At 43.2% G+C, this 144179-nt stretch overlaps 2 long non-coding RNA genes across 3 annotated transcripts; one reads left to right on the top strand and one right to left on the bottom strand.

Annotated features, from left to right (window-relative positions):
• Positions 1-83192: 83192 nt before the first annotated feature.
• On the bottom strand, positions 83193-88660 carry LOC310681698. The gene is made up of 3 exons (XR_014513524.1): positions 88294-88660; positions 84304-84360; positions 83193-83678 (listed from the first exon to the last, which is right to left on the bottom strand). It is a non-coding gene; the product is annotated as an uncharacterized lncRNA (long non-coding RNA).
• Positions 88661-110004: 21344 nt separating this feature from the next.
• Positions 110005-125750, top strand: LOC310681697. 2 transcript variants are annotated; one of them, XR_014513522.1, is made up of 4 exons: positions 110005-110169; positions 111129-111284; positions 118902-119049; positions 125586-125750. It is a non-coding gene; the product is annotated as an uncharacterized lncRNA (long non-coding RNA). The 2 variants fall into 2 exon arrangements; XR_014513523.1 differs by lacking the exons at positions 110005-110169; positions 111129-111284; positions 118902-119049 and adding an exon at positions 123975-124145.
• Positions 125751-144179: the final 18429 nt, after the last annotated feature.

Here is a 144179-nt window from a genome sequence, read left to right as displayed (position 1 = left end):
GGCTGGGGCGGGAAAGCGAGCAAGGCGGCTGCGCTCTTTTCTCTCTCTCCCTCAGCGAAACGCCGCCGCCGCCACCTGCGCCTGGCGAAGAGGGAGGAGGAGGAGGAGGAAAAAGCGCGCGAAGAAGCGTTCCCACGTTGTTGCCCCGTCCGGGCTAAAGAAGCGGAGGGTTCTGCTGTAGCGCGAGGGCGACCTCGCTTCTCCTCCGCTCGGAGAGGCTTCCCCGCGGCGGCGGCGGAGAAAGTTGCCCTCAGAACGGACTCCTTAATCGGCGGCCGAAAGAAGCGCACCCCCGGCGCACGGCCGCCCTCCCCGCCGCCCCGCTTGGCCTCTCCTCGCGCGCCGCCTCACCCCATCCTCCGGCGGGCATTCGGGCGCGCTTGGGCTAAGGAGAAAGTGAGGGAGCGGCTGCCATCTCCGCCCCGGGGAGCGGCGAAGTCGAGCAGCTGCTGGGGGAGAGGGGAGGGAGGCGCGAAGCCGGAGACGAGGGGGGGGTGACCCTTCCGAGGTCAGGCTCGCAGGTGCTGGTGGCGGGCGGGAGGAGGGCTCGCAGGAGAGAGCGGCGGCGGCGGCGGCGGCTCAGGGTTGCTCCTGCGGGAAAGGCTGCGTGGCCAATGCCCTTGAATTTCCCTCAGCCAAAGTCGCCGTCCCTCCTCGCGCGGAGAGTTCAGTCAGTCAGGGTTTGGCAGGCGCTGACATGGGAGGCGGTTCAGCCCTCAGCTGCTGCCTCGCACAGCTGTAAGAGGGTTTATTCAAGCTCCGGCTCTGCCTAAAAGGGGGGAAAGCTCTGAATGGGCTGCCTTGTTCCTTTTGTAGCTCACGGACTCCTTCCCACGTTGTCGCAAAGCCCCATCCTGAAATGGGGGGAAACACATACATACACACACGCGCGCGCTTTTCCTGACAGGACTGGCAAAGACGATGAGGAAAATGGCAGCGGTGCGGATTTTAACTCCTTGGTTACATTAAGGCAAATTTGTGGGGTGTCAAAGTCACCGCAGAACAAGTCAGAAGCCTGATTTGTAGGCTGTTTGTTTTTTAAAAAACACACTGCATATATAAAGCTACATAGGGCAGGAATGTTTCAAAAATAGACATTATTTTAGGATCCCCTGGTAGATTTCTTCATGTTCCGTTTAAAATCCAGGTTAGCCAACTCCTTAGTATGAAAACTCTTCAGGTTCCAGGTACACTATACAGAGGGTTGTAATAAAGAAATAATCATTTTAACACCCAAATCTATATTCCAACTTTAATTCAAAGAATGCCTAAATAATCTCACGCCAAACAGCAGTTGGCAAGCATCTTTCTCTACGGAGGTGAATTTCCAAAATATCCTCTCTTCATATTGATGGTGTAAATTCTGCATTAATAACTGCTAGTAAAATCAGATCTCAAAGAAACTCACTGCTGCCACCTTTTGCTTGGTAATTTTTCACGGCTGTTCCAAACAACAGTATATTTCGCTGTTTATATAGTCAGGAGGAGTTCTGGATGATTATTTCGCAATAGAATATTGGTCTTTGAGATTTGTTTTTATGGTTTGTTGTGTGACAGCCCCTGCCCCCCAATCCTAGGCTTGTTTACTATGAAATAAATCCAACTGAAAACTATGGGATTTGCTCTCACAAGATCTGGTAAACCAAGAGCTACAATCCTTTGCACACTTACCCAGGAGTAAATCCAACTGAATGGAGGGGGGAGGATTTACTTCAGAGAAAACATGCATGGGATTGGGCTACATGGAATAAATCAATGTGTGATATGTCCTACTGCTGCCCTGAAAGATGTGCTAAAGTAGATCAGAACTCAATGAATTCCCCATGTCTGTCTCCACTGCAGAAAATGTGAGACAGACACCTACTGAACCGAAAATGGATCTTGGGATTGTAGTGTACACATCACCCCAAATGTGCAACGTGTTGAGGGAATGGAGAGGCACGCGCACACACACACACACAGAGTAGTTTTCCTTCTTTTGTAGCTTTAGAACCTGGGATTATCTAATGAAGCTGAATGCTGAGAGATTTGGGATAGACAATGTCAAACTGTGCATCATAGCTACATGATGGATTTATTACCACAAGGTGTTGTGAGGGTCACTGATTTAGATGCCTTGAAAAGGGAACTAGACACTTCATGGAAGATAAGCCTATCAGTGGTTAATAGTCATGGAGGCTGCATATTACTTCCAATATCAGAGTCACTTGGCATCTTAATCCCAATTGCTGGGGAACATGAGTGGATGCTACTGTACTCATGTCCTGCTTTCAGGCTTCTCATAGGCATCTGGTTGGCCACTGATGGTACAGAATGAATGACTAGAAAGGCATTTGGTCTGATGCAGCAGGGCTGCTCTTACGTTCTGATTTTAAAGGATATCCCATGTTGTATCCAGTAGTTTTTGTGCTAGTGGAAGGCATTTCAGTTTAAACAAGGTGAGTTTCCTATTTTTGCCAGCCCTCTACCTACCCCCTGCCTTGCAGGACATCCATTGTCTCTCAAGACAAAGAGATGACAACAGCATACCTTCTTCAGCCCTCTGAGTTCATACTAATCTAGAGGGTCCCACAACCCTCAGGAGCAGTGCTGAAATGGATAGGTTGGACCAGTGAAAATAAATCTCGCTGCCTTGTACAAATGGAAGTTCTTTCTGCTAACACAAATATGCCACTGGATACAACCCAGTATGTTTCAGATTGTAGAGCTATTGGTGTTGTTGATTTCTTCCGACCGAAGTTGGTTTCTTCCTGTTAACAAGTGATGGTGATTATTATGTTCTGGGCAGCTAATACTGTAACTCTATATATATCTGTTGATGAATCAACCCTACTGAGCTCAGTAGACTTTAGAGTGAAATAAAAAGTGAATGCAAGATTGCAACCTCAGGCTTCAGTCCTTAGAACACTTAAAAAGGTAAAGGGACCCCTGACCATTAGGTCCAGTCATGACCGACTCTGGGGTTGTGGTGCTCATCTCTCTTTATTGGCCGAGGGAGCCAGCGTACAGGTTCCAGGTCATGTGGCCAGCATGACTAAGCTGCTTCTGGTGAACCAGAGCAGTGCACAGAAACACCGTTTACCTTCCCGCTGGAGCGGTACCTATTTATCTACTTGCACTTGATGTGCTTTTGAACTGCTAGGTTGGCAGGAGCAGGGACTGAGCAATGGGAGCTCACCCCGCCGCAGGGATTCAAACTGCCGACCTTCTGATTGGCAAGTCCTAGGCTCTGTGGTTTAACCCACAGCACCACCCACGTCCCTTTACTCATGAATTAATCTCGTGGAATGCAGAACAACTTAACAGCATGCACGGTATTGGACAATATAAAAACTAGGCTCACCTTCTTTTATGTTTCACATAAAAAAATTAAGGTGTGAGATCTTCTATAAAGACCGTGTGGTCTTCCTTCAATTCCTTCCTTTGTTTACCCACATATAAATACCCAGGTTATCAAAACTTTCCCCCCTTTGCCTTCATCTAGCCTTACTAGGGTACTTGATTAGTCATAAAGATATAATGTGTTTATTCATTATCTTAAATTTTACAAGTTACGTTAGATGATAACAAATTTCTTAAAGATCATTAGTGGTTTTCAAGGGTGCTGAAGCTTCTGCAACATATTTCAGTGCTGTTGTTTATGTTTGTGCTGTAATGTTGCATTGTGAAGACTTCATTCAAAACAATAATCTTCCCTCAAGTCAGAGACCTGGCTTTTTTGTGCCAACACATTGATAGTCCTATACAAACAACAAATAAATAACTACGCTAGTTAGCAGTCAAGAACTGCAGAAATAATTTCTCCCTGCTGTTTGTATCAGTAACAGATTATGCAAGCTGTCCAGCACTGTGAACTGTTAAAAAAAGAGATGCTATTAACATTAATTGTAGTTGATCAATATTTGGGAACGATCAACATTTAGCATCCTTTCCCATGGGTTATATGAGAAGTGCTGTCAGTATGATGCACACGTCATCATGCATATAAATTGGTGTTAGAAGAGAAATGTAGTGAAAATTCAGGGGTGTTATGGGAGTATTGTTGTATGGTAAATTGTGTTGTTAATTCTTAGTAAGCATTTGAGGGAAGAATCTGCCAATGTAGCTGACAGATTTTCCCATTAGTATATCTACTTGTTAGAACATCTCAAAATAATTCCTTTTTTTTAAATAAATATTTTATTCGATTTTACATAAAAAACGACAAGGCAAAACAAAAACAACAAACAATACACCAAAAACATACAGAATTACACAAACATCACATACTACATACAACATAAATAAAAACAAACAATCTTATCTTCATATTGATCTTGCATTAACTTATTTCTCTGACTTCCCCGAGTCTCCCTTCTCTGTATTCCAGTTCATACAGTTAAGCAACAAATCCTTTCCCTCTGTCATATTAAATCTCCTTTCTTAATTTGAATGTTTTAATATAGCTTATTCAATACTTAGAACTTAAAATGTTGGATCTTCTAGTCTTTAAAGTTTTACTCCAATACCCTTATACATTCAATCTGATGTTATTTTAACATTTATTAATCTTGTAGTGTTTCTGTAGATAGTCTTTAAATTTCTTCCAATCTTCCTCCACCGTCTCTTCTCCCTGGTCTCTGATTCTGCCAGTCATTTCTGTGGATTCCATGTAGTCCATGACTTTCATCTGCCATTCCTCCAGCGTGGGTAGTTCTTGCGTCTTCCAATACTTTGCAATAAGTATTCTTGCTGCTGTTTCAAAATAATTCCTATCAAGTTTTTCCCCAATGAGATTTACAGACACGGAGTTTTAGAATGGACGACCACCTCCATTGTCCCATGTTGTTTCGAAGTTTCCGACATCTGATCATTCAGAATTTGTTGCTTAAGACCCATAATAAGCACTAAAATACATTGGGTGGCATTCAACATGGCATTAAGGCCAGTGTTATTTTTCTAGATGTAAAACAGGTGCCAGAACTCACCATGAACTCACCTTGCTCTCTTATAGTGGCAATGGTGCCCACCCAGAACTGAGTTCCAGTGAGTTCCAGCTGGAAAAAAGCCCTGGTTAAGGCTAAAGTTGCATCAGCACACATATTTCTAGTTCTGCAAAATAATATTCTTCCCCTCTCTGCCCCACAAGCCCCCATAATCTGTACTGGGGCTTTCTCCAACTCTCCGGAGCAGATTTCAGGATGGTATGGGTATGTGGCAGAGAGAGGGGGGGGGGGAGTCTCCTTGCACTAACAGTAATTGTTGCACACAAGAATCTGTTGGATACCACACACTGTTGGTAAAATTCTACGAGATGCTACAGTTTACAACCTCCCCCCGCAAAATTTTAGTTGTCATTCTGATAATTTATACTTTTTATTAAGTTGTATCCTGTGGTGGATTCCCACTTGGAATACTGTACACAATCCTGCTCTCCTCTTCTGTAGGTGCAGTAATGTTGGAGAACTGTTTCTTTGATAAAAGATTCAATTGAGTACATTCAGGTCATAAGGCTTGGTTTCCAGATCCTTGATCATCTTGGTTGCCCTCCTCTCCACATGTTCCAGCTTGTCAACAACCTTCTTAAATCGTGGTGCCCAGAATTGGACCCAGTATTCCAGGTGTGGTCAGACCAAGGCAGAATAGTACCACTCCTATTAATTCCCTTGATCTGGACACTAATTTTATGTTGATGCTGCCTAGAATAGCTGCATGATGTTATTATGAACATCTACCCTATTGTAACCTAAAACATTTTGGCCTGGTTTTGCCATACAATATCTAAAAGAAGCAGTCTTTATTGTTGTATCAGTGTTTTTGCCCGTAAGTAAATATTATCATTACTATTACCCACTGCTTCTTTTAAGGAAAAAAAAGGTGCCAGTACTCACCATGAAGTTGTTACAGTAAGTGCCGCAATTTTAACCTTTGGGGGAAACGAGGTGCTGGTACTGAGTACCCTTGAGTACCTCCAGAAAATCTGCCATTGCCATCATCATCATCATTGTATCTTTCTTTATACCCCACCTTTCCCCCTGATAGGACTCAAGGCAACATACAGATAAAAGCAAATAATGCTGAAAACATAGGAAAAAAATTAACCAAAACACAATTAAACATTAAAAGAATTTGAACTATATGCACATATAAAATCTGATTAAAACATACAAATAATTACAATAAAAATAGCATGGCACCAGCCCTTTCATTAAAATCAGGCAGCTCCCCAAAGCCTCTTGAAACAATAAGATTTTCACCTGCCAATGGAAGAACAATAAGGAGGCAGCCAGTTTAGCTTCTCCAGGGAGGGAATTCCAGGGTCTGGGGGCAGTCACTGAGAAGGCCCTTTCCTGCATCCCCACCAAGAATGGCTGTGATAACCATTTCTTGAGAAGACCAACTATTTACCCTTGATGATCCACTAATGTCACCACATAAAAATCTGGGAGGCATGCTGGTGGTTCTCAACCCTTCATTTCGAAACTGCTAACTTATCTTCGAAGGGGATGCGGGTGGCACTGTGGGTTAAACCACAGAGCCTAGGACTTGCTGATCAGAAGGACGGCGGTTCGATTTCCCGCGACGGGGTGAGCTCCCGTTGCTTGGTCCCTGCTCCTGCCAACCTAGCAGTTCGAAAGCACGTCCAAGTGCAAGTAGATAAATAGGTACCACTCCGGCGGGAAGATAAATGGTGTTTCTGTGTGCTGCTCTGGTTCGCCAGAAGTGGCTTAGTCATGGTGGCTGTATGCCAGCTCCCTCGGCCAATAAAGCGAGATGAGCGCCGCAACCCCAGAGTCGGTCATGACTGGACCTAATGGTCAGGGGACCCTTTACCTTTTTTAACTTATCTTCGAAGCACATTTCACAGCAGAATCTTAGAGTAGACTGGACAGTGCACTTTGGCTCAGAAGCAAATCCCACGGTGTTCAATAGAGTAAGTGTGCTTGGGGTTGTAGTTTAAGATTCAGTTGCCTAAAGAATTAAGGTGAAAGAATGAAGAGCAGGTCTATCTGTTTCTTCTTTTGGAAGACAATACATTATTATACATGTGTTAAGGACATTGAGAGGGAGATCTGCGTGTTTGCTGAGTTTTGGCAAGAGTGAAAACCGAATATAGAAAGTGTGTGTATATGTGATAGAGAGAGAAAATATTCAGAAATATGTTTAGGTCATTAGAAAAATATCTGCACCAGGTGTTCCAAGTGTTACAACACTTCATAACTGTCTTCCAAGACCAAATTTTCAAACGGATGTGAAAAGTATTAATAGTAAACTGGTCACAAACACAAGTTATACAGGGGGGGGGGGGACCTGGATAGGGGCCAAATAATTAAGATCCAATTTCATATTTCTCCTGAACAATTAAGTACTTCTGCTTTTTCATGTTAGGCAGCATACATGCCATCAATATTTGTGTTTCTGCATTTCCGAATCTATTTTTTTTAATCCTCCTCTGAGCAAAGGAATCAAATAATTTAATTTTCTCTGAATTGTCATTCTGTTCTATCAGCTTTTGAGGCTTAAAAAACCCGAATACTTTAATGTTCACCCCCTCCTGTGTTGCTATTTCATTTACAAAACCTTGTTAGATTCACGCGAAGGACATTTGTCTTTAATGATCAAAGACAAGCAGCCACCATGAAAGAGGCTGTTCAAAAAAGGATAATTCAAACAAGGATGCATTCCAAAGACAGAGGCAATAATACACATCCATCCTAGAGATCACCTTACAAATCTTAATGTTGTCCAAAGTTCCTCTGAGGGATTAATGAAATATACATCCCTTCAACAATCTTTCAAACTTGATTTATTTCATCTTCTCTCTTCGCCTGCATTTGTATGCCAACATGCAGCAAGAAGGAGGTAGAGTATTCTACAGAGCCAGTGATCACTCATTAAGTGATGGAGGTTTAAGATGGCCACAACAGCGTGCCCAGATGACCTAACTGCTTGTGCATCAGCACCTGTGCACCTGAGCATCAAAGCCCACTCCCTCCAAAAACAGTCTCTCCATCCAGTGCAGGAAGCTGTGGCTTCATGGCCTGTGTATCACCTCTCTTTCACACCAAGGTCTGGTGCAGGTAGTCCTACTCTTGGCACTATTTAAGTGTGCTTGTTTTGCAGGTGTTGTTATGCAAGCTACACCTGAAATTCTGCATTGCATCTAAAAGTAATGTGCTCTGTCTTCTTTTGCATCTGGTTGTCCCAGGACCATTAAAGAACGTTGCAATGTTCTACTGACATTCAGAAAGTGACTCCAAGGCTCAGAGGACCTTTCCAGACCCAGGTCAGCAGGAGTCTGCCTCAGTGATCCTGTAGATTCCAAACTGGCCTGAGGCTCATTCTGAGGGAGAGCATCCAGACACAATGGAGTTGGTTCCTATCTCTGCTCCTATGGATGGGGTTTCAGATTGAATGTGAAAGCCAGGATCTGAAGCTCTGCCACCACCTCTCCAACTACCTAAGTTGTCCAACTAGGAGAGGAGATTCCATCACACAAGGAAAAATCCTTGCCCTGGTGGAACCACAATGCTGAAGCATACACTACACGCACTATTGTGATGACAACATGTTGTGGAACCCACCCACAATGAAACACCAGTCTTGAGGGGTCCTAACCCTGTTTACTCAGAAGCAGGTCCCACTGTGTTCAAGTAAATATGCATAGGTTGAACCTTCCCTTGTAAGTTCATTCCACCAAAAAGACTGGGCTTGCATGTACATGGTACAGCCACAATTAAATTATTTTAAGACTCATCAGCTTGAAAGTTAAAGCACATACATGACCCATTCCCACTGAAACAAATGCTTCACTTTGATGGTATCACACCCAGTGTGCTTAGTACAGGAGTGCCAGTTGACATTTCTGAACTTTTGCAATACATTGAGCTTCTTCATCAAAGAGAAAATATTAACGCTGAAGGTACGACTTTAGCCCGAGAGTTTCTAAGCCTTAGGTAATGCTTCTCAAATGTGTAGCTTGGATCTATCTTCACGCGATCAGCCGTGTGAGCAGTTATAATGCCAACCCAACTGAATTAAACCAAAAATTTAGCATTCACACTTCAAAACTCATTTATCCCTATTAGTGTCAACTGAAATTCCTCCATGCCAGACCTTTCTTTTTTAAAAAATGTATTCGTTAATACGTTTAGAGCATTTGGGATTAAAGGTATAACTACCAGAAAACCAGTATTACATGTCTTTCTAGGACTTGTGCTTTCTGTAGTACTTATGCACATTAGGAACATATCTGAATATCCTTTCTGAAAAGCCTGAAGACAATCATCATGTAGTTTCTGACCTTGACAAGCAGAATTATGGGGGGCGGGGGGGGGGGAACTATCACTAATGTGTATTTTTTCCAGAAGCTGCATAGTTAAGCCCATAAGGCAGAATAGGGGTCAAAAAAAGATTTTTCCCTCTGCATTAAAATCCTGTTACAATTTTTAGATTGTATCCCTGCTGTTTTATATCCGAGTATAGCTTGTTGTACTTTACACTGACATCCTTATAAAAGTTTAGGATTTTGGAATTTCTACTCATTTCAAAATTTGGAATTTACTAACTGCTGCCAAAATATGACAGAATGAAAAAATGGTCTGATTTTTTTTAACAATTCATGATCTAACTTGATGCTCAGCTGAACTTCCATCAGTTCGGGGAAACAGGTCCCATGAATTATAACAATTTTAGTTATAATTCAGTTCATTTTGTCGCTGTTGCCCTTTAGATGTTCAGGGTGATTAAAATGAGAAATCATTTTGAAGGAGTCAGTTCATGAGAACGGTCAAAGTGAGGCAATTACATGCACTTATTACAATCTGAGGTAAGTAGCACTCATCTGTACAATATACTGATTTGGTTTTTCAATGTTTGCTTCCATGATAACAGAACAAATAGCCATTTCGCCAAAGTGCACACACAAAAACACCCACCTTAATGCCCAGTTAAATATGCAAGGTAGACCTCACAGTCTTGATAAGCAAATTTCCTTAGTCCAGCTATTATACTTTTATATTTACAAAATATTAGTAGCAGCTTGGAAATACCTGAACACATCACGTTCTGGCCTTGAAAACTTACAGGCAACCCCATAGAGAAAACGATCAAGCCAGAAGGGCTCCCCATGTAATGAAGCATCTCAGTCCCAATGACAAAGTGTCAAGGCAACAGGTGAGTTAGACTGCTGTGGAAGTTCAGTAGCATGCAGAGAAGGCTATGTCAAAGCAAATTTGCAGTGCAATCCTAGCTATATCTACTCAGAAGTAAGTCCTTTTGCATTCAGTTGTGCTTACATCCAGGAAAGGGGTTGATATTGCAGTCTAATTCAATACCCAACAATAACAACTATGCAAGTAGAAAGCTGGCAGGGGTATGGAGCTATCTAGTGTATTGAAGAGAATGTCACATGTACTATTATCTGTCAGCTGGACAGAAGTTGTGTGTATGAGCATGGTGCAATGGGCACTTGGCTCCCAGGAAACAAATTTATTCCCTTAAGGACAAGGTAGCTGACCCAAAGAAGCTGAGAGATCAGAGCAGTTGTGACTGAGGCCTTCAGGGACATGTTAGCAGCATCCCAGGATGAAAATTATTTCACCATCACAGTGAATGGGGATATTGGAGAATGGGGGATTGCTCTGAAAAAGAGGATCCTGTTCCTCTAAGACAGACCATTTTGTGGAGGGAAACATCTATCCTCTCACACTGAGGATATTCCTTTGGGTGGCAGGGGGCTCTTAGTAGTAGGCACTTCATTGGGGACATCAATAGCTGGGTTTGTGATGGGTGTGCAGATCACACAATCATATCCCTGCCTGGTGAAATGGTCACAGATGTTGCACATCATCTAGCCAGCATAGCAGATAAGGCTGGGGAAGAGTCAGTGGTCATGGAGCATGTTGACATCAATGACATGGGAAACTATAGTCATGTAGTCCTGGAAGCAGAATGTAGGTTGCAAGGTTGGATGCTAGGACCTTCAAAGTAGCTTTCTCTGAAATGGGACCTGTCCCACACAGGGGCAGCTAGATAGCCAGAGCCAAGAAGTCTCAAGGCATGGGTGAAACACTGGTGATTGGAAGAGGGAGTTTGCTATGGGACACATAGCCTGTAAAAAGGGACTGGCTTCATTTGAACCAACATGGAATTAGACAATTATGGGTTTCTAAGTTTGGACCAGACTAAACTTCACTTGCTAGTGTTTTGGCTTTAGTAGCGCTTAGTGGATAAAGTAGTTATCGTGTTGTTAAACCATACTGGAATAATTTAGATTCCAAATGTCTTTGACTGTAGTATTCTATTTTCCTGAATTCATTTTAAATTAGGGTCGTCAAATTAACACACAAACACATACAGAGGGAGGAGGCTGACGTACCACTGAGCAATGAACACCCCACCCCCTTATTATAGGAGTATGCATGTTATTATGTAGTGACACAGGTTAGAATAAAATATATCCTGTATTTTTGCTGATATGTAGAAGGGTAAAAAGCTAACTAAATCCGAGAAGCAGTGTTTAAGCTTTCCTTTGATATCAGTTGTTGAACATGCTGGAAAACATAATTTTTATATCATTTTGATGTCTCATTTATATAAGACAAACATTTCCTGTTTCATTATGAATTCTAGGAACTTCTGATTAAAGGTTCTGGCAGCAATCCCAAATGCATTTGATCTGGCAGAATCTCACTGAAGTTGAAATAGTTCTGTTAGCAGAAATGCATTTAGGGTAACAGCCTTGAACATCTGCTTCATTTGTATTCTGGACTGTAGGAGTTAGAAAGCCATAATTTAAGTTGTGACAAAATTTTGAGCCAAATTGTGATGAACTACACTAGAGGAACCCCCCCCCCCCCTTACAAAAAAGTTGTGTGCATTTGAAAAATAAGAAGCCCCTTGGATTTTCCTCTGTCACACTTAGGGGTGTTTTCGAACTGCTAGGTGGGCAGGAGCTGGGACCGAAAGACAGGAGCTCACCCCGCCACAGGGATTCAAACCGCCGACCATGCGATCGGCAAGTCCTAGGCACTGAGGTTTTACCCACAGTGCCACCCGCGTCCCTCAATAAATTAATAGATTACATTAATTAATGGGATGCCAGTTTCTTTCCTTTGGATTTGTATGAATCTTTTAACTTTTTTTAAAAAATCTTCCATAATAGCAAATATTGCATAAATTGTGGTGGTTAAACCAGAGACAAATAATTGGTGTGTTCTCAAGACTTAGTATTTTACTTCCATGGAGTTAATGCCGCTTTTCTAGAAAAGGCATTCAGTTGCCAACCTGCCATCAAGTTCACCTCTCCCCTAGTACTACTTACTTGGTGTCCTCCTTACATCACCATGCTTTGCTTTTTCTTGGTTTTCTATCTCCACATATCTGGATGCTCAGGAGTAGGCAAGAGACCAGAGAAAAACAGTGTTATGTTAGATGTCACCATGGATTGCGGGGTTGACAAGAGGTGGGCATTTTTGGTGGTAAACTCATGCTTTTTGCAGTGTTTCCATCCTGAGTTTTCTAAGGAACAGTTGTACAGAATAAACAACCACCACCACAAGTCAATAAATAATCAATGGCTATTATGGTAAGAAGTTGGAAACTGAGTTCTTTCCTCGTTGTATGTTTCCCTTTACTCAGCCTCCTTTACAATCCTATCCCTTCCTCTTTTAAAAAATGGAGAATTGTATATTTTTCCTTTATATGGTCAGCTGAGCAAAATGTTGCAGGTAAGCTGGACACTGGTCTATACATTTTCTCACCGCAGTTAGGATGTTGATTCAGATACGCAACCAGGGAAATCTATAGAGGATCAGCTTCTTTCTTTCTTAGAGCTGTCACTAGAGTCCATGAACATTATTATAATTAATTTCAGGGAATTCAAAGGTAATCGAACCAGCCAAAGAGGGTGGCTCAAGTCATGCTGCTATTGCAAAATTGACTCTTACTGTTTACATGATTACATTATAAATGCTAGTGCTCAAGGCACAGTGCCTTAGCCTGGTCTTCAATTATATCTTGCTCTGTAAGGTGCCAACCTAGGTGAATCATTTATAACAAAGATTATTTTTGTACAAACAATGGACAGAAAATGCAAAGTGTCGTATTGTGTCTCTAGGCAATAATAACATTGCCCCCACAGAATAATAAATGAGCAGAGCAAACCGATCCTCAGGTTATTCCTGCTGGGTAAGATAGGATCTCCAGGTAAATGTCCTGACACAGGTTGAACAGAGGAATATGCTAATGCAGTAAATTTACACTAATGGTAGCTACTGCTAGCAAAAACCGTATTCTGGTGGGAAATTGGCAGCATAAAGAGGAAACTGCTTAGAGTCAGGGCTGTGGCAAGAAAGAACATGGACTCTATGTTTTCCCAGGAGCCACTCCTGCTCCTAGGTAAAGGGTAAAGGGACCCCTGACCATTAGGTCTAGTCGTGACCGACTCTGGGGTTGCGGCGCTCATCTCACTTTATTGGCCGTGGGAGCCGGCGTACAGCTTCCGCGTCATGTGGCCAGCATGACTAAGCCACTTCTGGCGAACCAGAGCAGCACACGGAAACGCCATTTACCTTCCCGCCAGAGCGGTACCTATTTATCTACTTGCACTTTGACGTGCTTTTGAACTGCTAGGTTGGCAGGAGCAGGGACTGATTAATGAGAGCTCACCCCGTCACGGGGATTTGAACCGCTGACCTTCTGATCGGCAAGTCCTAGGCTCTGTGGTTTAACCCACAGCGCCACCTGCATCCCACTCCTGCTCCTACACCAGTATAAAACAAGACCTAGGAATGAGATGTAAGTAAGAAACATTTCCATTGGAGTCAGTGGAGAACCCAAGATGACTGCCTTCCTTTGCCCTTCTAGTCACACAGGAAGGTAGGTTTTTTTTGTTTGCATTCAGTCAAAGGAGTATAAAATCCACAGCAAGATAAAATAGATGACATTAAGATGTGTAACGTGGGGCTACATCACTTTGTCTCCATGGCAATTGACGTATGTCATGCGGTCAAGGAACTTGGGTTGCTAGGAGTGGAGGTGAGAGAGAACATTTTTCACAAACAACAAACATCCGGCAGAGAACAAGTTGGGGTGGGAGGAAGCTGATGGACAATGCTTGTCTTCCCAGAACTTCAGCCAAGCATTCTGTCTTAGTACTCTTACAAACAGAATGGGACAACATACCCATTTGGGTTTCTTTCACTTTCTCATTTGTTCCAACCTTAAATCCATTTCTCCACAATTTCATGTCATCTTCACTAATACATGCCTTTATATGCACACTCCGCCCCAGTAGAAGTATTTTTTTGTAAACATGACTTGGCTGGAGGACTGCACTGCAGAATTCAGAGACATGCACATTTTTAAGGATGGCTGCATTTCAATTTAAGGTAAAGGGACCCCTGATCATTAGGTCCAGTCGTGACCGACTCTGGGGTTGCGGCGCTCATCTCGCTTTATTGGCCGAGGGAGACGGTGTAGAGCTTCTGGGTCATGTGGCCAGCATGACTAAGCCGCTTCTGGTGAACCAGAGCAGCGCACGGAAACGCCGTTTACCTTCCCGCCGGAGTGGTACCTATTTATCTACTTGCACTTTGAGGTGCTTTCGAACTGCTAGGTTGGCAGGAGCAGGGACCGAACAACGGGAGCTCACCCCGTTGCGGGGATTCGAATCGCTGAACTTCTGATCAGCAAGCCCTAGGCTCAATGGTTTAACCCACAGTGCCACCCGCATCCCATATTTACCCGCATCCCGCATTTCAATTTACACAAGTGCTAATTAAGTATATTCACCAATAAATGCAAAATGAATCAAATTTCTCCACAGAAACATCAGCTCCATTGCTGTAACTCAGGCTGCTCACACTAGTAATTAAGTGGGGGCAGAGACTCACAAGGAGGTGAAACCAGGACTCTGCTCCATCTGCCCATTTCCTCTGCACAGTATTCCAAGATCTGCAGATCTCTCAGATGTGCATGGCCACTGAATGCATCCTCATTCCCTGGAATGTAGGAAAACTGTATACTACTCTCCACCATGGGCATAGCCAAGGGGGAGCAGCTGCCCCCCCAATCAAGTAAAACAATAAAAATACTTAACTGAACAATCACGTTGGTTCATCCCCTCCCTAACAAAAGTCCTGCCCCCCAACTAAAATCCTGGCCATGCCCATGCTCGCCACAGTGTTGTTGTTTAGTCGTTCAGTCGTGTCCGACTCTTCATGACCCCATGGACCAGAGCACGCCAGGCACCCCTGTCTTCCACTGCCTCCTGCAGTTTGGTCAGATTCATGTTTGTAGCTTCGAGAACACTGTCTAACCATCTCGTCCTCTGTCGTCCCCTTCTCCTTGTGCCCTCCATCTTTCCCAACATCAGGGTCTTTTCCAGTGAGTCTTCTCTTCTCATGAGGTGGCCAAAGCTCGCCACAGTATTTAATATCTAAAAATGCAGAGACAGACTCTGCCCATTCACACATACCTTGCCTAGATGTTTTCACAATACGGTACAGAGGAGGAAGCAGCATAGCTTCTCTACACTAATATGTTTCCCTCCTTGCTTAAAACTGTAGATAATTTTTCTATTGAATGGCTATTGCAACAGCCATTCAACACACCACATTAAGTTAGCAGATCTTTTCTATCTAATAAACAACAATAAAGCACTTGATAGATCTATATGCACCAGACAATATGATAAACAAAACCCAACACTGATTTTTTATATATATTAAAAAAACCAAACCTTTGAGAAGTTCCATCTGTACCATCTGCACTCGTTTCTTTATGTTATAAAGATCTATGGGTAGATCTTCATTTCCTCTTATCTGTCTCTATAGTTTAGATCAGAAAATCTCAACCTATGAATCATTTAGTCTTCTGATTTTTAAAAATCAACAGACTGTGATCTAATAATAGCTTCTCTGTAGAGTTTGTAATAGCATAGGCGACTCCTATAGAATTATTTGAGATCCAGGACATCAGATTTTAAGGCTCTTGTTGGTCCAAGCTACATTAGGAGTCAAAGGGGAAAATTAAGATTGGATATTAAAGGATGCTACAACCTTCTCTTCATCTGCCTTTTCTTCCCTTCCCTTTGCCCTCCTTTGAACTTTGCTCTTAAATCCTGTCTGATTTCACCCACTCCATTTCAAAACTTGCAATCCCTCCAGACCATTACACCGCCATTCTCCCCCTAACCATGCCACAGTGGGAACCATTGGGGTGAAAGTACAGTCAACATCTTTCATTGCTCATTTTCTTTTCTTTCTTTTCAAAATAATGAATCTTAAGTAGCACTGCCAGATGATGCATTAGTCTGAAGATTAAAAAAATAAATAAATCCAAGAGATTATTTAGTGCCATAAATTACATTTCAGCATCAGACCCAAATTTATGTCTCTCTTGTCCCAAGAAATAGGCTTCCTGTGAATGGTTTGAGTACTTGGTGCTGTTTGTGTCTAATTAGTGCCTGAATTAGAGACCCCTGATGTAAGCCACTCTAAAATTTCTAAAGAAAAAGCTGGATATGAAACTAAAGGTCTCCAAATTCCCACAGAGGATCTTATTGAAGTTTTTCAGGCAGTTGAGGCATTTGCTGATTTAGGCACTGAGGTACATTTTTGATCTTACACTTGAGGAAACATTTCTCAACAGCTGGGTTCTAAAACAAAAAGCCGGAATGCTCCCTGCTGAGCTAATAGACCCTCTAAGCAACAAAAAGAGTAACTTCCCTAGGCCCAGAAAGTGATATCTCCATGTGCAAGCCATAAGAATGCTCAGGAGAGGCCCAAGCCATTTTGATGCCTGAAGCACAGGACAAGGTGCTGCCTTTCCAATTATGTGTACAAAATCCGACTAGACTGGTCATATGTGGTCACAAATTCCATCAGCATTGGTGATGGAACAGAGTCTTCCACCACACCAAACATTGCTAGCCACTTTCCAACCCATAGAATTTGCCACCCAAGGCAGCTGCCTCATTCTGCCTCATGGAAGGGGCCGGCCCTGATAATGTTGGTGTCCATTAGAAATCTTCATTACACTGCTCATCATCTGGACCCCCACTGAAACGATCAGATACATGTTTGTGCACACATTTTTATGCTGCACGTAATGAGTTATGCAATACTGGAGCCAAATGAGTATCAGTGCTTCGTAATTTGCAGCCAATCAATATGGTTGGCTGTTGAAAGCATTCAGACTTTGGATAGATGCAGACTCCTAGCAGGACATAAGGACCACGGCTTCCAAAACAGCATAAACAATGTAAACATATTTCAGGGCAATTGTCCTGTCTTGTCTGCCTAATGGATCTTGCAGAGATTCTGGAAGATGATTATTAACCTTCTGCTGATAGAAGAAACGACTATACCAATCTGCACCCCAAGACAGCCATAAAAAGAAAATGCCTGGTGGAAGTTATTAAGCATGACACCGTTTGCAAATAAACACACACACACACATATAGCCTTCATTGAGGCTCTCCCTTCCTACTGGAACAGTAAAACCAGAACACAGCACACAACTCATCATGGTCAACAATATCACACCATATGAAGCACAATAACCTGCACAAAACTATATGGGGATTCTAACTGACTCCACAGGTTTTACTACATTTTAAAAAAAATGTTTCACATTAATATAAATATAATTTTAACAGTTGCACATGTGTAGCAGTGTGATAATCATGAGCTGTGAATTACTGGTAGCAGCAACAAAAGTTACAGACCAACTTGCTGCTTTTGCATAGTTACTGTGTTTCAAAGCTGCAAAGGTAAGACAGACAAATGGTTACTGTTATGTATTGAAGTTCTCACCCTGGCCACCAGGAGTATTGTGTATGTAGTTTTCACTCAGGTCCACGGCAGTTATTTTAGGGGGGGGGAACCCTGGGTTGTTGTTGCTACATTGTTGACAGCTGGCTGCCTATAAAAGCAGGCCGGCTGAGCTGTTTGCTGTTCAGTTCTGTCCAGCTTACAAATAAAGAGCTGCTTTGGAAGAATCGCTGTGTCCTCTGCTATGTCTACCCACTATTCAACAGTTACATGAAGCACATCGTCACCAAGATTTTTGGTCACTGCATTAACAGCAGAGATGACACTCCCCCCTTTTCTTGGGGTCATGGGTTGTTCTGCTGCCCAGCAATATGGGCAATGTCCACCATCTTTACGGAGGAAATTACCTTTGGCCCCCATTTGATCATGAACTTACAGAAGCATATGTAGAGATCATCTGGTCACTGGTGTTAGAAATTTCATTGTAAGAAGGAATGGTCCCAGGTTTGGAATTCTGGTTTGAGGTTGCTTCATTTTTACACATTGATGAAATGAGAATTACTCACCTACAGTTCTTTGGCAAAAAAGTGTCAGATCACGAAAAATATGCTGCTGTTGAAAATTTTGGATTTGTGATGCAAGGAAGTCTTGAGTTTTCTTTTTCTCCAATGTGCCAGCTAGAATTAGGTTTTTCTTAGCTAATCCCCTGACAAGTGGTGCACTGCTAATGAATTTTTCTGTTGTTATATTACACCCAGAAACCTGTAAACATTATTTGAACTTATTTTCTGCATTTTTTGGTGATTTTAAATTTCTGCTGTGGTTCTCTCACCAAAGGGCACTTGCCTAAAACCTGGATCTTAGCATCCAGCATCCAGGGAATTCTCCTTTGGTTGTTGTTTAGTCGTTTAGTCATGTTCTACTCTTCGTGACCCCATGGACCAGAGCACGCCAGGCACTCCCGTCTTCCACTGCCTCCCGCAGTTTGGTCAAACTCATGTTTGTAGCTTCGAGAACACTGTCCAACCATCTCGTCCTCTGTCATCCCCTTCACTTTGTGCCCTCAATCTTTCCCAACATCAGTGTCTTTTCCAGGGAGTCTTCTCTTCTCATGAATTGGCCAAAGTATTGGAGCCTCAGCTTCTGGATCTGTCCTTCCAGTGAGCACTCAGGGCTGATTTCCTTTAGAATGGAGAGGTTTGATCTTCTTGCAGTGCATGGGACTCTCAAGAGTCTCCTCCAGCACCATAATTCATCAATTCTTCGGCGATCAGCCTTCTTTATGGTCCAGCTCTCACTTCCATACATCACTACTGGGAAAACCATAGCTTTAACTATATGGACTTTTGTCGGTATTCTCCTTTATATACATATTTCCCTCCATGTCACCAACATAGAGTACCTCACAATCTATACTTCATCTCATTGGAGGCTGAGTATAAGGAGTGTTGCACCAAAGTTTACTAGTATGCTCACAGCTGAGAAGAAATTCAGACCCAGTGCCAGAATCAGCACTCTAGTCACTTTATAAACTTGGATCTCATTAAAAGTAGCACTTATCTCTGTGCTATACACAGCCTGACAAAATTCAGACTGTGATATGATTTCAGGGGACCTACATTTATTTCAAATATGTGGGTTAGTTGAGATGTTCTATCCTAAAACCACAACACCTTCTGAGTCTTGTGTGTGCAGGGCTTCTTCGCTAAGCAGGAAAATAATTCACATGCAGAAACGAAGTATCCTATTGTTGCTGGAGAATAGGAAACGTTTGCAGCAAGCTCAGACTTTTGAAACATGCCCTTCAGCTGTAACAGTTCTGAAAAATCTTATTCACTTCTGATCACATATTGTGATGCTGCTGCTACACAGTAAAACAAGTACAAAAGCTTTATTATATCTGTATAAGAAAACCCAAAATCTGCTTCCCGAAACCTCAATTTGCATCTGCATTTGAATTCATCAGACTGCAGAAGCCGACTGGTTTAATGTCCTTCCTTCTCCCGCTATTCAACGCTAGTAAATATTCCTTGGAAGAAGTTTGGATATTCTGCTTTTGCAGACTACAATGAAGTTTCGTTTTTGGCCTAGCTTTGTTCTTTTTTTATTTGGCTGAGTGCCAGGAAAGTTTCAAAAATGCACCCATTGGTGTTATATCTCATGGGCTAATCTAGCCCTAATATGGACAGACAAGGTCAAGGCCAAGGTCAGCCAAGGTCACTTTTCCCTGAGGTAGCTGGTTTTAAGCTATGCATGCGGTGTCTAACTGTGGCTAACTGTCATGTAAATAATAATATCTTATTTTGATAAAACCTGCCCTGGGAGGACAGTTATGAGCATTGTGAAAGACACACACAATTCTTTTATCTACAGTAGAATTGTTCTTAAAAAAAAATAACCCCCAGTTTGGATCTGCATTGCCAACACCCTGCCAATAGGATACTTCAAGTAGTTTACATATCCTTTTTTGGGGAAAAAAAGGAAAAATCACTCCATGTTTCCTTATGCTTTTTTTATTCACAGAATTCATTCTTTGTAGCTTGTCTGCCAGCTGGAAGGATAAATGAATTGGGATCCTTGTCCATCAGTGAGCCCATTCCTGCAATTCTTAGAGATGAAGTACTTCTTATTTCAACTTCCGAGTTCACAGTGAAAATCAATATGTTGCTCCATTTGTTCTGATGTATCACCTTGCCTTCCATTTATCTAAACCTCAACACCCTAAGGAGATTCAATTACATGATCTTTATGTTCCTAGTGTAATGAAAAATTAATACAAACTGGCACAGGAATAAGCAGTTTTACATGAACGACGAGTGTGCAGCAGACCCTAAACAAACTAATAAGATAAACAGAGAGGCACCCAAGTCAAGGAGAAAAATAATTTTGGGAGGGAGGGAGATTTCCAGGGATTCTTGTTTGATTTGGGATACATCCTCTCAACAGATACTCTTGAAATATTATTTATGGAGACATGGAGTATCAATATAACATGGTCATGATATGTTGATAAAATAAATCCAGGCTGTACAAGAACAAAATGAGATCGTATGTAAGAGCTACAATCCCCCCAAGAAAAATGATAGAAGTTGTACTGGGCCACATGAATTCAGCACTGCCCCCATCAGTCCTACTTTCCATTCTCACTGTCTCCAAACCCATGATGCTTCTGGAAAGAGGAAGAGTCCATAGAGAGAACACATATGCATTTGCCTGACAGATCAGAGGGGCTACAACTGAACCAGATGGGGGTGGTGGGCAAAGGAAACAAGAAGGAATAAAAGGTGGTCTGTGAGAAGCTTTAGGGCACCAGAGCAACCAAGAGAAGAAGATGATAGCTGGATGGAGCAAGGGGACAACAGGCTGCTTCACACTCAACCATAAGGAGGTTTAGTTTGGTCAGAATCAAGTATACACTTCCAGAGCTAATGCTAAATACATTGTTGTTGTTGTTTAGTTGTGTCCGACTCCTGCAATTTGGTCAAACTCAGTAGCTTCGAGAACACTGTTCAGCCATCTTGTCCTCTGTCATCCCCTTCTCCTTGTGCCCTCAATCTTTCCCAACATCAGGGTCTTTTCCAGGGAGTCTTCTCTTCTCATGAGGTGGCCAAAGTATTGGAGCCTCAGCTTCACGATCTGTCCTTCCAGTGAGCCCTCAGGGCTGATTTCCTTCAGAATGTTTGGTTTGTTTTTCTTGCAGTCCATGGGACTCTCAAGAGTCTCCTCCAGCACCATAATTCAAAAGCATCCATTCTTCGGCGATCAGCCTTCTTTATGGTCCAGCTCTCACTTCCATACATCACTACTGGGAAAACCATAGCTTTACATTACTTCTGGTAAATGAGCCACCATTGCTGCTAGAGGGCTGTGAAAATTTGTGTATGGGGTTTTTAGACTCTTTGACCCATCTATGAACTGAAACCAAATTGGTTGCCAGAAGTGGGGTCTCCCCTGCAACTTTCCCACCCCACTGTACAAGATAGTCAACAGGGTGAGGATTCTTGCCTGCACTAAGACACAATGACCAGGAAGCAAGCTAGATGCAAGAATGGTACGACAAGTCTTGTATTACACACCTGCATTTTCAAGGGCAATGCAACCTCTTCCATCCAACAGTGGCTGAATGTTAATTCCTCAGCCGGCTCTAATGACCATGGGCATCACTGCCTGGCTTTAATGAAGCTTCAATTTATTTGCATATCTAGTCTTTGCTTCCTCTAGATATCAGTCCAGGACCCCCCACAACCTTGTTAGTATGAGCCCAGAGGGTGACAGGGAGAGAGGAAAAGAGAGTGGGAAGGAGTCATCTCTGAACTGATGGCACTGAACTCAAAATCCCTGGATGACCTTCTCCAGTGGTTTCATGTTGAAATAAGTGCTTTTGGGATCCCTCCCATGGCAAAACCCAAGATGTCAATCAGGAATTCCCCAAGTGTCACCTTCTGGAACTGATTTTCTACAAAGGAAAGGACTGAAGTCATGATAGCACCATTCTCCCAACGTCCAACCCCCATGAGACAGCCCAGCAGATACAGTGGTCAATAGTATTGAAAGCTACTGAGATGTCCTGCAGAAACAATACAGGCACACACTCCCCTTGTCAAATTCCCAGAAAACCTCATCCACCAAGACAGGCAAGGCTGTTTCAGTTCCTAAGGTAAAGGTAAAGGTACCCCTGCCCGTACGGGCCAGTCTTGACAGACTCTAGGGTTGTGCGCCCATCTCACTCAAAGAGGCCAAGGGCCAGCGCTGTCCGAAGACACTTCCGGGTCACGTGGCCAGCGTGACATCGCTGCTCTGGCGAGCCAGAGCCGCACACGGAAACGCCGTTTACCTTCCCGCTAGTAAGCGGTCCCTATTTATCTACTTGCACCCAGGGGTGCTTTCGAACTGCTAGGTTGGCAGGCGCTGGGACCGAACAGCGGGAGCGCACCCCGCCGCGGGGATTTGAACCGCCAACCTTTCGATCAGCAAGCCCTAGGCACTGAGGCTTTAACCCACAGCGCCACCCGCGTCCCTGTTTCAGTTCCTAGACAAGGCAAAAACAGAATAATCTGAACAATCCACCTCATCCAGGAAACCATGGAGTGGAGAGGCCACCAAATGGCAAGAGCCAATGAAATCAAAGTATTTTCAAACACTCCAGTTGAAAATAATGGAATCTGAGAGTGCTAACTGTGGCTGGATTATTCATAATGGTGCTCCCCTATAGAATCATAGAATGGTAGAGGTGAAATCTTGCAAGGCAGGAATCTCAGCTCAAGAATCCATGACAGGTGGCTCTCCCACCTCTGCTTTGTGCTCTCCTGAGGATCCAAGGCTTTTGTTCTTAAGGAACTTGAGAACTATGCAACTGAAAGGTAGTAGTGATGTGTTGAAGAGATAAACAAGCACACAGAAATTTTTACCTACCCTTAAGTCAGTGAGATGGCAACCAGTTTTTAGCTTCTACATCCATGTGCCACTTACTGTTGAAATTGGAATATGGGTGGAGTCTAAATTGCACAGCCAGAGTGTTACACCAGATGGAGCTGGGATGGCAACCAGATGGTGCTGAACTACCACTCCTGTAATCACTGACCAATGACTGAACATGCTGGCTAGGGCTTATCAGAATTTAATGCATTGCTAATCTGATGCTGAAATCCCCAAATCAGTCCGCACTACACGTTTTGTTGCTAATGAAAAGTAACACGCTGCTTTTTTTTGTGTTGGTATTTAGCTATGCAATAAAAATATTCATGTTCTGAAATAGAATTGATTCATTGACTTTTTCAGCATGATTATTTTAAATTAGCTTATTTTTATTAGCTTCTTACAGAAAACCTCAGAGCATACACAAATTGGTTAAAATGCTTACTACCGCAGATTGTTTGGGATTGATCCAAATGTGAAAGATTGGAAATATAGCTCTCATTTCTCTTGGGCATGGTCCTGCATCCTGTTGCTTGAGCAAAGCCTCAATGAAAGAGAGTTTTAGCAACTCAGCAAGAGGCTTGCTTGTACAAGGACTGCAGTGTCAGGCCAGTACTTAGTGCTAATTAAATAAGTACACAATGCTTGAGATTTATTGCCTGGTTGAGAAGAATTTACACAAATTTAAGGAACAGCTCGCTCTTTGGGACTGTGCCACGTGCTAATCTACATCCAATTCCAAAAGTCTATTTCCATATCTCTTTTTCTCTCCTCTGCAGATCCTAGAATCCAAAAACCAATACCCTTGCCAGAAGGCATTCCACCCCCTCCACCTCCCTCAGAGCCAAGGTGGCTCATATTTACTCATCAGGAGGAGGCTGATGATTAACATTTATGTCAAACTTTTCTTCCAAAACAGGAGCTGAAAGCAAGTTATAATAAAGTGGTAGTCTCCTTGTGGCAACCTGTATGACTATTGTGGAAGGATGCAAGATGGCGTCAGACTTTACCCTTGAGGGCTGATACAGGCCCATTTGGCATGTAGCTTGTCTGAAAAACTGACTCAGCTTTGGAGGTTCTAGCAGGGAAGTGCAGCTATCGTATACCCTTGACCGAAGAACAGTACACTCCTTCTATCTGGAATGGTTGTCCTCTTCCACCGAGCGCGCGGCTTCGGGAGGGACGCACATGGAGCGGTGAGAGAGGAAGGGGACACCCGCCTAGCCAGCCAGATCACCTGAATCAACCCTGGCGATCAATGGGGTGACAGATGTTGCAGCCAGATCGCCCTCACACCCAGAGAAATGAGAGCTATATTTCCAATCTGGCTGGCTAGGCGGGTGTCCTCTCCCTCCCTCACCGCTCCATGTGCATCCCTCCCGAAGCTGCACGCCTCGGTGGAAGAAGAAGACCATCCCAGATAGAAGGAGTGTACCATTCTTCGGTCAAGGGTGTACGATAGCTGTGCTCCCCTGCTAGAACCTCCAAACAAGCTCAAGGTCCATTTGTAGGAGAAACTGACTCAGGTCACCCAGCTTACTACAGACCAGATGTTTTTGCTATAGTTTGGTCCACACTTTTCTCATTCATCAATGACTCAATGGAGGGATTGCTTCCATCAACTTCTCAGATGCCTCACTGGAAAGATTCTGCTCAGTGACAACACATTCTTGCATTATAGTCCTCCTGATCTCCTTCCCCTCATTTCTGTTGGGACACCTTTGTTGTTGCTGTCCAGTTCTGAACATCTTGCCTGATTCCTGAACTCCTGAATCATGACTCTTGAATGCTGTGGCTGCTGCCAAGCCTATATAAAGATGCCTTTCTTACTTACATGATTACATACGAGGGGAAAATCCTTCATCCTGCTCCACCCTCCCGAGGCATGTAAGCTGCTACTGTAAGCTGGACATCCATGTCTTAGAATAAAGTCCAGGTGAGTTGATGGGAACCGTGAGGCTGAGGACTCAAGGCAGAAAATGAAGGCTTGTGTCCAGTGTGAGAAAACCATATTCTCTGTTGGGCTTGTACGAATGCTCCAAGAAAGAGGGGAACTCAAATGTCAACCCTTCCATTACTTCCACCACGATTATGCATTCATATTGATTAGTTGGGCTTTCAAAGAAATTTCATAGCACTTTCTATTTACATTTATGTTTATTGATACTTTGGAATGTTCTATCATTCCAAGGGTTTTCTAGGTTTACCAGTAACACAGTTTTACGGCCCTTTTAAAGATTCCTTTAATGTGCGATATATTTCAGCTATAGGCATTTAACCACCAACAAACGTGTCAACTGTCATTGCACGATTTCCTTTAAAATATTTATTGCCCTTCTTAGTAAATCACTGATATTTTTGCATCTTCAGTGCTAGGACCAGGCTACCATACAGATTTAACTTAAGGCATCACTTTCCTCTGAATCAGATTACACATTAACAGAAAGTCTGACTGAGAACTCTGCCAGTTCTATGTACTTATTTTAAATTAAGCAAATAATGTATAATTCATAAATGACGTGCTATGTACATCTTTGTAGAAAGAATAACCTGCATGTTATGATTTATTTATACTGATAGCAAAGAGCTAAATATGTCTAAATAATAGTTCTCTGGAACGTGTTCAGAATTTTATGATACAAACACTGGAGCATTTGAAAATGCAGACTGTGGCAAAATCACTCTTGTATGACTTGTTTAGTGCCAACACATCATCATCAACAACAAAAAATCTGAAATGGATCTTAGCCAAAATGAAGTTCTTATAATTTAGTAGTGGAAGTCTTATATTATTCAGCATATTTAAAATGCAAAATTCTATCCCCTCTCTGTCTCTGTGGCGGGAAGAATACATACAGCCCATATCAGCTTGAGATGTACAAAGGAAACTGAAGTCCAGTCCAGTGCTTACCAGGCAGCTAGGGCAATTCAATCAGTCTGCAATCTGCTGATATGGAAGCATATGGTTCTATAAAGGAAACCCTCTCAGGCCTGCTTGTTAAATGACATTTTGAACTTAGGCTCTAACGCCAGAGAACAAAAAAAAAGAAAGAAATAAAAATGTGCTTCTTGCACTGCATAAAAAGGACATACCAGTATACAACTCCTGACATTTTCCTTCAAAATACATGCAAGTGATGATTAGGAAAGGTTTTGTGGATGTTGATGTATCTGGGAAGGGCAGGCTGAGAGTTACAGATGTATTTTCTGCTCATATTTGCCATGGAATGTAGTTTGGTTTAGTTTATGGCAGAGATGGGGGAGAAATGTGATTTCCTTCTCATTTAAAGGTGAACTTAACCCGTACACATTTCCCAAAGCTATAAATTGATGGTTCTGTTTGTCTTAGTGGATGCCTCGATTTATATTTTGTATTTGAAATTGCTCGTGTTCGTATGCTTCTGTCATGGCCTTTGGCTAGCGCAATAAACTTACTGAACTGAACATAGCATACAAGTCTTTTCAAAACAGCAGCGTACGTTAACCTAGAATAAGAAAGACATACATGGCAAAATATCCTTGGACCCATGCTATCACTTCTAAAGTCACAACGTTTTGTAGGCATCAGGCAGCTCAGATTTAAACTCATTTGACTGATGGAGTATTTGCTTTCATTATATAATTCCCTATATCCGGATTTTCTTGTAATAAATTTAAGTTGTACGGTACTGGTAACTGCCTTAATATTTTCAGGTAGGATGCTCTCATGCCCTGCCCCTGCCAGTACCTGGATATTTCCTGTCTCTTTCGAAGCAGATATATTGCGTGCTCCTTGCACAATGTCTGATGAAGTACTATCGTATGTGTATGTCTCAGATTGACTAGCTGTCTTCTGCTTTTTGAAGGAGTTGCGGATATCCATAGCCAAACAAATAAAAACAGCTCTGCTTCTTTGCTTGTTCTTTCTCTAGCAACCTTATATAGAAAACCCTTGTGCATTTCTTTCAACTGTCAACCAATCAAAACAAGAGCATTAAGCTTCTGCTTCCCCAGGAAATGATTTTTCGGTACACATTTCCTGAGAACCTTGTCAGTACTTTAGGTTTGTATTCTGCTGGGTTACTTTTGGTGTCTGTTCTTGACACCCTCCTCTCCCAAAAGCAGGATCAGGTGCAGCAGCACTGCAAGCTGCTCGCCTCCTTTGTTTACATTTCTAGGATTTCCCAATCATGTAAGATTTACAGCAGCAGCAGCATTAGGACACAGGAACGTGGGTGGTGCTGTGGGTTAAACCACAGAGCCTAGGACTTGCCGATCAGAAGGTCGGCGGTTCGAATCCCCGCGACAGGGTGAGCTCCCATTGTTCGGTCCTGCTCCTGCCAACCTAGCAGTTCAAAAGCACGTCAAAGTGCAAGTAAATAAATAGGTACCGCTCCGGCGGGAAGGTAAATGGCGTTTCCATGCGCTGCTCTGGTTCGCCAAAAGCGGCTTAGTCATGCTGGCCACATGACCCGGAAGCTCTACGCCGGCTCCCTCGGCCAATAAAGCGAGATGAGCGCCGCAACCCCAGAATCGGTCACGACTGGACCTAATGGTCAGGGGTCCCTTCACCTTTACCTTTAGTAGCATTCACACCAGCTGCTTGCTGACCCAGGAAGGCTCTCCTGACAGCCACTCTTAATCGGAGTGCTCTGAGAGATCACTGCAAACCTCTTGTTGACTAGATGCATGCAGCGCCAACCTGAGACCTTTTGGTGCCTGAGGCAAGACGTGCCACACAGATACCTTCTCCCTCACCCTGTGTGGGAGTTAGGCCAGCAGCAACGCATCCCCTCTGCAGGAACGCCCCCTTTTCACTGAGACTTCTGCCAAAAAGTGGGAGTTGCTGCTGTTGACTCTGGCTTCAGCTTTCAGTGGCACTGCCAAGGCCAGATCAGGATCTTCTGCCCACTGTGGAGAATGCCACCTGAGGCAAGTTGCCTCAGGTGGCATTCTCATTGGTGCGCTGGCCATATTAGGGCCACATAGCTTAGGGGCTGTGGGGCATAACGTATGGTGCACCTTTCTAGCCACTTTCTACCCATTCGAAATTGCCGCCTGAGGCAGCTGCCTCACTTTGCCTCATGGTAGGGCCGGCCCTGGATGGATGTATGGATGTATGGATGTATGGATGTATGGATGTATGGATGTATGGATGTATGGATGTATGGATGTATGGATGGATGTGTATGTCTTTGTTTATTAAAATAATAAGTATGTAAGCAAATACATACATACATACATACATACATACATACATACATTTAGGATTAGCAGGGCACCCCTTGCCCTCTCTGCAGACACACAGGTTTTTATGTGAGGTCACACTGGAGCTTTTATGGGATCCTCTGCTCACTGCATGCCTTCAGACCCTCCAAGTGTCCCTATTGACCAGAAACAGTCCCAGATTTACAGAAGTCATCCTGGTTTCTGCTTTGATCCTGGAATGTCCTGCTTTTCCTATGGATGTCCCTATTCTCACTGAAATGATGGAGGGGGTGACATTATCTGACCCCTGAGCCATCTGAAGGCAGCCCTATATTGGGAAGTTTTTCAATGTTTAATGCTTTGTTATGTTTTTATATACATTGGAAAACCCCCAGAGTGGCTGGGGCAACCCAGTCAGATGGTGGGGTAGAAATAGTAAAATTATCATTATATGGAATAGGATATCCCTATTTTCATTGGAGAAATGTTGGAGGGTATGGACCTTGTCTCTTTGGCAGCCAACACAGTGCAAGCAGCGGCAACTGCAACTGAAAATCAATATATTACATGCATGAAAATAATTTAAGCTCAAATGCTAGGTACTTTCACCCTGCTTGTGCATATGTCTGAGTTATAATATATTGTCTTCAACCTTCCTTTAAAAAATCTGCTTCCTCCCCCCACCCCCACCTGATTAATCTGGTTAACATCTTGTTAGGAATATTTGAGAGGAAGGCACAAACCAAACCAAGGGAGTTTCACTGTTTTAGTATTTTATTACAGATAATAGCAACCCCATCGGACTGGGTTATTTGAAAACAGATCTGGCCTCAGGACACCTTATCTAGTCAGGTAATTTGATTCCATATGTATTTTGTTAATAATGCATATTCATGATCACATACTGAAGAAGAATCAGCCACTGTGGTGTAAAGGAAAGTTTTCTGTCATTTTTTGACTCAAGGGCACTACAATGCTGTCATGTAAAGTTTGCTTCAATGGCTCCGTATTTTGTTTGTGTGCTTGTTAACTTCTTTGTTTCATATACTTTTTGCTTATTTTCTGTGGAATAACAAGTGCATACGTGGCTGTTAAAAACACAAACAGTAATGAGGAGAGCTCTGTGCAAATGTATGCTGGAAAACCTCATCAGTATTGCAGGAGGGGAAAAGATACAGATATTATATTCCCTTTAAAAACAGAAACAAAAAGAGGGTTCAAAGGGATATGGTGAAATTCAAACCTCTGTTGTTCCGCAAGGGTTGCTTTCCAGCTTAGTTCTCCTAATTATTTCCTGTCAATAAAATATTAACCCAAAGGTGAACCAGTACATCTGTTGTCAAAGTAAACAAGGAAAAAATTGCCAGCTTTGTTGCAGATCTGTAGCTTGAAGGGATAGGTGCCCAGAGTTACTCTTGATACTCCTAGAGGATGCTCTGCACAATTTTGATGTGGCTTCATTGTTCCTCTTCCTTTCTTCAAAAAGAAGCCAGACACTTCTATAGGGTGAGCAGTAGCTGGCAGCACTGAGAGATAGCTGGGCGATGGCTCTTTGTGGATGGCTGTAGCCAGGAACATAGCATGGGTTGCAGGTGCCCAGGGCAGGCCAATGTTGTGCCCCTGGCTAGTCCTTTCACCGGCCAGCATCTAACAACAACAACAACAACAACATTTTTTTTTTTATTTATACCTCGCCCTTCCCAGTTTAAAAACCGGGCTCAGGGTGGCTAACAGCAAATATAAAACATTGATTAAAATGCAACTTAAAAACATCATAAAACAGCATAAAATATAACATAAAATGCAGCATCAATATCAATAAAATTCAGAACTTCAGGGTTCATTGGGAGGGGGTGGAGAGAAAGATAAAAAAACCCAGTCAGTAGACATTAAATAATCACCAGGGCTAATTGGCCAAGTTGGTCTTACTAGGGCCAGCGAGGAGACCAGGGAGGAATTTAAATGTGGGGTCCCAGAAAGGGTTTCTTCATAGAAGAGGAAAGGGGAAAAGGGAATAGAGGATCAGGCTAATTCAAACTGAAGGCCAGGCAAAGTAGCTCTTACAGGCCCTGTGGAAGGAGATCAAGTCCTGCAGGGCCCTAGTCTCGTGGGACAGAGCATTCCACCAGGTCGGAGCCGTCACTGAAAAAGCCCTGGCCCTGGTGGAGGATAGTCTGGCTTCCTTAGGGCCCTAAGCAATGGAATCTCTCCTTGCAAATTAGCCCCAACCTGGGAACAGAGATAAGGCAGAGAAACGTGGAGCCAGGAGTGCTGCTGTGTTGCCTTGCACTCCTGCCCTTGCAGTGGGGAGCTCTGGGCAGCACACATGGCTCTAGCAGTGCTTTCCTCCTTCCTCCCTCTTGGCTGGTCCGGGGCAAGGCATGCATGGGCATCCTTTTGCCATCCATGAAGAGAAGGAGGTGTTGCTCCAGCCCTGAAGGTCTGGTCTGAGTGTGGCTTGCCTCCCAGTCTTGATGAGGGAGCTTGTTGTGGGGGGTGCCTGGTTGTGCCCCCTCAGAAATTTGCATCTGGGGCCATGGCCTCCCTGTGCCCCCCCCACGCCATTGGCTGTAGCTGCTATCAAAATTGCTACAATGATTTCTGAGATCATGGTCTTTCCAACGAGTGGCTACTGTCCAGGCTTGTTAATGGTCTTACTTTAAATGTTGTGAGGATCCTATGCCCTTTAAAAATGTGGTTTTGGGGGTGGGGGTGGGGGTTATTGGGTTGTTGTTTTTATTTTTATTATGTATTTTGTGGTTTTGTATTTTGATTTTATTCTGTGAACCGCCCTGAGACCTTCAGGTATAGGGCAGTATATAAATTCAATAAACAACAACAATACTAATACAGTCCTTGATGCTTTTGAATTATGGTGCTGAGGGAGACTCTTGAGAGTCCCATGGACTGCAAGAAGATCAGGCCTATCCATTCTGAAGGAAATCAGCCCTGAGTGCTCACTGGAAGGACAGATCCTGAAGCTGAGGCTCCAATACTTTGGCCACCTCATGAGAAGAGAAGGCTCCCTGGAAAAGACCCTGATGTTGGGAAAGATGGAAGGCACAAGGAGAAGGGGACGACAGAGGACGAGATGGTTGGACAGTGTTCTCGAAGCTACCAGCATGAGTTTGACCAAACTGCAGGAGGCAGTGGAAGACAGGCGTGCCTGGCGTGCTCTGGTCCATGGGGTCACGAAGAGTCGGACCCGACTAAACGACTAAACAACAACAGGGGGGGGGGAGACAGGGAATGGGAGCCTGTGCGTATGCAAAAACAGTTCCCAGTCAATCACTTATTTATAGCAGTGGTTCCCAATTATAGTAGCTAAGTACTGAGGACCCCATTTTTCAAAAAGCCGAACCATGGACCCCCTACTTTTGAAAATGTTCATATCTCTGTCGTACTTTTTGTTATGCAAAGGGTGCCACGGATGCCCTGGGTGGATTATGTGGACCCCCTAGATTCCATGGACCACCAATTGAGAACTACTGATTTGTAGCATTTAGTTTGACTTATGGTTGGGTGGCGCTGTGGGTTAAAGCCTCAGCGCCTAGGGCTTGCCGATCGAAAGTCGGCGGTTCGAATCCCCGCGTTGGGGTGCGCTCCCGTTGTTCGGTCCCAGCGCCTGCCAACCTAGCAGTTCGAAAGCACTCTCGGGTGCAAGTAGATAAATAGGGACCGCTTACTAGTGGGAAGGTAAACAGCGTTTCCGTGTGCGGCTGTGGCTCGCCAGAGCAGCGATGTCACACTGGCCACGTGACCCGGAAGTGTCTTCGGACAGTGCTGGCCCCCGGCCTCTTTGAGTGAGATGGGCGCACAACCCTAGAGTCTGGCAAGACTGGCCCGTACGGGCAGGGGTACCTTTACCTTTTACCTTTATGGTTGGGTTTGTTAGGTGCTGTATCTGTGCCCATATTTTTCTACTTATCTGTCTGATATGTGTCAGGTCTGATATTTCAGAGGGGCAGCAGAATGTGTAGAACTTTCTGGCCTATTGAATAGAAAACACAGACAGAAGATCACCTAGGTTTCCACTGGGAAACAAAACAAAAAAACAAAAATTAATTGGAATATTGAAAATGAATGAGGTAATAACAGAACTGACAATGGTTATTATTTTAATGCATGAATAACTAAACAAATAACATTTTAATAAAAGGGCAGACTTACAAAAAGAAACATTTTGCATAGTTTTAAGGATGTGTGAATTAACATGTAGGTAAGAATATGTATCTTAGTTCAAAAGAAAAAAGACAAAAATGTGATAAGGAAATCGCCTTATAATTATACTGTACTACAAGCAAAGGAATAAAAAAAGGGGGGGAGTATATGCTTCCTTAAAACATGGGAGATTGGAAAAGGACAATTATTCATGTATTGCCTCTAGCTTTGATCTGTTTATCTCAATTTCATTTCATCCCCTGCACACTCTGTGTGATTTGTTTGTCTTCCTACAGTGGCTATAATACACAAGTGTGGAATTCAAAACACACTGCCTTGGGTTTACACTTGCTGTGTACAGCATTGTGTTACCCAGATTGTATATCTGTTCATGTTCTTACGGGGGTGCCATTGATGGCATATACTGTTACTCGTGTTCTAATTTTGCGCATGTGGTGGTTGCATACACTGGCAGAGGAATAGGGGTGCGGAGGGAGCAGACAGCCCCTGGCACCACAATTCTGTTAGGGTGCCATCGCAGCCCCCCCCCCGGACACATGCTGCACCTCTCCCACACTGGGTGCCACTCCCCCACAGGTGGCGCGCTACGCTCCCAGAACGCGTGCAATGCCCCTGCGGGCGGCATGCCAAGCCCTTGCGGGGGCGTACCATGCCCCTGGGATGTGCACCATGCCCCTGCCTGCTCTCTACCCCTGGTAGCAGAGCATGCAGCTTCGCTGCTGGTTGCACAGTCACAGTCATCACTGCGTAGATTTGTAAACCCAAGGTGAGACAAAGTGTGAACAAAGTTATTGCTTCTTTGCTGTGCCCTCAGTTCCCTAGTATAGTTCTATCTCAAGTTTTTAACCTCTTGTTTAATTTTAAGTCCACTTTAGGAAAGGACCGATGAGCCTAAATCTGTCCCATGTCAGTTTTGCTCTTTGCTCTTTTTTGTGGTCTTCCCAAAAGAAGGGACAATAAAATCTGCATGTTTTGTATTCATTTGGTTAACACTTTCCCCATAAAATGCACATTTTCCAAGGAATTTGCTCCCCTCATAAAATATGCACTTGAATGTATTGTTATGGAAAACACACATTTTTGGGACTAAAACTGCATCGTAGAATCTGGAGAAGTGGATAAGCTTCTGATCTGTAAGCAAGTTTGGGAATGTTGAATTGCATCTTCTTCTTCTTTTATATATTCAAAATTATAACAAGACATATTATGCAAAAACATATTATCCTTGCCCCCCCCCATTTTTCCTCACCCCCCCCACAGAATCCCCCCCCCCGACTTCCCTCAGTTCTAGTCTTTGGTTTCTCTAAGAATGCTGTTTTCTGCATGTTAAAAAGTTGTGTAGATCCTCAAACTATTTAGCTGATTATTATCAATAAGAAGTTTGTGAATGTTTATTCAAAACCTGCCAAGGCGTCCAGTTCACTTTGTTGCATCTTCAGATACTTTGTAAAGGGTTCCCATTCATCCTTAAAGTCACAGTTATCCTTGTCCCGTAGCTTATATGTCAGTTTTGCCAGTTCTGCATAGTCCATCAATTTTTCTTGCCATGATTCTTTAGTTGGGGTTTCTTCAGTCTTCCATCCTTGTGCTACCAGAACTCTTGCGGCCGTTGTCGCATACATGAAGAAGTGGATCAAACAAATCCATCCCCTACTCCTTCAGTCTCCCATATGATCCAATTTCCGACTCCATTCACACTGTTCAACTTAGCAGCATATTCTTAGCATTTTGGTCTGTTCACAGCATTTGTATTGGTTCCCATGCTGAATTATCCTACTGTGTGTTTGAATTAATTGCATTTCCCCACCATACCTTATTTTTGTTGGCATCGTAGAGGGAGCCTCTACATAAAAAGCACACAAATAATAGTGTTTACTGGCATCTGTAATCAGTGTTTCCTAAATATTAGCAGTATATTAGAGGCATGACATGTAATACATTCTACCTTTTTAAACTACATTTTTATGGTACATTAATCATGTGGATCTATGAGATCACTGGTCTGAACCTTAGAGGGGGGAAAAATGCCCGTTAATTATCCAGTGAGGCTACAATAAATTTGTAAAGATAGGTGGGATGAAGATGGAAACCACATGTAATTTCTTATAGATCCGTTTTACAAAAGTAGTTATTTCCACTAATGGATAAATGAGACCATTTTATTTTGCAAATCTAGACCCAGACAGCCATTTAAGGAACCCCATCAATAAAGTTATGATTAAACAATGAGGTGTTAAAATTATAATATAAAAGCCCATATGCTTACTACAATAAAATAAAATTTGAAGCATGCGATGTGTGCATGCAATGATAATGAGGAATATTGCTAGAAAAGAGAAAGCCCGTGGATTTTTGGGAGAATTCTCGGGACTAGCATTTAATTATGTGGATCAAAGAATGAGGGCTGTTGATGAGATTTTCTGGGCCTGCTAGACAAATTGCCTCCTCTGTCATGGGTATGTCCTTGCAACACTAGCTAGAAAAGGCAAGGTAGTTATTGGAAATCCAGCGTGATAGAACCTAGTTCTCAATGGAAGAATAGCAAACCTGCTTCTGGGTTGCACTATTTCAGACTGCAGGGAGAAGTTAACATGGTGGCTGGCTGCTTCTCTCGCTATAAACTTCTCTCCAAAGTGTGTGTGTGTGTGTGTATGTGTAGAAATATTATGTCATGTAGTTCCTACCTGCAAGTCCGAGGCAGTGCCATTTGGATACAGGTTTACCACACCAGTGAGAATCAGGCCACATTCACAAAGAGGAAATGTAAATTGGGAAACCTGGTCTTTGAGGATGACCAGCGCTTACTGGAATCTTTACATAATCAGAAGATACAGCACTTACTGGAATCTTTACATAAAAATGAAAAATGTTGACCATAGTAAAGGTTAAAAAAAAGGTAAAGGACCCCTAGACAGTTAAGTCCAGTCAAAGGTGACTATGGGGTTGGGGCGCTCATCTCGCTTTCAGGCCGAGGGAGTCGACGTTTGTCCACAGACAGCTTTCTGGGTCATGTCGCCAGCATGACTAAACTGCTTCTGGTGCAACAGAACATCATGATGGAAGCCAGAGAGCACAGAAACGCTGTTTACCTTCCTACCGCAGCGGTACCTATTTATCTACTTGCACTGGCATGCTTTCGAACAGCTAGGTTGGCAGGATCTGGGACAGAGCAACGGGTGCTCACCCCATCGCAGGGCTTTGAACCGCTGACCTACTGATCAACAAGGCCAAGAGGCCCAGTGGTTTAGACCACAGCGCCACCCGCTTCCTGACCATAGTGACAAGGTGTTGCTGGCGCTACTTGCCATATAATTAAAGAATATGAAGCACACAGCTTCCCCAAAGGAATAAGGGGAACTTTAGTTTATCTTCAACCCCCAGCACCCATAGCAAACTATGGTTCCCAGGATTCTTGGGGAGAAGCCATGGGCTGAAGCTTTAATTTGAAGGAGGTTTGCCTCTGCAGTACTGTGGTGCATGTGTAGTGGGGATAAAGGTAAAGGTAAAGGGACCCCTGACCATTAGGTCCAGTCGTGACAGACTCTGGGGTTGCGACGCTCATCTCGCTTTATTGGCCGAGGGAGCTGGCGTACAGCTTCTGGGGCATGCGGCCAGCATGACTAAGCCGCTTCTGGCAAACCAGAGCAGTGCACAGAAACACTGTTTACCTTCCTGCCGGAGCAGTAGCTATTTATCTAGTTGCACTTTGATGTGCTTTCGAACTGCTAGGTTGGCAGGAGCTGGGACAGAGCAACGGGAGCTCACCCCATCGCGGGGATTTGAAACCCCCGACCTTCTGATTGGCAAGCCCTAGGTTCTGTGGTTTAGACCACAGCGCCACCTGCGCCCCGGTAGTGGGGATAGGTAGGACTTAAATGTTTTAGGAATCACCCTGAGAGTTACGAATGGTGGGCAGTATATAAATTTAATAATTATAATAATATCGTATATGTAAATTGTTTGGCATTTTCTGGTCTTTGGTTAATATTATCTGTTTATAGTATACCATGTTAAGTCAGTTCAAAGGTTTTTTTTTTGTGTGTAAACAGTTAGCAAATGTAAATGAGGATGAGGAAGAAGTCCATTGCAATTCTATTTGTAGCTTACAGTGGGAAAGAGACAATTTTGTAGCACTTCCATCTGGAAGCCCCTTTTATTTATACTGCATCAGCTTGTCCCATGCTGTTGTCGCCCTCTCTTCCCAAAGCCCATCCAATTAGATTTGTCTAAGATCCCTGGTTTCTTGCAACTATGCTCAGAAAGGGAGAAAGTCTTCTGTCTGCTTTTCCACTATCTCCAGACGTTCAGTGGGGTTTTGAACAAGATCTTGACACTGTGAGTTATTACATCTTTGTGAAATCTATTGGTTTGAAAGGATCATCATCATAAAGAGATGACAATACCGCATGGGAGTCAATGCACATCTGGCTGAATGCTCAGACAATTACCCAACTGCAGAAATTGAAACAATGCAAAGAATTTAGGAGTGTGAGTGGACCACTTAAGTACTCATAAAATACATGCTCGTTAGGGGAGTGGTAAAACATTTCATGGGTAAAATATAGAGTGTCTAGAGCTTCTTCTTCTTTTTTAATGCCTAATTGTACAGATTTAAAGAAGGAAATATCTATTTTTTTCTCAAGCAGCATTACATGAAGGCTGGTGGCTGAGTGAGAGCATTTACTGCAAAAAAAAAAAAAGAGCAATGCTCTGTGGCTAACTGTCATAATATCTGTCAGAATCAGCAACTGTTAGAGTCAGCTGAAGACTTCAAACCATGTGAAGGCTGTTTTTAGACATCAGGTGTGAAGTTGTCTTTGTTGATTTATCGCTACTAATTCTCTTATCCCCTTTATTGTAATCGTTTTTAGCCTGTTCTTTGCACTTCCCTTACATTTTATATCATTCATCTTATATCATTCATTTGCAAATGTACTATTCACTTCTTCATCCAAGTCATTAATGGTGATGTTGAGTAGCGCTAGTCCCAGTATTGATCTCTATGGTACCCTGCTAGAAACTATTTTCCAGCCTGATGGTGATCCATAAATTATTGAATGCAGTCTTTCAGGAAATGACATTTCCACTACTTAATTCCTTTTTTTTTTTGCCATAGTAATTGTGATAACAATGCAACTGAAGATATTAAACACCATGAATTGGATCCAGAGTAAATTATTCACACTCAATTTCTACTGTAAATAGTGAAACTTCTGTTAAGTCACGTCTAACTTGTTCCATTGATTTCAATAGGACCTACAAGTATCTTAAGGTTGTATCCAGTGTTAGTTATACTCAGAGTAAACCCACTGAAATTAATGAACATGACTCTCAATTTATTTCATTGGGTCTACTCTGAGTAGGACTTGGTTGGATCCAACTCTATATGCTCTATTTATGATGACCCTAGTCATCTGGGTATCTCAATTGGTAAAGCATAAGATTTAATCTCAGGGTAATGAGATTGCAAAGTGATAATAATAATAATAATAATAATAATAATAATAATAATAATAATAATAATTTATTATTACAGTCAAATACCAGTGATTGCAAAGTTGATGTCATTTGGAAGGTTTTCCCTTATATTTGACTACATCTAAGGTTAGGGGTGATCAGGGGTGACCATTCTGAATTAGGTGATTAGGGGTGACCATCCTGAATGCTGTTTCTGTGCTTCTGTTGATTATAGAACAGGAAATTTTGGCTGGTGAGAAAAAAATGGAGGAGTGAGAAAATCTGTATACCGTTCAATAGACCTTTATTGTTATGGGAAATCTCGGTTCCATTTGCTTGCGTTCGCCATTGGTGTGATTGGCTTTTAATGCTAGGATTTTCCCCCTCCTATTTCCTGATGTTTTGGCATTGATCACAATTGGTAAGTGCTTTTATGGGGCTCTGCTTTAGTGGTTTCATTTGTGAATGAATATGTGGCTCTGGAGTGGTGTGTTATAGCTTCCTTTAGCTTGACTCTGGGGATTGGAATGTCTTACTAAGTGACAACTGTTGCTTATGGCAAATTAGAGAGAAGAGGGTTGGATCAAGATTATAGCTCACTCTTTATTTATGTATTTATTACATTTATATCCTACCTTTCCTCCAAGTAGTTCAAGGTGGTACACATACGTCTTCTCCCCATTTTATCCTCACAGCATCAGCTGTGAGGTAGGATAGGCTGAGAGTGAGTGGTGGAATCTAAATATATAATAAAATAAAATTGTCCAGTAGCAGCTTAGAGACCAGCTAAGTTTGTTCTTTCATGTGCATGCACACTTCTTCAGATACACTGAAAGGGTCACCAGACCCTTATATATAGTGGGAGGGTGGGGTGGGGTTTTTCTCAGGAGGGTAGTAGGAGATGGGTGATTGACTCTATGGGCATGGTAAACCTGTTGACAATGATTGCAATTAGTCCTACAGGAAAAAGCAAGGGATAGTATGCAGATGATTAGCATATGTAATGAGAAAGGAATTCAATATCTCTATTAAGACCAGGTCTCTCCATAGTTTTCAGTTTAGTGATAAGTTGTAATTCAGCAACTTCTCTTTCCAGTCTGCTTCTGAAATTCTTTTTAATATGACAGCTGCTTTGGGATCCTGTATTGAATGTCCTGGGTGGAATCTAGACACATATATAAAACATTGTGAAAATACTTTTAAAAAAACCAAACACGTTTTGAAAAATGTATTGAACTTGCCATAGCTCACCATCGCCATCTAGTGCCACATTTGTATAATGCACTTTAGAATACACTTAAAACGTTTTCTTTGAAGCTGTATAGCTGAGTCCCATGACTGGCCCAAGGTCAGCCAGTGAACATCATAGCTGAGTGAGGATTTGAACCCTGATCACCCAGGTCCAGCACTCTAACCACTTCACAACACTGGCTGTCTACACTGCTGCTGCCTCTGATCTGTGTAAATACAGTATTCCTGTTGAGATATGACAGGTGTCCATAATTTGCACTTTCCAGAAACAATGGAAGACCTTTTAATTCCAACAAGCTTTCCCATAGTCTCTCCCAAAAGTATCCTTTTGGTATTGTTTTTATGTTCATGATATGCTTTTTTGTAACAGTTTTTAGCTGCATTTTTATTCTATTTTGTACATCAGCTTTGAACGTATGTGGAAACTGAGTAATAAAGAACAACAACATAATTAAAAGACATACAGTCATACACTCAAAGCTCTCCTTTGCCTGACCAGTTGCAACCACATATGTCTCCTGGCCAGTTATTTTTTGGTGGCCGGCGGGGGGGGGGGGGGAGGGAGAGGGGAGGGGGAGCATCTTTAAGAATGAAGCAAAATTCAGCATTGTCTTCACACTTCCATAAACCAAAACCCCAAATCCCATGTTTCTACATTGCCTGTCCTGGGTGACCTTGTTTAACGACAAATTTATAATTAAGGACCGCATCCAGCTCTGCGCTTGAAACTGCCCTGTTTGAAGTTGTGCAAGACACGCTTTACGAGCATCCCTGTTTGTCTGTCCCTTTTATGTTTTATTGTTTTGTAAAGGGGATGTGTTTTGTCACATTCATGAATTGCAGCTCAGTTTCTCATATACTGGCAAGACTGATAGCAGCAATTTTTCTTCTCCACAGTGCATTGCTACATCCCCCACCCTACCCCTTCATTCTGTCTTTTATTTCTTCCTGTTATCTATTTCATTTCCCTCTATAAATGGGGATAAATTCTTGGTATACAGTTTGCCAATTACCTTGCACAGATGGGCTGAGTAATGGACAACTTTTTGTCCCTCATCAGTGTTGGTTGTTTGGAGTCGTTATTAAAGGAGGATATCAAAGAGGAACAACTCCACTGGTGCAACTCATAGCAAACATGAAATTAACATTTCTTGTAAATGGATATATATCCAGTAAGTAATTTTTTTATTGTAAAAGCTCAACATTTCTATATATAATATCGATTTTGGCACATGACAGTCAAATGCACACCACTTAAAGGCTTGGCAATAGTGGTGTCCAGTTCCAGAGGTCTTTGGATCTGGGGCAAGTTGGGTGTGCCAACTGATTGGCAATTTTAACCTTTCTTCGGATCCTAGACCCCCACCTAGAGTATACTTTTAAATTTCAGTGGCTTCTCCCAGAGAATCCTGGGCATTGTAGTTAGCTAAAGGGGATGAGGGTTCTTAGGAGAGCCCAATCCCCCTCAGAAAACTACAATTCCCAGAGTAATGTCAGGAGTCCAGGTTCCCAGCTTAATAACACAGTAAGCGTAGCTAATTAAAAAGGATGATTTATTGGAAAAACAAACAGATAGCTCCTGATGGCTCTAACAAAGCCTCCGGCATCATCACTCAAGATGACCCTTCTGAAGACTCCTTCCGGCGTCTCCAGCAGCTATTGAACTTATGACCCTTACTTCTCTTGTTTTGCTTCCTGTCTAACAACCCTCCCATTCGCTGACTCCTCGGATTTATTGGATCAGCTCCAGCCTCTTCCAGTTCTGAGAGGCTATCTCTGAGTTTATTCGTGCCTGATTTTGCTTCTGGCAAGCTTTGGCTGTGTTCTAACCTGCTCTCAGCTACTATCAGCTTCTCCGTCAAGGTCAGGAAGAGCAGAAGTCTGCAGCTGCTGGCTCTCCCCTGTCTGACTAACATCAAAGCCTCTCTGTTCCTGGCTGCTTTCTGCCGTTGGCTGCAAACCTTTGCTTGGAGCTGGCTCATTTCTGACATTTAACAATGGAAGGATTGATGATTCAGCCACTGCAGATTGTATCGCTTTGTACAATAAGACTCAAAGTGGCTTGCAATACCCTGAAAACCTGGATGGTGGGTTGGTAAATTACACCCCTCCCCCTGACCATACTGTAGTCCAGAGCTGGACTAAGCACTATGCCTACAGTTTGCATGGAAATAAAGCATGTTTTTTGCTCCATTGGAAGTCTTCCCTCTCCCATATGAATTACAGGTTCAAGGGCCTAATATTTGCACTAGGAGGCAAAGGGGTAAAGCTCCTCCTAATTTAGACTGGGATCCCTGTGCCGACTATTTCTGCAAGAAAAAACCATGCACACAAGAGAAAATTGTGTGATTAATGTCAGTAGCTCAGGAGGTCCCATGGTCATGATTAGGCTAAAATTGAGGGGAGTTGGGAGTGGGTACTGTGGATTATATCAAGGGAACCTTTCCCTTTCCCTCACAGTTCAAACACTGCCAAATGTTAAAATTTCCTGCTACCATACATTTACTGAGATCAAATAGTGGATGATATCAGAGGAGCAGAGAAATCTTACTGTATTGAAAGAAAACGTAATGTACAGACAATATCCCCAAATCTGCGTTTTATGTCAGGACATTACTCAAATTTTACACAGAAGTAAAGGGATTTCAAGCTAATCATTCCCTTGGCACTTGCAACTTGCCCACATTGCACATGGATAATATTTTGGATTGCTCCATATGGTGTTAAATTTTAATGCCATAATATATATTCACAGTGTAGTGGTTTCTGTGGGAACCACATAGCTACGAGTTCTTTGACTTTTTAAAATGTGAAATCTCTCAGTAATATTCTATTAGAGCAGCTCTTAGCATAATTTTGCAGGCTAAGAAAGAGTGAGAATTGTGATGAGCAGCAGCTTTACAGTGCAATCCTGTACGCATTTTCTTGGGAGTAAGTCCCACTGTGGGCATAGCATAGCAGCCTTAAGACTGTTAGTAACGTGTGTACAAATGTTTTACCTTACAGCATATTGTTAGGGATAGTCTTGAATGTTTACTCTACATTTGCCATCCTATTTTGAAGGTCAGGAATGGCAATCTATGCTAAAGCACATAAGGAAGTTAAATTTCATAACATCCGGCTTGATGTAGAATAAATAGGGGCACATTGCAAGTAGCCAAACAACAATGGCAATTTATTAAAATTATTCTCCCATTGCTCAGTCCCTGCTCCTGCCAACCTAGCAGTTCGAAAGCACGTCAAAGTAGATAAATAGGTACTGCTCCCGTGGGAAGGTAAACGGCGTTTCTGTGCGCTGCTCTGGTTCACCACATGCTGGGAACATGACCCGGAAGCTGTACACCGGCTCCCTTGGCCAGTAAAGCGAGATGAGCGCCGTAACCCCCGAGTCGTCCGTGACTGGACCTAACGGTCAGGGGTCCCTTTACCTTTTTTACTGGGACCTTTTGTCAAAGACTGCTTGGCTTGCTTTGTGCTGTTTTTTGTTTTTGTTTTTAACATCCTGCAATACCTTCTCTTTCACTGACTTCTGAACCAGGGTGTGTTAATAAATGGACCATAATCATCTTCCTTTGGGAATATATGAATGCTTAAAAGGACTTTTAAAATCTACTGTAAGTGGATATATTTGTACTTGGAGTAGCTGATACAGTTTAAAAATGTTCTGTAACATTTACTATTTGAGTAGGCATGTGTTTTAATGAGAGAAAATCTGTGTGTAAGGGAAGCGTACTGCATTCTGCTTAAAGTCTCCCTGTGTGCACTAACAAATCTTTTTCAGGCAAATCCCAAATCTCTTCAAGAAGACAAAACCGGGACTTGAGAACAGTTGGAGGATATGAGATCTGAGTGCTACATGGTGCTAATTTCATTATGGGGCCTGACCATTAAAAAACAAGATACTGTACATTTACTGTCTGGAGCACAGAGTAGCCCCCGTGAATATGGAAACTGACATATGGAATATGGAAACTTAGGCTATTTGATGTGTATATAGGCTTAAAGCATTGTAGATTGACATAGCAGTTCAAATGATATTAGGAGACTTTATTCTAAGTTTGACATTCAAGTAACTTGTTTCATTCTCCCACAGGTTCACAGAATTGTAACACAGTAAATTAAGTATTAATTTATTAATTCATGACACCTGTTCATAAAAATGTGGAAGGCTATTTAAATTCCACTCATCTAGCACCATAAATGGACCAGAAAAGCAAATAGCATAATGTGCTTAATGGGCAAAAGTGTGTATGTAAGAGTTATTGCAATGCTTTTATGATTTGGCAGGAGGAAGTCAAATGATTTCTTTTAAAATTCTCACCCATTCTATCTTATCAGAATTCAGTTTATTGCCCCTCAGCCACCCAGCACTGCTCCTAGTCCAACACCTTCATAGAGCTATGTGTCACCAGCATACTGATGATACCATGCTTCAAATCCCCAGCATTGAAAAGTCATAGGCTGAAACAACACTCTCCTGGTGCTTTTTTTCTGTCAACAATCCTGCAGGTAGGAGGGGAACAGCTGCAACACAGTGCCTCCAACTCCCTGAGTTGTTTCAGAAGGACACACAGGAAAATGACTTTAGAAACCATTGAGCAATCAGTAAAAATGGACAGGGCCACAGTTCTGCCTTCCTTCTGACAAAGGACATCAGAGTGACCAAGGCTGTTTCGATGCAAAAAACAGGCCTGAAACCAGACTGAAAAGGGTCTAGAAAATCCAGACCTTCCAAGTGTCCCTATTTTCCAAGGACATCCCAGATTTACAGACGTCTTAGTTTTGGATTTGATCCCAGGAAGTTTTGCTTTTCCTTTGGATGTCCCTATTTTCATCGGAGAAATGTGGGAGGCTTTGGAATTATGTGACGCCAAGCCAAGGACATTACCCTGTACAACTTTTAGAAGACACCCAAAGGCAGCCCTGTATAGTTTTATTATGTTTTTATATGTGCTGGAAGCCACAGAAAGAGGCTGGGGCAACCCAGTCAGAGGGGCAAGGTAATAATAATAATAATAATAATAATAATAATAATAATAATAATAATAACAATAATAATTGAATAGGATGTTTCTATTTTCATCAGAGAAATGTTGGAGGGTATGGATAATCTGATTCCTGCAGCTGGCAGACCTCTGCCAGAATAAAAGTGACCCCACCCTCACCTTTTTTAGGATTCACTATATATTTGCCCCCACCACCCCCAAGATACCATTCAGAACTCAAAATTTCAACTGGTCCTTGAATGCACAACCAGGAAGGTAAATCTTGAATTTCAGAGTTGTATTTGGTACACTGGTATACTGGAGAAAGAATATGAAGACAATGGACTGTGTGTGGTGTTCTCTCTTCAAGGCAACAGCAGCTGATGAATTCTACCAGTGCGGTGAGTACCGGGATGGGCCATAACTGATCGAGCCTATAGAAAACTCACTGTGGGTTAAACCACAGAGCCTAGGACTTGCTGATCAGAAGGTTGGCGGTTCAAATCCCCGTGATGGGTGAGCTCCCGTTGCTCGGTCCCTGCTCCTGCCAACCTAGCAGTTTGAAAGCATGTCAAAGTGCAAGTAGCTAAAAAGGTACCGCTCCGGCGGGAAGGTAAACGGCATTTCCGTGCGCTGCTCTGGTTCGCCAGAAGCGGCTTAGTCATGCTGGCCACATGACCCGGAAGCTGTACGCCGGCTCCCTCAGCCAGTAAAGCGAAATGAACACCGCAACCCCAGAGCCGGCCACGACTGGACCTAATGGTCAGGGGTCCCTTTACCTTTACCTATAGAAAACTCTAAATAAAGACATCGCAGAAATGGTTCACAGTGACCTTGACTTTCTTCCCTTATTTCTTCATGGTGATCTACTAAAATTCTTCCTAAGCCTCTGTCTAGAATCTCCCTGTTTCAGGTGTGGTAGAACTGGCCAATATTTTGGCTGACGTCTTTTTCTGTAGATGCCTCCTGTTGGTATTTTGAAACCAATTTAACTCTATTAGTGCCACTAGCTGATTCAATCAGTCCACTGACATTTGAAATAACACTGTACTGTGCCCAATTAAAGGAACCCTGTTGGTTTCACAGCATTTAAAAGTTTATAGCCTGCCAAAGGTAAGAGAAATAATGAAGGCATTTTCTCCATTTATTCTACTGAGTGGCACACACTTGTTCACCTATTCTCCATCTGTTTTCGGTACACATTAAATGATAGGGTAAATCCCCTGTATAGGCAGGGACATAATCTTGTGCAATGCGGTTGTTGTTGTTGTTGATGATTCTAGAACAGTGTGTCCCCAACTTGGGTCTCCAGCAATTTCTGGACTACAATTCCCTTCATTCCTGACCACTGGTTCTGCTACCCAAGGATGATGGGAGTTGTAGTCCAAAAACTGCTGGAGACCCAAGTTGGGGGACATACTGTTCTAGAAGATGGCTATGAGAGTTAAGCAGCAGAAACAGCAGCCCCATGTGATGTACTTACTGGTTGATGGGTTGCAGGGGATAAAATGTGTGAATATAACCCCCTTCACATGTTGAACTCGCTTGTCTGAGACAAGGGAAGCCTAGATCTAAACATCGCCCTGATATATTAATGTTCTTTGTTAAGGAAAGATTGTTCAAACAGAGCTGAGTTCAAACAGCTCCCATATCATTTGCAGGATCTCCCTTTTGCATAGCTGTCAACCTTCCCTTATTTGGCGGGAAACTCCTTTATTCCAGTGCTGTTTCCCGCTGCTATCCGGGATTGTTGATATCCCGTAAATTTCCCGGATTTCAAAGGAAGCAGCTCCTCTCCCTGCCGGCTCCTCAACTGCGTTGCTTGGCTGCCCAGTAAGGAGTCTGAGAACGACTGGGGGGTGGAGCTTGCATGCCTTGTGCTGATCAAATCAGGGACTTGACTTTGCTCAGCGCTTCTCAGCGGAGAGGTGACGGTGGTTTTCCTTGCTGCTGTATCCCTTTGCTGGGTTGCTGCGCTGTGGGAACCACCGCTTGAGGCTTCGTTTGGCTGCTGGCTGGGCTTTCTGCCTTTGGGCCTTTGGCTCGGAGGGGCTCTACTCTCTCTCTCTGTCTCTCTCTCTCTCTCTCTCTGTGTAAGAGAGAATGTGTCACTTAAGCTGATAGTAGGAATGCTGTAGCTTCACACACTTACCTTCACACAATGTGTAATTAACTTGGGGAATTTTTTTACCGCAGGATGTGGTGAGGTCAGTACTTTAGATTTGCAAGGGGATCTGAGAGATGAATGGGAGATACGGTTTGTCAGTATTAATGGACAGCTAAATAGAAACTTAACCCCAAAAGTTAGGACCAAGATTCAAATCCTGACTGGGCAACTTTGCTCACTAGTAACATTGAACCATGAGGACGAGATGGTTGGACAGTGTTCTTGAAGCTACCAGCATGAGTTTGCCTGTACATGTAACTATATACTTTACCCAAAAGAAACTATGGAAATCTTGAAGATTTATTCCTGTTTCTGGGAACGTGAACCGTTGGTCTGTTTTACTGAGGCGAATATGGTTGTTGTAGTTGTTATTTATTATTTACCATATTACTCATGTACTACCATAAAACTGGAATTGTAATTAACCCCCACCTCAGATTTTTTTTTTAAAAATCAGTTTTAACTTTAGAGTTGCTGGAAAATAACCAAGTCAGTAAAGAAACAGGTATCGTTTTTTATTTTATTGATTTTGCTCTGCATGGTAGTAAATGGTGTCAGCAGTCGGAAAGCAGATCAATAGGTCGGAATGTGCTGATGATTTTAAAATTCCGGTAGTCTTAAGATAAGCGCATCAAGTCTCTCAGTGATATCTATCTATCTATCTATCTATCTATATCTATCATCTATCTATATCATCTATCTATCTATCATCTATCTATCTGTTTGTCTATCCAGCTATCTATCTATCTAATCTAAACTAACTAATGAAGACAGCCCATTTTCTTTTTATGGGTTGTCCTATTACACTAAAAAAACCATTTAGCTATTTTGGAGCCCTATCAGTTAAGACACTTTTATTGTCTTCCGCTTTTTATAGTGGCATGGATTTATATTTGGGGGTAGACTGTTTGGAGGTACATAAAACCAATTGAATATCTACAATCATACAACCAAATCCTTTGTCAACAAAGTCAGAAGGAGTGTTCACACGTTACATTATATGAGTGAACACTCTGGCAACCTGTGTACACAAGGGGTTGAATTGTACAAGGGCATGCTCTTTCATGTAAACACTTGTACATGTGTTGGGGCCCTGTGTAATCTCAGCTGGAATGGAGTTCTGTTGAATGGAACTCGCTGTACTGAATGTGCAGCCATGCATTTGGGCCATGGGGGACCACCAACAGAGACTCCTGTGAAGATCTCAGCCTGGACCCTTGTTGTTAAGAGCCCTCTAAATGAATGCAAGAACCTTAAATCTGGCCTGGTAGCATATGGACAGCCAGTGCAAGCTTTTAAGCATGGATGTTATTCGCTGGTGGCAATCTGCCTCCACCAACAGTCTAGCTATAGCATTGTTCACCAGCTGGCACTTCTGGACGAAGCCCAAGAGTAGCCCCTCAGAGAGCACGTCACAATGTTGTTGCTAATGTGTTGATTTATCTGCTCTGCTTTTATTTGTTTCACAATTTACTGTGGAACTTAGAACGGCGTTCCTTTTTTTTTTTAATGTTGTTAGGTGGCTTGGTAATCTGTGAGTGAGTGGTGGGGTATGAACATTTTAATCAGTGAATTTAAAATAAACACAACTTCATTTCTGCTTCATTCCTGTATTATTATCTCCACTTGCTATATAAAGAATGATACTGTTATGAGGGGTGTTTTTTTTTTTTTGGGGGGGGGGGGGGAGTAGGCTGTATGCCAAGACCCTTCTAATGTCTGCCTGCCTCTCATTCTGGGATTAGCCAAGCTAGCTTCCTCCTGAGGTGATGGGCCATTAATGGAACAAAACAAAATGGCTTTTTTCAGCTGGAACTCACTGGAACTCAGTTCCAGCGCCTCTCAGGTGGGCACCACTGTCATTATAAGAGAACAAGGGAGCTGATCATGGTGAGTTCTGGCACCTCTTTTTCTAGAAAAATAGCACTGGAACAAAGGAAAGAGCTTTGCGTGGGAAGTCAAATGGCTGAGGCTTCTTCCCTCAACTTGTAATAGTTAGAAGGACAAAAGCAGAGAGTTGAGAGCAGAGAGCTGGAGAGATGTGAACCAGCTAGAAGCGAGAGAGTGGGAGCAATGTTTGAATCCAAGGCTGTGGCTATGGGGGAAGCAAGGCCTTCATGGGATGTTAATGCTGTGAACCCATCCATCATAGGCTCAGGTTGATTATATGTGTAAATAAGCCATATATCATAAAGACACCACAGTCTCTGCTGTGCCTCATTCCAAAAGGAAGTACGAACCCTGAGTAAGTGCCTGGAGCCTTGCATTGCTCGAAGACTGGGGTGGTGTGCAACCGTACTCTTAAACCGGCTCCCCCCCCCCCCCCGCTTTAAGGGCAAGCTTTGTGCTTTAAGAGAATGGGCTGCATAAAGGTAAAGGTAAAGGTACCCCTGCCCGTACGGGCCAGTCTTGACAGACTCTAGGGTTGTGCGCCCATCTCACTTAAGAGGCCAAGGGCCAGCGCTGTCCGAAGACACTTCCGGGTCACGTGGCCAGCGTGACATCGCTGCTCTGGCGAGCCAGAGCCGCACACGGAAACGCCGTTTACCTTCCCGCTAGTAAGCGGTCCCTATTTATCTACTTGCACCCAGGGGTGCTTTCGAACTGCTAGGTTGGCAGGCGCTGTGACCGAACAGCGGGAGCGCACCCCGCCGCGGGGATTCGAACCGCCAACCTTTCAGTCGGCAAGCCCTAGGCACTGAGGCTTTAACCCACAGCGCCACCCGCGTCTGGCTGCATACCCATTTGCTAATACAGTGCTTTTAAGTCTACAGGTCTATGAAGCCAGTGTAGTCTTAGAATGTTGGAAGGGCCTAATCACAATGGATGATGGATGATTTCAGTGAAGTCACAGATGCGGAAGGAAAAATGACCTTCGTCGTCCCTAGTTGCGGGATAAGTTGAACTCTTCAAGTATAGATAAAAGATTATTGTTCTTGATGAAATGTCTGTATAAAAACACTGTGCTGAAAGTGTGTTGCTCTACCAGCCACAAAGGGAGTTAGAATCATAGAATCATAGAGTTGGAAGAGACCACAAGGGCCATCGAGTCCAACCCCCTGCCAAGCAGGAAACACCATCAGAGCACTCCTGACATATGGTTGTCAAGCCTCTGCTTAAAGACCTCCAAAGAAGGAGACTCCACCACACTCCTTGGCAGCAAATTCCACTGTCGAACAGCTCTTACTGTCAGGAAGTTCTTCCTAATGTTTAGGTGGAATCTTCTTTCTTGTAGTTTGGATCCATTGCTCCGTGTCCGCTTCTCTAGAGCAGCAGAAAACAACCTTTCTCCCTCCTCTATGTGACATCCTTTTATATATTTGAACATGGCTATCATATCACCCCTTAACCTCCTCTTCTCCAGGCTAAACATGCCCAGCTCCCTTAGCCGTTCCTCATAAGGCATCGTTTCCAGGCCTTTGACCATTTTGGTTGCCCTCCTCTGGACACGTTCCAGTTTGTCACTGTCCTTCTTGAACTGTGGTGCCCAGAACTGGACCCAGTACTCCAGGTGAGGTCTGACCAGAGCAGAATACAGTGGCACTATTACTTCCCTTGATCTAGATGCTATACTCCTATTGATGCAGCCCAGAATTGCATTGGCTTTTTTAGCTGCCGCATCACACTGTTGGCTCATGTCAAGTTTGCGGTCAACCAAGACTCCTAGATCCTTTTCACATGTACTGCTCTCAAGCCAGGTGTCACCCAGCTTGTATTTGTGCCTCTCATTTTTTTTGCCCAAGTGCAATACTTTACATTTCTCCCTGTTAAAATTCATCTTGTTTGTTTTGGGCCAGTACTCTAATCTGTCAAGGTCATTTTGAAGTGTGATCCTGTCCTCTGGGGTGTTAGCCACCCCTCCCAGTTTGGTGTCATCTGCAAATTTGATCAGGATGCCCTTGAGTCCATCATCCAAGTCATTGATAAAGATGTTGAATAAGACCGGGCCCAAGACAGAACCCTGTGGCACCCCACAAGGTTGTATCCTAGCTCCCACATTGCTTAATTTATATATAAATGATATTGTACAGAGTTCAACATCTCCAGAGTATCATGCCCCTAAACTGGCCACAAAAGCCAACTCTATATTATTTTACACAGATGATGTGGTACTTCTATCTCAAGATTAGGCCTAAAAAGACTGATGAGGGCATTCTCAGGATACTGAGATGAGCAGGGTACAAATAAATTATTGTTGTTGTTGTTGTTGTTGTTGTTGTTGTTGTTGTTGTTGTTGTTGTTGTTGTACTGTGCTGCCCAGGACTGTTTTTCAGGCTTGGAAATGTACACATGTGCCCAAAAGTCTGCCGACCCCCTGCTTTAGAAACATACAACATTCACCATATTTGCTTTAGCATATTTTTCTGAATGCTACAAGGATTTGTTTTCTTTCTTTCCAATTCTTACTACCATTCACTTCATGTGACTGTTCCAGAGTAAACAGTTTCAGGGCTTTGGCTACAAAATTGACAGAGCAGTCCTAAGCACATTTACTTGAATGTAAACCCCATTGGCTGCGATAGCATTTACTTCCTCAGATGGAGGAACGAACTGTTCGTTCTGCATTGTATACTGAGGCGATAATTGTTAAGTGCACAGATACGGGAAAACAGACACTGTATAATTACAGACAACATGTCACGCGAGAGACAGTAGGTTCCATGGAAGAGTTCACCCTTTTTAAGAAAGTAATATAATTCTATGGCTTGCAAGGGCTGAATTGCTTCCATGGAGATGAACAGACATTTTGCTATAATCTTCAAGGAGGTTTTCCAAGAAATCTCAACAACTATTTTCTTTCAAAAAGGTCAACTGGAAGGTTGCATTCAATAGTAATTAAGTGTCAGTCATCCATCTGGAAATAGTAATGACCTACAACATTTTTACAGGTAGCTGGGGAAGCAGAATTCTGATGTTCAAACACGTAGAAGAATTTAGTCAGAAGCAGAAACTTTCTCAAGGTGAATTTTAGTATGAGATTGAGTGCCCTTTTCTTCACACCACTCTTTTCATTTCGCATATCCTGTTCATTTCATCCTCTAGTTTCTTCTTGGAATCCATTCATTTTCAGGGGGAGACTCAGAGCATGTTCATTACAGTGGAAGCAAAGTTGGGTCCTTGGTTTATGATTTGGGGAGATAGAAGATCATTTCTGTAGCCTTAAAATAAATGAGTGGCTGGTCTGGGATTAAAATCAGGGTTTCCATGGTGGGATAATTCCCAGACTAAATCAGATTATCAAACAGTTGAAGTCAGACAAGTAGGGTTGGATGCAGACATGTGTAAGAAGAATTCTGCTCACTCAGTGAGTGGTATAAACCACTTAGCTTCTTGGGCTTGCCGATCTGAAGGTCGGCGGTTCGAATCCCCACAACAGGGTGAGCTCCTGTTGTTCTGTCCCAGCTCCTGCCAAACTAGCAGTTCGAAAGCACACCAGTGCAAGTAGATAAATAGGTACCACTGCTTCTGTGAGCTCTGGCTTCTGTCACGGTGTCCCATTGCACCAGAAGTGGTTTAGTCATGCTGGCCACATGACCAGGAAAGCTGTCTGTGGACAAACGCCAGCTTCCTTGGCCTGAAAGCGAGATTAGCGCCATACCCCATAGTTGCCTTTGACTGGACTTAACTGTCCAGGGGTCCTTTACCTTTACCTTACCTTTTATTTTCTGCCCAGTTCTTCCCACTGCAGATCCTGACAAATCCTGAAAGGCATGCTTAATAGTTGGGGGACTTTCTTGAATGACTTTGGAGGGGGCATCAGTGGAAGGGGGAAATTAGTGGAAATGGGTGGGTACTTTGCATTTTCAATCCCACTTCTTTAAACAGCTTTATAAGGAAAGGCTATTACTTTTATGCCCAGATTATGATTTATCAGCGACAAATAGTTGGCTGCTGTTGGGATAGAATCGCTTTGGTCTGATTCACACAGGCAGTTCTTCAGATACAGTGGCACCTTGGTTCTCAAACGCCGGAAACCTGGAAGTAACGGTTCCAGTTTTTGAACATTTTTTGGAAGCCGAACGTCCAATGCAGCTGTCAGCTATTGTTTCCAGGACACCTGCACCAATCAGAAGGTGTGCCTTGGTTTTCGAACATTTCAGAAGTAAAACGGACTTCCAGAATGGATTAAGTTTGGCGCTTTTGTTTTTGCTATTTATTTTGCGTTTTTTGAGGCTTTTTTGGTTAATTTGTTTTTGTGACTATGTGGAACCCAGTTCAGCTACAATACTGTCTTATTTATTTTATAGTACAGTGCATTAATTATTGCCTTCATTTTATGGGTCAATGATCCCGCTAGATAGTAAAATTCATGTTAAATTGCTGTTTTAGGGGTTGTTTTTAAAAGTCTGGAATGGATTAATCCATTTTACATTACTGTCTATGGGAAAGCATGCCTTGGTTTTGGAACGCTTTGGTTTTGGAACGGACTTGTGGAACGGATTAAGTTTGAGAACGAAGGTACCACTGTACTTTTTAAGGAATTGAGAGTTCCACAACCCCGACTTAATTGAATTGGTGTTTGCAATGCAGCTGTATTTGTTTTTCCCTCTTTCAGCATAACTGGCCAATAGTTTAACCCCAAATGTTGAGCAGATTGTCTTCCTTTTTTCTTTCTTTCAGAACTTGGCAATATAGAAAGGGACATTTTCCCCATTATCTCAGCTATGGCAGATGAGTAGAAAATAAGCATGGTGTGATAATCCTGATTGAAAGTCAGGGTCAACTCGGTTATTGCCTTGCCTTTTTTTTTTTTTAATCAAGAGAAATAATAGAGTTTGGTATCCGTCATTCTGAGATTACATCATGAAGTCATAAAAAAATAATAATTCAAGGAGGAAGCAAAAATAATTAAAAAGGATCAAAATAGGTCATCTCGCAGGACAAATTAAAGAAATTAATACTGTATGTGCAGGTTTCAGAAACTGGACTGGCAAAGCTCCTTCCATTTCCCACAGTCGTTTGAAATACGGAGATGTAAAAGATTTATTTACGGTGGTTGAAATTAGAATGGGAATATCAGACCAAAATTTCTTGGAGGAGGAAAAAAAAGAGAGGGACAGAAATAGCTTCTGTATTGAGGAACAGGGTAAACATAGGTGGCCTCCTTCTGTGTGCGCACACTAAGCAGGCCAGCAAATATCCTCTTGGTCTGCATTTTGGATTGGATGTTTCTGTTCGCTGTGAATAACATTTCACGGAAGAAATGAGGGAGCATAATTGCATGGCTAGAGGGTAGGATGAGTATAACTTCTTCACTGTAACGATGGAGAGTGGAAGCGTATACTTTGAAATGGAAATTAAATCCTTTGACTGACAAGTTCTCATGCATACTGTTTGTGCTATGTGACTCCCAGTCACGTGATTCCACCTCCTCTCACATGTGGCTGATGTGAAAAAATGTGTGCTGTGTGTCAGATTTCTGGTCGATCTTCTGGTCTTCCGGAAGGGGCCTTGGTGATCGTGCTACAATTGACAAATGTCACCTTAAAGGTAAAGGTAAAGGTACCCCTGCCCGTACGGGCCAGTCTTGACAGACTCTAGGGTTGTGCGCCCATCTCACTCAAGAGGCCGGGGCCAGCGCTGTCCGGAGACACTTCCGGGTCACGTGGCCAGCGTGACATCGCTGCTCTGGCGACCCAGAGCCGCACACGGAAACGCCGTTTACCTTCCCGCTAGTAAGCGGTCCCTATTTATCTACTTGCACCCGGGAGTGCTTTCGAACTGCTAGGTTGGCAGGCGCTGGGACCAAACAACGGGAGCGCACCCCGCCGCGGGGATTTGAACCGCCGACCTTTCGATCGGCAAGCCCTAGGCACTGAGGCTTTTACCCACAGCGCCACCTGCGTCCCAAATGTCACCTTATGGCATCCCAAAAGAGAGCCTTCTCAGTAGCTGCACACCACTCTCTGGAATGTCCTCCCAAGTGCTGTTTATGAGGAAGAAACTGTCATTGAAATTCTACTCAGTAGTGATCCAGAGCAGAACTCCAATGTATAGTTAGCAGAGTAAAAACTTAAACACGTTGCAGGATTCCCAAGAAACAGACCAGAGGCAATTAATATTTCATCTAGCAGAGCTTTAATGCTGGTGAAGGCAGATGAGCAATACATTCAGGATTGGCACTGTCCATAAGAAATCCACTTGCAGCAGACTTAACTTAAACTTACAATAACTTATAGTAAGTCTAAAACCTTAACACTAAGCATACTATGTACAGAACACCACATCAGAAGGAAAAGAGACAGAAAGAGGCTCCTTCTGGCCTTACTTTTATAGTCAGCATGACCTTGACAGAAAGAGATAAGAGAACCCTCAGCTTCTCTGAAGGAATAACCCAAACATCATGAACCTGCTTCCTTGCTTCTTTCACACAGAGAAGCTTCCAGAACCCACTTGAATTAAGTAGAATAGGAAATATCTCTACACAGCAGATCAATACTTTCTGCACTAAGAAATGCAAACTGACAGAAAACTGCAAACTTTTCACCCCTTCCTATTTCTTTTATTAGTTTGTTTATTGTTGAACACAGACACACAGACATAACCCCCCCCCCTTTTAAGAAATACTTCCAGAGTGGTTGACAAAAGGAAGAGAACATACAAAAAGTCAGAATAAAATATTTATTTCAAAACCTTAGAATTTTTTATAATTTTTAAAACCCTGGTAAACAGAAACGTTTTTGCGTGGCACCAAAAGGATAGCTAAGTTCATACCAGGAAGGCCTCCTTGGGGAAGGAAGTTGTAGACCTACGGCAGCAACACCAATTGATGTTTCTACAATTATACATTTTTAAAATAAATGTATACCTGAAGGATTATCTTCACTTCCATCGTCCAGACACTGAGATCCAGCTCCAAGGGCCTTCTGGTGGTTCCCTCACTGCGAGAAGTGAGGATACAGGGAACCAGGCAGAGGACCTTCTTTGTAGTGGCACCTGCCATGTGGAACACCCTCCCATCAGATGTCAGACAGATAAATAACTATCTGACTTTTAGAAGACATCTGAAGGCAGCCCCGTAAAATGAAGCTTTTAATGGTTAATGCTTTATTGTGTTTTTAATATTTTGTTGGGAGCCTCCCAGAGTGCCTGGGGCAACCCAGTCAGATGGGTGGTATATGATGATGATGATGATAATAATAATAATAATAACCCCTTCCTATTTTAATTTTCTGTGCTGTTTATATTACAACCTAGGAGGGCAAGGACATGAAAACTCATATATGACATAACTGCTTCAGATCCTAATAAAGGTAAAGGGACCCCTGATCATTAGGTCCAGTTGTGACCAACTCTGGGGTTGCGGTGCTCATCTCGCTTTGTTGGCTGAGGGAGCCGGCGTACATCTTCCGGGTCATGTGGCCAGCATGACTAAGCCGCTTCTGGCGAACCAGAGCAGCGCACGGAAACACCGTTTACCTTCCCGCTGGAGTGGTACCTATTTATCTACTTGCACTTTGACGTGCTTTCGAACTGCTAGGTTGGCAGGAGCAGGGACCGAGCAACGGGAGCTCACACCGTCGCGGGGATTCGAACTGCCAAACTTCTGATCGGCAAGTCCTAGGCTCTGTGGTTTAACCCACAGCGCCACCTGCGTCCCTTAGATCCAAATATTTCAGATCCTAATATTTTATAGCATTTGTTTTATTATAATTCTGAAAGACAGAATAAGTCAATTATTGTCTCTTTCTACAAATTTATCAAGTATAAAACTGCTGAGATTGGATAAAAGGGTGAGTAATCACTGATTTTTCTAGCTATGGCATTCTCTGTTGACTGGTTCACACATGAATGTCCCTTGCTTTGTTTCTGTACAGTTGAGGCCCTGAAGATGGGCATTTGTATTAATTCCAGTGAAAAATAATGCACTAAAGGAGATGACAGGTGATTAATTTAACTTATTAATTTATTGTATTTCTTTTTTCTTTTCTTTTCTTTTTTTTTTTTTTGTAGAATGGTAGAATATGTGGAGATGGCAAAGCTGACGGGGAAGATCCGGAATCGGCGAGACGAACCGTTTCAGAAGGACTGGAGCAAATTTATATTTTATATGAAAGAAAATTGTAAACATTTGAAAACATTTGTAGGTTTGAATTGAAATGCCTTGTAATGTGAAAATAAGGAACCGATTTATATATAAAGAGGTGATTATTTTTTAAAGAAGGTAAAAAAAGTGGCTATAGAAATGCGAAGAATTTACTAAAAGCTTTTGGGAAGTTAGAAAGAGGGAGGGAAGGAAGTCGATGCTCTGTTTGAGCAATGCTTTATGTTATAGATTTGTGTAATGAAATGTAATTAAATATGGAAAACTCAATAAAAATCATTATAAAAATAAAAATAAATTTATTGTATTTCTAATCTGTCCTGCACCAACCGGTCACTGGACAGAAGTACAATAACAACACATCAATAAAACAATAGCGTAATAAGTATTAATTAAAGAATAATGGAAAGATCCTTAGATACTCAAGATCAACTTCTTCACACATCACAAATGGAGCTCACCATCACGGGATGCAACAATGGCCACCAACTTAGATTGCCTTAAAAGAGACTTAGACAAATTCATGGAGGAGAGGGATATCAATGAAGACTATGTGCTGCCTCCATCAGGCAAGGCCTTCTTCCACCTGCCTTTCCCCACCCCCCGGCCCTGGGACTCCTCATAAGGAAGATGTGCCTGGAGGAAGAACCGTGAGGGGAGAGACTCCATCAGGCAAGGTTCTCTTCCACCTGCCTTGCTCCAACCTCTAGTCTCTGCTTCTAAATTTCTATTGTACAGTGGTACCTCAGGTTAAGAACTTAATTTGTTCTGGAGGTCCGTTCCTAATCTGAAACTGTTCTTAACCTGAGGTACCGCTTTAGCTAATGGGGCCCCTGCTGCCACTGCGCCACAGGAGCACGATTTCTGTTCTCATCCTGAAACAAAGTTCTTAACCCGAGGTACTATTTCTGGTTAGCAGAGTCTATAACCTGAAGCATCAGTAACCCGAGGTACCACTGTATTATTTCATTAACTGTGGCTTGCCGTTGTTTTATTGATTATAGTTTAGAAATTATTTATAGCAGCTGTTAAGGGTGAATTTCTGTTTAACTTTTATATGCTGATATTATTATTTTATGCTATTCTAATGATGGTTGAATGTTACTTTTCTGATGTAGGTTGCTTATTTTAAAGTTATGTTTTATTATCACATTTTTGTATTGCATTAGATTGTTATAAGATGTACATTTTTTGTTTCTTCAGCTTGTAAAGCACCTTGAGTATTGTAAGATAGAAATATGGTATACAAATTAAAAATGATGATGATGATGTTCATAACTGGCAGCATCTTGTGACAAATCTCAGCCCCTCCAAAAGTCCTTGGGGAAGTACACATCTTCCCCAATCAACAAAAAGAAAGTGTTGTCTGTGTTGGATGCATCTCTGAATGGAGGCCATTCCAGAGGTGAAGGTCTTTCACATGCCACCACGGGTTGAACTGCATGTCGTGATGGAACCACAAGTGGATTTGGAACCCTGCAAAACTTAATGCATGGATCAGAAAGAGTTCCTGAAGATATGGGTCCCATGTCCTTTGGGGGCTTTATATGTTAGTGTAATCACCTTGAATTGGGCCCGGAAATAAACAACCAGTGCAGATCCTTCAGAACTGGTGTTGTATGACTCTGACCCAAAGCAACTGCCATCACTCCTACCTCTGCATTCTGTGCTAGTTGAACTGTTTTCAAGGGCAGCACCACACTGAGCGCATTATAAAACTTCTGCTGGTGGTTTTAGATCTATCAAGGCTCACGCTCATGGATGTTATTTAGATGTTGCAGCGAGGAACCAAGTGATCTGCGTACATGTATGTGTGAATTAGCTTTCTGAGCAGAAGCAGAAGTCGCCTTGAAAGATTTTAGGCAATGTATAAGTATGTCAAATAACTATATAGAAGGGCCAGCACGGCTGAAGCAACAGGAAAATTGTGTCTCCTGGAAGTGAGAACTTAATTCGTCAAAAAGCTACTGAAATTTCAGCTCAAAGTAATCTTAAAGATCCCAAGTTCCAGTCCTATAAATCAGCTCTTGACAACTTTAGTTGCTTTGGCACAAGTAGTTACTCAGCAATTAGAACTGGCCATCCTTGCCAAAAAGAATCTTGGTCTGCAAAACACAATAGGCATAAAAGTTGTCCTGTTGTAAATCTAACATCCAGCTCTGCCAAGTATCCCACAGATATTCTCTAAGCTTTCCTTTGACTATCCTTTCAGACTTTTTACCTTCCTCTGTTAAACCCAGGCATGTGCAAAATCATTTCCCACTATTTAATCCTCATTCACCAGAACACCTTCAATTCATAGTGTTTTCTGCCTTCTCTCCATGCTTCTGATCCTCCATTGCCAGACTCTCTTCTTCACATACCCAGTGGGGCAGGTCTTCCTTCCGCTTCTGGCACAGGAGCTTGAGAGTCCATCAACTTCTCGGTAAGCTCAGTCCAATTTATTCTGCAATGGACAATGCACAATAACTCACTGGCATCAGGAAACTTTAAGTCAAAGTGCACTGTAGGGAGTTACAGTTCAAGAGCTGCAGCTGCGATACCACATATTCAAAACATAAATCATAGTTGTCCCCATGGAGACTGGAACCTCGGCATTGTGATGTAAGATGCAGGGAGCAGGAAGAGACATTACCTGGGAGCAGGTAGGCAAGTGATATGCTGCTCCTTGCATGCTGAGGGGGTTGGTTGCCGGATTTACAGCTTTGGTTTTCAGTTTGTTTTCCAAAACACAAATTCGTGGAACAAAGAGTCATCGTCCTAGAGCTCTTACAATAGTGCTGCCACTTCACTCGCTTGGCGTCTTGCTCTGCCACTGGTGCTCTTCCTATGTCGAATTACAACAGGCAAATTAACCAAGACATCAATGAGCCAATGCTGGTTTTATCTCAAATGTAAGTAAGTAGCCTCATTTATGCTGACTTTTGGAAAGGGTTCATTTCTTCCTTCAGTAACCTCAGGTTGAAATAAACAGAATAATATGTCTTCTGTAATTGTTTCTAATAATAAGCAGAGAAAGAAAACAAACCCTTTGATTGGTTTAGCATGCTCTTTGTGGAACCTTGTAATATCCCAGACTAACAAGAGTCTGCATTTACCTGTGGATGCGAGAACAACAAATTCACTCACAGTGATGAGTTCCCATTGCCTTTAATGATGCCTCTGCTTCTTACAAGTGCAGCTAGGAAAAGTGCAGAGCAGTGTCATTTGTTCCAAACACTTGTTATTTTTTATCTTTATGCAAAGAAAATAAGAGGCTGGGCTGACAGAAAAGCACAGCAAAGAGTCAATCCAATGGTCAATTTCACAAGTGTCACAGTGGCCACCTCATTGAAAAGCAATACAATTGAAATGCAATGGATTGTCATAATCTTAACTGGAGTTGCAGTACCATCAACAGAAACTTAGCAAAATGATTGCCTTTCACGATGCTTTCTGGCAGTCAGAATAGTCCTCTGAGAAATGGAGCCATCTTCTTCTTCTTCTTTGGCGATCACTCATAGCCGAGGATGATTGTCTTCCATAAACACGGTTTTAACAATGAGTCCGTAAGTGACTGTGGAGGCCAATTCTGGATCCACACGTCCTTCCACAGTGGGGACATTTGTTTCTGGACGGGAGTTGATCACGGTGTGGATTTGCCAAGTGTGCCTTCCTCTTAGCACATTTCTCCCTTGTGTTCTGAGTTCAAGTGTCTTCAAAGTCTATGGCAGCTTTGGTAAAGGCTGTTCTCCAACTGGAGCTCTCAAAGGCCAGTGTTTCCCAGTTGTCAGTGTTTATACTACATTTTTAAAGATTTGCCTTGAGACAGCCTTTAAACCTCTTTTTTTTGACCACCGGAATTACATTTTCCATTTTTAAGTTGGGAATAGAGTAGTTGCTTTGGAAGACGATAATCAGGCATCCACACATGACCAGTCCAACGAAGTTGATGTTGCAGAATCATTGCTTCAACACTGGTGATCTTTCCTTCATCCAGTACACTGATATTAGTTCTCCTATCTTCCCAAGTGATGTGTAAGATTTTTCGGAGACACCGTTGATGGAATCTTTTGAGAAGTTGGAGATGGCGTTTGTAAGTGGCCCATGTTTCACAAGCATACAGTAAGGTTGGAAGTACAATATCTTTGTGGCGCTGCAGAGGGGTTATTTTGTACTTGTTGGTGCAGCACTTTGCTTTTTGGATGTTGTGCGACAGGCCAAGCTTTTCATAAGTTTCTGTGAAGATATTTAGGATGGTTTGGAGGTCATCCTCTGAGCGTGCACACACTACGTTGTCATCAGCATACTGAAGCTCTATGATGGAAGTTACGATAACCTTACTCTTTGCTTTCAGCCTGCTCAGATTGAAGAGCTTTCCATCTGTTTGATATATGATTTCTGTCACCAGGTTGGCCGCATGAGGAAGTTAGCCGGTGTTATTGCCAGTCCTTGCTAAATTCAAGAATGTATGAATTTACTCAGATTCTTGCTCCCCACCGAAACCTATAACAATATCTATAGACATACCCCTTTCCCTATAGTAGTTACCAGTGATCCTACTGCCATAGCTCTAAAGCTTTCTCGGCTTTGTGGGATTGAAAAGAAGAAGTGAGGACGTTCAGTAGAGGACTGCTGGAGAGGAAACAGTTGAGAGAGACTGTATACATGTTCTGTCTCTTATATGCATGACATTATTCCAAAGCATCACCAACATTTGTGTTTGCTTATGAGGTCACTATTGTCAATTTAAATAAAACCGTTTGGAATCCTATACTTACAGTGAGCTCAATGGAAGTTACTTTCAAGTCTTTCTTCTTCTTCTTTGGTGATCACTCGAAGCTGAGTAAGATTGTCTTCTGTAAACACAGTTTGAACAGTGAGTCCATAAGTGACTGTGGGGGACAATTCTGGATACACACGTCCTTCCACAGTGGGGACATAGGTTTCTGGGCGGGAGTTGATCACAGTGAAGGTTTGCCAAATGTGCCTTCCTCTTAGCACGTTTCTCCCTTTCATCCTGAGTTTGAGCATCTTCAAAGCCCATGGCATCTTTGGTAAAGGCTGTTCTCCAGTTGGAACGCTCGCAGGCCAGTGTTTCCCACTTGTTGGTGTTTATACTATGTTTTTAAAGATTTGCCTTGAGAGAGTCTTTAAACCTCTTTTATTGACCACTGGAATTACATTTTCCATTTTTAAGTTTGGAATAGAGTAGTTGCTTTGGAAGATGATAATTAGGCATCTCCACAACATGACCAGTTCAAGAAAGTTGATGTTGAAGAATCATTGTTTCAACACTGTCAATCTTTGCTTTTTCCAGTACACTGGCATTAGCTCGCCTGTCTTCCCAAGTGATGTGTAAAAATTTTCAGAGACACTGTTGATGGAATCTTTCGAGGAGTTGGAGATGGCGTTTATAAGTGGTCCATGTTTCACAAGCATACAGTAAGTTTGGTAGTACAATAGCTTTGTAAACAAGCATTTTGGTGTCCTGGTCCTCAAACACTCTGCACTTCAATTGGGAGAAAGCTGCACTCGCAGAGCTCAGGCGATGCTGGATTTTGGCATCAATGTCGGCCCTTGTGGATAGACAACTGACTAGGTAGGAGAAGCGATTGACATTTTCCAGCATTACACCATGGAGTTGGTGTTTGCAGACTTCTACAGAATAGTAATGTTATTCTCAGCATTAAGCCTGATCCCCTCATTCTTCTTTATTAAGAGAATCATAGACCTACAGGAACAGAAATGTTGCAGCCTCAGTAAGGGCCTGCCTATTTACCTACTTACCTACCTAATAGACCTAATGCAAATAAACCTAATTGCTAGGCGTAGAGCTATGTGCAGTTGTGGATGTTGCATGTGAAGGTTGTGTGTATGTAGCAACTGGAACTTTGTGTACATAGCCCTGGTTAGAGCAACTGTGATATTGTGGGGAGGAAGAGCAGTGGGCTCCCCGCTTTCTGAATGCCAAAGATCTGATAAGAGCTCTGGGCACAAGTGCAGTTGAGTCAAGGCACAGGGTATTTTTGTTTTTCTTTCTTAAGTTGCAAGCTTGGTCATTTCCATTGTGTCCTGTGAAAAAATATTGGTGAAGAATGGCAAAAAATCATGGATACCCACTCTACAGTCCTATGATATGAAACATGCGACATACACATGTGTTTGGAAGTAGTATACAGTGGTACCTTGGTTCTCAAACGGCGAAAACCCGAACGTAAGTGTTTCCATTTTTGAACATTTTTCGGAAGCCAAACGTCCGATGTGGCTGTTAGCTATTGTTTCCGGGGCACCTGCATCAATCAGAAGCTGCGCCTAGGCTTTCAAACATTTCGGAAGTCAAATGGATTTCCAGAATGGATTAAGTTTGGTGCTTTTGTTTTTGCTATTTATTTTGCGTTTTTGTTTTTGAGGCTTTTCCAGTTAATTCGTTTTTGAGACTGTGTGGAGCCCGGTTCAGCTACTGATTGGTTGGTTGGTTGATTGATTATGTGAATGCAGAAATGGCTAAAAGCCCCCCATCCAAACAATGACTATCATCAGTGCAGGTAAGAAAATAATAATAATTTTTATCATCCACTATACTGTCTTATTTATTTTATACTACAGTACATTGATTATTGCTTTCATTTTATCAATGGTCTTGTTAGATAGTAAAATTCATGTTAAATTCCTATTTTAGGGTGTTTTTTTTTTAAAAAAAGGTTGGAATGGATTAATCCGTTTTGCATTACTTTCTATGGAAAAGCATGCCTTGGTTTTGGAACACTTTGGTTTTGGAACCAAGGTACTACTATAATACCTGGCAAGGCAAAATAAAAATAGACCACTGCATAAATTAATTTGCAGCATTTAAAATGCCTGCCCCTTTCTTTAGCATCAATGGGCATCATCGGCTGAGTATCCTTAGCTGGATATATATTTTGCAGCACAAATGTTATTTGCATACACTAAAGTGAAAAACAGCATATACAAAATACGAACTGAATATTTTAAAGTGTGGTCCTCCACTCTTGGGGAATATATTGCCAACTAATTAACGGTTTGGGTATTGTCCATATGCCTCCGATTGCTCATTCTTTGCCAGTCTTTATCTGCCTGGCAATAAGCACAAATCTTCATGTTGCTGCCCCCCCCCCCCCCGATTCAGATACGAGCCACTTGTTAATTTAGTTTAGGAATCTGGCAAATAGGGTTAGACTCATATTAGTTCTCATTATGGCGGGGCAATGCATTGGAAAAGAGCTCAAAATGAGGATCCTTCTCAGTTAGAAAGCCCAACCTCATTTTGAGTTGGTCCAGTACCCATTGCATTGGGCATGGCTTGACAGGAGCTCAGATCCTGCACCCACCAATACCCAGACCTTCCTGCCAGACCCTTTCCCCAAGTCCTATGGTTCCTCGAGGGAAATAACACTTCACACCAAAGACCAGAATATTGGACTTGAAATGAACTGACCTCGGTTGAATGCTCTGCTTCACCATGTAATTCACTGGGTTAGTTTAGGGAGGTCCCTATCTCCCAACCTCTCAGGATGATTACAAGGATAAAGTTACATATAGCTCCATGGATGACACCTAGAAGGAATGGTGGGATAGCAGTGAGCAACCCACCCATCGAGAATCCTTGCCAGTCTAATCCGCATTCAATTTAACTTGCTTTGACATTCCTACTGAAAGTGTGTGTATGTGTATATTAACTTGTCATTGTCAGCACCGCCCTTGAGCCAGTGCCACTAACTGGACTCATCCACTTCAGCCCCGACTGGGCTAGGCGAGCTGGGTAGCACTTCCAGAGACCACCTTCCCTACAGGAACAGGTCAAAGTGCTGTGGACTCACAGCTTAGAGTTGTGAGCACCGGATTCACTTCCACAAGTAGACAGTCATCACACAGCAGAGTACAGCAGAGTCTAGCAGAGTATATAAACAACTCGGAGAGCAGCTCTGTAGAATATCTTCTTTATTCTATCTACAACTATTATACAACTATATACAGAGCTAAATGAGCCTAAGCATAAATGAATGCGAAACCGCACTGAGTGTCTGCAACTGCTCTTAGCAGCAACCTTATCTAAACACACAATCTCTAACACTCAGTCTCTCTCTCTCCGACACACTGACTGACTGACCGACCGACTCACTCACTGACTCTTTGATGTGGTGCTGGAGCAGAATAAGTAGAGAGCAGAACACGCCTCCTCCTCTCTGCAGAATCAGCAGACTCCTCAGGAGATTCTTGGATATGGGAGGGGTGAAATCTCCTCATTCATATGCCGTCAGATCGTGTAGCTCAGCGCTGTCTACGGTGATTGGCAGAAGGTTCCCAAGGACTCCAGTAAAGGCCCTTCCTAGCCATGCTACCTGAGCGTTTCAAGCTAGTCTTTGAACTTGACAAGGTCTACATGCAAATCATGTATTCTTGCTCTGAGCTTTGACCCCTCCCAGTGTTCCCACGGAGCAGGATCCTTCAATTTCACCTTAGAACTCATTTTAGACAAAACTTGCTGGCAACTTCAATTAATCTTGGCTTGCTATACTGGTGGAACGTAACAGAAAATATACTATTGATATGGTGTCTTTTTCCTGGCCGGGCAACAACAATTTCGCATGCAGAATATGTTTTAAACTAGAAGTATCATGTTTATGTGTTCTTGCTAATGGTTTGCTGGAATAATTTTTTACTTCATCTCTTGAAGATTTTCAGGCTCATCCTGTTAACTCTGACACCTCCCTTGCCATGCCTCATTGTGATGAGAAGGATGGATGCAGTGCATCCCCTTAACAATCCGATCCTTAATGATTTGCGTAATGAAGAAAGTGATTAATTTTGACGGATGGCCCAGATCCATCATATGCATGACTAGGCGGTGCAATAGCCTATGGAGTACGTAGTAATATAAGTTGGAGCAAGGTCCAGAATGACCTTGACCAATTAGCAGCAGTGCATTTCATGCAGTACTTCTGCAGACCTGCCTGTATGTAGAGAAAAGGCATAGTTAGTGTAGACTGAGCCGGAATACGGACAAAGAAAACAACAACAACAAGGTCCTTGTGAATGTTGGATTCCAAGCCTTTATCAGGAGAAACTGGCAACTCTCCCAGGCACCCGGCTTGGTCTCCTGTTGACCTCCCGGTCTGCTCTCCCGGCAGGGACCAGGCAGAGGTCGCGATAGGCGATCCTTCTCAGCGTGAGAAGAACACACCCCTCTTTCCTGCCCCCCCCCCCCGGCAGGGGAAAGAGATAGACAGAAACGTATTTACATGGCTTTATTTCTGTCTTTGCAGCATTACAAAAAACATGTCTGCTCTCTTCAAACTCCAGCAGTCGACTGAACAAACACTTCCTGTACAGCTCATATTACACTCTGAGCTAATTCCGGTGCCCTCTGTTTCCCACAGACACTCCCAACATCATGTGATGTTGTTTTCAAGCAATCAGCTCGCGGCAGCATTGCTTCTATATTGTAACAGTGAAATGGGATGTGTAAGGATATCAGGGGGTTACTTGAGAGCAATCAGGCAAATGCCTCCCTGGTCGGCTGTAAAGCCTCGTTATTGGTGCCAAAACCCCTTCACCATGCAGAGTGCCACTATTCCATGGCTCGCTCATTCACTGGCAGAATCTATGAGTGGGCGGTCCTTAAACCTTCCTCAGCAGAGTAGTTTCCTGACGCCCAATCTGCGCCTCCCCTCTCGGCGTGGAACCCTACTGCGCAGGGAGGGTGTGGGCAACGGAGGACCTCTCTCCTCCCCGCTTTGCCCAGGAAAGGTGTCCTGGCACCGCCTCGCCTCCTCCGAGCCCTGAAGCTCCTCTCCACTGGAGGCGTGGTTACTCTCCTCCGCTGAGGAGGTGCTGCTTCCCACGATCTTTGGGGGCTCTCTGTAATCCATCTGGCTTTTCCCCTCTCGCCCCTGAGCCGATGGCAGTTCCCTGACAGGATGTGTCAAAAGTGTTAGTAAGAACTAAACAGCACTTCTGTCGTGGGATCCAGTTGTATGTGCATTACATGGGTGCCCAAATGAATTCCAAGATACCGGAAAAGCTTAAAACAAGATGATCCTTGAGTGCACACATTTGGAAGTTAAATAGTCTAAAGAGCAATAAGGAACACTTCAAAATCAGCTTTTAATGTAGCCCTCCCTGACTTGTCACTCTCCAGTTGTTTAAGAGGACAGCTGCCATTAGCTCTGGCTAGCATGAACATGGTCAAAGTTGAAGAGAGTTGTAATCCAAAATATCCAGAGAGCAACAGGTCCTGGGGAAGGCTGTTTTACAGCATAATTCTATAGGTGTCTACTCAGAAGTAAGTCCAATGGAGCTTCCTCCTCGGTCATAGGATTGCAGCCTTAATGTATGTTGCAGACAAATATGTAACTGATCTTGAGGAGGGGGACTTTCAGAATTAGGTATAAACAAACGAATGCCCCCAAATGATCTGTATATGTGTATGCATGCACATTCAGTTTGTATTCTATATTAAGCACAGATGCACACACCTGACTGCTACTGAAAATACCCGCAACAATTTAAGTGCATTAAACCAAGGGAAGTAAGCAGCAGAGTTCTATAAGGGTCTCTCTGTATTGGGACTGCTGCTACTTAATGTCTGAAAATTATCTGGGGTCAGAGGTGAACAGTGAGGTAATCAAGTTTGCAGATTATGCCAAATTATTCAGGACGGTGAACTCCTAAATTGTCTGTGAAGGATTCAAGGTGGATCTCTCTAGACAGAATGAATGGGTAACAAAACAACAAACCAGTCAATGCAAATAAGTGCAAATTTGCACACTTCATAAATGTCTTCTCTTTTAAAGCTTTCTGTACATAAATTACAGTATGAATCTGAACTCAAGGACCATAATCAAAGGAATTTTTAGGCTTGATGCATAAAGACACATGAAACAGCTTTGAAATCTTTCTCCAATAATTTGGGCAGGGAAACTGAAATTAACTGTATTTCAGCCATCAACCAGCCTTTTATATTGTGTTAGGCTGTATGTAATTACAAATGATGATTTTTGTGATATCTACATTTTTGTGATATGTTAAGCCTCCAATTTATCTGAAGTTGCACATTTTACTCCTTTCATGCTAAAGCATCTCCTATAATCTAGTTTTGAACAGAATTTTTCACGAGAGTTTTAAACAGTATTTGAAGAAGACAAAACACATGCTGCACTGTGATCACAATCATGGAAATATCCAGTGTGGCCTACAGATAAAGTATTAGAGGAATGCAAACAGAACTAGCTGCAATTTTAATCCGTGAGAGGTTATTCTAAAGGAAAAATGTAGGCTCCCTTCCTTCAGTGGGGAGCCTTGGCTGGATCCCAATTCTCAGAAGGAATCTTTCTATTCATGGAGGGAAAGTCTAGCTTCAACTTATTTGCTTATGCTGACCTTTAAAGCCCTAAACGGCCTCGGTCCAGTATACCTGAAGGAGCGTCTCCACATCCATCGTTCTGCCCGGATACTGAGGTCCAGCGCCGAGGGCCTTCTGGCAGTTCCCTCACTGCAAGAACCCAAGTTACAGGGAACCAGGCAGAGGGCTTTCTCGGTAGTGGCGCCCACCCTGTGGAATGCCCTCCCACCAGATGTCAAAGAGAAAAATAACTACCAAACTTTTAGAAGACATCTAAAGGCAGCCCTGTTTAGGGAAGCATTTAATCTTTAATAGGTTATTGTATTTTAGTGTTTTGTTGGAAGCAGCCCAGAGTGGCTGGGGGGACTCAGCCAGGTGGGAGGGGTATAAATAATAAATTATTATTATTATTATTATTATTATTATTATTATTATTATCTGCAGTCTTACATTCTGGTAAAACACAGCACACAAGGAAAAGAAATCAGAAGGATAAGGGCTAATGTACTAAATGTGAATTGGGTGTTTGTGACCTTCGAAGAAAAATCAGAAAGGGAAAGCAATACTGAATAGATCCAATAATGTCTTAAATAAAATGATGGGAAAAGCCAGTCATGTTGGTGGTGGACCAGCAGATTATGCCGCAAGATACGTAGAACAAATCCAAGGAATGATGTATGAGAGATGAGATTTGAAACAAAACTGAATCACAGAGAGACAGAGAAGGTGTGTGAAGAGAACGCAGAGTTGTGGGGCACAGAGACACAGATCACGAAGACACTGAAAAACAAATAAAAGAAGCTTAAGTTTAATCTAGTGAAGAAGAACCAATATAAAGCAAAAGGAACAGGTGATCAAAATGGGAGGAAAGAAAACTGAAGTGAGCAGCAGGACGACCAGCGTGTTATTCATGGTTGTGCTGGGGAAATGAAGGCCTCAGACCATGTAAAATAACATTACATCAATTCTCAAGACAATATGAGAATGAATAAGTATTTTAATAGAAATGGATGGTTAAAAACTAAAAGTGAAAAGGAAAACCTGTCAAGTTTTAGCAGGAGCAGGGATCTGAAAGATGAGAGATGGAGCAACCTGTCAGAAAGGACTCAAAGACAGCACGCTTGCTGTGCAGAATGAATTACAGAATCACCCAGAGACAGTGAGAGACAAGACGGAGAAGATTTGGGAGGAAAAACAATTAATTTGGTTTCTTGCTTTATTGATTTTCAATTTATGGTTAGATACCTATGAGGAACTAGCCAGCAGGCATATGTTAATAACAAACACTGTTTCACACAATTAACTTCTGATATTGTTTATGGGTACCATTTAAGCAGGCCAATTGTATCAGGTGAAATGTATTTATGATAAAAGGGACTGCCAAGAGGTGAGTTCCTCCAAACTCTGATTGCTAGAAACGGTGTATGAATGATAGGAATCATGTCACAGGTTTATCTGGGTTTGTGTGTGTGCTGTTCTTATTCAGAATGGTTAAAGGTAACGGCACCAGAAATAAGCCAAAATGCAGGATTGTGCCCTTCATAAGCATTTCCCTGAAAATACCCAGTGTGGCAGCATGTTTGTAGCACTCTGTGATGCCCCTTTAGAGTGTTGTCCATATACCGAGTCAACTGATATCATCATGTAGTCTATTCTGATTTAGGCTTTTTACACTGCACAGCCTAACCTAAACGTGCTGTTGAGCTGGAGTTTTACTGGCTATGTGATCCCTCATTGAATGGACTGTATCTCTAGCAAGCTGATGGCAATGATAAAGGCTATGATGGAGCTTAGAAGGGGAAATGGGGAGGTGACAGCAACAATCTGGAAGGGCTGTGAATATCATCAATCAGGCATGATAAAATAAAGACTGGAGGGGCTTGAGGGGAATATTTCAGTCCCTCCTTTCGTGCTGGAATGCTTCCATTTTTAACATTTAGCGTAACTGACTCAGCAAGGCCACACTTATGTTCAGCATCTCCTATAGAATTTAGTTCAGGCAAGGAGTTATTTGCACCTCAATTGTAGGAGCCTACCAATTACCAGGAAATGGACTAGACACTTCAGCCATTCCTTCCCAAATACTGCATTAGCAGAGCTCACTTTTTCAGCATCAAGGAAGCTATCCTTATAAGCTGCGAGAATATTGTTCCCAGACGCATCAAATCAGTTTTCTTCTTTTTTTAAAAAAGGCAGCTTGTAAATGCAGAGTGATCAATACGAAGAGAAGCGCTCCGTCCAAGAAAAATATAAACCTCTGAGATGTAACAAGTATTGTACTAAGTTTACTTTGTGCTTGTATTACATTAGCATAGACTGGGCTGGAGTGCGCAAGAAAGGGGATTATTTTAACACCCTTTATGGAATCTTTTGGATTTTGTTTGCCTTACAAAAAAATGTGTTTGTTCAATATAAAAATATTTGGTGACTTTGAAGGGGAGGGAGGATTGGAATGTGATGCTTCAGCCCCTCTTAGAACTCTCCCCAAGCCACACTTGCTCTCCTAGGGGCTGGCCCCCATCAAGCATTCAGACCCAGGGAAGCACAAAAGAAGAAGAAGAAGAAGAAGAAGAAGAGTTTGGATTTGATATCCTGCCTTTCACTCCCTTTAAGGAGTCTCAAAGCGGCTAACATTCTCCTTTCCCTTCCTCCCCCACAACAAACACTCTGTGAGGTGAGTGGGGCTGAGAGACTTCAGAGAAGTGTGACTGGCCCAAGGTCACCCAGCAGCTGCATGTGGGGGAGCGGAGACGCGAACCCGGTTACCCAGATTACGTGACTACCGCTCTTAACCACTACACCACACTGGCTCTCAAAAATTGTGGCTCTCCACTCAGGCCTGCGCACCTATCTGCGTGCTCCCCGGGCAGCTCCTCCTGTGCTCTTGGTGGCCAATATCTCCTTGCCAAGAGCTCAACGGAGCCTAGGTATGCCTTTGTTGCCAACCCTGGTCTCCGTCTTCCTTCAGTGTATTTCTTGGCTGGAACGGTCCCTTGTACTGCGACGAGGCCTTTTGCTTGTCTAGACACACATCTCCATGTTTGTGTGTGTCCCAGTGCTGCCAGGCAAGGAATGTCCAGAGGGAGGAATTGACAATTGTATAAAGTTAGAAGTTAGGAAAGGCATGTCCCTCAGTCCTACATCTCTCTCTGCTAATCCTAGGTGTGCACCTGATGAGGCAGTTGCCAGAACAGAGGGACCCTGCCCCCAACCTCATGTATCTCCCTCCACCTGAGCTGTGCGCAAGCAGGCAAAGAATCCCTTTTCAATTCTCTTTTGGTCCTGGAAGACAGTGGAGGAGGAGGCGTGGAAGTTCTTGATTCTACACTAGCCTGATCTATCCTTCCTGCCCCTCTTCTTCTCTCCAATCCTGCAGTGTCTCTTGACTCTGACTATCATCTCCTGGCTGTTACAGGCTCCCCCAGGAGACTGCTCCCTTCTTCCAAGTCAGTCTCCAACCAGCGGCGGAGGAAGGGGGCAGAGGGGGCAGTGGCCCTGGGTGTCAGCCGGGGGGTTGACATTGCCATGGGTGGCTCCTCCCCCCTGGGACGCTTGCTCGGGCAGATGCCTTCCCCCCTGGGATGCTCGCACGGGCGGGTGCCTACCCAATTGGGATGATGCTCGCATTGGTGGGCACCTCCCCCTTGGGACGCTCACACGTGCGATGTGCCACGCCCCCACGAAATGTGCCATGCCCCCACGGGCAACGTGCCACGCCCCCGCCGCCCCGGGTACCAAAGCCCCTTCCTCTGCGACTGTCTCCAACCCCAGTTCTCCTGGTGCACACCGAGCCAGTCACCACTGCTCAGGATCCAGCCAGTCCCTGACATAATATGTGTATAGAAAATTCTGACTACAGTGGTACCTTTGGATGCGAACGGGATCCGTTCCAGAACCCATCCTGAGTAGAATGCAACCCGTGACTGCGGGTCGCGATCCGCCGCTTCTGCACATGCGTGTGACGTCATTTTGAGTGTCTGCGCATGCGTGAGCGGTGAAACCCGGAAGTAACGCGTTCCATTACTTCCATGTCGCCGCGGAGCGTAAGCTGAAAACGCTCAACCTGAAGCATATTTAACCAGGGGTATGACTGTATAGGGACCCGGGTGGTGCTGTGGGTTAAACCACAGAGGCTAGGACGTGAGCTCCCGTTGCTCGGTCCCTGCTCCTGCCAACCTAGCAGTTTGAAAGCATGTCAAAGTGCAAGTAGATAAATAGGTACCACTCTGGTGGGAAGGTAAATGGAGTTTCCATGCACTGCTCTGGTTCGCCAGAAACGGTTTAGTCATGCTGGCCACATGACCTGGAAGCTGTACGCCGGCTCCCTCAGTCAATAAAGCGAGATGAGCGCCACAACCCCAGAGTCGGTCACGACTGGACCTAATGGTCAGGGGTCCCTTTACCTTTACAACTGTATAAGCTTCTGTTCAAAAGTAAGAGCCACATTGCTCCAACGACTTTTTGTCTCTGGTGCCACACACTTTTCTATCTCTGGTCCTGCCTGCCACTGGCATGCAGCCCCTGGTTTGGAGAAGCAGCCAGTTTCCCCTCTGATCTGTGTATCTCAGTATGATTTCTGTGAGCAGAAGAGTGGCATCTGTACAGTAAAAGCTAAAAAAGGTAAAGGAACCCTGGACGGTTAAATCCAGTCAAAGGCAACTGTGGGGTTGCAGCGCTCATCTTTCTTCAGGCCGAGGGAGCCAGTGTTTGTCCACAGACAGCTGTCCGGGTCATGTGGCCAGCATGACTAAACCGCTTCTGGCGCAATGGAACGCCGTTATGGAAACCAGAGCGCATGGAAACGCCATTTACCTTCCTGCCACAGCCGTACCTATTTATCTACTTGCACTGGTGTGCTTTCAAACTGCTAGATTGGCAGGAGCTGGGACAGAGCCACGGGAGCTCACCCCCTCACATGGATTCGAACCACCAACCTTCTGATCAGCAGGCCCAAGAGACTCAGTGGTTTACTTTAGACCACAGCGCCACCCGCTCCCTACAGTATCTGTACAAGTCACACTAAGTGTAGACCCACTGAATCCAATGCGCTGATACCTAGAGCATATGACATAGTTGAATTCTACCTCATGAGTTTTCTGAAGGGCAGATTTCAATACTGTATCATCCTCTTGCCAGATGAAATGACCTCCCTCCTCCCCACACAAACTGTTTTTTTTTTGGGGGGGGGGGTTTCTCCTGTCACTTCCAGATAATTTAAGGGGGTTAAGGGGGGAACCCCCATTGTACAGGTGGAAGTCCAATTCAGAGTTTTAGCTGATGGGGTTGGCTTGGTGTGTTCTGCCACTAGTCATAAATAAGTTGGAGCAGAGCAGCAACGCAAAATGTATTTTCAATACAAAAAACAAAACAAAACAAAACAAAACAAAATTGGAAATGAGTTGCTTTCTTAGTAATGAAGACATTATGCCATTTAATTATCAAGGGTGTTTTTTATATATAGGAAAAAAGATCATCGCTTTCCCCCATCTGCTTATTTGGCTTTAAGCTGGATAGATTTAAATGCAGAAAACAGCTCAGGCCAATATTAGAAGGAAAATCCACAGTCACATAATTAATGCAATTAACTGTTTTAATCTCATTTGTTGAAGTAATAAGAAAATTTTGTTTCAGACTCTTTCATGATTCAGATATATCAATCCTTTTGAAATGGGAGACATTGTTGTACTTAATGGATCCTTTTGAATCGCTCTGTCGTTTAATGTTTTATTAGTTGTACATCAAATGTGGGGGAGTTTCCCCTCATATCTTGATAATACATAAAGAAAATGTGTCATTGGGAGATAATGCACTCTTGTCCTAGGGTATACATTCTCTATCTCCTTTAAGTAGCGGGCGGCAATATATTTTGAATACTAATTATTTGAATTATTAAACTAAGAGTATTGAGACTCTGGTTCCTGGTGGGTAATTTTAGCTACATCTTATTTAAAAGCAAATTAAACTATCACTCTTGAAAATACTAATCTGAAAGATGGGAAATTAATCTTTCCATCACAATACTATTTTAAGAAGAACTGGAATGTTATTGCCATTTCTGAGCCATCTTGAGAGGCTCTGTGAACACCAGAACTTTTTCTGTGGTTGAATTTTTCCTGGCATAGCACCCTCATGTGAGCTGCTCCAATCCACTCACTGTTGATCCAGCAAGGGCAATTTGTCTATAGAAAGAGACCTATGTGAATGAATTGCGCTGTTGGATGATCCTATAGTCGTGGAAAAGCGAGGAGTGTGCCACTCTGGAATGCGGACCTCTGAATTAAGGCCCAGTAAAAATAAAGAAAAAGCCCAGCAAAAGCAATTTGCAAGCTGAAATCAATGACACTTAGATTACTCAGTCCTATGTCCCATTCCTTTGTCTTTTCCAATGGGACTAACATGTTCCTAGATAAGTCATGCTAGAATTTCAACCTAAGAGTTGTATCCAAAGAAACATCCCATTTGCTAAAGGACTTTTGCTTGCTCATTGGAACGCCCTGTCCTTCACCTTCCCCCATCCAGCCCACAAAATCTGTTCTATGTATTCCCCCAATCAGTGTTGAATTTAGATGGAGAGAGACCCTAGGCTACTCTACTTGTGAGGCCCCTCCCCCTCTCCCACCCCCACAACTAGAAGAAAATGGAAGAGTGTTATAAACAAAATTGAGTGAAGCCAATGATGTTGATGGGTATTTAAAATTCTACCATTCACAATTTTTCCTCTAAAGGACATAAGATATTGTTAAATGCCATGGCGATTTTAAAAAATGCATAAAATTAACACTGAAAAACTTTTGCAATAACTGAACTTTGTAAACCTTTTGTGGGCTGGGCAGGCCTGGAACTAGTTCCCATGTCCTGTTCCTCTCTAAGGAATCAAGTTCAGCCTTCATGGCATTTAACCTCCTTCTTGACATAGAATGCTCTCTATTGGAGTCTCCAGGTGCAGTACAAAGACCATAAGAAGGGAGAGCAGGGACCTTGAAATTCCCAACAGCTGTTAATCAAGCAAGCAAGCACACAGGTCACCTTTGTCACAGTCAGGACGCCTATGTCCTGGCCAGGCCTGCACCCAATCTTGTTTTTGTACAATCTTAACAGAAGTGAGAGCTGGACCATAAAGAAGGCTGATCACCAAAGAATTTATGCTTTTGAATTATGGTGCTGGAGGAGACTCTTGAGAGTCCCATGGACTGCAAGAAAATCCAACCTATCCATTCTGAAGGAAATCAGCCCTGAGTGCTCACTGGAAGGACAGATCCTGAAGCTGAGACTCCAATACTTTGGCCACCTCATGAGAAGAGAAGACTCCCTGGAAAAGACCCTGATGTTGGGAAAGATTGAGGGCACAAGGAGAAGGGGACGACATAGGACGAGATGGTTGGATAGTGTTCTCGAAGTTACCAGCATGAGTTTGACCAAATGGCGGGAGGCAGTGGAAGGCAGGAGTCCCTGGCGTGCTCTGGTCCATGGGGTCACGAAGAGTCAGGCACGACTAAACAACAACAACAAACAGTAATCCTTCTAGCTGGTTAATTGGTTCGGCAACTTCTATGCACATGATGTGTGATGTTAATTATTTTCACCAAGAGTTAAATGATACAAGAGAGCTATGAGATTCAGATGAGGGTCAGATGCCTTGTCAATCCCAGCAGCTATATAAGAGGACGACCCAGGTCTCCACCCTGCCCACCATTCTCCTGAAAAGAAAAAGCCTAGCATGGAAGATTAGTGTATAGTATGCAGATCTGAAAGGGCCACAAAGGGTAAACCACCCAAAAGGTATGCTGAAGAGTTTGCTAAAACAGTCATAGCAGATACAGCTGTTGTTAGTAACTCAGCAGTTGATTAAAGCGTTATATAATGCCTCAAAAATGTGGTTTCTCATTTGAAATTACTGTTGAAATGTGGAGAAATTTGGAGAAATCTAAACCCAAGTATATTTATTTTAGAATTTAAACAACCTTTAGATTCATCACTGCAAATTACGTTTTTCGGTCATAAGAAGAAGCAGAGTACAATATGAGCCAGTTGACAAATTCTTAGTAGACGAGTATTGCAATTCCATTAAATTGTTATTATACAAAACTAAAATGAACTGTTGTAAGCGTGTATGTATTTATGAATTATAATTTCCAGCTGAGATTGGCCTTCTAAGTGGCTTGCAATTAAAATGCACACAGAGATACATTTATGACAGAAGTATATGGAGGCAATATATGGCAGAGTCTTCTGGCCCCTGACAGTTGAGGTCACAGTACAAATTCCAGGCTCTTCCCTATGGATTTTCAGATGGACTTGTGGGGCTTGTTGATGGTTAAGATGCTGACCTACAGAAGCAGCTCTCCAATTATTTAGTAAAGGCAATATATTTTACATTCAACAAAGCTATTCACTTTTTTGCTGTTTGTATTCATAAATGTTCAGTAACATTAAAATAACAGGAAGCAACAGTGATTCTCATCCTTGAGTCTTTATCTTATTCTTGGGGGAGATACAGATGCGTGGAGTGTGTGTCTCTGCCTTCATGCATAGAGCAGTGAGACACCCACAATATCCTCCATGTTTTCCCGACAGTTCACTTGCCCCTTTGGCCAATGTCAAAATGTGAAACTGGCATAGCTGGTGGGTGCCTGAGCTATGGGATGTGGCTATGGTGGGCCTGAGAACTGTCTCTCTTGGATCTGCTCATGGACAATATAGAAACAGAAAGATGGGATCCTCACCTGGTGCAGCATGGGACAAAAGGATGGGAGACAATGGGAGACAGATGATCAGTCAAGAATCAAGCAACCACCACCAGGACAAAAAAAGGACTTGCATGTACTTGAGCCATGTTTTTAGTTGACATATCTTTTGGAAGTATTTACCCTTGTTAAGAAAAGAAGACTTGTTAACAAAGGTAAACTTCAAAAAGATTTGGCAACACAAAACATGGCTCACATACTTGGTTCAAGTCTTTTTTTTTTTTTTGTTCTGGTGCCAGATATGAGACTATATTATGAGGCATCCTCTCTTTGTTGATTGAAGGAATGGATGACATTAGAAAATTCACATATTCTAGACTTAGAAGATCATGACAATATTTATGGTAGGCACGCTTATCTATGGTATGAAAAGGCAAAGGTTCCTAAAGGATTTACAAATCATATAATTGGGGAAAACTTGTATAGCGTATGGGATAAATATAAGAATTTATTAGTGGCAAAAACACCACTTTGGTTCTCACCATTCGAAGCTATAGCGGTAAAGAAAAAGAATATGATAGAAGGGTGGACAACGTAGAGAAATTTATTGAAACAAGAGGGAGGAGAGTATAAATTAAAAGAATTTAAGGAATTATCAGGAAAATTAACAACATGGATACAAGATAATCATTTGAATGAACTATTTCAGAAAGATAGGACACAGTGGTTTGGGGAACAAATATCACAATTAGAGAGAGACCTGTTGGAATGTAATGTAAAAGTGCTGTCTAAAATGTATAAAATATTGTTGGAATGGGAAACAAAGGATGAGCAAGTAAAATCTTCAATGATACATTGGGCAATAGATATTGGTCATAATATAGACATAGAAGCATGGGAATGATTTTGGAATATGGATACAAAACATAGCTCAAGTAGGTACATGAAACAAGCCGTGAGGGGGAGGAAAAAGCAATCCAAAATGCTACATGTGTGTAACCCTATTGTTGTCCAGTTATGAAGATAATTCAGTTCTAGAAATGCATCTGTTGATACTAATGGCCTTGCTGTGGGCTCCATACAGTGGTACCTTAGGTTACAGATGCTTCAGGTTACCTTGTTGTTGTTGTTTAGTCATGTCCGACTCTTCGTGGCCCCATGGACCAGAGCACACCAGGCACTCCTGTCTTCCACTGCCTCCCGCAGTTTGGTCAAACTCATGCTGGTAGCTTCGAGAACACTATCCAACCATCTCATCCTCTGTCATCCTCTGTTGTTCCCGTCTCCTTGTGCCCTCCATCTTTCCCAACATCAGGGTCTTTTCCAGGGAGTCTTCTCTTCTCATGAGGTGACCAAAGTATTGGAGTCTCAGCTTCAGGATCTGTCCTTCCAGTGAGCACTCAGGGCTGATTTCCTTCAGAATGGATAGGTTTGATCTTCTTGCAGTCCATGGGTGCTGAGTCTTCTCCAGCACCATAATTCAAAAGCATCAATTCTTCGGTGATCAGCCTTTTTTATGGTCCAGCTCTCACTTCCATACATCACTACTGGGAAAACCATAGCTTTAACTATAGAGACCTTTGTTGGCAAGGTGATGTCTCTGCTTTTTAAGATGCTGTCTAGGTTTGTCATTGCTTTTCGCCCAAGAAGCAGGCATCTTTTTATTTCGTGGCTGCTGCCACCATCTGCAGTGATCATGGAGCCCAAGAAAGTAAAATCTCTCACTGCCTCCATTTCTTCCCCTTCTATTTGCCAGGAGGGGATGGGACCAGTTGCCATGATCTTCGGTTTTTTTTTTTTTTATGTTGAGCTTCAAACCGCCCTAAAACTTCCCTTTTTGCTGGTTGGTGCAGTTTATTAAGGCACCTTTTCCTGCTATTATTATATACTCTACCAGCAGTGTATCTTTTCCTTAAATCCAAAGGAGTTTCAAAGTAAGGGAGGGTGGGAAAGAAGCCAAGAGCCCAAGGAAAGGAATTTCTCTTATGGTGAAGAATCTATGGTGCAGAAAGGCCATTTCAAGGTTACTCTTTGACAGAAGAGAAGCAGGAATAGAAACAGAGGCCATGTATGTAAGAGTGAAAGGATATTTAGAAACCAGGGAGGATTGCAAGAAAACGATGAGAGGCACAGCTGTAGCTTAGTAGCAGTTTTAGCTGGCAAAATTTTGCTTAACATAACAATAAAGTGCTTTACACACACACACACACACACACAGCCCTGGCAAAATGGTATTTTCTGGAAATGAATACCTTGTTATGATACAAATAGAGCAGAAAAATGATATTTCTTCTTTTTGCTTTTATGACATTTAAAAGGTTTATTTTTAAACCATGTGCTTACAATATTTATTTTACATTGTTTTGTGACTCCCCTCAGAAAGCAGAAAAAGATGTATACTGTACAAATATGTACACTCTAAAACAAACGGTTTGCATTTTCCTCAAAGACATTTTAGAGAATCTAAAGTTCACTCTCTTTTAAAATACAGTGGTAACTCGGGTTACATACACTTCAGGTTACATACGCTTCAGGTTACAGACTCCACTAACTCAGAAATAGTACCTCGGGTTAAGAACTTTGCTTCGGCATAAGAACAGAAATTGTGCTTCGGCGGCACGGCGGCAGCAGGAGGCCCCATTAGCTAAAGTGGTGCTTCACGTTAAGAACAGTTTCATGTTAAGAGCGGACCTCCGGAATGAATTAAGTACTTAACCTGAGGTAACACTGTACTTAAAAAATAATAATGAGGCACAGTCTCTGATACTTTAGTCACATCCTAGGCACTATATACCAGTTCCCTATTCTGAATCTTGCAGTTTCTCTTTCAAGTCGATATTCTTCAGACTTTCTAATGACCTTATGTTGTATGAAGACGGATAGAGCTGCCTGAGTTTATCTGGTCCCACTTTACCAACATATTCTGGGGTCCACTCACTGGCCATCCCTCTTCTTTCAAATCTCCCAGTAAATTCTCATGCACCTCTCAAATCGGCTTACTTGCTGGCCTTCCCTTTCTCATAAACTTGCTTCTTTATAATATCTGGTCCTCTGATTTTCCATCACCTTTGCTGTTCCTGAGCAGCAGCAGAAGAGGAGCCAATATAGGATAAAACTAAGAAGGGGGGGGGGGAAACCCCTTTTGCTAGTGCAGTACATTTACTGCACACTGTACAAGTGTTATTGCATAGGACCTGAGATTTGGGTAGCTCCCCTTTGTACTGAATTAAACCCGTTTCCTTTTACAGTAGGATTTGCATGAATGCCAAGAAAATCAACCACTTGAGCAGGGAAATTCCTATACAGTGGTACCTCGTGTTGCGTAACCTCCAAGATACGGAATCTTTGGGTTACGGCCGCAGCAAACCTGTATACTTCCGGGTTTCGCTGCTTGTGCATGCACAGAAGTGCTCTGCGTGCGTGCGCAGAAGCGTTCTATCATGCCGCGTGCGTGCGCAGAAGCGGCACCTCTAGTTGTGGATTTTTCAGGGTGTGCATGGCACCCCAAAAAGAATTAAATCCGTAACCAGAGGTACTACTGTATCCAATGCCAATTCCAATGTAAAGCTTGTATATCTCCATCTCTAAGAGTAGTTACTCATTCAAGGAGTGAGAGGCAAATAACCCCGTCTCAAACGCCTCTCACTCCTTGAAAGAGTAACTAAGATAACTTGCCCAATGACCTCTTTCTTCCTCCAGGACAAACTCTGTGTATGGAACACTCTGCAAAAGAAAGAAAGGAAATAGGTACATAGTTGACCATACCACCAGGCCCTGCAGACATCAATCCACACTAGGTCACATATACAGCTCAACATAAATATGCCAAGCCCCCAGCTGAGAAATAGAACACAACTAATGGGGGGCAGACATTCCACCCCATCTCTCACCTGGGGCGTTCACGGTACCTTCCCTGCCCCACCTCATACCCAAGGTTTAGAAATTCTCTGACACACCACAGTCTCTAACACTGGACACCCCAGAAACATTAAACGAATGTTTCCCAAACTTGGGTCTCCAGCTGCTTTTGGACTACAGTTCCCATCATCCCTGACCACTGGTCCTGCTAGCTTGGGATGATGCGAGTTGTAGTCCAAGAGCAGCTGAAGACCCAAGTTTGGGAAACACTGCATTAAACCTATGTCTGTCATACCTGCATAAAGGTAAAGGTAAAGGGACCCCTGACCATTAGGTCCAGTCGTGGCCGACTCTAGGGTTGCAGTGCTCATCTAGCTTTACTGGCCAAGGGAGCCAGTGTCATGTGGCCAGCATGACTAAGCCGCTTCTGGCGAACCAGAGCAGCGCACGGAAACGCCGTTTACCTTCCCGCCGGAGCGGTACCTATTTATCTACTTGCACTTTGATGTGCTTTCGAACTGCTAGGTTGGCAGGAGCAGGGACCCGAACAATGGGAGCTCACCCTGTCGTAGGGATTCGAACCATCAACCTTCTGATCGGCAAGTCCTAGGCTCTGTGGTTTAACCCACAGCGCCACCCACATCCCCATCATACATACCTGCATACACACATGCATACCTGCATACACACATGCAAATACATTCTACATACAATAAACACACTCATGTAGGGGTAGGGGAGGAATAAACACACAGGTAGGGGGAGGAAACCATGGTAGAATGGTGCCCTTTCCCCAGTCCTGAAGTGACAACCCCAAAGGGAAGATACCTTTCAGGGTTGTTCTCACCAAATGGTAGCCTGCCACATTGCATCTGCTTCTGCTTTTATGGTTCTTGAGCCAGGTGATGTAAATTGGCTGAAGGTGAAGAGGTTTCTAGGGCTGTTTCTCTCAACTGCAGGGCTGGCTTGCTTGATGGTGAGAGGCTTGCCTGTTGGTATGGGCAACTAGAAGCAGGTGCAAGCCTAGCAGGAGGGAGGCGTTAGATGTAGATGCTTAGAGATGTCGAAGGCTCTCCTCCTTACTTCCCCCCCTCTCCTGTTCACCTCTCTGCCCCAAGCCGTAGAATGACTGGAATCAATTTATTGGCTATCAGGAGAGTTCTTTTACTTACATTGCAGTCCTTGAGAATGAGCAATATTTGATTTTTTTTTAATATTACAGTATAAGTAATGATTTCCTGCTGGGATCATTGCTTTTTGGGATTTCAATACTGTTATCTTTTTTATTAAGACAATACAGAAAGAAGTCTCTGTCATTTTAAGGAGCTTCAACTGCCCATTTCCCCCTTAATAACCCAAGTATTAAGAATCAGCAGTTTTGCTTAGTGCAATGAACAGGAAGAGATTACGAATGTCTCTACAGAGAACATAGCAACAGACCAGTTATTGAAGCCTGAAATAGAAAGAGCATGTTAACTATGCTGAATCCAAAAGCAGTTTCATGTTTTGTTTTTATTTAAAAAAATATTTATTTCCCCAAAGTGGAAGCTGCTAGTATTTGCAGGGTTGCACAAAAATAACGCAGGCTCTCCATAGGTTGTGTGTGTACACTCAGGGCTGATTTTACAAAACAAATACTGATTGAGTGGTGACAACATAGCTAGGTATATTTTACTCCTCACCCACTCCTTGCCTCGAGTTCAGTTCTCTATTCATTTAACAACTTCTCAGGTCTACTGCCTTTACACAACTAAATTGATCCTATAGCCTATGGCATAATTATGCTGGTCCCGGGTGTGTGTGTGTGTGTGTTACCGTGCGGCGTGGTCCATGTCCGGTCCGAGGCTGAAGCGGGGTCCAAGGCAGGGAGTCAGGCGTGGTCAGGAACTCTGGCAGAAAGCAGGACAGGGTGCCGGCAGGAACAGGTAACCAACAATGTTGCTCCCGCAACCTGGGACTGGGTGGGCTGGCCTTGATCTCCTCTGAGGCATAGAGCAGCCCCAGTCCACAGGTGACTCGCCTCTCCTGGCCTGGAGGCGAGCACTCCTCCTGTGAGAACTTAGTTCCCTCCACCTCTCTGCCCTGAGCCTCTGCAGCTCAGGAGAGGCTGGAGAGTTACTGGACACAGAGGCAACCTCACCTTCCTCTGGCAGGGCTGGGAGAGGAGCACCTGCAGGCAATGGGTCCTCGATCACCTCCAGAGCCAGAGCGGATTCAGCTGGTGTCTGCTCCTGAGGATCCGGCACAAGTGAGGGTTCTTCAGGCTCAAGCCCCTGCCCCAGCTCAGCCGGCCCTGGAGGCGGGGACTCCTGTGCAGGCTGGGATTCCTCAGGTTCAGCCTCTGAATCCGATTCCCAGGCCATCACAAGGAGAAAGCTTCTAGATACCTATAATCCAAATACTGAATGAAAGAAAAGTGACTGCCTCACTCATGGCTTATATTTGTTGGAAATCAAGCCTTTATCAGGAGAAACTGGCAACTCTCCCAGGCACCCGGCTTGGTCTCCTGTTGACCTCCCTGTCTGCTTTCCCGGCAAGATCCAGGCAGAGGTTGTGATAGGCGATCCTTCTCAGCATGAAAAGAACACCCCCCCTCTTCCCTGCCCCCTGGCAGGGGAAAGAGATAGACAGAAACGTATTTACATGCTTTTATTTCTGTCTTTGCAGCGTTACAAAAAACATGACTGCTCTCTTCAAACTCCAGCAGTCGAGAGAGCAAACACTTCCTGTACAGCTCATATTACACTCTGAGCTAATTCCGGTGCCCTCTGTTTCCCACGGACAGTCCCAACATCATGTGATGTTGTTTTCAAGCAAGCAGCTCGTAGAAGCATTGTTTCTATATCGTAACAATATTAGAGTTCTTGACTCCCTAGGAGGACCAAGAGAGCTGGTTGCTGGAAGACATCAGATGTTGGCTTGATGGACCACTGTTAAGAACGACAGAAGCTTGTTGCTATGTTATTGATTTCAAAGGCACTGTTTGTAATTCCAGGAAGTGAATGGCAGAGAACCATCCTTCCAGGAAAGAGATAAACTATAAAACATTCATAATAAATACAGAAAGCTGATCAAATTCTCAGATGGGGTGGCAGTGATAAGTTAAAGATAACATTTAATTAATGAATGAAAAACATTTTTATCGTGGTCTTGCTTAAGCTTGAGACATTTAGACTTTCATAACACTGTAGCATTCCTCAGCTGCACAAAGTCTGCTTTGCAGAGCTGCATGTGTGCAAGTTTCTTACCTTTGCTTCTCCCTTGCAGACAACTCTCTTCATGTGTAAGGGAGATTTTTGTCTGGATCACAATAGGGGAGGGGTTTAGTTCCGTCTTTACACCTCCTGCACATGAAATTGAAAAGCACATTTAATTTATTGTGTAGTTTGGCCCAAAGTACCATATTTTTTGCTCTATAAGACTCCCTTTTTCCCTCCTAAAAAGTAAGGGGAAATGTGTGTGTGTCTTATGGAGCGAATTCCGTCTGCGCAGCTATCCCAGAAGCCAGAACAGCAAGAGGGATTGCTGCTTTCACTGCACAGTGATCCCTCTTGCTGTTCTGGCTTCTGAGATTCAGAATATTTTTTTTCTTGTTTTCCTCCTCCAAAAACTAGGTGCGTCTTATGGTCTGGTGCGTCTTATAGAGCGAAAAATACGGTACATACTTTGATGGAACTGAATTATCTGGTCCTTCAACCATCCTTGAATATTTCAGATATATAAGTTTCTAACTGAAGATACTTCACTTTTTGAAAGGAATCAGGCTAACTAAATGCATGAATAGAAAAGAAAACCAGATAATTCTAGTATACAAAAAATAAAGGAGGAGGATAAAAAGCCCAGACTTCTAAGCAATCTTGTGAACGCTACTAATAATGCATTTTTAATACACAGAGAAATGAGTAGAGAAGTCAAAATAGCCCCTCGGGCTATTAAAAACAAATCTCAGTGCCTTTTTATCATACATACTGTAGGATTATTGAATGCTTGTAATTAAAGCTGTCTTCATGTTTTCAGTTTTATCACCTAAAAGCCAAACAAACAAAAGGAGTCTGCATTACCATCAACTTAACCGAAGAGCAAATGTTAAATCCCATTTGAGCCTTTCTGATAATAGATATTTTCGTAACCCATATTTAAGCAGGCATGCAGTTGAGCTTTTATGGATGATGTTTAAAGTTTAATGCACAAAACACACAGCTTCTCGTTGCTACAATAATTTAGACATTAGCAAGATCTACACTTGTCAGATTGCTTGGGTAATTTTATGCTGGTGGAATTGTTTCGGAAATGTCAGTGGAGAAAATGGGAGCGTGGCATTGTGTCCAAAATGTATTTTGGGATGTGAAGAATTAGGTGATAAAAGCTGTTGGACTTATAATACCCTGTTCTGTATACCATAGGAACAATTGGGCATGTGATGTGTGTGAAGTCATCATGATAAAGTATCACATTTGGGGGGGGGGACAAACTTATAATTGTTTGGCATTCTGCAGAAATGCATTATTCTCAGTAATAATGTTGAAAAGACTAAACACATAGTTGAACTGCAATGAATTGGCAACTCTTATGGCAACTCAACTGGTTTTCCCAGTAGTGATGTATGGAAGTGAGAGCTGGACCATAAAGAAGGCAGATCACCGAAGAATTGATGCTTTTGAATTATGGTGCTGGAGGAGACTCTTGAGAGTCCCATGGACTGCAAGAAGATCAAACCTCTCCATTCTTAAGGAAATCAGCCCTGAATGCTCACTGGAAGGACAGATCCTGAAGCTGAGGCTCCAATACTTTGGCCACCTCATGAGACTCCCTGGAAAAGACCCTGATGTTGGGAAAGATGGAGGGCACAAGGAGAAGGGGACGACAGAGGACGAGATGGTTGGATAGTGTTCTCGAAGCTACCAGCATGAGTTTGACAAAGCTGTGGGAGGCAGCGGAAGACAGGAGTCCCTAGTGTGCTCTGGTCCATGGGGTCACGAAGAGTTGGACATGACTAAACGACTAAACAACAACAACAACAACAACATGTGGGTTACACGAGGGACAATCCTATAGGAAATTCCACTGGAACGAGCAGCTTTGAATGCAGTGGCTCTTTGGCTCAGCCGGCATTAAGTCCCCCAACCACAGCTCAGCCAAATATACGTTTTTTGGTGGCAAGGAGAAATGTAGGTACAAAAAGGAGAACTCCTGGATGCCAAAATAGAAGTTTGGAGCAAGTACTCTTTGGTGGGAGAACCACAGCAGAGATTTAAAATCACAAAATATTCAGCAAAGCAAAGCATGGAAATAGAGGCTGTTAAACCTTTAAAATATGCCCTTGTGAGTTCTAAAACGTACCCCTTCAGTTAGCATAGGGAAAAATTACATCACATATTTGGTAAGTTAAAAAATGGTTTACTTATAAACTCTCCAAAGGTCAGTTTTAGGTGCTTTCCCGTAAAGCATTCAGAAAATGTTGCACAGGCAGTAAAAACTTGGCTTAGTTCCAAACTTCCTAAATAAGAGTGGCTTGTTAGAGCCATGCAGTCTGAACTTGAAGCAACCAGCTCAGACCTCTTGACTCGCTGAGCTTCTCTGGTAGTCTGACGTACAACAACAGGCTTGATTACCTTCTTCCTAAGGTGAGGGGGAGTGACCTATCTAAGTCTAGCAGGACGGCTTACTCTATGGCATTAACCCCTTCCTGAATTAATTAGACTTAAGCATGTTGGTTATGTGAGGCTAGTTATCCCCCAACACTAACATAACTTGTTCACTCTCACTCAGCCAGGGCTCAGTTGCCGAACTAAAGCTGGTTTAAGTCAAAACGGAAGTTATACTCAGAACAGAGCACGTTCGGCTTCCAAAAAGAGTTCCAAAACCAGTACACTCCTTTCCGGGTTTGAAGTGTTTAGATTCCAAGTAGTTCGAGAACTAAGCTGTTCAAAAACTGAGGTACCACTATATTTATTTTTCTTCTGGTGGTGATTTTCTTGAGTCAAAATGAGAGTACCCCGAAACATTTATTTTTTTGAAAAAAAACACTGAGTTACACCATAAAATTATATATCAACTGAAAGATAATTTAATGAAGAATGTAATGAAGGATTATTTATTCTGACAGCAGTCATAAAGAAGAAACGTGAAACACACAGAAAAAATGAGATATATAGGTTAAATTGCGGTGTTGGCACTTTGTGATAAATACCGTATTTTTTGCTGTATAGGACTCACTTTTTCCCTCCTAAAAAGTAAAGGGAAATGTGTGTGCGTCTTATGGAGCGAATGTAGGCTGTGCAACTATCCCAGAAGCCAGAACAGCAAGAGGGATTGCTGCTTTCACTGCGCAGCGATCCCTCTTGCTGTTCTGGCTTCTGAGATTCAGAATATTTTTTTTCTTGTTTTCCTCCTCCAAAAACTAGGTGCGTCTTGTGGTCTGGTGCGTCTTACAGAGCGAAAAATACGGTAAGTGGGTTTTGGGTTGCACTTGGTCTCTAAAAGGTTCGCCATCACTGCCCTAAATCCACCTCTGGAGTATTCTCCAGTGAATATTGTAGAATTAAATTTTGTGTCAATATGCAAAGAATCACGCTGGTATTTATTGTTTTAAACTGCTCTTGGCTCCCTTTATAAGCCACGTGATACAACTTCCTTTGAAGTGCATGATGCGAGTGACTGCATATTTGTAAGCTTGCCTCGTGTCAAAAATCTCCATGCCCATGTTTTCAGTAACTAGAATATGAGGCAGAGGGGACACCCACACACTTTTCAATAATGTGGCCCTGCATTTATAATCTAAAATTGCACAATCACAATATCTAAGAGTCATGCAGGGGTGGGCAAACACGCCCAAGTTCAACTTCTCTCTGTTCCTCCATCTTAAATCTAGTTCTTCACATTTCAACATTTTAAAAGTCCTCATGATAAACACATTTTGGGGTGCAACTTCCTCTAATGTACACACTGCAGCATTCATATGCACACTTTACCACAGTATATGCATTTTTTTACTTGGCTGGAAAACTGCACTTCAAGCAATGGGAGAATTGTGGATTTTGAAGGGTGGATGTATTTGGAGTTGCATATTGTGAACTGAATCAAACTGCTCCACCCCTAGGACCTATATCTGCATTTTGAATTTGCTCTCAGAATGGGTCTTCACGATGAATATCTTTGTTCTTAGGGTTTCAGTGTTGTTTCAAACATATTTCATGCCTTTGTGTTCTGTTTTAAATAATCCTATCTGTAATTTGCCTTGATATGGTTGTTTGGAAGGCAATTAATAAACCAATGGTGATAATCATAATAATACATCTGGGATGAGGCTGGCTTGAAGTCCAGTTTGTCTTTGTTTAGAAATCAAGCACTGGGTTCAAGTGCACATATTTGAGCTTAACTGTTTTTCTTTTATATTCCAGACATGAAAACACTTTCTGGAATCTGAAATGGATTTTCCTGTGTGCTACAATTAGTTCCGGCACATGTATTATGACTTCAGGAGATGGATTTTTCTTGCTGCCTTTTGATGAACAGCACATTATTGAGAAACTAAACAAAGTAATAAATTACATTTAGCTGGTACAGTTTTTTCTCCAGCAAAAATACATTATTTATCTCCATTTAAGAATGTTTTAAAATACAAATGAGTTTCTAAATCTTGTTTAATTACTTCTGTTTTGCAAAGAGGCCCTTCTAAAGAGAACAGCTTATTGCAAAATAGAAGTTTAAAAAACACACTTTTAAGTTCATTGATTTTTTCAATACTTGCTGAATTTAGTGTTATCTGTACATGCTAAATTAATAAATGCCTGTCCATTCATGTTCCCTAAAGAAAAATGGTTATGATGGTCAGCAAGTGACATTTCCATGAACTTAATAAATGCATTAATTTTGTAATCATGGCGGCCTTGCATATTGTTAAAAGGTTTTGCTTTCCAGAATATGCTGTCCCTAATCATACATTGAAAAGATTCATACCTACTCCCTGGCTACGCTTTGAACACAGTCTGAGGACGTATTAGTACCACTCTGCTCTGCCTTGGTCAGACCACACCTGGAATACTCTGTCCAGTTCTAGGCGCCACAAGTTAAGGAGGACATTGACAAGTTGGAATGTGTGCAGAGGAGGGCAACCAAGATGATCAAGGTGCTGGAAACCAAGCCTTATGAGGAATGGTTGAAGGAGTTGGGCAAGTTTAGCCTGGGGAAAAAGACTGAGAAGAGATATAATAGTCCTTTATATATTCGAAGAAGGCTATCTCACGGATGATGGAGCAAGCTTGCTTTCTCCTGCTCTGGAGGGTAGGACTCGAACCCATGGCTTCAAGCTACAAGAAAGGAGATTCTGATACTTACCTAGTGGGGGAGACACCTTGATCATGAAGGAGGTTTTCCAAGGTGAGGCTCACCCATTGCACTATGGGTGTGCTGACCCCTGCAATTTCCCCAAATGCGGGGATTGTGTTTGCGTTTTCCTCTGATAACTGGTATGCAAAAATATAAACAGAAATAAAAGTACTAGAAAAAATACAGCTTTTTGCAATTTTAAAATAGAATAGAATAGAATAAAATAAAGGAGATTGCGACTAAATGTCAGGAAGAACTTTCTGACAGTAAGAGCTGTTTTAAGTGGAGCAGTCTCCCTCGGGAGGTTGTGGACTCTCCTTCCTTGGAGGTTTTCAAGCAGAGGTTGGATGGCCATCTGCCATGGATGCTTCAGCTGAGATCCCATCATTGCAGAGGGCTGATCCCTTCCAGCTCTATAATTCTATGATTCCAGAAGCCAGCCCTTGTGATCAAACTGGCCTGCATTGTCCCTGCAATGTATATGGCAATCTTGGTAAAGAGCAGGAATGGGGAACTTCATACCCAGGGCCAAATCCACCCCCACAATCTTCTCTGGCTGGCCCCTAAGACTCTCCACAAACCTCTCTTACTTCTTTGTTCTCCCCTTGAGTGTTTGGGGCCAGGTGCAACGTATCCTTGAACCACGACAATAATTCTTGCTTGCTGGATGGAGAGTTGTTGGTGAGTGTCTGCAGAAACTAGCCTACTGTATAAAAGCCAAGTTTTACTTTATCTGCTCCCTTTTACCTCTGGCCCTGACACCTCTGGCCTGTGGCTTCTGGAAGGCTGCCCAGAAAAAATAAATGTGGACCAGTAATGAGGGCAAGTGACGTTGCGTTTCTTTTTTGCTTGCTTGCTTCTCCTCCCGGTGAATTGTAACAATTAATAATTAAGGGTTTCCTGGGGCAGAAGTCTGGCATGAGCTGTTGTGTTTATATGTGCCGTGCTGCCTTGTGCTTGCTGTGGTGCTAGGAAGGTTGGCAGAAGCAGCCTGTATTGGAGATTCTGTATGAGTGAGGTGCACAGATGAGAGTGAGTGGACATGTAAAGGTAAAGGGACCCCTGACTGTTAGGTCCAGTCACAGACGACTCTGGGGTTGCGGCGCTCATCTCGCTTTATTGGCCGAGCGAGCAGGCGTACAGCTTCCGGGTCATGTGGCCAGCATGACTAAGCCGCTTCTGGCGAACCGGAACAGCGCACAGAAACGCCATTTACCTTCCCGCTGGAGTGGTACCTATTTATCTACCTGCACTTTGACATGCTTTTGAACTGCTAGGTTGGCAGGAGCAGGGACCGAGCAACGGGAGCTCACCCCTTCGCAGGGGTTGGTGAAGCTGTCAGGGGGAATAGGGAAATTCCAAGATCAAATCAGAAGCCAGGATGGCCTTGGTCCTATATACCTGAAGGAGCGTCTCCACTCCCATCATCCAGCCCGGACACTGAGGTCCAGCCAGTGGCGTAGCGTGGGTTGTCAGCACCCGGGGCAAGGCAAGTAATTTGCGCCCCCTAACCCGTGGATTTGCGCCCCCTAACCCGTGGATTTGCGCCCCTTAACCCTAACCCCCAGATGTTGCGCCCAGTGCAGCCGGCACCCCCTGCACCCCCCACGCTACGCCACTGGGTCCAGCTCCGAGGGCCTTCTGGCAGTTCCCTCGCTGTGAGAAGTGAGGTTACAGGGAACCAGGCAGAGGGCCTTCTCGGTAGTGGCGCCTGCCCTGTGGAACGCCCTCCCAGCAGATGTCAAGGCAATACTTTTAAAAGACAACTGAAGATGGCCTTGTTTAGGGAAGTTTTTAATGTCTGACACTGTATTGTTTTTAATATTCGGTTGGAAGCCGCCCAGAGTGGCAGGGGAAACCCAGGCAGATGGGCGGGGTATAAATAATAAATTATTATTGTTGTTATTATTCATCATTCTAGGACTGTCTCGGGAAAATAGAGACACTTAATTGGAGGGTATGTGTTATGTGCAGCAACCCAAGGCAGTTTCAGTGAAAGCAAGGGGCTAACACTGAATAACTTTTCATCACATATCTAGCAGCGTGGCCAGTCATCAGATACTTGTTTTACATTTTGAGCAAGAAAACTACTTCCTGACGACGCTATGCTCAGTTTGTTTTATAGATGGCATTACCAGCTGAACAAATTCAAATTCCAAACTCGACGGTTACAAACTTTGACAATGTCTCTATCCTGAAATCCCTGCTGCTGAAATGTGCACATTCATGCTTAATTGGTTTCATCATTGCTTTTCTTTTGCTGTTGGATCTTAGCAGAGGAGGCCGCAGCCAACCGCAGTCTGCTTTGCTGAAGATCAGATACAAGCCACTTCTCCAGTGGATGGGGAATTGCAGATGGGTTTTTCACAAACATCTCAGGAAAAGGAAAGCAAACATGTCACATTATATTTATGAAACTCTGATATCCCAAAGTGAAAGCTGCCGTTTCTTGCTATTGTCACACAGCAAGCGCTGCCACTTATGAGGCCTGTTTGAGATTTCAAAGATGCTTTGTATCATTAATAAGCTATGCATCATTCCCAGATGGAAAAGCTACTGCTTTGATGACCAGACTCACAGGTGAATACATTGTCAATAACCAAATATGCTGAGGAACTCAAACTCTTCCAAGAAGTCAGCCATAGTTTACATAGTGAGAGCTGAGTGCAGTGTGAGGACCAAAGGTTGACAAACTACCCCAGAAGGAACACAATGTATCCCCCACCAGATGTACTACCCATCTCCTAACACCCCGTACACTCTCAGCTCTCACCTGTGGCTCCTAGAAGCTGTCAGCATGTGACGGCAGCAACACCTTGGGAATGGCTTCAACTGGCTGGCTAAACCAGGTGGGGGTAGTCGATTGGTCTCAGTGAGTTAGGGCCTTCTCCTGCAAGAGCAGACAGGCTCCGGCAAATTGATCGGATGAGACCAATACAGTGGTACCTCGGGTTAAGAACTTAATTTGTTCCGGAGGTCCATTCTTAACCTGAAACTGTTCTTAACCTGAGGTACCACTTTAGCTAATGGGGCCTCCTGCTGCTGCCGCGCCGCCGGAGCACGATTTCTGTTCTCATCCTGAAGCAAAGTTCTTAACCTGAGGTACTATTTCTGAGTTAGCGGAGTCTGTAACCTGAGGTACCACTGTACTTAGTAGTACTTTGCACTGTTTTAGATACTAAGCGAGGCCTCGTGGTGGAAGAAGACATACACTGCATACTAAAGGTTGAACATTTAGTCCCTGATCCTTCCAGTTAAATAAACCTTAAGTAGCAGGGTGATATAGATCAGTTTATATGACACAATTATTCAGTGCATTTGTTTATTTTGCAGTATGTATTGGAGAGAAGGACAAATACTTGCTGAAGGCATAGTTCTGCATGAGAACTGATCAGCTGAAGAAAGAGTCAGTTACAAAGGAGGTTGACACACTCATAGACACTCAAACCTTGCAATATGGCACTTTGCATAGCAATGCTTCTGTGTGCCTTCACCTTCATTTCAAGGGAGCTCATGCAGTGAGAGCTGGACCATAAAGAAGGCTGATCGCCGAAGAATTGATTCTTTTGAATTATGGTGCTGGAGGAGACTCTTGAGAGTCCCATGGACTGCAAGAAGATCAAACGTATCCATTCTTAAGGAAATCAGCCCTGAGTGCTCACTGGAAGGACAGATCCTGAAGCTGAGGCTCCAATACTTTGGCCACCTCATGAGAAGAGAAGACTCCCTGGAAAAGACCCTGATGTTGGGAAAGATGGAGGGCACAAGGAGAAGGGGACAACAGAGGACGAGATGGTTGGACAGTGTTCTTGAAGCTACCAACATGACCAAACTGCAGGAGGCAGTGGAAGACAGGAGTGCCGGGCGTGCTCTGGTCCATGGGGTCACGAAGAGTCGGACACGACTAAACGACTAAACAACAACAACATGCAGGAAAACTTCCCTGTGAATCCTTTGTCATAATATCCATTGCAAAATATGTAATAATAATTTATGTGCTGCTAGTTGAAGCGCTAAAGGTTTGCCCCCCCCCCCCGAAAAAAAAGTTCAAGCTTCTCTTTTCTTCCTGCATCCAGATAAAGACTAATTACTTCAGCTGGTATTCTGCTCCACTGAATTAAGGTGAGACAGCTGAATTACTGAATCACATTGTTATTGACTTAGCAGGTCAAAGAATTAAAAAAAAACTTTGCACCTTATTCTGTTTATGTGTTAGCTAACCTTGCTAGCTTTCTCATTTTTCAAATGTGGAATGAACATTGCCAAGTGCAATTAATTTGAAACAGAGCTGGAAGCATCCTCCAACACTCATCCACTTGTATCGTCCGGGGTATTTCAAAGACATTGCTCTTATTCAGCTGAGAAATGGTTCGGTTAGATGGATTTTTAAAACAGCAAGCAGCTATTAAGTAGACAACGTGTGAAACTTGCAGGAGCCTTTTTTGAATTTCTTCTACTTAGGTTTCATGAAACAAATGTTTAGATAATTAACTTGATGCTGATAATCAACTTACTCTTTTCTGGAGAGGAAAATAAAAACCCCAAACCCAACTCTATTTTGTGAACTGGTCAAAAATTAAAGAATGTGAAACACAATTAATTTTTTGGCCACTTGTTGGTTATGTGCTCACAGGGTGCTTTAGAAACCTTCGGCCCTCCAGATATTTTGGACTGCAATTCCCATCATTCCTGATCACTGGTCCTTTAGTGAGGGATCATGGGAGTTGTAGGTCAAAACATCTGGAGGGCTGCAGGTTGGGGGTGCCTGCTATAGACAATTTTATCTAACCAATTCCTTTAGGTCTCCTTTGCAAACGAGAGAATGGGTGGCTGGGGTTATTGGGACGGGCTTCAGATTTTTGATTTTGAAGCTATCATATTGGGGTTTGTGTACTAAAACTCAGTATAGAATAATAAAACAAAACAAAGAACTAGGAAAATGGCATAGCTCAATGGTAGAAGAATTCATTTTCCACCAGACAGTTGTTGGCCTCTCCAGTTGAGGTTTGGTAGCAGGTGATGTGAAAGACCTCTGCCTGGGAACCTGGAGAACTGTTGTCAGTCAGAAAAGGCAATGCTAAGACAAATAGACAAAGAGTTACCAGAGAGTAACTTGGCATAAAGCAGCTTACTGTAATCTTATGAACACAATCTGTCTTCTAGTGTTGAGAACCTGGCAGATTTGAGAGAAGGTCAGATTTAATACCAAACCATGGTTTAGTGAAATGTGAATGAGCCCGGTGCTGCTGCATCCCTCAGATTTCCTGTTGCAGATCCAGTTGAGCAACAGACCATAGCTCTCCGTTACATCTGAACCCGGAAGCAAAGGTTTGCACAAATCCCAAAGCTCGATTGCTAACCCACTTGAAACTGGCTTGAGCAAACCATGGTTTGTCTGGTTTGGATGAAACAGTAAACTATGGTTTTCTGCAACACTGGAAGAGACAGGGGAAATGAAAGGACATGAGCATAGGTCTGATTCATGTGGCACCAATAGTTGTTTAGTGTTATGTTTGAACCAGCCCTCTGACATGGCACCCTGTGACCTTACTCTGCTTCCATTTCTCCAGGGGGAAGAGGAAAATATATGCAAGGGCATATTTCAGTGACAAAGCACAAGCTTTTCAGTGGATGACCTCAGGTTCAGTTCTTAGCATCTCTCATTAAAAGGACAGTCTGAGGCCTCTGTAAGGCAAGCCCACAATGAGGAGAGTGATCCCTGTTTATATGTCTTTTTGAAATATCCAGTGGTTGGTGGGACAGAGCAGAATATATTAGTGGATCATCTTTTTAAAAAGGAGCAAATATGCATTTTGCAATGGTGGCTGCTCATGGCTTAAGCTGAGTTTCTTTCTTTCATTATCAATACACATGCCCACTGCCACACTCTGAACCAAGATCAAATGCTAGTTTAATAACATTCATTGCAGTCATCTCTGGTGTGTTCCTCTCTCTTTTAATAGCAAGTGGCAATTTTATTTATAAAGACTTGGAGCACAGGAAATTAAAACTAACAAAAGCTAGCAAAAAAAAGGGGGAAGCTTGTTACTTTGGCAGGATGGCCTACTTTAATACAGAGGTTTCCTTTATTTGTGAATAATTCAGATGTAGAGTCATTCTGCTAGAATAGCTTCCAGTAAATTGCTACCATTCCTCTCTTTTTCTTATATGCATTGGGCCTCATACTTCAGTACATTGCTTTGACTTTGTAGCACTGCAGAATGACTACAGAATGATGCCAAATCTTGCAGCATTTTTGCACTATTAATCAATGTTAACTAGCAAGAGAGCTATAATAGTGCCTTTCACCTCAGAAGTCAGAGGTGGAGGCAGGAGGGCTGTAAAACAAGTGCCTTCCTTATATGGGGAAATGTTGGGGGGAAAGGTAGTGTATAATAATAATAATAATAATAATAATAATAATAATAATAGCTAACACGGCAAGAGTATTGTTAGCCCAGAAATGGAAACAAGAAGAAATTCCGACGAAAGAAGAATGGCAGATGAAATTAATGGACTATGCAGAATTGGACAAAATGACAGGAAGGATTCGAAACCTGCGGGACCAGAGATTTACAGAAGATTGGAAGAAGTATATGAATTATTTGAAGAGCAACTGTAATCAACCAATTACGCTAGTAGGACTACAAGAAGTTTTGTAAGGAGAAATATATGAAGTGTTACAAAGTAGAAAAAGATAGAGATATTGGTTATGAGTTTGAAATGTAATAGGGAAGATAAGAAATGCATACTGAGAGATTAGATTGGAAAATTTTCAGACAGGACGGATGGAAGTCAAAAATTTGAATAAGATGTAAAAGTATGTTTAATTACTGTTGAAAATGATGTGTTAAAAAAACTAATAAAAATTATCTATATAATAATAATGGCTAACAACATACCCCAACCAGGCCCAGGAAGCATGGAGGACGCTCTCTCTGAGTTTCTTGTCATGTATTTTAACTTCTTTTTTGTGACTCCTATGAAACTGGTCTGTGAGGCACTGGTTACTTCTTGAACCAGTCAGAGAGTTTCCTACCCCTGGTCTTTGAAAATGTGTTCCCACTCTTACATACCCTCCAGCATTTCTCCGATTAAAATAGGGACGTCCTATTCTTTAACAGCGACAATTTATTTATACCCCGTCCATCTGACTGGGTGGCTTTCAACATATATAAAAATATAATAAACCATTAAACATTAGGGAAAAAAACCTTTTCTATACAGGGCTGCCTTCAGGTGTCTTCTAAAGTTGTATAGTTACTTATCTCCTTGGCTTAGGGGGTTGCAGAACACCATGACCAATCAAAATAGGAACGTCCTACCATACCCTCCAACATTTCTTTGATGAAAATAGTGATGTCCTAAGGAAAAGCGGAACATTCTGGGATCAGATCAGAAACCAGGAAGGCTTCAGTAAATCCAGAGCTGTCCCTGGAAAATAGGGACGCTGCTGCCACAGAAGAGACACAAGTAAAACAACATCTATTCAACTATAAAGAAAGACATGATCCAATTACCTCTCATATTAATTTTCATTACACTCATAACTTCTAACGGAGATAGCCAGTGTGGAACTTTTGGTTCCAATAGATTTTTGTACCTGTCCCATACTTCTATTAACGAATTTCTGAAGATGTGGTTCCCAAAACCTTTATGAATTTTCTTCTTATCACACCATAAGTATGCATGCCATCCAAATCTGTTATCAAAACCTTCAAGATCTAATAATTCCTTATTGTCTAATTTTATCCATTCTTTTAACCAGCAAAGGCATGCTGCTTCATAATATAATTTCATATCTGGCAGGGCGAAGCCACCTCTTTCTTTCACATCTGTTAATAACTTATATTTTATTCTTGGCTTCTTGCCCTGCCAAATATACCTTGAAATCACTTTTTGCCACTCTTTAAAAATCCCTACCCCCTTTATAATGGGGATAGTCTGAAATAAAAATAACATCTTTGGAAGCACACTCATCTTTATCATAGAAATTCTGCCCCAAAAGGACAGTTTCATTCTGCCCCACACCTCCAGATCTTTCCTTATTTCCTTCCAAACCGGTACATAATTATTCTGGAACAGGTCAATATTTTTAGGTGTTAACCAAATCCCCAAATATTCACCACCTCTATCTCTGTCTGTTGTTGCATTATTTCTATCCTATTTTGCTCCATATTTTTAGCAATTATTTTAGTCTTTTTCTTATTCAGTCTAAATCCTGCCATTTTTCCAAATTGTTCTATTTCCTCCAAAACTTCTTTACCTTTATCTTGTCAATTTCTATTGGGGCATTCAGCTGGTCTTTTTGTTCTGTCGGGATCTTCTGCACCTTTTTTTCTTTTAGAAATCTTTCTATTTTCTTTATATTGTTCCTTTCTTTATCCGAGGTACCACTGTATAGCAGAAAAAGGGGACGATTAGCATTCTGAGACCAGCAATGGGTTTACTTTCCCCCTTACCCACCCACCGCATAATTATCTGCATAGTTTGCCAATTGGGTCAACCAAATTTGGAGCACTGGATTAAAGTAACCCTAAATTTGGCTCGATGTTGGTCTTATTTCCCCACCATAATGGTATCAAATCAGAGACAAGCAGTTGGAGGTTTGCTGTAGCAAGGTGTCCACCCTCAAACATCAGTATGTGAGTATGCTAACCAAACAAAGTCCTAAAATGCCAGTGATCAGAAGAGAAAGTTACCTTATACTGAACCAGACCATTAGTCCATCTAACTCATTATTGGCTGACGGAAACTCTTCAAGGTTTCAAGCTGGACATTATCACAGCTCTACCTAGAGATGCCAGGGACATGGGTGGCACTGTGAGTTAAACCACAGAGCCTAGGACTTGCCGATGAGAAGGTCGGCGTATCGAATCCCCACAACGCGGTGAGCTCCCGTTGCTCGGTCCCAGCTCCTGCCAACCTAGCAGTTCGAAAGCACGTCAAAGTGCAAGTAGATAAATAGGTTACCTTCCTCTGGAAGGAAGGTAAACGGCGTTTCCGTGTGCTGCTCTGATTCGCCAGAAGCAGCTTAGTCATGCTGGCCACATGACCCGGAAGCTGTACGCCGGCTCCCTCGGCCAATAAAGCGAGATGAGTGCCGCAACCCCAGAGTCGGCCACGACAGGACCTAATGGTCAGGGGCCCCTTTACCTTTACCTAGGGATGCCAGCAATGCAACCTGGGGCCCTCTGAATGCAAGACATGTGCTCTGCCGCAGATCTATGGGCCTTTCTCAAAGAAAATCCCACCCCATCATCGCACCAACACCAGAAAGCAGCTGCACTGTGATTCCTTTTCCTTCTTTGCAAGTGCCACTTAAAAGGGCACAGCAGTTGGCTCATTTCCTTTCCTCTCAACTCAGTTACAAGTGCACTGTGCATCATTAGCAAGGAAAAGGCAGCGGTGCCGTTTGCAACGCAATTCATTTTTCATTTAAACCAGAATGCAGATTACTGCTCAGTGAGAAATTTTCTCCTTTACATTTAGCAGGTAACTTGTATGCTTAGAGCTTGTAAGTGACCCCCAAGTCTCCTTTCCTTTGATGTGGAAGCAGTTCCAGGTTATCCTAAGCCTCTTGTTAGCCAATTAAATCCACTTGTTTTATTTATTAAAGTGTTTAAAAAGAAGGGCTGAAGCAAAGATAAGGCAACTGGGTCAAAATGTCTTCTTTTAATTGCACCAAACTTGCCCCAGAGGGATAGTGGGTAGCTTTATGCTGGAGCTGGTATTTGCAGAGGTTATTTGGAGAACACCAGGGGTTATATTTTATTTCTTTCAAAATTAGTTCACTGGGGAAATCTCATTACATCAGGAAATGGCAGCTGCATTCCCAGCAGGTTTGTTTTGCATGGTGTTGCTGCAGTCAGTGGAAGTAAACCAGGCTTTTGCCAGGTGAACATCTGGCTTTTGGTTTTCCTTGAAGATCCCTAGAGGATGGTTGTTAATGTAGGTTTTCCCCCTTGAATTCCACAGCTAAAGCTCAAAGCACACATTGCTTGTGCTTGACACTCATCTTGGGGTTGGGCTTAATAAGACAATGATTTAGTAAGCGCGACCCAGGTCTTGTTGTTCCATTGTCATACACACACGACTAAAACAAGGTGTAAGACATATCGTGAATTTTCAGCAAGAGATGAAAGCAAAGTTGCACTTCACTGAAATGGGGGCGCATTTACAGCATTCAAATTAAGAGCATGGTCACCATCTCTGATATTGAATGGTAGAGTTTATATGAAATCTGCAATGAAGGAGCTCTCCTCTCTTCTGGGGCCTCAGACTCTATGTATTGCTAAGAAGCCTAGTTCAAAAATGTACAGTGGTACCTCGCAAGACGAATGCCTCGGAAGACGAAAAACTCGCAAGACGAAAGAGTTTTTCATTTTCTGAGTTGCTTCGCAAGACGGATTTCCCTATGGGCTTGCTTCGCAAGACGAAACGTCTTGCGCCTTCTTTTTAAAACCGTCAATACACAGTGGTGCTTCGCAAGACGAAAAAATTCACAAGACAAAAAAACTCGCAGAACGAATTAATTTCGTTTTGCGAGGCACCACTGTATGTTTATGGTTAGTGTGTTTTTGCAAAGAGACACAGGTGGAATCTACGCACATATAAAAAACAATGTGAACATGCTTTTCAAACAAACGTTTTGAAAAATATATTGAATTTGCCATTGCTCACCATCGCCATCTAGCGTAACATTTGTATAATGCACTTTACAACACACTTAAAACATTTCCTTTGCAGCTGTATGGCTGAGTCCACAGTCCTCTTTCTTGTATGGTAATTCCCAACCATTTGCCACAAAAAGAGGGAAGTAACCCACATTTTCTTAAGGGGGAGGAAGTTTCAAGAGTGGCCCCCTTACTCAGAGTCTGTTTTCTTTTGCAGGTGTTATTTTAATTTTGGTTTTTTAATTTAGTTCCATTTATGAACCACTTCCTATGAAGCACCTCTATGTCACTAATGATATCAATGTCAAAAATAAAAGCAGACAAAACCTTTTTGTCTATAAAAACAATTTCATGTAAAACATAAAGGAAAATACCGGATATTTGCAGTGCTTCTGTAATACCTCTCTATAAATGCACAAACAGAGTATGTTGGAAGTAATCAGACTCCAAAAGGAGGTAACATAACTTGCAATCCTGCTTCAGATTCCCATGAGGCAACAGCATAGCGTGTTCTCCTTCATGGAGAGCACGTGTTGCAGTGGGGTCTGCTGAGCCACCCCTCTGTTACCAGGCAGGGTCTCTAAAGATGGCCTGGGGCAGTGATTGGTTCACTGGGTTGCTGGGGTAAGTTATGTTGCAATTTTGGTGGGAGGGGTAAAATGTTTAAATACTCTGCACACAGCCTGGAGCTTTCTCTTTGCAGCGTGCAACGGATCACCCGCCCACCCGCCCTTGAGTAAGGGGTTGTTGCATTGACATTGCTATGCCTGTCATGGGGTCATCTGCCATTGGGGCAGGGGCCTGGTAGGAATTTTGTCCATCTGGCTGATTGGCTGGGCCATTTGGTTTTTGCCTACTGCGTAGCAAATCGTCACAACTTGTAAGGTTACGGTCCCCCTCCATGGTTGCTGCGGAAAGGGAATTCCGTTAAAGGAATCCTGGGGCTTGCCATCTTTTCGTCCAATGCCTGGAATGGGACTAGGGCCATTACAGCTCTACCCACTTTCAAAATTATAAATCGAAACTGTTTTCAACCACTCCCACCGCCAGGTGAAAGGTGCAATGCAGAGAAAGGTTAGAGGACATATTGAAAGCCATTAAGGAACAGTAAAGGTAAAAAAGGTAAAGGACCCCTAGATGGTTATGTCCAGTCAAAGACCACTCTGGGGTTTCACCACTCATCTCGCTTTCAGGCTGAGGGAGCTGGTGTGTGTCCATAGACAGCTTTCCAGGTCACGTGGCCAGCATGACTAAACCGCTTCTGGCGCAATGGGACAGTGTGACAGAAACTAGAGCGCATGGAAACACCGTTTACCTTCCTGCCACAGTGGTACCTATTTATCTACTTGCGCTGGCATGCTTTTGAACTGCTAGGTTGGCAGGAGCTGGGACAGAGCAACGGGAGCTCACCCCGTTGCAGGGATTTGAACCGCCGACCTTCCAATCAGCATGCCCAAGAGGCTCAGTGGTGTAGACCACAGCGCCACCCACATCCCTTCTTAACCCATTTTGTTAAGTCCATTTGTTAACTCCTTGTCATCTGTCACATGACAGGCGAGTCAAAACCATAGTGATATGCCCATTTACAATATTGAACAGTCTTCTAAACATTATATTTCACCCTGTGTGTCCATTTGCATCTATTTGCCTGTGCACAGTCTGTTTCCTTGCTCCCTTGTCCTTATTTGAAGGATCCGTTCCTATGTCTTAGTGAGGAATTCCATCAGTTCCCCAGTGCACAAAAAGACACAGTCTGAATGGAGGGGTCAGGAAAGTTGACAATAATAAGCATATATTTAAATTAACAATATAAATGTGTGATAAGGGATGCAAAGCACATCAAGTGAGAGAACAGCTGCCCACCTTAAGATAACAGCTTTGGGAAAGAGAAAAAAAAACCCCGGTACTGGATGACAGACCACTCAGGATATATAGTTACAGCTGCAGTCCTATACCTATTTACTTGGCTGAAAGCAAAATGGGACTGGCACCTGAGTAGACATTATAGAATTGCACTGTTCTTGTCACAAAATCTTTAAAAAGCACTACAAACCTCCAAGACCCAAGCCTAGGCCAACTAGTAATAATATGATGCTCCTGCTTATTCTAGTAGAAGAAGGCTTCTTCAGCTACATTCTTTAATCATATTTGTTTCCTCTGCCCTTATATGCAATAGAAAAGTGATCTGCATTAGCAAAAGGCTATTTGAACAATATGCGATCTGCTATGACCAGTCCACACATTAATTAATAGGGATAGAAATCTGCCTTTTCATTAATTTATGCTGCTCTTTAGCAAAATCAGAAGCAGCCACTAATGTGCAGTGCAGATGCAGCCTAATGGAGAAAGAGGGAACTCACATCGAATCCCTGGGGCAGGGCATGCATATAAACTACACAGCTTTACCTCTCAAATAACTTCTAATAGCAATCAGGATTAAAACTTAATTACAATCCTATGAAGCTGCATAAACTGGAATAATATCAGATTGTAGAAGTGTGTAGGTACATTTATTTATGTAAATGCATGCACATATCCACTCTGGGGGCCAGACTGGGACTGTCCTCCTGGGAAACCACATTTGGGTCATGGCAGCAGTACAAACAAGCAATTTGTGAGTAATAAAGTAAAATAAAATAAGGGGGGGGGGGAGCCATTATTTTTACTTCTAGGTTGTATGAAAGCCTGACATGGGAAGTAGTCGTTTTATATGAAGGCTTCCGATAATGGAATCACACCAGAAAAAAAACAGGAAAGAAGTGTGGTCCAACAATGAGGTATAGAGATTACAGAAGAATGCTATCCAGGAGGACTCCCACAGTTTAAAGGTTTACTATTCAGCAGTCACAGCAGTGAGAAAGTGACAGAATTCTGCATTTAGAGGGGAGGGATTGAATGCAGATGTGTTAAATGGTGGTTAAGAAAGCCCGACAGAGACTCCATCTCCTCAGAGTATTGCGAAAGAATGATGTCAATCAACATTTGATGATCTCCTTCTACCCTTCCACAATAGAAAGTGTCCTTTCATACTGCATCACGGTGTGGTATGCTGGTTTGACTTTAACTGATAGGAAGTGCCTGCAGAGGGTGGTGAACACAGCACAAGATATTATGGGCTCTCCCGTGAATCTGCTGGATGAAACAGCAGAAGAACGTTGCCTCAGGAGAGTAAGGAAAATTCTCAGGGATGATTCACACCCTGGCCGGCACTTTCTTGATTACCTGCCCTCAGGCAGAAGATATAGAAGCATGTAAGCAAAAACTGATTGTTAATGGGCCAAAGTGGAAAATTTAAGGTTAGATTGTGTTAAGATAAATTATAGAACAAAAAATTGAGAAAGATGGAAAGGATTTGCTGAAATAGCTAATTGAACTAGAATACAAAAAAGGGAGGTGTGAGGAGGTCGATGAAACAAGTAAATGAAAGGTAAAGATATGGAAATATTGGATGTGTTTTTAAATGTTTTTGTTTTTCTTGTTGTTTTGCTGTTTTTTTATTTTCGATGTATTGTAAGGTATTGTTTTGTTCTGTTAAACTCTTTATTGTTTCTTTCTTCTTTTTTCCTGTAACTATTAAACCTCTAATATATTTTTTTTTAAAAAAAAGAAGATATAGAAGCATGATTAGTCGCACCAACAGGGTAAAGAACAGCTTCTATCTGTGGGCTGTTAGGCTGCTGAATGAAAAGATAATAACAGGGCCACTGACTTTTGGGTTTGGTGGGTGTGCGTCAGTAAACGAGGGGAATTAAGACTAAGAGAGCTGAGTGGGGGGTGCTTGTGTAATCTCACTGTATACAAGTTGTACAAGTGACAATAAAGTATTTCAATTTCAATTCCTGCTGCTAATAGCCCACGTGAAAAAGATTGCGGGATTGGAATCAGTCATAAACTATCATGAACAGAGAAGAGGAAGGGTATCCCAGTGTGGGGTGTAGCAAGGACTGAGACACACCGGGGCAAGATGGAGATGGGGAAGGAGAGGTTGGTGTAGGAAGTACTCGCAGGATGGTGGAGGATGGGGGTCAGTGCGCAGAAACCAGAGCAGCAGGATTGTGATGGCTTGGGATTCGGACTCGGATGCTGAACCTGAGGAATCCCAGCCTGCACAGGATTCCCCGCCTCCAGAACCAGCTGAGCTGGGGCTGGGGCATAAGTCTGAAGGGTCCTCACCTGTGCTGGATCCTCAGGTGCAGGCATCAGCTGAGTCTGCTCTGGCTCCTGAGGTGATGGAGGACCCATTGTCTGCAGGTGCTCCACTCCCAGCCCCGTCAGAGGAAGCTGAGGTTGCCTCTGGCTCTGGTAACCCTCCAGCCTCTCCTGAGCTGCAGAGGCTCAGGGCAGAGAGGCAGAGGGAACTAAGTTCCCGCAGGAGGAGTGCTCGCCTCCAGGTCAGCAGAGGCGAATCTGGTGATTGGGGCCGCCCTATGCTTTGGGGCAGATAAAAGCCGGCCAGCCCCAGTCCCAAGTTGTGGGAGCAACATTGTTGGTTCCTGCCTGAACCCTGCCCTGCTTTCCTGCCAGAGCTCCTGACCCGCCCTGGCTCCCTGCTTGCAAGCCTGCTCCTGACTTCACCCAACTCCCTGCCCTGCACCCAGCTTCAGCTACTACGGACTGCCTCCACGTTGCATCTTTGACCACGGACCAGCCTTGGACCTCGTCTCTCGGGTAACCCACGGGACCAGCACAAGGATCCATAACCAGAGCCAGAGGGGCTCCACGAACATGGCAGGCTCTAAGGTGTGGGGAGCGTCATCATCACATGCATCTGGGATTTCAGAAGAATGACTTCCAAGTGGATGGGATACTTCATGTTAGAAATCAAACACTAGGAATGATAGCCCTCACTTCTTCTCTCTAATCTCTACCCATGTGCAAGGCTAGTTGGGACCAGACGGTCCATTTCCTTTCACTTTTAATAACAACAGAGCCTCCCTTATCCTCGTACTTCATATCCTTCTGCTTCATTTCAGTGCATAGCATTTGTCACCATTTCTTTTTGGATTAGTGCGAAAAGTAATAAAACTGTCAACTGGCTGCTTTCCGCACAGACTTCCTGAGGATAGCAAGAAGCCTGGTTTGTTTATTGCTTGTGGTGCCAAAATTTGCTATGTAGCTGGCCCCCAAAATATATATTGTTTGCTGATTAAATGCTTGGAAAGTTGTTTGGGACATTGTCTCCCCAAATCCCATTGAAATGAATGGTGCCTGTTTCAATCACAGTGAATATAACTGGCTCATTCAAGAAGTCTGTATAAAAAGTACCACTGTTGCCCAACCATGAAGGGGGATGACACACACACACACACACACACACACACACACACACACAAATGCTCATTTTTGCAAGCATTGTTTGGTTGGAGAACTGCATCACAAAATTTGGATATGTGCGAATTTCAATGGTTTTGGTTCTCATGTTGATTTGGAAAGTGCAGATTTTATAGATCTGGCTTTAAATCAGGGGTCAGCAAACTTTTTCAGCAGGGGGCCAGTCCACTGTCCCTCAGACCTTGTGGTGGGCCGAACTATATTTTGAAAAAATAATAATGAACGAATTCCTATGCCCCACAAATAACCCAGAGATGCATTTTAAATAAAAGGACACATTCTACTCATGTAAAAACATGCTGATTCCCGGACCATCTGCGTGCTGGATTTAGAAGGCGATTGGGCCGCATCTGGCCCCTGGGCCTTAGTTTGCCTACCCATGTTTTAAATGCAAACTGAACCAAATTTCTCGCAGTGGTGATCATACACAGGGCCCCCGGACGTTTGACGGTCTATTGACCCTGTGCCGCCATGGCGATTGCTTTTTCCGCTGCCACTACCCCATATCTCACGGGGACACACGGAGTTGAGTCAGTTGTTAACATAAACAAATAATCAAGTTTATTTTTAAATGCAGGAACAAGCTTATGGTTTCAGTTAATTTTTATTGACAGTTTCTTAATCTTAGTTCCTAACAATTTCAAACTGATTATTCCCAACTATCTACCTGACTCCACCTAACAATTCCTCTCACTCTCTCAAAATACAACTCTACCAACCCACACCTAAACCTCTCTCTTCCTTCTTCAACTCCCAAACCTTGACTGACTTTCAAAACCTCCCACTCTAACTTTTATTCCCCCCTGGCCAATCACGTCACACCCATTTTAACGCTTTCCTTATGACCCATCCTAGGAGGCAAACGCCACACTCCCATTCCCCTACTTGGAAGTGAACAGATAACCAGTTTAGATCTCTGAAAGCAGCAAGATACATATCGCATGAGTTATCCCAGTCAAACTCCCGGTGGCTGAATTTTGAACTAACTGCCTTTTTCAAACTGTCTTCAAGGGCAGCCCCAAATACCATACGTTATGGTCTAAGTGAGATGTCAACAGAGTGTGGAATTCAGACATTCCATCTACTACACAGAGAAGTGATTGAGGCTGTCAAAGTTGATCAGTCATCTGTCAGTAATACAATAACCCCGCAAGGCTCTCTGGCTCAGAGGCATGCCATGCCAACGTGTGCTCCTTGTCTCTAATACATATTCATTCCTGTCGTTGTTCAGCCAGGCACGTGTGAAATTACACTGAATTTTTTAAAAAAGTCTCTTACAATGAAGGAGGCTTACAGAATTTCCTAGGGATTAGTCCTTCTCTGAGAATACTATATGAATAAGTTCTTTTGCTCTCATCCACCCAAAGATAAACTTTAAATAATTGACTTAATAAAAAAAAAAAATAGCCCAATGGTTTAATGTTTCTAAGTTTTGCATTTAAGGGAAAATTTGCGATCCCAGGCAAAGATTTACGACACTGAACAGAGCCTAATTTCAGTGGCCTTTCTAAAGCTCAAAGATGTAGGAGTGTTACGGAAATGTTAATTAAACAATAAAAATTAGAACGTATGAAAATGCTACACCTTCCATATTACCTTAAAAAAACAACAACTTGACTCTTGACTCTTTGGGATTTAACCAAACGTGTAAAATATTGAAAAATATATGTTATAGTCCTTTGGTACCTCATTACTGAAGATCTTCTTTTTCCGTTTCCATTACTGTCTAGTTATTTTATTCTCAAATCGTGTTATTTTGAATTACTGTGATTTCAGGGGGTATCATTTTAAAATTTACATGATAATGTATGCATTTTATTCAGCCAGTCATTAAATTTGTATCCCACATATCTTTCAAGGAGCCTAAGGCAGCATATGTATGCAGTGTGATTGCCTTTCCCCTCAGTTTATCCTCACAATATCCCTGTGAGGTAGATCAGACTGAGTGTGGCTGGGCCAGGGTCAACCAGTGACCTTCACGGCCAAGTGGTAATTTGAACTCGAGTCTCCCTGCCAACAAAGGTCCGTATAGTTAAAGCTATGGTTTTCCCAGTAGTGATGTATGGAAGTGAGAGCTGGACCATAAAGAAGGCTGATCACCGAAGAATTGATGCTTTTGAATTATGGTGTTGGAGGAGACTCTTGAGAGTCCCATGGACTGCAAGAAGATCAAACCTATCCATTCTGAAGGAAATCAGCCCTGAGTGCTCACTGGAAGGACAGATCCTGAAGCTGAGACTCCAGTACTTTGGCCACCTCATGAGAAGAGAAGACTCCCTGGAGAAGCCCCTGATGCTGGGAAAGATGGAGGGCACAAGGAGAAGAGGACGACAGAGGATGAGATGGTTGGATAGTGTTCTCGAAGCTACCAGCATGAGTTTGACCAAACTGCGGGAGGCAGTGAAAGACAGGAGTGCCTGGCGTGCTCTGGTCCATGGGGTCACAAAGAGTCGGACACGACTAAACGACTAAACAACAACAACTCCCTAGTCTTCATTTACCATCACACTAAGAGTTTACACCTTTATATTGGTTCTTTGCTGCAGGAGTAATTTTGACTAAATTTGGTTACATAGGGTTCAAACAACTAATTTCCAAGTTGAGACAATCTCTTGACAGAGGGGCATATACAGTTTTGCATGTAGAGATTATCAGGTATTTCCCATTAGAAGGGTCTCAAGCAGCATAACTGGATTAAAGAAATGCCGCTGGTCTTGCTTCTTACACGAAAGCTGCACATTTTTGCATTCTCCTAACACATATCTTCATTCTTTCACAGATGCATTACAGCACTTACTTCTCTGAGCTGAAAGAAACTGCTAGAGCTTTTAATTTGTATTGCTTTATGACTGGAGAGTTTTAACTGGATTATTTTCTTTGCTGCTGAGTGGTTTTTAATTTTGTTGCTATTTTTATCTTGCTGCTCTTACTAATTGTGCGTTGTTTAGTAGTAGTATTTTTTTAAAAATCTATAAATTGCTTTAAAAATACCTTTTGAAATGGTGGAAAGTGGGGGCACTGTCCTTCAATGGTTCCATACCTATCATGTCTGGCGGGTTTAAGAAGGGGGTTACTGGGGTATGTGGGTGCCATGCCCTCAGGCATATGGATTATGTTTTGTTCCCTCTTCTGCTCAACATCCTGCATGAAAGTTCTGAGAAAGGTTAGCCAGAGATCTGGAATGAAATGTCACCAACATTCTAATGAAACACATCTCTATCTCTCATCTTCATCTATTTCATGTGTAGCATTGATGTCCTGAATAGGCATATGGCATTTGTAATGGGCTGGGTGAGGGCCAATGAAATGAAGTTCCTATTCCCTCTGAAAGATATGGCCCTAGCTTCGGTGTCTGGTCAGATCCAGCTTCATGGATGGGTATCCATGGGCATCTCTTAGCCCTAACTTGTCTCACATGGTTGTGAAGATAAGATTGAGCGGGAGGAACCTTGTTTGTTACCTTGAGCTCCTTGGAGGATATATGGAATAAATAAATGCAAAAAAGAGGAGTACTCCATGGGCATGTGAGAAATGAGGGTGTTGGTTTTTCACATAAACTACAAATGTAACAAGTATGTTTCTGAGCACAATTCAAAGTGTTGGTGCTGACCTTTAAAGCCCTAAATGGCCTTGGCCCAGTACACCTGAAGGAGCGTCTCCACCCCATCATTCAGCCCAAACAGTCCAGCTCCATGGGCCCTCTGACGGTTCCCTCACTTTGAGAAGTGAGGTTACAGGGAACCAGGCAGAGGGCTTTTATGGTAGTGGCACCTGCCCTGTGGAACGCCCTCCCTTCAGGTGTCAAGGAAATAAGCAACTATCTGACTTTTAGAAGACATCGGAAGGCAGCCCTGTTTAGGGAAGTTTTTAATGTTTGGTGTTTTATCGTGTTCTTAATATTCTTTTGGGAGCCTCCCAGAGTGGCTGGGGAAATTCAGCCAGATGGGTGGGGTGTAAATAATAAATTATTATTATTAAAGTTAGGCAGATGTCAGCAGTCCAGACTGACCCACTTCTCATAACTGGAAATGTGGTTCTTGTAACTGGAGATGTTTAGAACTTGTGGTCAGGATGTGGTCTTTTTCCTTGACTTAGTGAATTACTGCATAGGAATGTAGACCAAATAAGGAAAATAATAAATAAGGATAAAGGGGAGCTGAACTAAGGTTAGTGGGAGATGTAAACAGAGGCAGGGATGTTAGTAGGGAAATTAGGCGGTCATGATAGGTTGTAAACCTTGTAGTACTCAGCCAATAGGGAGACAAGGGAGGGAACCTGCGCTTCGATTACAGTGGTACCTCAGGTTACATATGCTTCAGGTTACATACACTTCAGGTTACAGATTCCGCTAACCCAGCCATTGCTAGTCATTGTGACCTCATTCTGATGCTCCCCTGCCTGTAGGAGATAGGTTAGCCATTGTGACCTCATTCTGATGCTCCCCTGCCTATAGGAGAGAGGCTAGCCATTGTGACCTCATTCTGATGCTCCCCTGCCTATAGGAGAGAGGCTAGCCATTGTGACCTCATTCTGATGCTCCCCTGCCTATAGGAGAGAGGCTAGCCATTGTGACCTCATTCTGATGCTCCCCTGCCTATAGGAGAGAGGCTAGGCATTGTGACCTCATTCTGATGCTCCCCTGCCTGTAGATAGGCTAGCCATTGTGACCTCATTCTGACGCTCCCCTGGCTGTAGGAAAGAGGCTAGCCATTGTGACCTCATTCTGATGCTCCCCTGCCTGTAGGAGAGTGGCTAGCCATTGTGACCTCATCCTGATGCTCCCCTTGCTGTAGGAGAGAGGCTAGCCATTGTGACCTCATTCTGATGCTCCCCTGCCTATAGGAGAGAGGCTAGCCATTGTGACCTCATTCTGATGCTCCCCTGCCTGTAGGAAAGAGGCTAGCCATTGTGACCTCATTCTGATGCTCCCCTGGCTGTAGGAGATAGGTTAGCCATTGTGACCTCATTCTGATGCTCCCCTGGCTGTGGAGAGAGGCTAGCCATTGTGACCTCATTCTGATGCTCCCCTGCCTGTAGGAGAGAGGCTAGCCATTGTGACCTCATTCTGATGCTCCCCTGCCAGTAGGAAAGAGGCTAGCCATTGTGACCTCATCCTGATGCTCCCTGCCTGTAGGAAAGAGGCTAGCCATTGTGACCTCATTCTGATGCTCCCCTGCCTGTAGAGAGGCTAGCCATTGTGACCTCATTCTGATGCTCCCCTGCCTGTAGGAGAGAGGCTAGTCATTGTGACCTCATCCTGATGCTCCCCTGGCTGTAGGAGAGAGGCTAGCCATTGTGACCTCATGCTGATGCGCCCCTCCCTGAAGGGGAGAAACTGGCCATTGTTATCTAATTCTGATGCCGCCTGCTGCTAGAAGAGAGACTGGCCATTGTGACTTCCAAGGTCACTGTGACCTTCTGTTGATGCTGCTTTCCAGAGGAAGAGAGCCTGGCTTCTGCGATCTTGTGCTGGCACATTTTGTCCGAAGGAAAGAAACTGGTGATTGTAACCTAATGCTGATTTTCCTACCTAAATAGCAGAGACTGGGTGTTGTGACCTTTCGCTGATGCGCCCTGCCTGGAAGGGAAAGGCCTTGACATTATGTCTTCACACGAATGCACCTTACATACTTGCATGGCTGTACAGATTTTGCCCACCTGAAAAAGAGAGAAACTGACCAACATGCCCTCCCACGATGGCTGTTGGTCCACATTCTCAATTGGGTATGCAGCAGGTCTCTGACAGAGGGCCCAGCTCAGTCAAATTGGTCTCTGCTGTGACATAATTATTATCAAAGTGCTTGCTGAATAAGGCTTCTTAAGACTTAGAATCTCCTCTCCTGCCTGTAAAACAGCATTTTTTGTTGGCTGATGTGTAAATGGAAAGTGTCACTTCACTATTGCAAATGTGCTCTTTATGTTTCCATGACTTTCTCAATGACAAAAATGATCTTCCCAATAATAATAATGTTGTCCACAATGTCAGTAAAAGCTGAATTTGCAATCCTCTTACGCCTAACTTTGGGTATGATGAGATCAGACAGCCATTTGCCAACCGTTGTCACCCTAAAGCTCTTTTAAAATAAACTTCAAAGAGGAGGTGTTGGTTCTGAGAAAGCAAATCACAGAGGTGGATGATGCATAGCTAATTTTTCCCCTGCTGCTGTTTCAAGTACAACTGAGTAATAGACCAGGTAATTCTGAAACTGTCTCCTTTTGATAACTCAGGTGTCATAATTTCTGGACATACATTAAAACCAGCTCAAAAGTTGACACGGTGTGTCTAGGTACGTCTGCTTTTGACAAGCTAAGCTGCACCTCGACCTGTCAAAGTAGCCACAAAGTCATTCTCTCTCCCTCTAAAACAAACTTTATTAGATTTCTGTCCAAAGAAAGACTGGTGAGGATGAAACAATTTTTGAAAAGAAAAATAAGGCTACCTTCCCCTTTTATAAACAGCTATATATCAAGAATAAACTTTGTGTGCATGATGAATGTTGGGTACTGAAGAATCCAGGACATAGAAAAAAATCCATGGAGCCAACCAGGTGGTCCTATAATTTGTGCATCTATACAGCCCCAAACTCGCTGCTACCCTGCCCCACCCCCATCCAGGTAAGCTGTAGTGACACCAGTGTCAGGAAGACAGCTCCACCCCACCCCACCCTTAACTTCTGCTTGGTCAGTTGGTCCAGTAGAAAGAGAGAAAACAGAGACAGAGCTTCACAGAAAGGCTCCTAATTAGAGGGGTAGGAAAAGAAGCATCTAAGGACAGAATAAGAGAGATTTTGGATGTAAGTTGGAGAGAGGGTGGGTGGAAGGAAGGAAGGGAGGAAGGAAGGGGGAGAGAGGGAGATCAAGTGTATCAAAGGCAGCAGAGAGGTCAAGGAGAATGAGGGCTAAGCAACTGATTTCATGGAGGAAGACCCACCGGAAATGAGCTGCTGTGCTCATTAGGTGTCAGGGACCTTGCTGAGGAGGGCTACACTGAGGAGGAATGGTGGGAGACTTCCCCTCCCCCTGCTCCTGAGCAGGATCCTGAATCTTCCCAGGAGCAGTGGGACAGTATAGATTTGGAACAGTGGTTTGCAGAGGGACATAGTTCAGAAGACAGAAGTTGGGAAGAAGTGGGTGGTAAACAGCTAGGAGGAGAAGAACTGCGAGAGAGAGAGTTAGCAGGCTCACTTCCGCTGGAAAGTGTCCATCCGCTCAGCCCAAGGTCAAGGAGAGCAGATAAGGTGGCAGCACAGAAAGCACAGTGGTTGCGAGATCAGGTTGCAAGATGCGGAAGTGACGTGGGTGACAAGGAAGGAAGTGGGTGAAATCCTTAATTGGGAGCACCTTCATTCCTAGGAATGGTTTCTTTGTTCTCTCGCTGTGATCATTAAAATCTCTAACTGGTAAGAGACTCCTTTCACTTTGTTCTGTTTATGTACTGCCAAGGGGGGAGGGGAGCTGGGTCCCTGAAAGTCTGTGAGTTTGTGTTTTTGCTAATAAAGAGTTAACTCTAACTGTGGATTACTGATTGGCATGCTCTGTGACACCAATTAGCAGTGTCTCTCCAAGGTTTCGGACAATGAACATTTTCAGCACCTGCCGGGAGATGCTAGGAACCTTCTGCATGCAAAGCATTCAGCCCTTGCCCAGTTTTGAGAAGACTCTCTTTCATCCATACTTCTGGAAGGGAGGCACTAATTATCTGCCCCAGCAAAAGCGAGCTTTTAAAATGCTCTCTGTGTTTGGTTATTGTATTTGCAGAAAGCTATGCAGCCTCGTGAAATGGCCTCAATAGTTCACCTTAGCTGCAATGTGCATTTCCGAAACCAAAGCATATAACTAATTCAATAGGAAGCAAATGGGACTGAAGAAGTTTTAAGAAGCAAGTTATATACTGTTACAAAAGATATATTCAGCCGCTTGGCCACAGAAGTCAATAAAACTATGATGAATTACAGGAGCTGAAGGTCTAACCTGTATAGCTTTATGTACTTTAGCTGTGGTATTTGAAATATGCCCTTTACATACTTGGGGTTTATTGAAAAATACACAATAATTTTCATAACCACAGCTTGTAATTCTTAGGATTTTCATGGGACTTCTTGTTCCAGGATTTTGTTTGAAATGTATTTATTTTTCATCCCTGAGGGTCATGCTGGGAAAGTTAAAAGAAAAACAAGGCACCATTTGGCAGAAACTATTCTTCGGTGCTGCAAAGCTCTTTGGTGGAGAAAAAGCAATTGAGAAAGTGGCACCTGAATTCAGTTTTTGCTACACACATTTGCTATACACATAATGAGCAACATGTAAATAATAGGAATGTTTCTTCAACTATTGCTGGTTCACACATGCATGGTCATCATATATTGATTCTAATATCAAAAAATGTCATAGTATAGCTGGTCTGTCACAGTTGGAACAGTCACAGCACCTGACACCACCCCAAACTTTTCAACTGAGTCAATTCACACCTCCAACTGCAAGGCTGAAATTACACATGACCCGAGCCATAGAATCATGGAGGAGACCTTGGAAGCTACCCAGCCCAGTGTAGGATCTGCAATGTAAGCCTTGTTAGGATATTTCCGTTCCACCTTAAAAGGGAGCAGGCTTTGAGTCACAGAGTCTGCGTATTTCCTGTTTTCACAGGATGTTTCTGTTGTGTCTTTGCTTTCGTTTCTCTCTCTGCCGGAGACATTGAAGCAGGCAGTCATTTTCTTCTTTGTTCTGATCAACGCAGAAATAAACTTGTAAATAATGCTCTCCTGAGTGCATCTTTCGCTGTGTGCTTTATCTGCTGATAGAGCGTGCACGGCTCTGGAATGTGGCAAGCTATTTCTAGAGCCCGTGTCACTAATTGCTGATACTGCGTGTCTACGGGAGATCGATGGATGTCCAGAGACGACGTGGAGTCATGATGGACTTTGTCTCCCTGGCAGTATCCCAACAAGCCTTCCTCAACCTCATGCCCTACAGATGGTTTAGACTACAATTTCAGTCATCCCTACCCATAGGGATGTAATGATTCTTCAACATGAACTTCGTTGGACTGGTCATGTGGTGTGGATGCCTGATGATCATCTTCCAAGGCAACTATTCTATTCCAAACTTAAAAATGGAAAGCGTAATGCTGCTGGTCAACAAAAGAGGTTTAAAAACTCTCTCAAGACAAATCTAAAGAAATGTAGTATAAACACCAACAACTGGGAAACACTGGCCTGCGAGCGCTCCAATTGGAGAACAGCCTTTACCAAAGGTGTCATGGGCTTTGAAGACACTTGAACACAGGACAAAAGGGAGAAACGTGCTAAGAGAAAGACACGTTTGGCAAACACTCACCGTGATCAACCCCCGCCCGGAAACCTCTGTCCCCACTGTGGAAGGATGTGTGGATCCAGAATTGGCCTCCACAGTCACTTACGGACTCACTGTTAAAACCGTGTTCATGGAAGATAACCTCACTTGGCCACGAGTGATTGCCAAAGAAGAGGAACCCATAGGCCATGCTGGCTAGGGCTGATGGGAGTTGTAGTCCAAAACATATAAAAGATATCAGGTCAAAGAGTGTTGAGCTATAACATTCCTGACTGACAACCACCCAGCTTCTTGCCTTCAATGGAGGAGAGCTCACCACCTTGCCACCAATGGAGGAGAGTCTGTCTCCTTCTTCTCAAAAAGTTGTCCTGGGCTATGATTCATGGACGCCAACTGTAACGGGCCCATGCCCCAATAAAGTATTTGGACGACCACCCCCCAATATTGAGAGCAATCAGGGGGCAGTCAAGGCTGTGTGTGGAGCTGCATGTGGTGTGGCTTCAGTAGCTGTTGGCTCCTCTTCATCCCGAGGGAAAGGAAGGGGGAAGCAGCCCCAGGCTGGTGGTGGTGGTAGGAAGAAGAGGAGGAGGCTAACTGCCAGAGAGGAGGATCCAGTAGCCATTGCAGCCATGCTGCTGCTGCCTTTTGCTCCACCTCTTGGCTCCTCCCAGAATCCCATCACGCATGTGTCATTGCCCCCCCCCATCTTCTGCTTAAGTTGGCATCTCTGCTATGAATGCCTTCCTGCACATTACGGTGCATGAATCAGGGCCATGGTGTGTACTGCTGTTAAAGTGACCACACTAGGCATTTTCAGCTTACCACCACTAAGAAAGAAGAATAAATCAGTTCTGAGGCTGGAGGGGAAGTGACCCTCTCACTATAGTCATGACTACTCACCCATCACGTTTTAGGACATGAGAACTGCAAAAGACAGATTTGCAAAATATATTTCCTAGGGTTTCCATGTTTCAAAAAGGAAAATCAGAACACCCTGGAAGTTTTTTAAGGAAGACCCCAATTTTCCCCCTGGAAAACCCGAAGAAATCGAAACATGATTTTTTGATTGACTTGCCTAAGATCCAGGACAAAGCACCACATTTTGGAAATTCCTTCCCAGACATCAATTACACCTTTGAAATCCCGGTAATGTCTGGGAAAATCCGGACATATGGCAGCCCTATGTTTCCTACAGTGTTCAACGCTAAAGATACTTCGGAAAGGAAGAGACTGAATCCATTTGCAGCTTGATGAACTCTGTTGTCACCTTGTGGCAAGCTCTGCTTCAGCATGGAGAGCTTCATCTTGACACATCATCTAGGCACATTACATCTTGGAAGACGGGGAGGAAACCCCACCGTTTTATCAGCTTCATGCTGATATGGTTATTTAGCAGAGGTTTCAGACATATTTAAAATGATGCATTTACTGCCCTTGACATGGGATAAGTTGCGACTGCTGTGGAACCTGATGCAAGAAATGTTTAAAGAGAATGTCAGCTGTGGTTGGCAGGATACCGTCAGAAGTCTTGCTAAAAGGTGAGCTGCAGAAGACTGATTTTTCAAATAGGGTTTACTTTCCCGCAAAAAACTTTTTTATTGGTTTTCACAATATTATAAACAAACACACAAACACACAAACACACAAGACAAACATAACAAACATAAATCATAGCCTTATTGAAAATTACAGTTATTAACTTTGTTAAGTGACTTCCTCGCTTCCCCTTGGTTGCATTTCATTGCATGTCCTTTTAACTGTTTTCCAAATCCCAATTTTTATGAAATTTAACTTAAACATTAACATCCTTAAATCTTCACCTTATATAATTAAACATATTAATTCATCACTTAACATAAATAAAATCCTAAGCCTATTAAGTATCTGCAAGCTATTTCCGGTTAATTTAACTTAACAAATTTAACTAAATAATCATTAAATTTATTCCATTCTTCCTGATATTCCTCCTCCTTCTGGTTGCGGACTCTTCCGGTTAGGTTGACTAGCTCCGAAAAATCCATCATCTTCATCTGCCATTCTTTCCAAATAGGGTTTACTTATTCATTAGGCTGATCAAATCAGGCTTTTCCAGAGCCGTCTTGTTAGTAAATCCAAAATGGCTAAGGGATACACATTTTAAGTTGCATAGTACACACAGAGCCTAGGACTTGCTGATCAGAAAGTCGACGGTTCAAATCCCCACGACGGGGTGAGCTCCCGTTGCTCAGTCACTGCTCCTGCCAACCTAGCAGTTCGAAAGCACGTCCAAGTGCAAGTAAATAAATAGGTACCGTTCTGGAGGGAAGGTAAACGGCATTTCAGTGCACTGCTCTGGTTCGCCAGAAGCAGCTTAGTCATGCTGGCCACATGACCCGGAAGCTGTACGCCGACTCCCTCGCCCAATAAAGTGAGATGAGCGCCGCAACCCCAGAGTCGGCCACGACTGGACCTAATGGTCAGGGGTCCCTTTACCTTTACCTTTAGTACACACAAGCTGAATGATAGGTGACTTTAGTTTGCTTGCTTCTTTATTTATTTATGGTTTCCCACCCTGCCCCCCCAAAAGCATGCAAACAAAATCATAAACTAGCATTAGGATGTCAAAAGAACAGGAAAGTTATAACACTTTCCTATTTACAGATGGAACTGTAATCGCATCAGTTTCCGCATACTGCTCCTTCGTCGGCTAGAGGTAAAAAGTTAAAAGACCCCTGGACGGTTAAGTCCAGTCAAATATGACTATGGGGTCGTGGAGCTCATCTTGCTTTTCAGGCTGAGGGAACCCGCGTTTGTCCACAGACAGCTTTCTGGGTCATGTGGCTGGCGTGACTTAACCACTTCTGGTGCAACAGAACAACGTGACTAAAGCCAGAGCACTCGATAACACTGTTTACCTTCCTGCTGGAGTGGTACCTATTTATCTACTTGCACTGGCATGCTTTCGAACTGCTAGGTTGGCAGGAGCTGGGACAGAGCAAAGAGATCTTACCCTGTCACGAGGATTCAAACTGCCAACCTTCCAATCGGCAAGCCCCAGAGGCTTAGTGGTTTGAACCACAGCACCACCCACGTCCCTTTACCTCAACTAGAGGTATGCATCAACAAGCCTATTATCTATGTCTTTCTTTGTTCTCTACCATGACTAGTGTGGCTAATATTTAAAGGCAAAGGCAAATTTTTAGGAATTTAAAGAGATGGAAGAGAAATTCATACCTCCAGAAATCTGACCATGCAGACTTAAACACAGCTATGTCTCTTAATTTTATGTCTGTAATTAAGTAATGTGTTCTAAAATGCATATATTATGGGACAACAACATAGAAAATGCACTATATTAAAGGAAAATATTTGCATATTATGCAGAATTACCTGTACAAATCAAATGTGTGTATTAGAAATGCACACTAAAATGCTGGCAGATTTTCAGGAAGAAAGTTGTTATATATATGAACCACAAACTGTTATGGAATACAGCAAACTAAAGTTGAGGATGGAAAAATGAGAAACTGAGAGAAACCAGCTTTGACAGATTCATGCATCCCTATAGATTACAGAATAATAATAATAATAACATGAAGCCATGTACATTTTGAGCTGTATTCAGCTCTTCTCTTCTGGGATAATATGAAAAGTAAGCAATAACAAAAGAAGAATAAAAAGGGAAACGATACATTACAAAAGCTTTTCCTCTCAAATTGTCCACATTAGAGATTTTCTAGCAGGCAGTGAAAGCCCCCCAAACATTCAACCAGAGCAACATTATATATGCACAAGTGTGTGGCGAGTTCCCACCTCCCCATCGGAAATAAAGACACAAGACACCAATATTTTAGGTTAATGGGTGAAACTAGGCCACAACTTTATTGATTACAGGAATTGAGCGGTATTGGCTTAGGCATTGGTCCTATTGACTAACCGGCTTCAGCCTGATTGCCTGAACACTGGCAAGGGTTAACCACCATTGGGTGAGTCTACTAGGAGCTCCCCCGGGGTCACTGCTCAGGGGCGTTCCTTTAGGCCCTCACCTCCATAGGCTTTGGACAGGGCGACGCCCCCCGGAATCCTTTACCGGACTACCCTTTGATATGGGGGAAGGTGATGGCGCTTCCTCCCCCCCTCATCTGCATAACAATACCCTCACCAATGCCTAACCGCCAATGCCGAGGAAGTTGTGATGATTTGCTACGAGGTAGGCGAAAAACCAAATGGCTGGTGCCAATTTGCCAAGTGGAAAAAATTCCTACCAGGCCCCTTGACGGCGACCAACCGAAGTCCATAGCAATGTCAGAGAGCCAAACCTAAAGGGTGGGAGGGTGGGAAACCGGGGCAGCTGGAGCGAAGAAAGAGGGAAATCCTCGGCCACGCCAGCACTAAATAGCGCGGGCCACGCCTCCCAGGCCAGCTGATTGGCTGGCAAAGGAGATGACTCGTCCGAGGATTCCCCCAGTCTCGCGGGGGCTGTAAGCCAGCCCCCGCGCACATTGGGATGGCGTGAAGCCCGCAACCCCGCCTCCTCTTCAGCTCGGAAGTGGCTTTAACACGAACACTAGTCTTAAGATAAACAGAATGTGTTTGGCGAAATTTCCCAACTTTAAGTAGGAATGTTAAAATGCAGAACCGACAGCCAAAGTGGCTTTAAATAATTAACAGTGCAATGCTAAACATATTTACACAGAAGCAAGACCTAGTGCATTCAATCTGACTTCTTTCTGAGTAGACATGCAGAGAATTGTGTTGTAAATCACTTTTCTTTCTCAAACAAAAGAGAGAACTTTGCCTGGAAAATGGGTATTCATTCCCAATCGAGCTAATGATGTAGTTGAGAAAGGGTGTTCCATTAACAGCTTCCCGGCAGACCAATCTTTCTCTGTCTCTCTCTCTCACTTTCAATAACACAATTTTTTGTTGAATAATTCTTAGGACTGCTTAGAAGTAATTGTGGTGGATGAATGAACACACTAAATGGAAACTGCATCACTTGTGCGCAATGATTCAAGCTACCCTAGAATGGGTGCATCTTAAGAAGAGCTGCAGGGAAATGCTTCCGTGATAAGAGTGAATAGCAAAGGTAATAACATGATGAAATGCTGTACCTTGGAGGGGAATTATTCAATTTAAGCCTTTACATAGAATATTCTGGGTGCCCATCTGAATGACATAAGCTGTGCTGCCTTGTGTTATCAGGAGATAATGCGGTTGTGACAATTTGCTCAGTGGCAAGAATCCATTGCCTGGTTCCCACAGGCAAAATGGCGTGCCGAGATGATCTCCCAGTGTTTAGGAAAGCAACGTGTACAGAATTAACTTTGGCTCTTGGGTTTCTGCAGATGGAAGAGTAAACTGCAAGTGCTTGACAGAGCACTGTCTAGACCTGAGTTTTTACCGGCAGTGTTATTAGCTGACATTCAGGCATACTCCTGAAAATAATTGTTCTGCCATAAAAGCCAACTCTCCCCCCCCCCTTTTTTAAAATCCCTCTATGGCTGCTTAAAATACCTAGAATTAAAAAGGTAATAGCTGACCAGATTCTCCTTCTCCAGGTTGTCAGATTAATAACGCTTCCAGTAATAGCTCAGGTTTATATTTCAGAAATTGAAACCCTAACTTTACTACTCCAGGCGCTTGCTCCCAAAGTCGTCCCTAACAATCCCACCCAAAATGATGACCAGTGAGTTTGTATTCCCCATATACTGAAACCCAAAGGCAAGATACAGTGGTACCTTGGGTTACAGATGCTGCAGGTTACGGACGCTTCAGGTTACAGACTCCGCAAGCCCAGAAATAGTACCTCGGATTAAGAACTTTGCTTCAGGATAAGAACAGAAATCGTGCTCTGGCGGTGCAGCGGCAGCGGGAGGCCCCATTAGCTAAAGTGGTGCTTCAGGTTAAGAAGAAGAAGAAGAGGATTTTGGATTTGATATCCCGCTTTATCACTAGCCTAGGGAGTCTCAAAGCGGCTAACATTCTCCTTTCCCTTCCTCCCCCACAACAAACACTCTGTGAGGTGAGTGGGGCTGAGAGACTTCAGAGAAGTGTGACTGGCCCAAGGTCACCAAGCAGCTGTATGTGGAGGAGCGGGGAATCAAACCCGGTTCCCCAGATTACGAGTCTGTCGCTCTTAACCACTACACCACACTGGCTCCCAAGAACAGTTTCAGGTTAAGAACAGACCTCCGGAACGAATTAAGTTCTTAACCCAGGGTACCACTGTATACCCATTCTCATCCAGTTAAGTACAGTACATGTGCACCATTGGTCAAATAATCAGTGATAGTGATGCTCAGCAATTTCGAGGAGGAAGGCATAGGTCCATTGTCAAACAGTTACATAATGCTATGACAGATCATATAAATTAATTCGTGCAGCCCAGCCCTTAATGACTCAACATGTTATAAATATTTTTGCAGTGCCGGATATAACATTGCTACATGGGCAGCCCAGCTGCCTAGACAACCACTTTAAATGCGTCACAAGGGAATGCTGTTCTATTGAGATATCGTTCTCAGATGCTCTTCAAGCTGTGGCTCATCCAGCACTTGTCCTATCTTGGGATATGCTGAAGCCTAATGGATTAATTTAAGACTGGGATAAAGTAGGATGACAAATGGAGCCAGTGAACCACAATCTTTTCACTCATGGAGGCATGATCTTTGCTTGCCCTGAGTTTTGGAAGAGATGTGTGGAGGAACCGTTTTTTCCAACCCCTCCAACAAACATATCTCTCTAACATGCTTAGCATTTAACCTAGTAGAGCATTGTGGAATTTTTAAAGGGCTTCTAGAAAGACTGGGGGCTCATTCATTCATTCATTCATATTATTTAGCGTAGCTGAAACTATTCTTTAGCAAACACTTCTGTCAATTCTGAAAATTGGCTTTTTGTTTCAATGGGTTTGCCTGTTTCTTTGGATCCTCCTTTACTGTCACTTGGCCAAATCGATGTCATCTGATAGGCGTAACAGATTATGACCCTTGATTGGGTGAGAGCCCCCATGTGACTAATTTAGGGAGGAGAAGAAGAGGGCAATATACAAGCAGTATTGGCTGTGGCTTTTGCACACACACACACACACGCAATAGATTTGGAACTGCTTAGGTAAATGTTTCCACTTCCACCTTTCTTTATAACACAGTTGGGATTTCAAATGAATGTTGTGAGCATATCTGACAGTTTTAAGAACATTCTAGATGGAATAATTCTAAGGAGTGTGCAATTCACTTGTTTTTCATATATCGTGAATAAAGTATCATATTCCATCTATCTCTATCTATCTATCTATCTATCTATCATCTATCTATCTATCTATCTATCTATCTATCTATCTATCTATCTTCTAGGGCTACTTGTGTGAAGTGCCTTTTGTACACTTCTCCCTTATCTGAGAGCTGGTTCTCCATGAAACTGGAGAACTGCAAGCACAGTTGTTCTTAGCAGGATAATGATGATTTATTCGATTTGTGCATCGCCTACACAGAAGCCTCTAGGCGACATACAAATAAGAAATATGATTTAAAATACACAAATACAATTACATCTCATATAAAAACATCAATGACCCACCCATCCATTACACAAAACAATAGATTGGGGGAGGGAATGCTTCCCCGTACTAGAAACAACAATAGCAACCACGATAAAACTGTCGTTGAGAGGGAGATGTTAGCTGTAAACCCTGAAATCCTTCCCCCTGTGAAAACTGGAAATTAGTCACACACACAGACACGTATGGGGGGTGGAGACTGACTCTGCATAACGCTGAAAGGATTGTACAGAAGATACCAAGTAAATTTTCCTGGGGGAGAGTGTTGCATAGGGAGCCACCCCTTTTTCTTGTTGACACATTTCACATTTGTGACAGAGGAGGCACTGTGAGAAGGGCTCTGTAGATGATCTTAAGGCCTGGGTAGTCAAGTAATGCTTACAATGAATTATGTATTTTATGGATTGTTTAATATATTTATAGTGTAACCTGCCCTGGGGTCATAAAATACAAATGGTGGAATTTAAGCATAACAACAACAACAACAACAACAACAACAACAACAACAAGCAATAGATTTTCATTCACGTAAGGTAAAGGTAAAGGGACCCCTGACGTTAGGTCCAGTCATGACCAACTCTGGGGTTGCGGTGCTCATCTCGCTTTATTGGCTGAGGGAACCAGCGTACAGCTTCCGGGTCATGTGGCCAGCATGACTAAGCCGCTTCTGGTGAACCAGAGCAGCGCACAGAAACGCCATTTACCTTCCCGCCGGAGCTGTACCTATTTACTTGCACTTTGACATGCTTTCAAATTGCTAGGTTGGCAGGAGCAGGGACCGAGCCACGGGAGCTCACCCCGTCACAGGGATTTGAACTGCCAACCTTCTGATCAGCAAGTCCTAGGCTCTGTGGTTTAACCCACAGTGCCACCTGTGTACTGGGGTCCAAATCCTATAATGTTTTATAGGTTAAAGACAACACTTTGCATTGGGCCTGAAAACAAACTGGCGGCCAGCGAAAACACCTGCCATAATATGTTCAAAATTCAGGGCCCCACGAGTAAACATGCTGCCATTTGGAGTGGCCTGGTGGACTTAATTCAGCTCATATGTTGGATGTTGCCCATCCCTGCACTGTAGAATGCATTGACTCTCCATAGTGACTTTAGATATTATCTTATATCTAAATGGGAATCAATGCAGGAATCCAAAACCCGCAGCCTCCGATGTCAAGATACACTGGCAAATTAAAATAGCTGAACGGAAATGGATGGACCTAAGAGTTATTGGTCTGCTTAATATGCTCATCTCTCTAATGCCCTCAACAAATATAATGGATCTAGGATCTGATATGTTTTCGCCGCTTGTCTCTTTAGATTTAATAGTCAGTTGATCAGGAGAAGAATAGAGAGAATGCACGATGAAAGTCAATCAAAGCTAATCAAACAGCCTTTAAAAAATCTATTCAGTTGCTTCTTTTGAAACTTCCTAGCTGCTGCTGCTGCTGCCAAGGAAGCAGAACATAGCCAAGACATCATAAACACGGCTTTATTCACACCCATCTCATGTAGACCTAGCCAACTCCTCTTGCAACCAGGAGCTGAAAGGGTGTTCTGCTTGAGCGGTAGGACTGCCAGCTCAGAATCATCACACACTTTGTGGGTCTGCTTAACATGTTATGAATTTTCTTCGTGGAAAGTGCTGCTGTGTAGCACCTGTTGAATGTATGAAGAAGTGCTTATCAGACACCAGGATGACACTGGCTACTATAATGGAAAAGGCTCTACACCATGCTCCCTGTGATCTAATCACAATAAACAGCATAATGTAGAACAAGGCTCCTCCAAATCATTTTATCATGGAGACTCAACACCAGGCCCTATGAGATATTACTCCTTATCCAAACCATTTCAATATAGTCTGTGGTACAGAGCGGTCACTGAAATTTCCTTGGATGGTAGGCAGCCTGCACTGGGGGAAGTGAGACCCACATTCAAGTCAGTGGTTTGGTCCTATCTTCCAGTGGTTATTATGTTCCTATAGGGTAGCGCTGTGGTCTAAACCACTGAGTCTCTTGGACTTGTTGATCAGAAGGTCGGCGGTTCAAATCCCTGCGACGGGGTGAGCTCCCGTTGCTCTGTCCCAGCTCCTGCCAACCTACCAGTTCGAAAGCATACCAACGCAAGTAGATAAATAGGTACCACTGTGGCGGAAAGGTAAACGGTGTTTCCATGCACTCTGGCACTCATCACTGTGTCCCGTTGCACCGGACATGGTTTCGTCATGCTGGCCACATGACCCATAAAAGCTGTCTGCAGACAAACGCTGGATCCCTTGGCCTGAAAGCAGAGATGAGCACTGCACCCCATAGTCAAATTTGACTGGACTTAACCGTCCAGGGATCCTTTACCTCTATTTTCCTATCTGCTCAACAGATTGGTTCCAGAACAGAGTGGTACCCATGGCAATTGTGTTCTGAGATAAAGCTGAGCTCTAAATTTAAATGCTGGGATACTTGTTAGGAATTTGCAGGGAGATGGTATCAATCAATATGAGATCTCGTGCCAGCAGTGTTTTGAGTGTTGGCTCAGAAGCAAAGGGCTGTGTTTTGATTGCCTTGCGGTGGAGTTTATGTATAGTGCTTAATGTGGCTGGTTGGTTTATTGGCATTTAGTGTGGGCAGGTAAGAAGTTTAGAAAACGGTCTTTGTTGTATTTTCATAAATATGTCCTTTTACCATAGCCATGTGTAGAGTCTTTATCCTGGGTATGGGGCAAATCGAAGCTACCGAGCCGCAATTTTGATGGTTAAAAATGAATAAAGAAAAAGGGTGTATTATGTTCTGTTTCAAAGGGGACAAGTACTGGTGGCGGGAGGAACTTTGTGATAGCTGCCTGGAAAGACAGACCATATAGAAAAGGAAAAGAAAATGATCCAGGAAACTCATATGTGACTTGAGGGTGGGATCAACAAGGCAGGTTGGTTTAACCAAGCAGCTATCCTGAACTATTATATGTAATTGGAGTCTCACCATTTGGGATTAGGATTGCAGCAAGCACAGTAATTTCTCAAATGAATATCTCTCTCTATATATATTTTTCAAAAAATCGATGGCATAAATAATGGGGGGATGTATTGGCTTCACATAAGCATATGTTACTGAGCACAAAAGCTTTAATCAGGAAATGATGGATAACCATATTTAAGCAGAGTATTAGCCTAATGACGTATGAAAGTGTAGTGTAGTTAAGTTATATTCAAATTTATTCTTTTAAAAGTCCTTGCTTTTTCAAGTCACGATCACTTCATCCTTGTCCCCATGGATTAGTTCTCACTGTTAAACTAGCATTTGGCTTGCTCCATTTGAGACTGCAGGTGGGAGATGACATATTTGAATCTGAGTCACCAAGTGCAGGTTGAAGTGGTTCAGTCATATAGCCATAAAACTAGGCATATAGGAGTTAGTAATCTGGTTTGGATGTCTTCCATTAGATGCATAGATTCTGAATCATTAGTCTTATCCGCAAGCACTGATATTTTCCGTTATATATGAAATAACCTTAGTTCTGAACTTTGAGTTAGCATTTTATCAAGATTCGCATGAGCTATTTAAGGGTATTAATAACACCCAGTTTACTATACCTTGGGTTAAGAATTTAATTCGTTCTGGAGGTCCGTTCTTAACCTGAAACTGTTCTTAACCTGAGGTTCTGCTTTAGCTAATGGGGCCTCCTGCTGCCGCTGCCGCACGATTTCTATTCTCATCCTGAAGCAAAGTTCTTAACCCGAGGTAATATTTCTGGGTTAGCGGAGTCTGTAACCAGGTCTGTAACCTGAAGCATCTGTAACCCGAGGTACCACTGTAATGGTAAATCCTTATAGCTTGGTCCCAAACTGAAGATAATGCCAATTATAGAAATCAGAGTGCATTTTGTCTTGATCCAAGTGAAGTATGACCCATTTAAGAGTAGAAGTATCTACATAATTTGCATATCAAAACTGTGCTAAGTATTCTTCAGTTTAAACGCTGGGTAGAAACTAGCAATTTCATTGGGGTAGCACACTGTCCCCTATAACTAAGATTGTGTGAATTTTGCACAATTTATTTTTCTCTCTCTTTCAGGTCAGCTTGTTTCTTCTCTCTTCCTGGATTAGTCATATGGGTCAAATATCATCCAGTGGACATGATGACATCACAGCACCATTGGGTAGTGAGAGGTTGGCTGCAGAACATTTTGCTTCAGATGACTCAAGGAAATGGTTCATAAAAGCTTTTCATAAAATACAATTCCATAAAAGCTGTTCTTAAAATATGACCCCAAAGGTTTTCCTAACTGCTGATTTTTGAAAATATTAAATAGAACAGACACATTTTCTTCCAGTAGGGTCTGTAAGACAGGAGTGTGACCCCCTAATTATGATGAACAACCATAATCCCTGACCATTAGCTGGTGTTTATGGTAAGGTAAAGGTAAAGGGACCCCTGACCATTAGGTCCAGTCATGACTGACTCTGCGGTTGTGGGGCTCATCTCGCTTTACTGGCCGAGGGAGCCAGCGTACAGCTTCTGGGTCATGTGGCCAGCATGACTAAGCCGCTTCTGGCGAACCAGAGCAGTGCACGGAAACACCGTTTACCTTCCCACCAGAGTGGTACCTATTTATCTACTTGCACTTTGACGTGCTTTCGAACTGCTAGGTTGGCAGGAGCAAGGACCGAGCAACGGGAGCTCACCCTGTCGCGGGGATTCAAACCGCCGACCTTCTGATTGGCAAGTCCCAGGCTCTGTGGTTTAACCCACAGCGCCACCCACGTCTTGGCGTTTATGGTAGGAGGAGTCTAATAACTTCTGAAGAGCCACGTGTTCTCTACCCTGCTCTAAGAGAATTGCGTGTCAAGGCCCCAAGCCAGTCCTCCATAAGAAATAAATTCACACTGACACAGAATTTTGGTTTAGGGTTAATGGGCAAAATTTAGGCCACAACTTTATTGATTACAGCAAATGTGAGTGGTATTGGCTTAGGCATTGGCAATAGACTATATCTGACTCCTGCCCACCTTGCAGGGAGTCATGAAAGGGTAAACCACCCAAAGAGGTAGCCACATAGGGGGAACCCGCCTGCAGCTCTCCTCGGTATTCCCAGAGGTCTGGCATGGCCCTAGCCCCTCAAGCAGACTTCAGGCAGTATCCAGGCCCCGGATTCCTTTAACAGAATACCCTTGGACATAGAGGGGCAGGCGATGGCTGACTTCCCCTCTACCACAATGCCTAACCACCAAGCCTTACAAAGCTGAGACGATTGCTAAGAGGTAGGCGAAAACCCAGTGGCCAATGCCTGTGATGGCCTGGGAATCAGATTCAGAGGCTAAACCTGAGGAACAGTGGCGTAGCATTGGGGGTGCAGGGGGGCCAGCCGCACCGGGTGCAACATCTGGGGGGGGGGGGCGCTTGCACTCGCAGCTCTCTGCCCCTACCTGGCTCACTCACTCTAGGGGGCGCAAATTACTTGCCTTGCCCCGGGTGCTGACAACCCACGCTACACCACTGCTGAGGAATCCCAGCCTGCACAGGATTCCCCGCCTCCAGAACCAGCTGGGCCAGGGCTCAGGCATGAGCCTGAAGGGTCCTCACCTGTGCTGGATCCTCAGGTGCAGGCATCAGCTGAGTCTGCTCTGGCTCCTGAGGGAATGGAAGACCCATTGCCTGCAGGTGCTCCACCCTCAGCCCCGTCAGAGGAAGCTGGGGTTGCCTCTGGGTCTGTAACCCTCCAGCCTCTCCTGAGCTGCAGAGGCTCAGGGCAGAGAGGCGGAGGGAACTAAGTTCCTGCAGGAGAAGTGCTCGCCTCCAGGCCAGGAGAGGCGAGTCACCTGTGGACCGGGGCTGCCCTATGCCTCGGGGCAGATAAAAGCCAGCCAGCCCCAGGTCCCAAGCCTGCACCCTGTCCTGCTTTTCTGCCGGAGCTCCTGACCTCACCTGACTCCCTGCCTTGGAACCAGCTTCGGATTTGACGGACTGCCTCCATACTGCACCCTCAACCTCAGACTGGACTCGGACCTCGCCTCTTGATTAGCCCCCGGGACCAGCACATGCCAATCTGCCAAATGGAAGAATTCGTACCCACCCCCCATCCCAAGACAGGCGACCAACCAAAGTCCAAAGCAAGGCCAGAGGAGTCCTGAAATAAAAGGGCAGGTGGGCGGGTGTTTGGCAGCGCAAAGCAGATGCACAGCACACGACACGCTGCCGCTTATATACCTCCCCATGGTCACCCCACTCAAAGTGATTGGCCAAGGAGGCCTGGGGTGATTGTGGTGCCACCGTGGCATGGAAAGCCTCATTCCACCCACGCTGGGGTGGAGCGTGGAGCTGTGTTGAGGGCCTGCCCGCAACCTGGACCATCTTTTAAGATGATCCAACTTGCAATGCAAGTTCCTATTTCATCGGTGTTTGGCAAGACCAAAAACAATGTTTTCCACAGCCCTATTCATTGCTGGAAGTGCTCTGTGCCCTGTTCAGATTTTGTCCACCTGCAGCACAGATATCAAATGGCACAAAGACCCAGGTCTTAGGGGCTGCATCTCAGTGGGTTATAACTTGCCTTTGAACCCTATAATGGCAGCTTTATTTAACAGAATACAGTACAGTGGTACCTCAGATTACATACGCTTCAGGTTACATACGCTTCAGGTTACAGACTCCGCTAACCCAGAAATAGTGCTTCAGGTTAAGAACTTTGCTTCAGGATGAGAACAGAAATCATGCTCTGGCGGCGCAGCGGCAGCAGGAAGCCCCATTAGCTAAAGTGGTGCTTCAGGTTAAGAACAGTTTCAGGTTAAGAACGGACCTCTGGAACGAATTAAGTACTTAAACCGAGGTACCACTATAGTCTTTGTTTTTTAAAACCTGTTATAATAAATTTATTACTGGTTTTAAATACAGTTTGGACCTGTGACTAACTCCTAACTCCTCCTGTCACAAGAAAGCAGCAAATGGCATCAATGGAAACAGAAAATATAAGTGATTTAATTGATCCAAGATATGAATCTGTTTGATCTACCAAATTGATGCTATTTATTAGCTACTGGAACACACAATGCCATCATATAAGAATAGAATAGAATTTATTTTTGTAATGACCCTGTTTTCATATTGACTTATGATACCAAAATAGATGATTAATAATAGATTATTTTGCATAAATATGTTAATTGATTATTTTGCATAAATATGTAACGTGGTGAAATCGACTAACTAGCATAACTCGGATTGTATCAAGTTATGTCACATGAACCCTCAGATACATAAACTTCAAGGGAATGAAATTGGCTTAAATCCAGATCCCCCTTCTTAAACAAAATATCTGTGGATCAGGGTGCTCATTACCATTTTTAAGTGGAGGGATTTTAATTGAATTTAATGTTTCTTTCTATGAAAAGATTAATAGAGTGCTCGGCTAATTGACTAGCTGGCTCAGTTTACTGTTTACAACAAGTAGCATGATTATCATGAAGTGCACACTGGAAAGGAAAACAAAGAACTTTGATTTGCCTGGAACTAGGATGCTATTTTTAGTACCATTGTAATTAAAAGACTAAGGATCCCCCCCCCCCCCCGGTATTTGTAACGGTTAGATTTTCATTGGTTTGCTAGGACTCAGGTAATGAAAGGACGGCAGAAGAAGGCATATTACTAAGGCAGTAATGAGACTGCTCTGAAATTGCCGGTGTGGGGGGCATAAGGGGTTTTTTAGTTCCAGAATTCCCAAACTGTATGCACTGCAGCAAGGAATAAATAAATGAAATAATGAAAGGTTCCTGTGAGCCTAGAGTTGCCATATGTCCTCTTTTTCCAGGACATGTCCTCCTTTTCATGGGTAGAGTTGTCATAGTGACCCATAGTTAAAAGTAGAAGCTGGCAACATGTGTCCTCTTTTTTTCTCTTCAAAATATGGCAATCCTAGTTGGCCGCCCTTCCCTATAGCCTCTTACAGTGTGTAAATGATCTTGCCATGAAATTGGCTTAAATGTATAATTGGGTATGATTGGATCATTCAATCACTTTTGATGCAGAGATGCAGCTGTAATAACCACTCTCAAAGGAGTCAATCATATTGATTGATTATAAAACTGCAAGATATATATCAACAGTTACATGAACAGACCTCAGTACAATGATCTGTTAAGTGACTGGTTCATCATATCATTCAGCTTATTTTATGATGTCAATATTCTGTTCCCTTTCCTTAATTTCTAATTACCCTTTAATATATTGCACAGTATTGCTAATTTTCAACTTCTCAGGTTTACTCTATAATAGTTCCTGTACATTAGTGCTGTCACCTATTTCTCCTGCTTCATATTTTCTTCTTTATTAACTATATCAACTTTTTTATTAGCTTGAGCAGCTCTTCCTAAATGTATCAAATATTAAACTGGGTCCAAGTAAGTCCTATTCAGAATAGGCCAGTTGAAATCAATGGACCTTAATTAGTCATGCCCATAAATCTATTCTGAGTATGGTTAACGTTGGATACAACCCATCACTGTTGATTATGTCAGAATATATGAAACCTGTTTCTTTTTGTGTCTATATAATTGTTGTTATTTATCTGCCAATTTGTTTTGATTAATTTATTGCATAAAATTCATACACTGCTTGATTGTTAAAAACACACACACCCTCAAAGCAGTTCACAAATGTCAAAATGGAATTCTTAAACAAATTCTTAACAAAATTTAGTAAACGTATCAAAGGGTTTCATATTCAGCTGAAACATTTCATTTTTAAATCCAACAGGGAATTGATCCAGATTTAAAGCAGGCCAATTAAAATCAATAGGTCATCTCTAATTAAGTCTGGGTTCCACCCAGTCACCTTTGTAGGTGCCAAGTCAGCTTAGCAGTACACAATATGATTGTTGCTGGACACTTTGTGTTTATGCTGGTGCTTTTTAAAACAAGTATTAAGTGTGACAGTAAAATACACGGGATTACACACATGGACAAAATCCTCCTAATCCCATTCAGTTTGGGTCATGTTAAAAATGAATTAGTTTCAAGAGCATGCAAAAGATATACAAGTCCCTTTAAACTTACATCTGAGCAGGCATGCATAGCAGTACACTGTTTTCTGATATGTAGGGTTGCCATATCTCAAAAAGTAAAAACCAGGACATCCTGAAAGTTGTTGGTTTTTTTAGGACAAACCCCCAAGTTGTTGTCACTCTTTTTTGATTGACTTGCCAAAGATCCAGGACAAACCACCACCTTCCAGAAATTCCCACCACACGTCATTTCTGCTTTTGAAATCCCGGTAATGTCCAGGATTATCCCAGATGTATGGCAGCCCTCATTTTACTGCTGTTCCGATGTGTTTTATTGTTAGATAGTTCATTTCCCCATTGTTTTATTAGTGGATGCTCCTCTGAGGGCTTCAGCTGGAGAAGGGGCTATTGGATGCTTGAAATATATATACAGTGGTACCTCGCAAGACGAATGCCTCGCAAGACGAAAGAGTTTTTTGTTTTTTGAGTTGCTTCGCAAGACGAATTTCCCTATGGGCTTGCTTCGCAAGACGAAAACGTCTTGCGCCTTTTTCTTAAAACCGTCAATGCATTCCTATGGGAAACCGTCAATGCATTTCCTATGGGAAACCGTGCTTCGCAAGACAAAAAATTCACAAGATGAAAAAACTCGCAGAACGAATTAATTTCGTCTTCCGAGGTACCACTGTATAAGCTAGCCCTAAGACAACGTGGTAAGTGGCCACCTACATATTAACAAAGGGACGCGGGTGGCGCTGTAGGTTAAATCACAGAGCCTAGGGCTTGCCGATCAGAAGGTCGGCAGTTTGAATCCCCGTGACGGGGTGAGCTCCCATTGCTCGGTCCCTGCTCCTGCCAACCTAGCAGTTCAAAAGCACATCAAAGTACAAGTAGATAAATAGGTACCGCTCCGGTGGGAAGGTAAACAGCGTTTTCGTGTGCTGCTCTGGTTCACCAGAAGCGGCTTAGTCATGCTGGCCACATGACCCGGAAGCTGTACGCCAATAAAGCGAGATGAGCGCCGCAACCCCAGAGTCGGCCACGACTGGACCAAATGGTTAGGGGTCACTTTACCTTTACATATTAACATGCTATCAGAATATTTTATGAAATCAGGCTCACAAGATGGCACCTGCCAGCCAGTTTGTTTTTGCCCCACATTAGAATGGAGTGCTGATTACATGTACTAACAAATAATTCAACCTAGTGTTTAATGAATGACCAGGTCTTCTGGGATTGTAGCATAGCATCAGGGCTAGAACATTGCGAACCACAGCCCGTGATCCCAATATTTTTATTGATTTTCATGTAAATACAAGAGCACCATATAACTATAGTAGCTTGTCCAGTGGTACATTCTTATTAAGTTTCATATGCAGTACACAGTATACAAGCAATACGTTTGTTTAAGTATTGTCAATTCAAGTATCTTCTCCGCAGAGATTCTTGTGTTGTGGGTGGAATAAAAGTATATTCTGTCTCATTTATAAAGGAAAAGAAGAGAAGCCAAGTCTTGCTAAAAGTGTCTATCTTTGAAGTGCTTTTAATTATCCTTCTATGGCTAGGAAGGGGACATGGGTGGCGCTGTGGTCTAAACCACTGAGCCTCTTGGGCTTGCTGATCAGAAGGTTGGCGGTTCGAATCCCTGTGATGGGGTGACCTCCTGTTGCTCGGTCCCAGCTCCTGCCAACCTGGTAGTTCAAAAGCATGTCAAAAAGTGCAAGTAGATAAATAGGTACCACTCTGGCGGGAAGGTAAACAGCGTTTCCATGCGCTGCTCTGGCTTCGGTGTTCCATTGCACCAGAAGTGGCTTAGTCATGCTGGCCACATGACCTGGAAAAACTGTCTGCAGACGAACGGCGGCTCTCTCAGCCTGTAAAGCAAGATGAGCGCCGCAACTCCAGAGTCATCTGCAACTGGACTTAACTGTCAGGGGTCCTTTACCTTTACCTTTTAAGGTGATCTGATAGAGCCACATTCCAACTATTATTTACCCGGGTTTCAATGGCCCATGATCCTAATATTGTTGTACCTGTGGCACCATTATTTCTGCATATAGTGAACGAGCTATTGAATTTCACACCTGGAGTGCGTAATATAATCCTCAGTGATTTTCCCCCCAAATAAAAAGTATGCCTAAATCCTTATCATTTGCATATATAAATTTACAAAATGCTTTCAAGATACAAGGCTCTGTATAAATGTAAGGTATTATTAACGGCTTGTAACAGCAAAATAATAATCCCAGTAATAGAAAACAGGATGCTTGCAGAGCATCAAGAGAGCTCCCAGATCAGGAGCTGAGCACATCACATGAATGACTCGGGCATATTTATGAAACCGGATGAGGGCAAAGTCTGGGGAATGATAAACAAAACTTATTAAAGCCCTAAGCACTTTTCATGATATTAAAGTATTTTAAGAATTAGAATTCTGAAAGAAGAAACCAGCTTAAAGCAACAGCCTGCTATCAGCAAACATTCAAAGGATCTGGAAGTAATTCCTTCATATTTGCCAATCTCCCGCAAACATCATATGTATTTATTCTCTGAGGGCTGATTCTTATGTAGCTAAAACAGCACCATCCATGCTCACTAAGAAGGTTGGGGCAGGGTTTCCAACTGGGTTCTCTGGTCACAGTGGGCTGAGTCCTCTTCTGCACTCATGACAGGGGGAAGAAGGTTTGCATAAAATTTACATAAACCTTATGCCGTATGCAAATTTTTGCCCTGTGTTGCAGGTGGAGGGGGTGGAGTGCCCCAAAATAACTCAGGGGTCAAACTCTGGTCATAAGATACAGTGGTACCTCGGGTTACATACGCTTCAGGTTACATACGCTTCAGGTTACAGACTCCGCTCACCCAGAAATATTAACTCAGGTTAAGAACTTTGCTTCAGGATGAGAACAGAAATTGTGCTCAGGCGGCGCGGCAGCAGCAGGAGGCCCCATTAGCTAAAGTGGTGCTTCAGGTTAAGAACAGTTTCAGGTTAAGTACGGACCTCTGGAATGAATTAAGTACTTAACCTGAGGTACCACTGTACCTGACATATAAAATGCCAACAGGGGAAGCAACAGGGGAAGCATATGAGAAAAGCCTTGCCTTGCTTCATTTCTGTCCATCACACAGCTGTGAAAGGCACATGAGCCCTGCTCTTCCACAGTGCCAGCCCTAACCCATGCAAAGAATTTGAGTTTCATGAGTTGTGAAGCAGGTATGCTACAGAAGATCTTTCACCTGCTTAGGCTGGCAATACTATATTCAGTGCAAGACGTAGGTGTCATATGGGGGCGTCAAAAGTGTTTTAACAGTTCTGTTCAGATGCTCATACTTGGCTGAATACAAGATTCAAATAGTTAAAAAGCAAATGTTTATTCATTGTCTTCTTGGGGCAGGTAGGTGGTGAAGAGGAAGGCCCTTTTGTGAATCAATATAGCCGTGTCTTCAATCCAAATGTTACTGTGGAAAACTCCATTTTTCTTAAACACACTTCCTCTCCTTCCATCACTGCATTCTTTTCCATATCCAGATTTATTTCTTATGCCCATTCTTTTGTTTCTCAACTGGATTATTTCAGGGGAAAGCAAGTGAGAGGGGACTGCCCTGGAGGCTGAAGGGCAAAATGCTGGAGTGGAACTGGAAACTTCCCAACCCAGTGTTTTTTCTTCAGTCTCCAAGGCAGCCCCCATCCCATCCTCCTGAGATGGTCTATCTAGTCTCCATTCCAGTTCAAATGAAAATAAACAACAAATACCTCCTCCAATCCAGAATGTCCACTCTCCACTTCTGTCTGTCAGCACTCCAGTCTCCCTTGGTCAATTTGTATCGTCACCTTCTCAGGCTCATGAAGAAGAAGAAGAAGAAGAAGAGGAAGAGGAGGAGGAGGAGGAGTTTGGACTTGATATCTCACCTTTCACTTCCCTTAAGGAGTCTCAAAGCGGCTAACTATCTCCTTTCCCTTCCTCCCCCACAACAAATACTCTGTGAGGTGAGTGAGGCTGAGAGACTTCACAGTAGTGTGACTAGCCCAAGGTCACCCAGCAGATGCATGTGGAGGAGCGTGGAAGTGAAACCGGTTCACCAGATTACAAGTCCACTGCTCTTAACCACTACACCACGCTGGCTCAAGAACAAAATACCATCTAGGAGTTGCTGTATGTAGGCAGCAGAGCTCAGCTCCTGTTGCTCTCCTTCCCGTGCTCCATTCACAACCACATGCAACACATTTGTTCCAAGAAGTAGATGCAAAGTCAGAAGAGTTGGGGCTAAAAGTGCATCCCTGCTCCACAGTCATCACACAATTGGCCTACGGACAAGTAACACACAAAGAGAGCTAAAGAAACAGTATCCAATGCCCTCATTCTTTCCCCTTATGGAACTCTGTGAAATGATCTGAACCCTGCCTGAAGGAAAACAGTAGCAGGGTCATATGTATTACTGGATAATTGAAGTGGGGAGGGAAGTTGCATTGGCAACTTGAACAAATCATTAATTTGATCCTAGCTAAGAATCATTTATTGATGTTGCTCCATAATCATTATCTCTAGAGTCTGATTTATCCATAGCACAGCTAATGTTCAAGGCTTAGGTATATTACTATATTTCCTTATCTTATTAACACAGCACTGTTAGAGACAATATTGTTAGGCCAGTTGCACAGAAGGAAAATGGAAGATGAGTAATAGTCACTTGTTCCATCTCCCTTTTCTATGCTGATACTGCAGACCTACATAAGTCTATGCAGTTATATCTGACCATTGCATTGTATCATCCAAATGGAGTTTCCCAGTCAGGGAATTAATTCCCTATCAAATAGTCCATTTACCATGAGTTGAGTGGGCACAATTCATGGTAATGTCTTCTGTAATGTCTCATTCAAAAACGAATTTTTGCTATTGATTTATAGTGTTATGTCTTTTCTTCACCAAGTATTTCATTAATTCTGTAGGAACCTAGGGTTGCATATTTCAGAAAGTGAAAATCCGGACAAAAAAGTTCCCCCCTCAATTTTTTTTTAAGGGGGGGGAGCTTTTTTTTTTTGCTGTTTTTTTTGCTACTTTTAAGAAAATTGGCAAAAGAAGAGTGGAAGTTAGACAGTTGTCTTGTGGAAAACAAGGAGGTTCTGAAATAAGGGACATTTTTGTACCAATAATTTACGCTCCAGAAAGTGTGGGATGCCTTGATGTGTTTGTGAGCTTATGTTCAGGTTTCCCTGGACGTTCAGAACAGACATAACTAATTCTACCCAGACGCCATTTTAGGGATTGAAATCCCAGCGATGTTCAGGATTTTCTGGACGTATGGCAGCCCTACAGGAACCATCACTGATTTAGGTGCTCCACCAGTATTATACCAGACAACTATATTTCAATTACTAGAGAGCATGACAACAGCTCTCTGTTTTGAATAAACTGTTCATCTCTTCTTCAGAAAGAGGACGCAATACTTGGGGTGTGTTTGTGTGCCTGTACCTAAAAGTGTAGCTCTCTGGGGGAATATAGGGATATCCTAACAACTCTAAAAACCTTTATTTTACCACCGTTCCTAAGATTCTTCTGGGGAAGCCATGACTGTTTAAATTGATATGATATTGCTTTAAATGTGCAGTACACCTAGGACCTGAATTAGGAAGTAGAACTAGATGTGACACCATTGATGCAATTAAAATTGCATGGATGGCTTTCAAAATGAGAATCTGTAGACACAGAGAACTGGATCTGGAAGACTTTATATTCTGTGCCCCCACCTGCTGTCCTGATCAGGACCGTATCCTCTGCACCCTCTATTTGTACTGGAGGGAAATCTTTATGTGGAGTGTATGGGAGAATTCCTCAATGTAAATAGCTGGTAAAGGAAACCTGATCTGAATCAGGATCACTCTGGGGAGCAGGGGCAAAGAGGTCATGCCCCCTGCCACTCCCATTCCAGAGAGGACCAGATTGCAATCCCCCGTCCTTCAACCCTGCATCTACAATATAATTTTAAAAAAGCAATTCACACAATTGCTAATTGTATGAATGATGTGAAATCCAGTTCAGCCTTTAGCCAAAACAGCTGCAGGGATTTTAATGGAAGTCAAAAAAAAAAATCCAATGAAATTAGCCAACCACCTCAGGGGGTTCTGCGCATCTTTGTGTGATGCTGACTTTCAGCTGCAGTCAGCTTCAGAGTGAATTTGGAAGGTCCTCCTCAGGTTAAACACCCATATGAATTTTGAGGAAAGTTAAAAGAGACTTGATAGGATTAGCAAAATTTCTTAAGGGATTTCCACACATATTTAATAAAGCCTCTCATTCACTCTTACCTTCTACAAGTCAAATGTTTAGGGACACCCCTGGTGAGAGCATGCATCGCCTGCATATATGAGATGCGAGCCATTGATATTCCTCCGTTGCCTTCCTGCATATTGCCTTAAAGGTTTCACTTTAGATACATTCCCACTGAATTCCTCTCATTCTCGCTGTCTCAGCTGCCACTCTGACATTTGACACTTAGTTCATTTGTCGGATACTATAGGTGAATTGATATTTGGAGCCAGGTCTCATTTCCCCTTCACAGATTAGCTGTCCAGGATGCTGAAAGAATTGTGAAATGCCATTTGTATCTAGCTTGGAGGGAAACCATTGCTGATACATGAAATCCGAACTTTCTTAAAGTTCACTCAGTAAGAGGCACTTGTCACAAGGAATAAATGATGACATTAAAAAGGCCTTTAATTTCAATTGGCATTTCTGAGTTTTGCACTGCAGGTGGCTGTTTGGCTGAAAAGCAATGTTCCCCACGACTTTGTGAACTCAGTGCAAGGGACTTGGAGCCTGAGAGCCCACACAATTATACGTTGCTTTAAAAGAAGGTCTGTTCCTACAGCATTAAATATTCAAAATTGCATGTTGAGGGAGCAATCCTAGGCACAAGAAGCTGGTGAAAAGCAAGCTGGTGTAAAGGTAAGCTGCAGAAAGTTACACCACTTCATTTTCATTTCATTTCACATTTCGTTTCACTTTTAATTTTAATATTTTAATATTGTTATACACAAGGCAGTTTACAGCAACAAAAAATACAACAAAGAGCACATATCTTAGAATAAACTGATCCAATACAAAAAGTCATACTAAAACATAACATATAAAATAAAGTAATATTCAATAATCTATTAGAATATAGTAGTACACAATAAAGCTAACACTCAAAACACCAGCAAATAATAAACAGAAATTTACTTTTTACAATTACAACAAATAATTACTAAAATATGGTCAATAAAAGTAACAGCCAGTCACAATCTTCTTCTTCTTCCTCTTCCTCCTCTCCTCCTCCTCTTTGGAAATCACTCATAGCCAAGTAAGATGGTTTTCCATGAACATGGTCTTAACAGTGAGTCTGTAAGTGACTGTGGAGGTCAATTCTGGATCCACACGTCCTTCCACAGTGGGGACATAGGTTTCCAGGCAGGAGTTGATCAAGGTGAGTGTTTGTCAAATGCGTTTTCCTCTTAGCACATTTCTCCCTTTTGTCCTGAGTTCGAATGGCTTCAAAGCCCACGACCCCTTTGGTAAAGACTGTTCTCCAATTGAAGCACTCGCAGGCCAGTGTTTCCCAGTTGTCGGTGTTTATCCTACATTTTTTTTTTTAGATTTGCCTTGAGAGAATCTTTAAACCTCTTTTGTTGACCACCAGCATTACGCTTTCCATTTTTAAGCTCGGAATAGAGTAGTTGCTTTGGAAGACGATAATCAGGTGTCCGCACAACATGACCAGTCCAACGAAGTTGATGTTGAAGAATCATTGCTTTGACACTGGTGATCTTTGCTTCTTCCAGTACACTGGCCTTAGTTCACCTGTCTTTCCAAATAATATGTAATTATTTTTTTTGAACACACCGTTGATGGAATCTTTCAACTTCTTGAGAAAGTTGCCATGTAGAATATAACACAATAAATACAAAACCATGTAAATGGAGCATATTGAGAAACAAAGACACACAATTTATAAAGCAACTTCTCCTCCTCCTCCTTCTCCTCCTCCTCCTCCTCCTCCTTCTCCTTCTCCTTCTTCTTCTGTGATGGGGCTGCTGCTGGTCTGCATAAGCCTGGCAGAAGGAAATCAAGCCTTTATAATAGTGTTTTTCACACTGGGTCACATGACTGAGTTGAATGGGCTTAGGATCCAGCCTAAGTCTCACTTCTCTGTTTCCACCCCTGCCATGTCCCTGGAATGCTCATTTTGGGGGGATTTACAATGCCTCAACACCCCAAGGGCATGCTTTGCAGGGAACTGGCTTCAGGCACCAGGCCCGCTGGCAGACCAAATCTGTGTTGCAAAGATGTCTGTAAACATGACTTGAAGGCTGGCAACACCAACAGGCAGTAAGGTTGTGTTTCTACAGCAGTGACCAGAGGAAGAAGGACTGCTGGGAAGAGATCAGATGGAAGAAACACCATGGTACACTTGAACTGGCACAAGCAGAAGCCTTCATTTGCCCCCGCTGCAATAAAACAGGTCAAAGGGGATGTTATGTACAGAGTTGAATAGGATCCAAAATGCAGCAGTCTGATTGGTCCTAGAACAATGCAGCAGTATGATTGGTCCACAGGAGCCACCCAATCCAGCTCCAGGTGGAAGTGAATCCACAACCTGATTGGCCTACAGGAGAATCCCGGACTTAGCCCATAGTGTAAATAATGTATATAAAGCACATATTGTGGGGGAACTTCCATTCCTCCTCACCACTATGAGCTGAATAAACCCTACTGGTTGGCAGGGTGAAGTGCAGTAGGGAGCCGTTGCTCATCTGGCTTTCCAACATGGAGGCTACTGCCAGTAACTGAGAGGGGCAAGGCGGCAGGGAGGTTGGTGTTGTCGCACCACACTGATCGCTCCTCCACCTTACATTTACCATTCTCCCCCTTGGTTACCAACAGCACCTTGGGAAGCCAGGTAGACAATAGCACCCCACCCCACTGACCACAACTGTTGAAACCTCTCCAGCCTTCTCTGTGTGCAGAGTCAGCTTGAGGAGGGAGTGCTCTGTGTTTTATTTTTGATATATAAATTATTATTAGTTTTTTAACATATCATTTTCAACAGTAATTAAACATACTTTTACATCTTATTCATTTTTTTTTACTTCCATCATTCCTGCCTGAAAATTTTCCAATCTAATCTCTTAGTATGCATTTCTTATTTTCCCTATTACATTTCAAACTCATAACCAATATCTCTATCTTTTTCTACTTTGTAACATTTGTATATTTCTCCTTACAAAACTTCTTGTAGTCCTACTAGCGTAATTTGCTGATTACAGTTGCTCTTCAAATAATTCCTATACTTCTTCCAATTTTCTGTAAATCTCTGGTCCCGCAGGTTTCGAATCCTTCCTGTCATTTTGTCCAATTCTGCATAGTCCATTAATTTCATCTGCCATTCTTCTTTCATTGGAATTTCTTCTTGCTTCTATTTCTGGGCTAACAATACTCTTGCCGCTGTTGCATATAAGAACAGTTTGACATCTTGTCTATTAATGTCATTGCCTATAATACCAAGTAAAAATGCTTCTGTTTTTTTCATCTCATTATATATAATTTCCCAGAAGTTCTTTACTTTCTTACATTCCCACCAGATGTGATGAAATGTTCCTTCCTTTTCTTTACATTTCCAACATTTATTATTTGTCTTATACATTTTAGCTAATTTCACTGGTGTAATATACCATCTAAACATCATTTTCATCATATTCTCTTTCAAAGCATTACAGGCTGTAAATTTTATAGTGCTCTGTTTTTTAAACAAACTTTACACAAGAAGAATATAGCATGTATCTCAGTTTCCGTGTTTGGTTTGAGATGTGCATTTTCCCTCCCCAATTAAATTTCACCATTCTTTTGAACATTCTTTTAAATCCCCTTGAATCCCCCCAGAGATGGTTCCTTGTGCTGAAGCTTTGAATTTTCCTTTAGGCAAAACTTTTAGGCCTACTGTGGTGCTGTCATTTCTGTTGCACTCCAGCTTTTGCTCAAGAGTTGGCTGTTGGCATGCTGTTTCCATAGGACCTCACATTTGCACCAGGCACAGCATCCCGTGGAAAAGTTTGTTTGGCGACGAGCGTCAGGAAGCGGTTTTATCGTGAGCTGTCTCAAAATATTGTGCTGAAAGTCACTGAGAGTAACAAATGCAAACTCCAGATGGCAGATTCAGATCAGTGGCTAAGTGGAGCAATTGCTGAAGGAAGTCTTTGAAACGAAGAGTTGCTATGTGTTGAGAAAGACACAGATGTTCCAAGAAAACAGTCATTACCTTGATCTTATATTAGTTCCACTTGAATTGCTACCCTCTACCTCCACAACCAGACCAGAAAAAGGTACCAAAAGGCTCAGAGAGTAGTAATAGACTGTTGCCATGTGACCAGGCAAAGCAGAGGTTGCCTGGCACTTCTATGACATAGCAGATTTCTGCGTTGGCATGGAATTGTACTAAGTGACTTTTGAGGACCTTTCCAGTTCTGTGATTCTAGCTCCGGGGGTCAGCAAACCTTTTCTGCAGGGTACTGGTCCACTGTCCCTCAGACCTTGTGGGGAGCCGGACTATATTTTGGGGGGAAATCCCCCCTGACTCTCCGCTCCCTTCTCCACAGTACCGGACAAGCCCCGGTGGCTGCTTTCCTGTGCCTTGTGAGCGGCAGGGTCTGGCGGTGGCAGCGGCCGAGAGACGATGAGTGCATAGCTGTCAACTTACAGCTTTGAAAATAAGGGACCAGCAGCCAAAATAAGGGATTTTCTTAGCACAGGTATGTTCAACTTCTGAGCCCCTCCAATCCAAAGGCAGAAAGCCCAGCCAGCATTCAAACAAAGCCTCAAGCGGTGGTTCCCACAGTGCAGCAACCCGGCAAAGGGGATGCAGCAAGGAAAACCACTGTCACATCTCCGCTGAGAAGCGCTGAGCAAAGGCGAGTCCCCAGGCAACACAGCCAATTTGATCGGCACAAGGCATGCAAGCTCCACCCCCCAGTCGTTCTTAGACTCCTTATTGGGTGAGCAACGCAGCCAAGCAACACAGTTGGAGCCTCCCTCCTCCCTGGCCAGCAGGGAGGGAGGGAGAGGAGCTGCTTCCTTTGAAACCTGGGAAATTTAAGGGACATCATCAATAAGGGACAGCAGCGGGACACGGAGTTGGGATAAGGGACTTTCCCGCCAAATAAGGGGCAGTTGACAGCTATGGATGAGTGGCGTGAAAGGGCTGGCTCTGGAGAGGGGCTGCTCTGTTTTAAATGGTGCTCAGCCAACCGCGGCTCCTGTGCTTTGCGAGTGGCAGGGGCTGGCAGAGGCGGAGGGATGATGAGCGTCGTGAAAGGGCTGGCTCCAGAGAGGGGCTGCTTAAAATGGCGCTCAGCCAACAGCGGCTCAACAAAGTCCAGCCCCCTTCCTCCTCTAAGCCACTGAGAAATCCAGCAGAACTAGGAAACAGCTCTCACCTTTGTCCCTAGCCCGCCGGAGATCATCAACCAGTGCGACCAAGGCAGTTTCAGTCCCGTGATGAGGCCTGAATCCTGACTGAAAGGGATCCAAATGGTCCGCTTCTTCCAGGCGTGCCTGGAGTTGTTCAGCAACCACTCGCTCAATCACCTTGCCCAAGAATGGAAGATTTGAGACTGGGCGATAGTTGGCCATCGTGGCCGCATCTAAAGATGGTTTTTTAAGAAGCGGTTTAATAACCGCCTCTTTCAGCGGGTCTGGGAAGGCTCCCTCACGGAGGGAAGCATTCACCACCCCACTAAGCCCATTGCCCAGCCCTTCCTGGCTAGCTTTTATAAGCCAGGATGGGCAAGGATCAAGGAGACAGGTGGTTGGTTTCACTTGTCCAAGCAGCCTGTCCACATCCTCGGAGGTAACAGATTGGAATTGATCCCACGCAATTTGACTAGACAGGACTCTAGCACTCTCCCGCCCCGGCCCTGCTCCCACGGTGGCGTCTACCTCTTCCTGAATCTGAGCGACTTTATCTGCAAAAAAACTTTGCAAATCATTGCAGGAGATCATTTGCCCCCTACTGGGCCCCAATGTAGCAGGTGGTTCCGCTAAATTGCGGACCACCTGAAAAAGTCTCCTGCTGCTGTTTTCTGCAGATGCAATAGAGGCGGTGAAGAAAGTCTTCTTCGCCGTCGCTACTGCCACTTGGTAGGCTCGACATTGAGCTTTAACCTGTGTCCGGTCAGCTTCAGAATGGGTCATCCTCCACCGGCGCTCTAGCCATCTCAACGATTGTTTCATTGCCCTCAGATCCGTGGACAACCACGGGGCTGTCTGGGCTCCATGCAATCGGAGAGGGCGCTTCGGAGCCAAACAGTCAATAGCCCTGGTTAACTCCATATTCCAGCGGGCCACCAGGGAATCAGCTGAAAGGCCATCAACATGGGATAAAGCATCCCCTACCACTCTCTGGAAACCATTTGGATCCATTAAGTGGCGGGGGCGGACCATCCAAATCGGTCCCACCTCCCTGCAGAGGGGAAGGGTCGCGGAGAAGTCAAGCTGCACCAGGAAGTGGTCTGACCATGGCACTTCTTTCGTCCAAGCAATAATGCCCACTCACAACACAAAGAGCTCCTAACCTACCTACTCTCAGCAGCTGGAAGCATCATAGCCAGGCACTGGAGAGACCTGTCAGGAGTGAGCATGAACCAATGGTATCAAAAGATATGGGAAACAGCCTTATTAGAAAAACTAACCAACAAACTGAAACTGACACAGGGACAAATAGAAGATGTTTCAACCCTGATATGGTTCCCCTTTATCACATACACAGCCCAACAAGATAACAACAAGAATCCGCCGACAGCATTCGAATCAACCTGGCTAACCTGATCTGTATCTCTTTTTTAAACAACAAAACACACACACACATTTTTTTGTGCTTCTTTTTATTTTAATTTTTAGATTTATAAACCACCCTTCATCATAAGATCTAAGGTAGTTCACAGAATAAAATAAAAAGGTAAAAAAGGTAAATAAAACAAAAGGGCAAAACAATTACCCACCCCATAAAGTTATGCAAGTTTATGGTGTGCCTGCATTTGGAGTTTTGTGTCACATTCTGGTTGCCCTATCTCAAGAAGAGCACCTTCCTTCTGAGGAAAGGCAGACTTCTTTTTAGCTTGGAGAAAAGGTAACTGAAGGGGAGGCAAGATAAGAGTTTTGCAAAATTATGCAAAGGTGTGGGGAAAGTGGATAGAGAGGTGTTTTGCCTCTCTCTCATAATGCCAGAACTCAGGTTCATCCATTGTAACTGATTGACAGTAGATTAAGGAGAGACAAAGTGAAATACTTCTATGCATAATGAATTTATGGAAATTGCTGCTGCTGCAACACGTGGGGCCGGCTGCTAACCAATTCGTGGAACTTATGGCTGCTAGTCCTGATTTATTTATTTTATTTAAAAAAATGTATGTACTGCTTAATATAAAAATAGGGTTGCCATATTTCAAAAAGTAAAAACCAGGAAACCACTGAAATTGATGAGCTTTTTTTTTTTTTTACCAAAAATGCAAATAATAATAATAATCATGATTTTGCAATGGACTTCTAAGACCAGGACAAAGCACCACCTTTCTGAAATCCACCCCCCCCCCCGGACATTATTTCTTCTTTGAAATCCCAGTAACATCAAGGAAAAACCAGACT

Source organism: Podarcis tiliguerta (genome assembly GCF_965153285.1).
Source record: "Podarcis tiliguerta genome assembly, chromosome: 7".
Taxonomy (NCBI): domain Eukaryota; kingdom Metazoa; phylum Chordata; class Lepidosauria; order Squamata; family Lacertidae; genus Podarcis; species Podarcis tiliguerta.
The sequence above is the reverse complement of the archived record's forward strand: the minus strand, read 5'-3'. Positions and strand labels throughout refer to the sequence as shown.